We start from the raw sequence: 144,179 nt of genomic DNA, 5'->3' as shown, positions 1-144,179 counted from the left end.
TCCTTATTTGCAGCCACCATAAAGGTTTCAGAGATTACAGCAACAAGCCTTTCTTCTGACTCATTTGGCTTAGGACCAGTCATCTTCCGTTCTCTGCATTCTCTAGCAAAATGGCCAAACTTGCCACAAACATAACAACTAATTTCCTTTTTATCAGTTGGCTTTTTCCCTTTCACGAAATTCTTTTTGATTTTCTGGGTTTTCATGATTTTGCCACCCTTGTTACTAACAAAATTCACTTTAGGATAACCTTCTTTAGGACTCGAATTCTTTTTGTCACAAAGACGAGTCTCCTCCTCAATTCGGATGTCCTTAAGAAGACCATCTAAAGTGATTTTTTCATTTTTATGTTTTAGGTGACTCCTATATTCTTTCCAGGAATCTGGCAGTTTTCCAATGATGACAGCAACTTGGAAGTCATCATCAAGATACATACCTTCTCCTTTGATCTTATAGGTCAGAATCTGCATCTCATGAATTTGAGCAAGTATCGGCTTATCATCAACAATAGAAAAATTAACATACTGATCTACGATAAACCTTTTGTTACCAGCATCTTCTGCATTGTACTTGATCTCGAGAGCATTCCACAACTCTCCAGCCGACTCCAATGGTGAATACAGGTCAAAGAGAGAATCGGCTAAAGTGTTCAGGATATGCCATTTGCATCTGTAGTTGTCAGTATGCCATTTCTCTCGTTCTTTCTTCTGTTCTTCTGTCTCAACTTCTCCAGCAACGACAGTGGGACAGGGCTTTTTGAGGACATAGTCGATATACAGTTCGGACAGCAAGAAAGATACCTTTGATTGCCACTGCTTGAAGTTTGACCCATCAAATCGATCAAATTTTTCAAGGTCACGGCTAAGCAGATTGATGGAGTTGGATGTCGAACCAGAGGCCATATTGAAGTTCTAAAATTGTTATACCAACCTTGTGAAAATGGATTTCAGAAAAGAGATCTCAAGTCTAGAGGCACGTTCTTAAGATCGCTATCTTTAGAACTTCAATCGCCCCACTCTGGGAAGACCGAAGATGCGAAAAAGGGTTTGATGCGACTGAGTTCCCAGAATACAACTAGGCTTGAACCTCTAGAGAGTCATTGTTTCGCAAGGACAGATGATCTCTACCACACTTGCACTCTGCAAGCCAAATCGAGAAGAAGGAAGAAGAAGATTTTGGAGAGTCGTAAAATTCTTGTCCACTCAAAAGACGAAAATAGAAGATATTTATAGACTTTTAGAGAGGCCAAAACGTTTTGCAATAAATGAGATTAATGGCCATAAATCTGGCGGTTTGAAAATAGGACGAAAAAGAACCTGAACGGTCACCCACCTTTGACTGTCAATCAAAGGCCTCCAAAACCGCCCAACAGTCACAATGCAACATTAACTCGATATACATGCAACTTAAAGCTTTCAAACGGCCAGATAACTCAAACCGAAAAACAAAACGGATATTTTCACCTCATAAGCACCTCGCACCGCTGCGAGCGAAGTGCAAAGTGCGCCATCAAAACGCCACATTGCGCCTCAAGCGCCCTTGCGCACGCACGCGCGTGTGCGCGAACGGCGCGTCCGTTGTTGCACGATGCGCAACAACGTCTGCAATCCACCTAAAGAATCAAGGCTTACCAAAGTAAAGAATAGATAACAAGCTCTCTATTTAAACCTTTTGAAAAACTTTTCTCTCTTAGATATGGGACTAAACTTTTTCAAAACTCTTTTGGTAGTAATCATTAATATTTTAAAACTTTCCTAACATAACAACACTGTGATACATAGTGGGATTGTCCAGAGGTGTCCCATAAAACGTAGATAGCGTTGTAGAGAAAGCCATAGGAGTGAACATATGTTTTGCATCAAGCATATTGGTGTGCAGAAGGAGCTCAAAAATGTATTTTTCTTAAGACAAGTGTAGGCTGGCAGCGGAGCGAACAACATGAATGTCCAAAAAATAATGTAGATCACCAAAGTCATTAAGGGCAAAACGAGCACAAGGAAAGTGACGAATGACTGAACAACGGTGGGAGAGCTTTCTGGAACAAGAATGTCATCAATATACATGAGCACATAAGTGAAGAGAGCCACGAATAAGGATGAACAACAAATGATCTATGCGTGAACTATGTAAACCATGTGAAAGAAGTGCTTGACTAAGCTTCTGAAACCAGGCGCAGGGGGCCTGGCGCAAGCCATAAATGCAAGAGACAACCATAATCAGGACGTTGCGGATCCTGAAAACCAGAAGGTTGTCATATAAACTGATTCACGAAGATCACCATTGAAGAAGACATTATTGACCTCGAGTTGTCAGATAAGCTAATGAGAGCTCACAACAATAGCAAGAACAGTGCAAATTATGGATGGTTTGACAACAGGACTAAAAGTATCACTGAAATCAATATCTTCTTTCTAATGAAACCCCTTTATATTGCTCAAGAGACCTGTCTGCATGGCGTTTTATCATGTAGACTGACCTGCAAGAAACAGTATTCTGATGGAGATGAGGAGGAACCAACGTCCAAGTGTGGTTAGGAAAGTGCCTGATATTCACTAGACATAGATTGCTGTCACTTAGGATCAGAAGAGGCATGTTTGAAGGTATGGGGTTCAAGGTCAACAGACAACTGAACAAGAAGAGCATAGGGAAGGGAGTGGGCAATTCTCAGAAAAGTATGGGGTTTGAGAGTACCATCCTGGGCCCTAGTAACCATGTGGTGGGTGCGTATAAGAGGGGAGGGAGGAGTTGGCTGGTCAGGAGAGCAAGGCACAGGAGGAGAGGGAGGAGCTAGTCGATCCGCATCCATAGAGAAACAACTATGAGCGGTGAGCTAAGAGAAGGTTTGGATAAAGATTGGTCTTTGAAGGGAAACACATGTTCATAAAAAATGACATGATGCGAGATAATGGTTTTGTTGGAGGATGGATCCAAACAAATATAGCCATGCTGCGTAGGACTATAACCAAGAAAAATATGAAGTTTTGAACGATACACAAGTTTATGAGTTCTATAGGGATGAAGGTTGGGAAAACAAGCATAACCAAAGGTTTTAAGAAAAAGATAATTAGGTTTCCTTGTAAAAAGAACTTCAAGAGGGGTTTTATTCTTAAAGTTCAGAATAGGAAAGCAGTTCATGAGATAAACAACAACAGAAAAAGCATAGGTCCAAAAACGAGTAGGGACACTAGCATGGGCCATAAGAGAGAGTTCAAGTTCAACAACGTGCCTATGTTTTAGTTCAACAACACCATTTTGTTCTTGGGTATCAGGACAAGACACTTGATGTTGTATACCACATTCGGCTAAAAAGGGAATCAAACTTTGGAACTCACCACCACCGTCAGATGAAAAAAACTTGATTTTTTTACCAGTAGTATTTTTAGCAAGATTCTTAAAATTTTGAAATGTTGTAAGAACATCATATTTATGAGACAACAAATATATCCATGTATATTTAGAGAATCCATCAACAAAAACTACATAGTACTGCAGACCATTATTTTCAGTAACGGGAGCTTGTCCCCAAATATTAGAATAAATGAGCTCAAGTAGTTGCATCATAGGATTAACAGAAATAGAGAAAAGCAACTTGTGTGATTTACCCATTTGACATGACGGACAAATATGTAAAAATGTTTTATCTATGAAAGGTAAACCAAAGCCATTAATAACAAATCTAACAATGGTAAAAGATCGATGTTCGAGACGATTATGCCAATGTTGACTTCTTTATTGCAGTATCAAACATAACAGAATAAAGACCATCTTTGTTTTCTCCTTGATATATCTCCTGTCGAGTTCTACGATCCTTGACACAACAAAAGTTTGGGTGAAACTCAAAAATCACTCTGTTGTCCTATGTGAATCTTTGAACATAGAGCAACCACTCAGTAATACCAAGTACATGTAAAATATCTTTTAATAGAAAATTTGAAAAATTTAGCAAAACGCAACTACTTATAGTATGTAAAATATTCAAACCTGTACCATTTCCAAATTTCACAGAATCACTGCCGCAATATTCATTGTGAAGGTTCAAGGAGTTCAGATATCAGGCAATATGATGGGATGCACCTAAGTTTGGGTACCAAGAATCACACAAATTTCTTGCCTCATAATCTGTTGAATAAATGTGAGGCGAATCATTTTCAGGTTGATTTTGAGTGTAGGAATAACAAGTTTTGGCAGCATGTCCACTCTTGTCGCATAGCTGGCAAATGACCTGTTGGCCATACCATTAACCCGAGCCTTGCTGGTGGTTGCGAACTTGATTACCTCTGCCTCTGGACTGCTGAAATTGTCCTCCTCTATTGCCATGATTTCTACCTCTGATACGGTTATGAAAACCACCTCGGTTTCCTTTATTGCAATTTTTTTTTGCACAAAGTTTGCCTTAACAGCGCCAGATTTTTCTTCCCTATCGAGGAGTTGTACTTCTTTGGACAATACTAAATGATGCAACTCATTCATAGAAATAGGCTCAACACGAGTAGAGATTGAAGTGCGAAAGGAGCCATACTCGTGTGGGAGACCCCTGAGGACATACATCACCATGTCCTCGTCATCGACCGGTTTTGCTGGCCATGGCTAACTGATGGCCGATCATTCTGGCCTTCGGGATATAGTCTTCGATAAACTTATCGCCTTTCCTTATGGTATGCAATTGACCCTTTAGCTGCATGACCTTAGATCGAGAATGGGCAGCATACCCTTCTCGTAGAGATTTCCATACCTCGAAGGAGGATCTCAACCCAAATAGCTGAGTATGCACATATTCGGTGAGAGATGAGATAATCGAACTCAATAGAGCTTGATCCCGTCTCTACCAAGAAACATATTCAGGATTCAACTTACGGGTATCATTTTGAATAATATATTGATTTAAACAAAGATTGGAACCATCAATGAATCCTTCAAAGTCGTGAGACACAAGAAGGGGAGTAAATTGCGACTCCCATAACATATAGTTTTTTGTCGTCAATTTTGTTGAGGGGAAATATTGAAGAGAACTCAGGGACAGCAACGTTGAGGAGGAAGCAGTAGAAAGACTTATCTCAGATAATGATTTTTCCATTGTAGCAGCTTGCAGAAGATGTACCTTGTCACAACAAATACCCAAGGGAGAGCTCTGAAACCATAAAATGATCGACTATTGCATGAAGAAGGGAAGCACAACTATAATGTCAACGCTGGTAAACACAAGAAAAGAAGGCACAAATAAAAATGAATCATAGATTTTTTTACGTGGTTCGGTTAGAACAACCTACGTCCACGATCCTCTATCTCTCTCAGCATTTTCTGAGATAGAGGTGCTCTCTTATATATTCAACAATTACAATAAGGTTGGTAACATGTTTCCTTCTTCAGAGGAGTTCTAATTACAAGAGGACGGTTACAAGAGAATATATATATATATAAATAGGAAAACCCATTTCACTAGAGTCCTGGTTACTTGTTTATGATATCCTTATCAAGAGAGTTCTTTTTGGACTTTCTTTCTTCACACGTTGAATCCTGAGAGTCCTTCGTGGACTTTCTTTCTTCAGATGTTGGCTTCTTTTGGACTTCCTCTTGTAATCCATGGCAGCAAATATGCACCATAGGATCTGGGTGACCAATTTGGATCACACTATTTGGACTGGGTCCATTTGTCTTGACAGACTGGACCAATTTACATGGTCTAATCACAAAAAAGGTCTAGACCAGACTTTTTTTAAGCTGGATTGGGGTTTCATTAACAAGTAGTGGATTGACTCTTGGGGATCCAACCACTCCTTAGCAGTGTTGCCCCGTAGTATGTTGGATCACTCTCCTCTTCTTTACCCTCTCCATTCTTACCCCTTTGGCATGAAGCCAATCTGTTTCTTCAAACTGTGGTTGCTTCACCACCAATGCAAACTTATTGTCGAAAGGTGCTGGCGTGTTTGGCATCAGGGGTGCCCCATGGAGTGCATACTTCACAAGCTTTATGATATTCAAAACCAGCTATGCATATGGAATCATCAATTTATTGGTGATGTAGAAAAGAAGGTAGCAACCATGAGGGAGCGTATTGATACTAACATTGTTGACATGGCTAATGGTAATAATGAGGCCTTTGCCAGGGAACCGCAGTTGCGTCAAGAGTTGACCATAACTCTAAAGAAGAGAGTTACTGGAGGCAAAAGTCTCAGATCTCATGGCTCGGACAGGGGGATGCCAATACAGCCTATTTTAACTCCCCAGTGAAAGCAAGAAGAATTCAGAACACTGTTCATGCAGTGGAAGTAGGAGGAGAAACATTCACTCTTTTGATGATATGCAAAGAACAAGGATGTTGTTTATAATATCCGCTCATAGGACCAGCCATCTGGATGTATGTTTACTAGCCTTACCCCTGGTTCTAAGGTTAGCTCTTTTGAAAATCATCTCCTTGGCCAACCTGTAACCAAAGAAGAGATAAAAGTTGCAATCTTTCAAATAAAAGGGGACAAGGCACCGGGCTCATATGGGTTTCGGCTTATTTTTACCATGCTTTATGGGACATTATGGTCAATGACATTACCAAAGAGATCCAGGACTTCTTGATAAAAGGCCGAATCATTCAAAAAATCAATGCCACCCATTTGGTCTTCATTCTCAAATCCCCCAGTGCAGCTTCTTTCAGTGAATATAGACCTATTTCACTTTTCAATGTTCTGTACAAAATCATTTCTAAAGTCATGGTCAATCGAATGCGGCCCATCCTCACACGAATTATATCCCAAAACCAAGGGGCATTCCTCCAGGGTAGGACTATTCATGAGAGTATTTTACTTGCCCATGAATCTACTGACTCTCTTATGCATTATGAAGTTCCTGCAATTTGTATGAAACTTGATATAGCCAAGGCCTATGATTGAGTGGATTGGAATTTCCTTAACAGTGGGCTGCTCCAACTCGGATTTAACAATGATTGGATCCATAAGATTATGACCTATACAATGGCAAGTTTTGTGGTTCTCATTAATGGCTCCCTGGGAGAGATATTCTCCAGCTTTAGAGGACTTCGACAGGGTGACCCCCTATCTACGTACCTCTTCCTGGTGGTGATAGAGTGCTTGGATTGACATATTCAAAGATATATATAGATATGCAAACAACATCCAACCGGCTATTCCCCAATGATGGGATACGGTGACTTCCCTCATGTTTGCCGATGATGCTTTATTTTTTTGTGAAACTAACGCATCCTCTGTGAGCAACTTCAGGGACATTCTACCAGAATTTGAGCTGGCTGCAGGCATGAAAGTGAACCCCACCAAATCTCAATTCATCTATCTTAATGTGGATCAAGCCACAGGAGAACAATTACGTGCTATTATGACATGGAGTCCAGGCGATCTTCCCTTCAAATATCTCGGTCTCCCTCTCTTTGTAGAAAATCCCCAAGTTGAATGGTGGACGGATCTCTTGACCAAAGTAAACAAAAAGCTAGATGCTTCTCTTATGCGGGAAGAGTATGTCTCATCAAACATGTGCTGGCCAACATCCCTCTTGATTGGCTGCTGGCATTCAAACTCCCCTCATCCATCATCAAAGGCCTGGAATAAATTTTCAGCAATTTCTTATGGTTGGGCACCAGCCCCATGCCTAAGCTTCATCACCTAAAGTAGAACCAGATATGCCGACCAACTTAGGAGGAATAGGCCTCAAAAAAATCAAAGAGGTGAACCAGGCAAACCTAGCCTTCTTGGGGATACAACGCATAATTTCCAAAATCTAGATAGGCTCGGTTCCTGCACAATAAGTATCTCAAACGAAAGAGTATATGATGCTTTAAAGGAAGTAGCAGAGTGTCCCACTGTGGGTTCCCAGACACCCCTATCTATATTTGCTTCACCAGATGTGCTTCGATGGCACGACAAAGAATACTCTCAGATTTCTCGAAAGTGCATATGAGAAGGGACACGTGTTAAACCTAATAGAGAGGAATGGAGGCATCACATTTAGCATAAACAACACCTCTCACGAACATGGACCTTGTATTTAACTTGCAAAAACAGACTCCTAACTTTCGACAGGCTTAAGAAGATGGGCATCCAACTTGCCAACAGATGCCCTCTATGTGGTAACCAAGAGGAGAGCAACACACACAAAGTTTCTAAGTGCTCTTTCACAGCCAATTGTGGGATAATATCATATAAAAATTTGGGAGATCTAAGAGAAGAGCCTCATCATTGATCCACATGCTGCAGTGGTGGTTCAAGGTCAAGTTCAAGCAGAAATGGCTGTCAACTTGCTGGAAACAATGGAAGATGAGAAACCGTGTTGTCCATGAAGATGAAAACACTGTAGAGAACAAAGAGTTTCATAGAGTCTGGGTCTCCTATAAAGAGAACTACATGAAGCTGTCATGGAAGGAGGAAGAGCGTGAGATGATAGTATGTTGGGAGAGATTTAGCATCATACTGTGTCAATGGGATCCCCCGCCAGACAACATCGCTGACATACAACTAGCTACGGATCAAAGGGAGGGCCAGGCCAGAATAGCCTTTGCTATGAGGAATAGCACTTGCCACTTTCTTGAGGTGGGATATAGCATGTTTAGCGCAGACCAGATTAACAGAGAAAACCAAGTTCTAGAAGAACTCCTGCCAATGGTGCAAAGGACTCATCAACAGGTTTGGATTCATTGCAACCGAAGGGACTGGATTAGTAGAGCAAGGGAGGTGCAGGTAGGAAGAGGCATCAACAGAGATTTCAACCAGGGGCGTAGCTAGGATTCATGTGAGGGGGGGGGGGGGACAGGAGTGTAGAAAAAAAAATATTTGTGTGATAGTCGGGGGTTCGGAGGCAGCGCCCCGAAAAAAAAAAATTGAGATAAAATAAAAAATGGCTACAATTATTAATAAAAATCTATTTCATATGGACAAATCAAACTATTTGCTGCAGTAAGGGCTGGGCTAGGACTGGGCTGGGCTAAAAAATGGATAAAAATCTATTTCATATGGAATCAGGGCAGGGCTAGGACTGGGCTTTTAAAAAAAAAAAAAATAACTGTTTGGGGAGGCAGGACTGGGCTGTAGCCCAGTCCTGCCCCCCCCTAGCTACGCCCCTGATTTCAACGGAATTCTATGCATACTGCGAACCAAATGTTTGATCCGCCACCGATTGCCTGATCTTAGGATATGTTTTCTTTTGAACTACTCTGTAGATGAGGCCATTGTAATGTATAAGGACAAACCTCTAGATTGTGTAAGGCTATAGGGCCATAAGGTGACACTTGGGAGGCTATCCCAACAGTCACTATCTTTGAAATACAAAGAGATGCATTTCTTAGGGTTGAAGAGATTTCTCCTAAGGATGTATCCCAAAATTGAACTCTTTACAAAGTTATAAATGCAGTACAGTAGTATAGAAACATACGGTTACAATAACTAAGGCATTCAATTATAAGAGTTGTGAGTGTGGATCTCGTGGGCGATTTTGAGTGTAACATCGTATACTTCACCCTACAGAAATTCTACACTTGCACATTCAAGTGCCTATTTTGGTATCAAAGCTAGGTTCGTCAAAACCCATAATCGGTGATTGTATGCGCCAGTCAAAATTGCGTTCAATACTACAAATCAAAAAATTCAAAACAAAGAGCAAAAAGGTTAGTTTTATTTTTCTATTTTGGGCAAATCGGTGAACCAAGGGTTCTTGATTGCGGAAACTCAAAAACAAGAAAAAAAGAAAAGGAAGACATTGATTAGTGCCAAAAATTGGTGAGTAGTCATTGGCGTGCAGAAATCTCGTATGGCATAAAACACCAACATAAAAAAAAGGGAAAGGTAAAGGGTTTGGTTGTCCTCTTCAATTTTGTTTTTCAGGTAGAGAAGGAAGAGATCACCACCACCGGTGGTGATTGGACACCATTGGTGGCCCGATCTTCCTCTTTCTCTCTCTCTCTCTCATTGTGCGTCGGACGACAATGGTTTCTTGGTCCGGACCGCCAGCTTTCACAGCAGTGGTTGCATTGTCGAAGCAAAAAAATGGTGGTTCCCTTCATCGTTGCCGTTGGGGGTGCTACTTGACACTAAGAGCAACGCACCGAGTGGGTCCTCCATTTTTGATGAGTCGTTGCCGAAAATCGCCTGCATCGCCATTAGTTGATCCGTTGAAACAAAAAAAGGAAAAAAAAACATAGAGGGCTCAAAACTGTGCTCATCTTTCTCGGTCGGTTGGATGGCTGGATTCACCACCGGAGGTGCCGATACTAGCGTTGTTGCTGGGGATTGATTGGCTGGATTTTTCCAGCCCTCAAAACTTCATCGGCGGTGGCCTCGTTCTCTAAGGTCGTGCAGTGACTGCCGATCACCACCTCTGGTGCAACGTGTTGTCGTCGAACCGGTCATCGGGTTTCACCTGATGCAGCATGTCGTCGTCGGTCTAGTGACTGGTTCCACCGTCGTGTGGCCTCATCACCGAAGAAGGAAACCTACAAGGGTTTTAGAGAAGAACCCTTCTTCTCTCATTACTTAAAAATTAATAATTTTCATTTTAAGTCCATATATTTTAGTTAATTCCATTTAAGATCCCTCTAGAATTTTTGTTCAAAGGGTTTGTTTTCTAGAAATTCTAGAAAGAGGCTTACTTTCTGATTTTTTCAAAATAAGCCTCTGCTTATCATTTTTTTGCAGAAACAAACTTTTGATTTTTTGAAATTATAGAAAAAGGGTTGAATCTTTCTATTTAACTAAAAAAAATCATTTTGAGGTTTTTGTTTTTGCTTAGAGAGGCTTCTGCTTTTATAAAAAATTGCAAAAAGGTGGTTCCTCTTTTTCTGATAAACTCAAAAATTCCAGAAAGTGTTCTCCTTTATTGAATTTTTGTAGAACAAAGCATCTAATCTTTTTTATATTGCAGAAAGAGGGTAAAAAACTTGCTCTTTAACTCATAAAGTTGTAGAAAGAGGTTTATGTGCTTTTAATTATATAAAGCATCTTCTTTTACTTTTTAAATTTGCAGAAATGTGGTCCTGAGTTTCTGAAAACCACCTAGTACTTGTTTTTGTTAAAAATATTTTGAATTTATCATCTTTTATGCATATTTAAGTATCTTATTACATACTAAACTTTCTTAGAAGGATCAAAACTAATCACATTCACAAATATTAGATGAAATAAATTTATTAATCCTAATATTTGTTTATTAGGAAAATGGCAAATCGAGCAGTCATGGTTGAGTTGACCAAAATCAAAAAACTCAATGGAACGAATTTTGGAATATAGAGAAGGAAGATAAAATATTTATTAACACATGACAAGACTCTGCATGTATTAAATAATAAAAAAACTTTTATGCAAGATGACCTCATTTGAGTATTTGAAGACTTTGACACTGCAAAGAAAATGATGGAAAAAGTCAGAAAGAAGTATGATATGACTTAAGAAACCCACATTCAACTTCTTTTGGAGCAACACTACAAGAAAATAGGGGATTAGCGACAGATATTAGCGACGAAAAAATTCCATCGCTAATTTATGATGGATTAACAAGAGAAACAAATCCATCGCTAAGAACCATAATATTTACAAAAATATCGACGGAATAGCTTCCGTTGCACAATCTGTCGCAAATTAGCAATGGCTTAGCGACGAAATATTTGGTCGTATTAACCGCGTATTTTAGCGGCGGATTTGGCGAGCGCAAGTGTGTCGTCGCTATCTCGCGACGGATTTAGCGACGGAATAGTTTTGTCGCTACGTAGTTATATTAATTTATGATGGCTTTGCGACGGATTTAGGCCGTCTCTAAATGTTGCATAAATCCCTAATCAGAACCCTCTTTCTCTTTTCTGTTCTGTTGTTCCCGTCGGCCGCCCTCTCTCTTCTGTCGCCCCATATCTTGCCCATCAGCGTCTCCCCGACCCCCACCGCCCACCGCCCACCGCCCATTGCTCCCCGGCCTGCCCGTTGCCCACGGTCAGCCGCCCCCCGTCCAGCGTTTCCCAGGTTTTTCCAATAAAAGACACATTTTTTTTTTCTGATAAAAAGGGCAGATGCCCCTTTTAGTTTTTCCAGCAGGGGGTCGCCCCTCGTGCCTCGTTAGTATTTTTCGGCAGGGGGGCCGACCCCCTGCCGCGTGTTGTGTTTTCCGGCAGAGGGGACGACCCCCTGTCGCGTGTTGTGTTTTCCAGCAGGGGGCGACCCCCCTGCCGCGTTTTTTGTTTTCCAGCAGGGGGTCGGCCCCCCTGCCTCATTAGTATTTTTTGGAAGGGGGGCCGACCCCCTCCCGCGTGTTGTGTTTTCCAGCAGGGGGCGACCCCCCAGCCACGTTTTTTGTTTTCCGGCAGGGGGGTGCCCCTCTGCCGCATTTTTTGTTTTCCGACAGGAGGGGCGCCCCCCTGCCAAAAAAAATAACCGAGGCAAGGGGGCGACCCCCTGCCGCGTTTTCTGTTTTCCAGCAAGGGGGCGACCCCCTTGCCTCATTGTTTTATTCTGGCAGGGGGTCGCCCCCCTGCCCCTTTTTTGTCATTTATTTTTTTTTCGACAGGGGGTCGCCCCCTACCCCTTTTTTCCGGCATGTGGGGTGACCCCCTGCCTGGGTTTTTTTTTTCAGCAGGGGGTCGCCCTCTGCCTCATTTTTTTATTCGAGCAAGGGGTCGCCCCCGTGCCTCTTTTTTTTCGGCAGTGGGGTGACCCCTGCCTCGTTTGTTTTCTCTGTCAGGAGGTTGCCCCCTGCCTCATTTTTTTATTCGAGCAGGGGGTCGCCCCCGTGATCCTCTGGTAGGGGGGAGGGGGGCAACCCTGCCTCTTTTTTTTTGCGGCAGGTGGTCGCCCCTCCGGTCTCTGTTTTTTTTTCGGCAAGGGGCGACGGGTCATGGTTCAGGAACTCGACGCTCGTTGGGTTCCTAAACCACGTCATCACCATGTGCCTGTCGCTTCGGGAGACGATCACTGTCTCTGGAGTGTCTTCATTTTAACACAGTGTGATTTCATTTTAACACAGTATCTCTTGCAGATTTCTCAACGTATCTGGCTTGTGCTCTGCCACCCGTGGTAAGTAATTGACAAAAACAATGCAAATCGGGTAAATACTCGTGGTGAGTAAGTGATGCAAGCGCTTCACATGTTATTTAATTTATTGGATGCAATACTTTATTGTTCACACACTCACTTATTTGTTGATATCTAGGACTGCTTTATTAGAGTTTGGAGATCATGCTGAGCATGATTTTAATGTACGAGAATAGAAGTGTTCTTATTTTTGGAGTATGGATTTCATGCTAGGCATGGTAGTAGTTAGCGAGATATTGAAGTGTATTTGTTACAGGTACATGTTTGATATTTTTTTATATGAATGATTTTCATGTATTGTAATATTTGATGTGATTATATCCATGCTTGCATGTAGTTAATTTCAATTTAATTATGACTTCCATGTGAAATTGTATAATGATAGTATGCTTCAAAGTAATGCATTGTGTTATGAATAGTTTTGCACATAAAAATATTAAGTTATCAATGCATGCATCATAATTCTTGTGATTGTATGACATCATATATTGCATGATAAATTTGATATTTTCTTCATCATAGCATTTTGATGGTTCTCTTTTAACTGGTTAGGATACATTACGTAACATCATACGACAAAATGGCTGCAAACCATGAATGGATGTACCGTAGGGTAGTTGACAATGAGTTATCGCATGAATATATGGATGGTGTTGAAAGTTTTATTGAATTTACAACTGCAAGTGTCAGTACAGTGGATCTCACAGGTCGGATTAGGTGTCCCTACAAGTTTTGTAAGAATAATCGGTTTGTAGAACCTGATGATGAATAAGAAGAAGAATATGAAAGTCAAACAAGTGATGAGGAAGAATTATCGAGCTAGTGAGCAAAATGTTGTAATACAAACCTGTATTTGAATGTATTATTGCAATACTAGATTTGAATGATTTGAATGTTGTGAATGTATTATTGCAATACATGATGTGAATGATTTGAATGTATTATTGCAATACTTGATGTGAATAATTTGAATGATTTGAATATATTGCAATACTTGATTTGAATTATTTGAATGTATTAAAATACTTGATGTAATTGATTTGAAACAATTTGAATATATATTTTAACATTTTTTTTGTTAGAATATGATTCGTGGAGGTTACAGTGGTCGATCACCCAGTGGTAGTCAGTCTCAACATTCATCTTCACGAGCTCCTTTGATAGGTATATCATTTAACTAATTGGATACTTGATTAGTTGAAATATGCACTCTGAGAATTTCTAACATATTTTTTTATAGATGATATTGTGCTTGTACATGACCCACCTACACCAGTTGATCATACAAGTCAGGAGCCAACACAGGATGCAGGGTCTTCTCAGTTTGGCACAAGAAGACTCATTCGAATAGTGTATATTGATAATCGACCGTAACTATTTCATTTTCACTTATTGCATATCTTATAAATATTGTATATTGATATTTACTATATACCAATTCATGTGCAGCATGATGTTTGAACCACAAGAAGTAGTACGCGATATTAGGAATTCACTACTTCAATATCTACCAGGATCAGTCGCTTAATGGAAAGAGTATCCAAAAGAGATGATAGACATATTATGGTCCTCATTCACAGTATAGAGTTGTTTGTCATAGTTAATGTGTTTCATATTTAATTTTTTGTTATAGCCATGTCTACTAACTTTTTGAAAATATATATAGGTTTTGAATCGCTTCGCGACTACGGTGGAGGAACATGATGCAAGGAAGGTGTGGCAGAAGGTGATTGTCAATCGATTTGCAGACATGATGCACAATATGAAGACTGCAGCCAAAAAAGCATTTGACGGAATAGATGATCCATTACAGTGGAAGGGACATGACCCTATTACTATCAAGAGAGATTATTGGAAGGGAATGTGTGACAAGTGGGCGGGGGATGCATTTCGAAACCGCTCAGCGAAGCCTGCACAAAATCGAGCAAAAATGCCCGAAGCCCATCTACACACAAGTGGATCTAGGACTTTTGAGAGCCACCAAAGAAAATGGTAACTCATCAATATATATATATATATATATATATATATATATATATATATATATATATATATATATATATATATATTGTCATTTTTATAAGTATTGTTGCAAACCTGTTAACTAAATCTTTTATCATTTCACTTTGCAGGAAGCAGAAAAAAGAAGCATTATGTCATACAAGGATGTGTTTGTTGAAACACATAAACGTAAGACCATGGGAGAGTTCGTATCAGAGAAGGAGAGAGCGACAACAATATGTATTTATTTTATTAATAAACATTATAATAGACAAATTACTATGAATTACATTATCACAAATATTGTAATTCTTAATTATTAATTCATATTCTAATCATTACATTGTAGGAGTCATGCGAGCAGCAAATGGTACAGCGATATGGCGATGACTCCACTCAGCATCCGCCTTTTGATCTTGCAGCATGAGTGACTGCAACCGGTGAACCCAAAAAGGGTCGTGTGTTCGGGTTTGGGAGTCACAAGAACACCACACCAGTTGTTGCCTCCTGCAGCTCGGGCCCACAGAGTTCTCCCGCCAGCATCAACTCTCAACGTCCAAATGACCCTGCTATGTCTTGGGATGGTGTCTGTCAGCATTTTGAGGACAAAATGCAGTACTTTTTAGATGAAGTCATTCCCAACATTGTCTGTAATGAGTTGTGCAACTTTTTTCAAGACAGAGGAACTTCGTCTGCATTCAACATGAACTTCGGTGCCCGGCAGGTATACAGTTTTTTTACTGCCTTAGAACATATATGAGCATGATAGAATCACATATGAAGTTTTTTTACTGCTTTCTAACACATATGACCATGGTAGAATCATGTATAAAGTTATTTTACTGCCTTAGAACACATATTAGCATGATAGAATCACATATACAATTTTTTTGCTGCCTTAGAGCACATATGAGCATGATAGAATCACATATAAAGTTTTTTTACTACCTTAGAGCACATATAAGCATGATAGAATCACATATACAGTTTTTTTACTGCCTTAGAGCACATATGAGCATGATAGAATCACATATAAAGTTTTTTTACTACTTTATAACACATATGAGCATGATAGAATCATGTATAAAGTTATTTTACTGCCTTGGAACACATATTAGCATGATAGAATCATATATACAGTTTTTTTACTGCCTTAGAGCACATATGAGCATGATAGAATCACATATAAAGTTTTTTTACAACCTTATAACACATATAAGCATGATAGAATCACATATACAGTTTTTTTACTGCCTTAGAGCACATATGAGCATAGTAGAATCACATATACTATTTTTTTACTGCCTTAGAGTATATATGAGCATGATAAAATCACATATACAGTTTTTGTCTGCCTTAAAACACATATGAGCATGGTAGAATCACATATACAGTTTTTTTACTACCTTAAAGCACATATGAGCATAGTAAAATCACATATACAGTTTTTTTATTGCCTTAGAGCACATATGAGCATGATAGAATCGAATATAAAGTTTTTTTACTATCTTAGAGCACATATAAGCATGATAGAATCACATATACAGTTTTTTTACTGCCTTAGAGCACATATGAGCATGATCGAATCACATATAAAGTTTTTTTACTACTTTATAACACATATGAGCATGATAGAATCATGTATAAAGTTATTTTACTGCCTTAGAACACATATTAGCATGATAGAATCACATATACAGTTTTTTTATTGCCTTAGAGCACATATGAGCATGATAGAATCGCACATACAGTTTTTTTACTACCTTAGAATACGTATGAGCATGATAGAATCACATATAAAGTTTTTTTACTGCTTTATAACACATATGAGAATGATAGAATCATGTATAAAGTTTTTTTACTGCCTTAGAACACATATGCGCATGATAGAATCATATATAGAGTAGGCTATATTTCAGTATATTTTGTTTATCAATACTGACATTTCTTTTCTCGTGTAGGTTGCTGGCAATAATCAGCGTAGTGGAGTTGAAGGGACAGATCGAGACATTGAACAAGAGGACGCACAATATCTTGGCGATGATTAGATTTATGTGTTGAATTTGTTCTACCTTCTTTTTGTTTTAAAAAAGTAAATGTGAAATTGTAAATAATTAGAACTTGAGAATTCTATGGTGGATCGATTAATTGTTTCAACTTTCTTTTATATGTATTTTGATGTGTACTTTGTTTTTTATTCACAGGAAATATAAATTGTACAGGAAATATAAATTGTATCACGAGAAATTTTTCTTTATATTTAATTTTCAAATATTTTTTTAAAATTTTTTTCCTTTTTTGCGATGGATTAGCGACAGATATGTCCATCGTTATTTAATATTACCGTTGTATGTAGCGACAGATTAGTGATGGTTATAAATCTGTTGCCAAACTGAAGACGTTGTTTAGTGACGATGACCTTGCGATGGATTTTGTCATTCATTATTTTGTCGCAATTTAGTGACAGAACTGGCGACAGATACAGTTGGTTGCTACTTAGCGACGGAATGGGCGATAGATATATGTCGTCGCTTATTAGCATCAAAAAATTTGCGATGGAAGCTATCCGACGCTAATCCATTGCTAAGCTGTTTAGCGACGGATTAGCGTCGAATTAGCGACGGATTTAGGTCATCGCTAATCTGTTGGTTGATTGTAGTGCAATACAACTCGTGCATGATGAAAGAATCAGACAATGTAGTCGATCAAGTGAATCGAATGCTGGTAATGGCTAAGGACTTAGGCATAGCTGAAAATGATATTCCTGAGCGGATGCAAATCTCTACCATACTGAACAACCTTCCTCTAACTTGGAAGCTGGTGTAAATTTCCATGAGGTTTAACCAAAAAAGTTTATCTCTGACTAAGCTCCCTCTGCAATTAGCTCTTGAGCAAGATCACATGTCAAAATAAAAAAAAAAAGAAGAAATTATAAATACCCAAGAATCATTCTCATCAACCTCTCATAGGTTCAAGCCTAAAAGCACATTCTTCAAGAAATTTAAGAAGATTAAATTCAATAAAAAACATCGAGTGTAAACCAAGAACTCCAAGACTGCAATGAAAAGAGCATGTTTTTCTTGCACAAAGATTGGGCATTTCAAGAATAATTGCCCAAATAAAACCAAGAAAGAGAATCCAAGAAAGCAAGTAAATGAAGAACATGAAATAGTCTGCATTGTATCTGAATCATTGATTGCAGATAGTGATCTCTCAAGATGATGGATTGATTTAGGGGCGATGTGACATATGTCTAAGTCAAAGGAAGGACTTGTGGAGTTGAAGGAGCTAAAGCTTGAAGATCACAAGGTGTATATGGAAAATAACACCTATAGTGATGTGGTCGAGATAGGGACCTACATGATTTAAATAAAAGAGACTAGTCTTCTACTGACAAATGTACTTTATATATCTTACATTAGAAAAAATATTTTAGCAGTAGGAGATTTTGCTAAAAAAAACTTCAAAATTCGCTTTCGGGGTGACAAGGTCACTATTGGGAAAGATGAAAAAGTGAAGCTCAGAGGTCACTATGATGTTGACCATCGTCTCTTTCGTTTAAATGTAACTCTTTGTATAAATAATGCAATAAATATTTTTGGTTATATTGATTGTGCATTTAATGTTGATGCATATTTATGGCATTTAAGGTTAGGACATGTAAATGTTATTAAAATGAAAAGAATAATTAGCATGAGATTATTACCTTCTCTTTAAAATGTAGAATTTAAAAGATGTGAACCATGCACATAAGAAAAAATGACTAAAAAACATTTTTCTAAGGAAAGTAGGTCATGTAACTTACTAGTTTTAGTACACACAAATATTTGTGGACCCTTAACAGTAGAAATACATGAAAGGAAATCACATTTCATCACATTTATAGTTGACTACTCAAGGTATGGATACATATACCTAATCTCTAAGAAATATGAAGGTTTAGAAAAGTTTAAGGCATATAAACATGAAGTTGAAGGATTACTAGGAAAAAACTTCCAAGTTATTAGATTTGATAGAGGAGGTGAATAAAACTCTGAAGAGTTTAAGACTTTTTGCAATGATAATAACATAACTCCCTATACAACTATGCCTTATACACCTCAACAAAATAGTGTAGCATAAAGAAGGAATAAAACTCTAATGGGTATGACAAGGTCCATGTTGGCACATGCAAATTTTTCCAAGAAATTATAGGGAGAAGCAATTTGCACCACCATGTATATCCTAAATAAGGTTTCTTCTAATATTGTATAGCTTATGCCTCATGAATTATGAACTGACAGAAAGCCAGGTTTGAGTCATTTGCGAAAGTGGGGGTCACTTGCTCATGTGTTGATTCCTAGTTGGATAAGAGACAAATTAGATAACAAGACTATCAAATGCATCTGCATGAGATATCCAAAAGGATCAAAGGGATATCTTCTATATAATCTTGAAAAAGGATTTATAGAGAGTAGAGAAGTGGAGTTTATAGAAACCAAATAAAGTAATTTGATCCTAAAGATGATGGTGTCTTTCTAGACATCATAAATGATTCTAGGGTACCTACTCAAGAGTTAGAGCATAACAATCTAGTTGTAAATAATGAGCAAACTTTACAATCAATAATTGGACAAAAACAAACAAGAACTCATCCATCTTATCTGAATGATTATTATATATTCTTAAGTAAGAAATTATGTTATTCCATGGATCTGGATGAAATTCTTGACAACTTGAGTTCGTATTATTTTGGCATTGATAGCTTATTTTGATCTTGACGTACATCAAATGGATGTGAAAACAACCTTCTTAAATGGTCAACTAAATGAAATTATTTTCATGCATCAACCAGAAGGATTTGAAATTGAAGGTCAAGAGGATAAATTATATAAGTTGAATAAATTCTTGTATGGACTTAAGAAGTCACCAAAAGAGTGGTATTTGACTTTTCATAATACTATTAACCAAATTGGGTTATGAGGAAAATAGTCTGGATCGCTCGCTCTCGCACATAAACATGTGCAAACACTCCCACACCAATTATGTTAAAAATAACTGTCATTGTCAAATTTGTAGGCAAAGTTATATGTTTTGTTTTTCTTTTGAAGGAAAAATAATCAGTTTTGTATTATATTACTCGTGAAGGCAATTTACACGAGGAATGACGAGAAGTCACTCTTCGAATATACAATTATAATTCTGAAATGAAGGAAAAAGTGTTCTTTCAATTTTGGCCATTTTAACATGATTCTTTGACGGAGATCATGCAAGCATCTGTTTAAAATATAAGAAACCTTCTAGTACAAAAACATAAATTTGCTGAAATAATCCTTCCAATGCACAATAATAAATTCCTAAACCTAAGATGCAACAATATCTACACATGAATGATTTTGTAAATTATATTCCCTAATCTAGGCCCAAGGAAAAGGTTAGGTCTGGGTTTTACGACGTTAAATCTAGAGCCACCAAATTCAACAGAACAAGCATAAAGTATAACAATTATAGCTTATAGGATCCTCACCTGCACCCAAAAAAGATCTGTCACCCTCCCTCAAAGTCCTTAATATGGCAAAGAGTTTTTGTTGGGATTGGGGTTTTAAACGTAATAGATCATTTAAGTCATCAGAGGTCTATTGCTTGATGCAATGGTAAAGTAACCATGCTATCAGCGAGATATCACGGGTTTGAGTTCTGGTGCGGCCATTTACAAAAAGGCAGAAGTGTAGGACTGTCTCCAGTCCGATGGCAGATCAGCTGCAATCACACGCCGCACTTGATCCGTCCTTCATCTTCTGTTTTGCTCCGCAGGTGCAGTGGCACCCTCAAAGTGTGTAATGTGATTGCACCTGATTTGCCCTCCTGCAGTCCCCCCTCTTCAGCTGGAAGGATTGGACACATTTAGTGTGCCGCTTCGCCCTCCATCATTTCTTGGGACACCTAATCTTGAGGGTGATTAGGTGCAGCGGCACACTAAAAAGTGTGCAATCATTGCACCTGATCTTTTCTCCCTCCCCCCCAGCACAGAGAGGAGTTCTAGTGATCTCCTTAACCGATCCCTGATATGCCATGGCAAGCTTTCATGGACCCCACAGCAACATAATGAAGCCCCACTCAAAATGCTGCCATGTGATTGGCTGTGGCACATAAGGGATAATTTAAGAGATCCTTGGATCTCAAGTTTTCCCTAGCACCCCAAAATGTTTAATGCCCTCACAAGTGATCCAAGTGTGTGAACTCCGAGCATTTTTATCAATATAAATATTAGAGTTCATGAACTTGTGCAATCTTTGCATGATGCCAAACACTCCACTACTTGCTGTTTTGTCATCGCACTAGCCACACCAGTGCATTGAGCAAAGACAAAGATCTCACAATCATATCTGGTCCAACATTTAGGGGCCCGTTTGCATGCCGCCCAAAAAGAGGGGTTTCCACAGAATGGTGCTAAAACCCACACCTTTTTTGTGGGGCCTACAGGTGTTTGCAAACAAGGCACCCACTTTGCACAAGGAAAAGCAGGGGCCAAAATCAACACAAACTCCCTTTTACCGTGATAATCTTACTGCAGCAGGAAACTCTCTGTGCGGATTGCGCCAAGGAGCATCCTTCCGTGATAATCTTATAGGTCACATTGTGGTTGAGCCTCATACAACTTTATATGGTTGCAGCTAGCTTCACATTGATTCAGAAAACTAACCATGCATTAGAAAAAAACATGAAATCGGAGGCCCAGGATATTTTTTATTTTTTATGATCAAGCTGGAGATTGAGGCTCCCTCATTTCCCGTAGACAAGCCCTACTGGTGGCTATACAATCAATCAATTATTCAACCACCCCATGCAAGTGGGATTCGAATTTGTAAACTCCTCCTACCAAATGGTGACTTGCACAAACTCCTACCAAATGGAGGGAGCTCCATTGTTGAGACCCGGACTATTGAAACCCTAATTAACCAACACAAATTGGTGTTAAATCAATCTCCAATCTAATTCGACGAACCATCCCTTAACCTTATTTTGTTAAAAAAAAAAGAGTACCTCACCGCCCTCGTGCACTCTGCCACCGCCTCCAGATCGTCACCATCGGAGTGGACGGCTGCAAAGGAGGTGAGTGTGTCCGGGTTCGAGGGCATCTCTGCCGGCCAGGATCGACGCAAGCACCTTGATGGCTTCCTGGAGAACCTGGATCCCCTTCTCCACGCGGAGACCGCATGCCAGAGCAGCGACACCTCTAGCGCTCACAGCGGTGTCTCAGCTCCTCTCGCTAGAGTGATCATTAGCAAAGAGCCTTCTGAGTCAAGATCACCATCCCGGATGTCGAGAAGGATGTCCGGCAGGTGTTTGTGGGGTTGGTGGTTCAAGGAGGTGATGCTGGAGTACTCGATAAGGCGGTGGAGGGTGGGGGTTGGGGAGGAGGTCCTTGGAGGGGAGGGTCCACATGATGGTGGGGGCAGGTGTTGTGTGTTGGAATGCGGATTGTATCCTGTGATTACTGCAAAATTTTTATGTTTTGCAAGTTCACTGACCTTTTGAAAAAGATTTTGAAATATCTCACCTTCATTTTTTGAAAATTTGAGGAAAAAATTTAAAAATAAGACCCTCCTGTCGGTACGAGGTTCAATCGTTCCTGACGCCTTTACCAGAGGTAATTGAACCAAAGATTGAACTGTATGCCTTGTTTTGCTTAAATTGTCTAAGTAATTAGTCTAAGTCCTAAAATGCAGAAAGAATCATACATGTGTTGTAGTTTTTGAAAAATGTTATTTTAAAAACATGATGCATGCTTTGAAAATTGCTTAGATATGAAATGGCCTTGAAATATTTTAAAATTAAATTCCAAGTGATTTCGAAAATATACTTTGAAAGTTTGCTGAAAAATATCTTAAAATTGGCTTGAAATGGTTTTGAAGTTGATTCGAAATATCTTTGAAAATCACTTTGAAAATCAATTTGGAAAATTACTTTGAAATGATTTCAAAATTAATTTAAAATTACTTTGAAAATTATTTAGAAATATCTTGAAAATGATTTCAAAATTGATTCAAAATTACTTTGAAAATATTTAGAAATTGGATTGAAATGACTTCAAAATTAATTTAAAATTACTTTGAAAATAATTGAAAAATCATTTTAAAATGTCTTAAAATCATTTTGAAAATTAACTTTAAAAAAATTTGAAAATCATTTGGAAAATATTTGGAAATTGATTTTAAAAATAACTTGAGAATGATTGTGAAACTATTTAAAAAATCATTTGAGAAATGTTTTGAAATTATTTTGAAATGACTTTCAAAAATGATTTGAAACAAATTTGAAAACATTTTAAAAATCACTTGGAAAATATTTTTGAAATTGAAAATGAAATCACTTTGAAATTGAAGTTGAAATTGATTTGAAAATGACTTTGAAAGTATTTTGAAATTGAAATTAGATTGAAATTGAAAGTACTTTGAAATTAGATTTTTTTTTTAAATTGAAATTGAATTTGAAACTACTTTGAAATTAAATTAAAATTTGTTTTTGTGCTTTTACAAAATTGAATATAGATGAATTTGCCATGTATCCGTGACTATGGCCACAAATATATTTTAAATACATCTTATTAAATTTGAAATATCTTAAAAAATCTTTTAAAATATGTAATAATTTTTTAAAATAACCTAAGAGTATAAGCTTTTTATAACTTAAAAAAAATAATAAATCTGAATTTCATTGATATTCTGACTATGGCCAAAAATACGAATTACATTAAGTTTATCAACTTCTTAGAAGAATGTGCACGTGTCATTCGTGTTTACCATAGTGGAATTGAAAAATACATATGACAAACCATAGTAGTTAATATTGAAAAATAAAATATATGCGAATGCAATCTATCTAATGCAGAAAGGAAAACTTCTACTATTTTTGTATTTAATTATAATTTACATCAAATAATTGAATAATGAAATAAAAAAATAAAAGAGGCAATAAAGGGAGACAATATCTTGATCTTTTCCTGCAAAATTAACAAACATGTTAGTGGAAAATATAGGCTTTTCTAGATTTATCCAACAATATCCGAAAGTTGAAGGATATTTTCAAAAAATAAGTCTTATTCATGCTTTTCATAAAATCAAAATCATAAATGAAATAAAAGATGGATGTATGATTTGATAAACTATCAAAATAAACTTATTTTAGAAAATGAATTTCAAAATTAGGGTAAAATGACCAAAATACCCTTAAAATTAAGAATATGGCCTTAAAATTAGGGTTTTTTAAAGAAATTTTGAAATATATATCACATGGAAGCTCAAAAGTTTCTAAAATTGATTGGAGAGCTTGTTTATATGATTAAAAACATTATCAAAATTTTAAATCATGAAAATAATATTCAAAATTGAGAAATTAAGTAAGAAAATATCTAATTTTTTCCTGTTTTAGCAAAATTATGACTTTTTAGAAAACCAGTTTTGAAAAAATGGTTAAATCAAATAGAAAATGATATGCTAAAATACTCAAAATTGGTCTACTTACTCCTAACAACCTTAGGAACAATCTAGAATTGAAGTTTTTGAAAAATCATTGAATAAAAACCCGAATTAGGGTCTTCTATCAAACCAAAATAGGAATTTGTAAAAATAAAATTTATAAGAAAATCTGTCAAAATGTTTTGGGTGAAAAGTGTCTTAAAAGGATTCAATTCAAGCCCAAATTGAATCCATAAATTCAAGACAAATCAGAGAAATATCTCTTTTTTAAAGAATATCAAAATCATTTCTAAATCTTAAGATATTAATAAAACATTAGAGAAATAATTTTAGAAACAAGAAATTGATTTTAACAAACAAGTTTCTATATATTGGGTGTTTTAGAAGCTAAACCAACTCAATTTCTTCCAACTTTGTGAGAGATGATGCTTAAAATGATTAGAAAACTACTCCAATTTACAAAAACAGAAAATCAATTTTGGTTTAGATATGGTGACACTACAAAGTCATTGTTTTATCTCAGTAATTGAACCTGTTACAGAACATAGTGTTCTATAACCAGTTATGGTTTTCAACTGAAATGAAGCAGAAAATGATCATAAAAATTTATAAAAACTGACTTGGATAAACCAGACACATAAAGAAAGAAAATTCATTTTGAAGATCTCAAAATCATTTCTGGTTAGAGAGATCCGATCCAGACATGATAGCCCAAGATGTGAGCAATGCCTGAGGGTGCATACAGATAGGGTTTCGGTATTAAATCAAAATCAAATAGAAATTGAACACAGAAATTTATAAAAATTAGCAGAAGCAAAATAGACATGTAAATGAAGCAAACCCTTTTTACAGATCAGGAAAAAGATCTCCCATTAGGTAGATATGAGTCTCGCAAAATGAGCTAAAGTCTGAGCAAACTCAAGTGGTGCAGAATGACAGGGTTCTAGTTTTCGATCAAAATCAGATATGAAATGACCATGGAAATTCTTAAACATTGACACAAATAAACTAGATTCAATCATGAAGACACCATTTTTAACAGATTAGAGAGATCATCTTTGGTTAGAGAGAAATCACTTCAACAAGTTGGTCCTGATTCTGCTAAAATCCTGACGGTGCAAAATAACAGGTTCCTACTCTTGATGTTTTAAGTGGGTCATCAGATCCCCAAAAATCATGAAAAATTCATAGATTCATGAACACATGATCATAAATCACCCATAAAACAATCAGATCGTAAAGACAAGAAAAAACCCCAAAATTACAGAGCTAATATGAGGCCAGAATCAAAATATATGCAGAATGTAAAAGAGAATGAAAGTATTTAATCTAATAATGCATAAAATAAAAATAAAAGTATATATACTATAATTTTGGATTTTAAATGAAGGAAAGTAGTAATCTAGAACTAAAATAACATCTAATACAGAATTAACATAACAAAAATCAAAATAAACAAAGGCATGGATCAATTGATATAGCCAATTGAAGAAGAATTTGATCTATGGAAGATCAAATTCCATCTTCATGGTGGCTTTGATAGAAATGGAAATATAGCAAAATAAAAGCAAAAAGAGAATGAAATGAGAGTGAGGAGGAGAGATTTACCTTCTATGAAAGTTGGTCCTTCAAGATTTGCTGCAAAATGGAGAAGAAAGAGTCAATGGGAGGGGTGGCTACTTGGAGAAGAAGAGGAAGGAAGAAGAAGAAAGGAAGAAGGAAGAGGGAAAGGAGAGAGGGCTAGAATCCTTCCTTCTTGGGATTGGTGCCCCCCTAGGCCTCAAGGAGAATTAGGTTTGGGATCTTTTGAAAATCCCAACCCTACCATTGAGGGAAAAGACAAAAAGAAAGGGGGTGATTTTGCCTTTTTAAGATTTTTTCTTTTTTTCTTTTTCAATTAACCTAATTATTTTGATTTTCTTAATTTTAAACTAATTAGAACCCTAATCAAAAACCCCAAATGTGGCGCCACCTAGGTGGGCCCCACAGTGGATTTCAATGGCAATTAAAAAGGGGTTTTAAAAGGAAGTTTTAAAATCCAAGTTAAAAACAAAGAAATAAAGGTGGAAAACAAAGTATTAAACAAGACTAATATGAAAGGGGTGTTTCAAAAGTGACACCACTTAAGTGGGTCTTTTGGATCAAATCGGATCTAAGATTCATTTTCAAAATACAAGCTTGATGAAATCCATATCAAAAACGTGATCTGGATCCAGATCTGATATATTTAAAAAAGATATTTTTTTGAAAATATTTCAAAACATCTGATGTAAAGCATTGGGTTTTGGATTTGAAAGATCTGTTTTGAACCCAAGTTTAAAATCAAAAGACAATTTTAAGTTTAGATCTAGATTCGAAGTTTAAAAATGATAAATGAATCTGGATCTTGGATCATGAGTTTGATCAATGTTTGAAAATAATAAAAGAAAGCCTGGATCGAGGATAAAAATATTCAAAATGGTTCTCGAATGATGAAAAGGGAAACCTGGATCCTGGATATGAAAAATGAAATTGGATCTGGATCAAGATGGAAATGGATCCTGGATCTCAAAAATTGAGGAATGCATCCGAAAGTGATTGATTGAATCCTGGATATCTAATGAGATAATCCATGTTCAGAAAGTAAATTTGATTTTGGACATGAATAACAAGGTGAATTGGACAAAAGGTCCAGGTCCAAAACAGAAAATGGATATTGGATACGACTTGGGGTCTGAAATTTAAGTGGATCTAAGATCCATTTTGAAATTTAGGCTTTTGAATGAAATCCAAATTGAAGTTTTAAATTGGATCCAGATTATTTTTCAAGAAAAGCTTTTCAAAACATTGGTTTTGAATTTGAAATGCCAGGGTTGATTTTGGTCTTGGATAGAAATTGGATCTGGATTCGAAGTTTTGCATAAAATTGGATTTGGATCTCGATTGAAGATAAAAATGAAAGAAATTGATCTGAAATGATATTTGGACCTTGGATATGAATTTATGAAATGGATTTGGATGAAAAATCTAGGTCCATGATAGAAATAGGATTTGCATCATGGATTTGATATTAGATTGGGCCTAGAAATGGAATTGGATCTCAAATACCGATAAAATATCAGATAAAGGAATTGGTTTGAGTCCGGATTGGGAATTGTCTTAGCTTAAAAAATGATGTTCTGAGTAAATTATTATTATTATTATTATTTTGCCCTACAGGGTCTAGAGTAATACGGTACTGGACTAGTTTGAACTAATTTAAACTAGATAGAACTGAAATGGACTAAATTAAAAGTTAGTTATACTGAAGTAAGCTAAATCTGAAGCTAAAACACTAGCTGGGTTGACTGGAGTTAGCTCAATTTTGACTGAAATGAGCTGAAATGAAGGTCCAGAAATGTGGGAAGTGACTTTAAACTGGAACCGGGCCATTCGAACGTCTGATGAACTCAAATTAGGCACATGAGACTAGGATCTACTAGAATTTGACTGACTCAGATACAATTGAATGAATTTCGAGCTAAAAATGAGCTCACTTTGCTTGAAATGAACCAAATTTAGCCAGAATGAACTGACACCACTCATCATGATCCCATGAGAGCTAGAAATAACTGACATTCTAACTTTTTTTAACTTAAAATGAGCTTGGATGGGTCTATACTGACAAGGCCTTAGGGTGACCTATGAGTAAAATGATAATTTTGCTGACAAATAGGGTAAGATGGCTTCAAAATTGTAATGAACTGGTTTGAGACTCCAACATTGCATTGTAGAGGGTTGGCATCTATGAAAGGAGGTTGTCCGGAATAAACTTAAAAAATTTGAGGTGTTTACAGATGCCCCTCTTTGTTGCTAAACCGGTTGAAAGCTGAGTTTAGTGACAAAGAAAAACACACTAAATTTTAAAATAAAAATGTCCAATCAGAAAATCTGAACTGAGTGTGGAAGAATCGATTTTGAGAATGATCGTCACGAATGAGGTTGCAAAAAGCTTGAAAATGAGATTCCCTAAAGCTTTGGAAAAGGGATTGAAAATGGGGTGTCTCATGACTGAGACTAAATAGCTTTTAAAAACGGTCTTTTTGCATAAATTCAGGTTTAGCCCTTAACCTAGATGGGACAAAAAAATATCTCATGGAATGATGCTACAAAAGGCATGGAAATGGGATTCTCTAAAGCTTTGGAAAAGAGATTGAAAATGGGGTGTCTCATGACTGAGACTAAATAGCTTTTGAAAATATCCTTTTTGCAAAAATTTAGGTTTAGTTCTTCACCTGGATGGGATAAAAAAAATATCTCATGGAATGAGGCTTAGGTTTGACCCTTACCTGAACGAGGAGAAAATACCTCATGGAATGAGGTTGTAAAAGGCATGAAAATGGGATTCCCTAAAGCTTTGGAAAAGGGATTAAAAATGAGGTGCCTCATGACTGAGGCTAAATAGCTTTTGAAAATGACCATTTGCAAGAAAAACAGGCTCAACCTTAGACTTGAAAATAACTGTCTATGGTGGGACAATGGGAAAAGCAGAAAAATGTGTGAATCTGAGAGCCTAGGTGTTCAAATAAAAAAGAAGGGAAAGATCTTGAAAACTCAGGTTATCAAGTCCTAATGAGGAATAAAACAATGTCAGGATATATCAAAGTGGACATCAAGTTCTCGCTTCATGTCGAGATAGCCAGGAAACATTGCAAATAAGACAGAAATTATAGTTGATCCAAAAATATTAGAAATGTGCACATATGTGTAAAAAAAAATATTCCATTTTTCTACCTAGAGTACTATCTCTAATTAGGCTAACTCCGTAGAATCAATAATCAAATTCAAATTTGTTGTTGAGTTTATTCAAGGAAGCTATCTATTTCCTTGATATAAAAAGAGAGGAAATATTCTAAGTTTCATAAAAGCATTTAGATGAAAATATATTAATAAAAGAATTTCACATAGATAAAGATGATTCTCAGCAATTTGGCAGTTTGATATCTGGGGTTTACCCATCATGATCTCTTTGCACTCTTTGACATATAGAGTTGAGCTCTCTTGGGGTTTGGCAAGAAGATCCTCACATCAGCCTTCAACTTGGTAATGTTTTGATTTTCCCGAGATGAACACGTCACATGCTCCTTCAACTCGGAGATGATCAAGTCTTCCTTGTCCCCGAGAATTAGATTGATGATATTGCTTCTTTGATTGGAAATCTTTTGAAGATAACATAAATCAAATATCTTTTAGGGTTTGTCAAAAAATTCATCGCATGCACCTTCAACTCGAAGATGATCTGAACTTTTTCTGGAAGCACATGTCGCATCCTTTTTCAACTTAGAGAAGATCTGAGTCTTCTTTGTCCCTAGGGGTCTAACTCACCTATCAACCTTCAACTTTGTGATGATTGAGAGATTCCTTTTGCAGATAATTAATTATGCTGACATGATTGAGGAAACTGAGTGGATTTTTTATCGCGCAGGATACTTTCACTGCCTTATTATCAGAAAAAATGTCTTTAAAAATGTGCCATAAATATTATTCATATCAATTCATTTATGGCTTTTCAACATCATTGAATTTTTCTTTGTCGGCCATATCAAGGATTTTTCTTCGTCTCTTTGGTCGTCCAACAGAAAAAACTTTGAATTTTGTTATTTCTTTGCAAAAGCTTTGCCCTTTTAGAGAGAATATTGATAGTAATTTGAGGTAATTCTTTTGTGCAATGAAATTTTGAAATCAACAAATATTTTTTTGTCACAAATTGGCAAAATGTCCTGAAACCCTTTGTAAAATAATTGACTAGATTCTCTTCTCTTTTTCCCAAAAGAGAGACTCAGGCTTGACCCTTGACCTGAACGGGTAAGCAAAAGGGTTCTCTGCAGAAGATTGATTGGTGATTAAAAATGTTTGAAAGTATTGAGGCAAATTGGTTCAACCCAAAGGTTGGATCTTTCAAAAGATTGGCATCGATAGAAAGAGATCAACCCGAAGTTGAATTTTGAAAACAAGCTGAATAAAGGCTCAACCCGAAGGATGAATGGATTTAAGAGAACATCAGCTGAGAAATTGGATTGTAAAAGAACAGCACAAAAACTAGGTTTTAAAGACCAACACGGGCTCTGGATTTTAAGGAAAAACCAACACGAGCACTGGATTTGAAAGACCAATGCGAGGATTGGATTTTGATTGATCGACCAATGTGAGGACTAGATTTTGATTGATCGACTAGTACGAGGACTGAATTTTTGATTGATTGACCAGTGTGAGGACTGGATTTTTGATTGATCGACCAGTGCGAGGACTGAATTTTTTTTATTGATCGACCATTGCGAGGACTCGATTTTTTTTTATTGATTGACCAATGCGAGGACTGGATTTTTGATTGGTTTACTAGTGCGAGGACTAGATTTTTGATTGATCTACCAGTGCGAGGACTGAATTTTTAATTGATCGACCAGCGCAAGGACTGGATTTTTTATTAAAGACCAACTCGAAAGCTGAATTTGATGAAAAGATCAGCATGAGAGCTGGATTTGATGAAAGACCAGTACGAAACTAGATTTGATGAAAAGATCAGAATGAGAGCCAAATTTTATGAAAAGACCAGCGTGAGAGCCGGATTTGATGAAAGACCAGTATGAAACTGGATTTGATGAGAAAATCAGCATGAGAGCTGGATTTTATGAAAACGCCAACATGAGAGCTGGATTTGATAAAAGACCAGTACGAAACTGCATTTGATGAAAAGACCAGCATGAGAGCTGGATTTGATGAAAGACCAGTACGAAACTAGATTTGATGAAAAGATCAGAATGAGAGCCAAATTTTATGAAAAGACCAGCGTGAGAGCCGGATTTGATGAAAGACCAGTATGAAACTGGATTTGATGAGAAAATCAGCATGAGAGCTGGATTTTATGAAAACGCCAACATGAGAGCTGGATTTGATAAAAGACCAGTACGAAACTGCATTTGATGAAAAGACCAGCATGAGAGTTGATTTGATAGAAGAGATTCAACCTGAAGGTCAATTTTGGAGAGACCAGTGGGAAAACTAGTTTTGATAAAAAGACTCAACCTGAGGGTTGCATTTTGAAAAGATTGGTTTTGATAAAAAGATGATCACCGCGATGGTTGATTTTGAGAAAGATGATCAACACAAGGGTTGATTTTAAGAAAGATGATCAACACGAGAGTTGATTTTGAAAAAGATGATCAACACGAGGGTTGATTTTGAAAAAGATGATCAACACGAGAGTTAATTTTGAAAAAGATGATCAACACGAGGGTTGATTTTGAAAAAGATGATCAACACAAGGGTTGATTTTAAGAAAGATGATCAACACGAGGGTTGATTTTGAAAAAGATAATCAATTTAAGGGTTGATTTTGAAAAAGATGATCAACACGAGGGTTGATTTTGAAAAGATCGATAAAAAATAGTTTTGATAAAAAGACTCAACCCAAGGGTTGATGTTGAAAAAGATGACCATTTCTTTGAAAGCTCTTTGTGATCATGATGGAGATTTTGCAAAAAAATTCAAAAAGGTTGACGATTTTGGACCGATTCCTATAGGTAGTCTTATTGCTCCTATGGATGGTCTCTGGAATGTCCCTTATCCTGAATGAGAACGAAAAGGAAATTGATGAAAATTGATAGAAATTGATAAAAATTAATTTTGTTTGGTCTTGCCTACGTACAAGATGTTTGGAGTGAAAATAGAGTTTCATAATAAAAGATGCCTCGGTATAGCAAAGGAAAGAGCTATTAGATTTTGAAGATATGAAGAAAATTGATACTTCATTGATGAAATATTAACAAGTGACTGGAAACTAAAATGACAAACTAAGGAGGACATAAAAGGAACTGTGACTATACTATCCCTATAAAACGACAAAAGAAGGAAAAAATGGACCAGAAAATGTCGGCATCGCAACTTTTACTTCATTCCCTTGACAAAAGCAGTTCCTCTGTTGGATCCTCTGCCCGTGAATCCCAATCTTAATGCAGACTAGGCTTGATGAAGGATCATGACCTGATGTTGAATGTCTTTGTTGAAACATGGTCAAATATGATTTTGTGGCTGAAAGGGGTGCTTGGTAGTTACCTCAGTTGCATGCTCGGGGAAAGGGTTAGAGAATACACCCGGTTGGTTCTCCTCTTCATCTACTACCAGAAGATTTTTATCAATGCAGTCTTGAACGATATTCTTAAAGACAAAGCAGTGCTCGGTGTCGTGCCCCATTGTCGGATGAAACTTGGAGAATTGATCTTTAAATTTTCTCATAATCATAGAAGGATCAGCCATCTTCGAAAGTCTAATCATCTCTTTAGTCAACATATATTCAAGAACTTGTTCAAGTGGCCGATCCAAGGAAGTAAATTTGTGATCATAACCCCAACCATCATGCTTTAGCTTTTTCTGAATGTTTATTTTTTGCTGAGAATTGGACTGAAAAGGCTTGTTATTGTTTTCAAAAAACTTCCTTCTCAAATACAATTAACATATGAAATTGTTGTTAGGTCTAGATTGTCATATGAAAAGGTTATGGATAGTCCCGAAGTCATCAATGCTAAAATGAGAACAAATGATGGAACTATTTTAGAAGATCTCACACCTTATTAACAACTAATTAGATCTTTTTACTTATTTGTCCATTATTCGATCGAACAAAGCTAATGTTATATATAGCGCTAGCCAATTTCAGCATGTACCCACTTTAGTTTACATGAGTGCAGTCATGCAGATCATTCGATATATCAAGAAGACTTTAAATAAATGATTATTTATTTTATCACCTTTTTTTTTTAATCTAATTGATTATATTGATTCAAACTGGGAAGACAATCCCAATTATTGTATTTCTACTAAAGGTTATTATATTTTTTTTTTTGGTGACTAACTTATTTTTTTTAAGGTACAAGAAGCAACAAATGATATTACTCTCTTCTACCAAAGCTGAGTACCAAACAATGTCAACTACCACCTTAGAGATTATTTGGTTAAGAAGTCTATTGAAGGACATGGGCATTATCATCTCTACTTCTTTGTATGTTGCGACAATAACAAGACTATTATCTACATTGCCAACAATTATACCTTCTACGAGCGCACGAAGCACATATAAATGCATTGTTACTATGTTCATAAAGAGTTTCTCATAGGCACTATTGAGTTTTCCTATGTAACATCCAAATACCAAATTACTAACTTCTTTACCAAAGCAATGCCGGCACCTTGCTTTTTTTTCTCTTTAGCAAACTCTTGGTGATCTTACCATTAATTTGAGGGGGGGGTGTTAAATATATTTATATATAAATATGTATTAACATGAATATATATATATATGATTTATTAGAATGTATATTAAGAAACATTGTATTTTTTTGTATTATACCCCTTTTATAAGGGATATTTTAGGCATAATAGACTAGTTGTTAGACTAGGCCCAATGACTAGCTAGTTAGCCGTTGGGACTAGCCCAACAGCTAGCTCTCTCAATATTGTATATAAAAAAGGGTTAAACCCCTTTCTAACATATGCCTCTCTTGAGCATTATTGCTTAATAAAAAAAATAATTTATATTAAGTGTTAAGCTCATTTAGGGGCATGTGTGTGCTCGAGTATTTGTCCCTTAGTGGCTTATGTGCTTTATGCATAGTGGATTTGTGTATGTACATCTTTTTCATTACACGTCCCAAACGCCAAATTGCATTAACCATTTACTAATTCAGCCCATTTCCAATAAAAGCCACACCCTTCAAGTTATGGACTAGTGCAATCATGTTCCCGTTTATGCTTCAAAACTAATCATGTCAAATCATCATGTTCATGTATAAGAACGCTTTAGAAAAGCTAAAGTCAAGAGTAGACTATTGAACAATAAAACAAGGGTGAAGCATCTTTTTTTAATATTATATATTGCACTAACAAACAATATGATAAGAGGCTATGGAATTTCAAGGTATTGGCAAATTGCTTTCACTGTAGACATGGCCCACTCTATACTATTAAAAGTTAATAATTATTGCACTCAACAGTGTTTCAAGTGAACAAAGATGCTCAATACTGATCTGTAGCTCAAACATTTAACATGTGAACTTTTTTTTGTGTTAGTTCTTTATTTTTTTAAGGATATGTTTATGAAATCATTGGCAAAGGGATCTGTAGCATAAACATATCATTGGGACAGTAACACATCATTTTTTGATCTTATGCATCCTAAGGGATCTGCATTAAAGATTTTATAATCATGACAACATCCCGAATAGCCTCAATGATATGTTTATGAAATCATTGGCAAATTGCAATAGTGTGACATCAAAACCCAAAAAAATATGCTGGATTGATTAAGCCGATCATTATAGCTTGTCGAAGTCCCCTATGAAGGTCAAAAGACTGACCCAATTCTCCATTGAGACTAACTACAGCCGATGCTGACTCAAGTAGCTTCTTGATCCATTTGCACCATTGGTTGCCAAATCCCATGCTTTTAAGAGAGGCTAAAAGAAAGGGCCATGATACATAATCGAAAGCCTACCAGATGTCAAGTCTTAACATGAAATACGGTTTGTGAGAGACACAAAATGTTATGGATGGCTTTCGATGAAAGCACGACACAGTCCTACATTGTCATGCCTTTCATAAAAGCCCTATGAGACATGTTGGTCACGTCAAAAATAACACCCTTCATCTGATTTACTAGGACTTTCGAGAGGATGTAGCAGGGGCACTGAGCACAAAAATTGACTTGAAAAAGGATATGTTGACAACCCTAACCACCTTTGGGATCAATACAAGCTTTGATCACCTAAGCATCTTGAGCAGGTTTGAATTGTGATAGAATAAGAATAGATAAGCACTCGCAACTTCCTAAAACCACGAGAAGAAATCAACCGAGAACCCATCCAGGCTAGGCAACTTGAAGCAGAAGAGGCTAGTGGCTGCTTCATGTATCTCAGATAGCAATATAGAGGCTTGTGCCAGGTCAAGTCGATGATAATTGAGGTTCGAGATGAATCCTCCTTGCAAGGGAGTGAGGCTAATAAGCCCCTAAAATTAGGGGTGGCAATCGTGTCGGGTCGGCGGGTTGGTGGGTCAGAACACCTCAACACGAACCCGAACCGTTTATTAAACGGGTCGGATGTGTCAAACACGAACACGACCCATTTATTAAACGGGTAACCCGGCCCGACACGATTAATCCGTTTAATAAATGGGTCGGGTTGACCCGACACGATTACACAACATGACGACCCATTTATTAAACGAGTCAACCCGATAACACGATAACACGGGTTGCGGGTTGACGGGTTTGGGTTCTCGGCCCCTCTTTCTCAAAACCGATGAACAAAAACCCTAACCACCGACCCTGTCACCCCCTCTCTCTTTTCTTTGATCGGTCTCTCCTCCCCCCTCTGGCATCCGAGCTTCACCGCCGGTGATCCCGACCAGTGATTCTGTTGGAGGTGGCATTTACCTTCGCTTTGAGGAGGGCGATATCCCCTCTATTAGGCATTCAGGGTTTCTGTTTCAAGGGAGGTTGATCCGAGCATTATCGGGGTTTTGTTCACCCTTTACTCGTCGGCGGGCATGATGCGTCTGACGGTTGTTCCTCCTCTCTTTCGGTTATCCTTCCTCTGACAAACCCTCTTTTTCAGGCTCTCTCTCTTTCGCTGACGAGTTTCAAGTCGGAGCACCAAGTCCGGTGATGCTCAGCCTCCGATGGTAGGGACGATGCTCTCCCGCAACTGATAGGGAGTGATCGAGCCTCCTACACCGTGTTAGGGTTAAGGTAAACCGAAAAAAAAAAATCTCGCGCGAGTAGGAACTCTGGCAGATTCAGCCAAACGATGATTTCTGTCGAGGGATTTAACCACCCTTGACACGCCAGAGCCCGACACTGCGCCTATCCCTGTTTTCTGATTTTCTCCCTCTCTTAGAGCTAGAGGGTTTTCCATCTTTCTCTTTTGGGGCAATCGAACACCTCACCTTAACCGCAGTAAATGGGTTGTGGGTTGCGGGTTCGTGTAAATGGGTTGACCCGCCTGCCTAACCCGTTTATTAAACGGGTCAAACGGGTTGGCTGGTTGGCATACCCCTAACACGAACCCGACCCGTTTAATAAACGGGTTAGGCGGGTCGTGTCAGATTTTGCCACCCCTAGCTAAAATACATGAAGATAGTTGGCAACATGTACATCCCCTCTACGATTTCCTTCCCAATATGAATGAATCCATGGCGATTCATGCAATCGCTTTTGGTTAGACGCATACTGGTGAAAGAAATGTGTGTTCTTGTCCCCCTCCTTGAGCCACATTACGTGCTATCACGGATGCCACTTCATCTCTTCTTTGATTCGCCATTCCTTTATACAGGCAATGAGTTCCTTGGTCTGATCTGAAGCTAAAGCTAGGGGTGGCAATTTCTGACCCGACCCGCCAACCCACCTCTTAGGCGGGTTCGGGTTGGGCTTAAGCCAACCCGTTTAATAAACGGGTCGACCCGCGTAACCCGTTTATTAAACAGGTCGGGTTCGGGTTGGGGGTATGCCAACCCGCCAACCCGGCTGACCCGTTTAATAAACGGGTTAGGCGGGTGGGTCAACCCGCCAACAAGTCTGCCCGACCCGTCAACCCGTCAACCCGACCCGCCAACCTGCCTACCTGCCAACCCGATCCGTCAACCCGCCAACCCGACCCGCCAACCTGAAAACCCGTTTACCCGACCCAACCCATTTATTAAATGGGTTGGTGGGTCGTGTCGGGTTACCCGTTTATTAAACGGGTCGGGTTCCTGTTTGCCACAGCCAACCCGTTTAATAATCGGGTCGGGTTCGGGTTGAGGTATGCTGACACGCCAACCCGACCCGATTGCCACCCCTAGCTAAAGCCAAATTTGCTATAGATAGCACCATGGATCTTGCCTAGCGTAGGGGGTTGTGGACCCAAAAGATTTTAATTATTCTTCCCAAGCATCTAGCAAATAGAATTTCACAATCTTGTGCGAAGGCACCCACTGATTAATTTATGTCTCTCCTAAGACGAGAAAGCTTCTGGTGTAGGCAATAGGCGGCTCATTTCCCTTGCACCCACGTCGACCACAAGTGGTGGCTTACGAATGAGAGAAAGTTTGGCTCTTGAATCCACCACCTCTCAAAACGAAAGCACCTCCTATGCTTGAAACCAACTCCCAAGAAAAGGTTAGGTGCTCGTGGTCTGAAGTAGACCTCGAATGAATGCGTCTCCGGAAGTCATGAATATGCTTAAGGATCCCACTAGAGAGGAGAACCCAGTCCAGTTTATGGAGGTATGGTCCGACCCAGAGGCGGAGCTGGGGGGCAGGACTGGGCTGTAGCCCAGTCCTGCCTCCCGAAACAGTTAAATTTTTTATTTTTTTTTTAAAGCCCAGTCCTAGCCCAGCCCTCATTCCATATGAAATAAATTTTTATTTTTTTTATTTTTAGGCTCAGTCCAGTCCTAGCCCAGCCCTGACTGCAGCAAATAGTTTGATTTGTCCATATGAAATAGATTTTTATTAATAATTGTAGCCATTTTTTATTTTATGGTAAAACACCGCGTTGAAGTTACCGACGAGTATGCCTGTGGCTGATTAGGTTCATTCTGACCAAAACATTGCTTTTCTAGTGCTGGTAACAGGGCCATAAAAGACCATGAATACACCTGGTGCCCCCAAGAAGTTCCTGAAAGAGCACTGCAACATGAGAATCATATTGACAAACGTTTTTATCGGCAATTTCTCATTTTTCAAAAACTCATGAAAAATTGAAAAAAAATTATAAATCTCGTGTTTTTTTAGGCAAAATCTCAGAAATAAAAAAAAAACTAATTAAAAATATATAAAATATTTTTATAAGAAAATATTAATAAAAATTATTTAAAAATACATGACTTTTTTACGATAAATAGCTGTTTAAGACATAAATATCGCGTTTAAATCATGGTATTTATGTTTTTTCATAAATCTCGTGATATTTTGAAAATCTTGTGAGAAATTGGCGTTTTAAACTTTCAGGCAATTTCCCACGATATTATCGAGAGATTTTCATAAATCTCGCGATATTTGTCACTATGATGAGAATGACCTCTTGGCAAGATTATTGGCTTATGTCTATAGACAAGGATAAGTTTATGTAATGTCCAGACAATGGATTATTCTTCTTTGTGCTTTCAATAATGAAAGGAATGTATATGAAGCATAATAAATAGAATATCTTTAGCTGTAGTTAATATTAGTATTAAATTATGATAATGCCATAGCGAAGCATTGTTTCTGGTCACAAAGATACCAACATTGTCGTTTATATTCACTCTTTGCTGTATAAGCTATGATATTTTAATTTTTACTTTGTAATATTTGGCCCCACACCAACATGGGAATTAAATTAACACTTGGATCCCTTGATTAAGATGCCCCATCCACAAATATGACTCACTTTACTAGCATGTTCCTTTTTTTTCAAAATATTGGGCAGATCCATTTTAGCAGTTTTTTCACATCTTCACAGAAAAATTCAGTGTTGATTGGTGAAAATATCAATAATTTAACTTGTTTAAACTAAAATGATTCAACTGTTTGCTGGCTTGCATTTCTACATAAATCCATAGATTGTTTTTGTTAAAATTTATTGCATAGACGGCTACACTTACGGATCTAGTATATTGATTCATGAGCATATTTGTGAGTAATTGTAGCAGAATTAAACTGGTAGGGCAGCTGTAAAAGCGCAAATGGCATCAAGGGCAGAGCTAGGAATCTAAACTAGGGTGGGCACAAATGCACAGTAAAAAACAAATAAAAACCATGAATTCTAACAACATGATTCATAAATATGTTAATTAAAAAAAAACACAAAACCCTTAAAATTCTAACCAAAATCAAGCATGTATTCAAAAAATCATGTTTAATGTTGATTGAAATAAAAAAAAGACAAAAATGCTTAATTAAATATTCATGGCATTTAAGAAACCAAATAAAAAACTTAAATTCTAAAAAAAAACAAAGATTTAGGGGTTTAATAAGTAATAACCAAAATCAAGAATTTATTAATAAAATCTTGCTTAATGATATATAAAAAAAATAACACAAAAACCACAAAAATTGTAAATAAACATTTGCATCATTTGGAAAAATGCTAACCTATATCCTAATCTTTGAAAAATTCACGGATTTATGTTCATTGAAAATAATAAAATCTCTAATATTCTAACTAAAATCAAACATTCATTACATGCCTAATTTCTAATTAAAAAATATACAAAAACCTTTAAAAACTGAATTAAATATTTTTGTTATTTAAAATATAAACTAAAAAACAAAAATCCTAACAAGCATCATACATCATGCTAAAAAAAGCAAATAAAACCCTTAAAATCAAAATATTCATGCTATTATCAGATAATTCCTAAGAAATAGAACATAAAAAAATTAAACATTTATATCATTCATAAAAGTTCAAATCAATACCTTAATTCCTAAAAAATCATAAATTTATTCTAATTGAAAAAAAACTAATTGTCTAACTAAAGGAATATATATATAGATAGATAGATATATATATATATATATATAGAGAGAGAGAGAGACGAACTATAACCATCAACATTATGAAACAGATTCAACCAACATTGAACCTACCAGATAACCCACCAGGCCCAAGACACGCCAAGGAGCCCCAAAACGAAGGAAAAAAGAAGAAAGAGAAATGAAAAATGAAAAAAAAAAGATAACAGAGAAACACGAAACAACTCCAGTTTGTCGGCGAGCATCACCCTGGATCATGAGTGGTCCTTGTGGGCAGATTGTGTTGTAGATCAGGGATGTTGATGCGTAGAATGGCATACACGTCCGCCAAAATAAGGTTCACCATTTTGTTGAACACTGCCGGAATATGCCGAAAAATAGCGTTGTTGCGAGTCATCCATACAGCCCACCATGACGAGAGAAGCTAGGTTCGCCAAATAATCTGCCAATAGTTGCAATGACGAACTTGCTTAGGACCCCACAGCAAATCGCTGGCGAACGATTCCTGGCGCACGCTGACCCCCCGCTTATTTTAAGTCACCTTGAAAATGTTTTGAAAGACAGAGCACTCCCAAAAAAGGTGAAACGCAGATTCTTCGACCGTCTCGCACAACACACATTTACTCGGCAGATGGAATCCGATGAATTTGAGGAAATTGTCAATCTACACCCGATCGTGTAAGATTAGCCAAGTCAGAAAACATGATCTTGGAGTCGGACCCTTGCCCCAGATTAGGCTCGTCGGAAACCGGTACACCATCGACGAAAGGAGAGCGAGGTAGCCTTCTTTTGAGCGGAAAGATCCGTTCGGAGCAAAGATGTGTCCAACGAACGGAGACTATGAGTCAACATTACCATTATGTAACAAAACCGCAGACCAAGCTTGGATCCATGATCAACGAAGCTTTGACATTGTTCGCTGACGCACGTTAGTGGCCCCCACCAAGGATTTCACATCTCCGTATTTAGCCAGAAGCATGCTTGCACACGGGGACCCAGGTTGGTGTGCAAGCCAGCTCTGCTTCACGATGAGAATCATACTCCTTAGTCTTGGATCCTTGATTCTCAACCCCCCCCCCTATATAGGGAAAGTCGAAGTGTGTCCCACCCTATGAGGTGGCGTTTGTTGTTGGTATCTCGCCCCGACCACAGAAAGTTCGCCACTACTCGAGTTAGCTTCTTACTAACCCCCATAGGCTTCAGGAACATAGACATAAAAAAAAATTTCATAGCAGAAAGAACGTGTTTGATGAGAGTCAGTCTACCCGCGATAGAAAGATAGGAAGCTTGATAGCCCGATATTTTGTTCTGAACCCTTTGAATAGTAGCGTTTCAGGTTGCCGTTGTTACACGACTGATTTGAAGCGGCAGACCCAGGTAAAAGAAGGAGTTTTCCGATACCGAGCACCTGAATATTCGCTGACCCATGTCCAGCATTGACGGAGGAGCATTGACCATGAATAGACAACACTTATTGTAGTTGATGGATAACCCTCACATCGATAGGAAAAAAAGAAGGACAAGCTTGAATCTTAACATTTGTTGGATGGAAGCCCTTTCGAAGATAATTATGTCATCAGCGAAGGTCAAGATCTGAATACAGCACTCCTGTATACCGAGAGACTCAATTAGACCATCATTCACTGCCCTCTTAACCAAAACCACAAGGCCTTCAGAGATGATGTTAAAGAGTAACGGAGACAGAGGACATCCTTGCCGAAGACCACGACCAAGTTTGAACTGATTTCCCTTGACCCCATTGATTTGAATCTGTGACTGGGCATTGGTTACCAGCTCATGCACACAGCTAGATCAACGCCTATCGAAGCCCAGGTTCGCCAACATGTTGAAAAGGAACGGCCAATGAACCGAGTCGTAGGCTTTATGAAAGTCAAGCTTAAGAGTGAAGAAGGCCCCCCCGCTGATCTTCAGAGAGTGCAACACTTCTGTGGCCAAAATGAAGGAATGTTGAAGCCTTCTGTTAGGAATGAAGGCAAACTGAGCCTCCAAAAAAATCCTATGAGCGACTGACCGCATCCTATTAGCCAAGACCTTGGCAATAATGCGATATAAGCTCCCTAACACTGATATAGGTCGAAACCGCGAGATATCTGATGCGGTTTCCTCCTTAGGAAAAAGTGACACAATTGCTAGGTGAGCATGAACCGGCAATCTGCCATTGCGATGAAACTCAGCGAAGACACTAAGAATGTCACTCTTAACACATTGCCAGAATATGCGAAAGAAATCCACTGGATACCCATCAAAACCTGGAGCTTTCCACCCAGATGAATTTTGCACCGTCGAGACGATTTTTTCTTTGGTGAATAACCCCTGAATCGAGTTGGAGAGCGCTCGATCCAAGGACAAAAATAAAATCGTACCCATATTGCCACCTGCAGCTTGGTTGCAGGAATACAGGTTAGAGAAATAGTTGGTGACAACATTGAGAGAAAGAGAGAGAACTAGCTTCACTCCGTTAGGGGTCACCCTAACGGGCCTGACCCATTTGGGTAAAGCACGAGTGATGCCCACCCCAACGTGGGGCAATGCCCATCAGCAGTCTGGGTTACGCTCCATGTTAGGGTGTGCACCCATTATCCTATGAGCATTTTTTCTGGGTCAGGGTCCTACCCACCAATTGCAAGTGGCTCCTCCCTTTATTGGCATCATTCCCATGGATGAAGCCCAATAAAGATAATAGGTGGTGAAAGGGGCCAATACCATTAAACTGTCAAGAATATATATATATAGAATCAGTTATATCACTTTGAAAACATTTGGTGAATTTTCTGTATTTAGTTTTCCATATTGTATCGGCCAAAAATAGACACTTAACACAGCTGATTTGGCTTATTTTTAAAATAAAAAATAAAAATGGTTAAACATATTTTTAAATATTTTTAATATTATTTTATTATTTTTTAACATGTGTCGTGTGCTGGTTAAAAACTAGCCGATTCAGTTGAATCAAAATCGGCCAATTGCCGACAACATTGATTCAGACTCCCAAACAGCAAATGGGAACAAGATTCAGTGAATCCCCAATTCCTCTCAAATCCAGCTTACAAACAGAGTTAGGTACTGGTAAGTTGTAACCTGTACCCACGTAGAGTTGAGTTGAGCCCATATCTCCTTTTGAATGTGGCCTTACTAGCTATGTTATAAGGACACGCCATTTTGGCCCCCGGCGTCCTTGGTGACGTGACTAGAAGCACTATGGCATTGACCCATGCATAAGTATATTATTTTAATATTTTTATGAGTTTTTAATAATATTTTGATTAAAACGCATTGCTCATTATCATATAAAAGTAGTTTTTTTTATTAAAATTAAAAAAGTCTGGTCCTGTTTTTCAAAAAAAGAATTTAAACTCAGTGTTTAGGGGTATCAACGGGTCCACTTTACCAGGACCAAACCCTATAGGGCCAGGGTACGCTAATAAATAATAAGACCCGATTAAGACTTGGGTTCGAAACCGAAACTCCAATTAATATATGGATCCGGGTATAGTTTGTGAAATTTTATACTAGACCCGTGCCCGACCCATGTTTCGATTAAGACCCACAATTTTGAAATGTAAAAATGATAAACAAATTTTATTTTACCGGGTATGGAAGGGGTCTGGTTCATGTGGTTCTTATCGGGTCCGAGTATGGTTTCTCTTATAGTAGACCCGATTAGACTCAGGTCCGGACCTGATACCATACCCAAAAATTGGGCCCAAGTTTGGTTTTACCTGGGTTCGAACCAAACCCAACCCGTTGACACTCCTATCAGTGTTGCATGTTGGGTCATATTCTTATCTTTGTGACATAGCTTGTTAATGACTTAAAAAATTGCCCAATTTGGGAGCTAGCAATTGGGGGTAGGATTTGAATATTTCGGTTGTAGTTCGGTCAGCCAGCGCCCAACAATGGTTGTTTGGAAGAAAGGCATTGAGCAGGTTATGATGATGCAATTGAGGAATTTACTCTTATATATTTTGCACCCCCCCCCCCAAATGCTGAGTTGGCAAATACCTTTACTCGAATGTGGTGTTTGCCAATTCCAAAAATTAACAAATCTCATTAAATCACCAGTGTTGAGACAAGTTCTATTAGCAAGTTGGTGTTGGGTATGTAAAAGGGGTTTAAAGAAAATGCACTATCAAGGTGACTAGTGGCAGAGAAAAACCCTTTGGAGGATCACAACATTTGCTTCCTAAGTGATTAATTGCCTCTTCATAAGAAACTCCAAATCGGTTCCAAAAAAGTTGCAGGCAACACCTACTCAAGCCCATATCTCCTAGACAAACATGAATTGCAACAAGGAATTGAAGCTTTTAGATAGCGGATCAGGTGTGAGTAGGGCTGGAAAATGAGCCAAACGAACTAATTAAAAGGGTTTTCAAGCTTGGCTCATTTCTTCTGTTGAGCGGAGCTGAGCTTGAGCTCATGAAAATCAGACATGAGCCGGCTCATATATATATATATATATATATATATATATATATATATATATATATATATATATATATATTGGTTACTAATGAAAGTATGAAACTAATGAGTAGAAATCACTTTTTTCTTCAAAAAATTTTATTTATTATAGACCTATTGTTATGGATGTGATTTACATGGTTGGTTTAGTAAAAAACATGTTTTGAATCATGTGATTATGACAAGTAATTATGTTTTTAAAAAGGTCCAAAAAGCAATGGCCTATGATATGCCAAAATTTCATAACTCAAAAGATCACATTTTTACATTAGAAAAGCATCCTTGGCAAACAAACCATCATGAACACATTTATGTGGTTAAATTGAGTCACACAACTTGCACCTATGATTTTTATACCTTCATTAGTAGCCAATATTTACTATATATATATTCAAAGATGAAATTATTAAACCAAAGCTCAAACTGGTTTATGTACTTTTTTTTTAGGATACAAACTGGCTCATTTACAAAAAAAATCTAAACTTGTAAGCAATAGGTTTTTAACTCTAAATTTATTTCGTGCAAGCCAGATGCTTCAACCATCTATATTTTATAATATAAATACATGTAAAATATATTTATTATTAAATAACAAGCCTATACGAGCTGAGCCGAGCCAAACATCAGTTATTCATGTTTGGGTTTCCGAGGCTAATTCACGAGTTCGAATGAGCTTCTTACCAGCCGAGTCACGAGCTGCTCATCTCATTTTCCAATACTAGGAGTGAGGCACAGTGGTAACCCCACGTCACAAGTTCGAAACCAGTCATACACATTTTCCCTATGCGCAATTAGTACCATTCCTTGAGGCAGAGCAGCTCTATAGGGTTTTTTCTTTCTGGGCTCTGACCTAGTCTCTGTTTTTTTTTTTTGAAACGCAAGCTGGGTTAGGCAGACCCCCACTAGTTACTATTCAACGTACCACTGAGGTTTTGAACCTGCCACAGGGAGACGTGCACTGATAGCTCCTACCAACCACACGGCGTTGGCCTGACCTAGTCTCTTTCTTGGGCAGGATTTTGCTCTATTTAATCCAAACAAAAGGAAGACCCTAGACCCAGGATAGATACTGTTGCTCTGCAGTTAAAGGGCCATAATAACATAAGACTGCAGCTTAGCTAAGGATTTTTTCTGGCTTGGGCAAGGGTTCCTCATCATAAAAAAGAATGCAGTTGGGATCTTAAGTTTTAATGGATAGTTCACCTAACATTCATGGCTCATAAATTATCCAAGTTTGTATAGGGATTTAGGGAGATGTATTATAGAGCCCAGGTCAACTTAATTCATCTGGAACTAAGTGCAGAGCCTACGCACGGCTCATATGAGAAACCTTTTGAAGCAAGTAAAGGAATTTTTATATTGGCAAAATAGAAAAACAGAAAAAGTCCATCATGGTTTCTGTGCATGACCATGAATGTAATGACTTGTACAGACAGGAACAATGGCATCTTCAGGATATATTCCCCCCATGTCATTCATGATCAAAGTAAATGTGACGGTTTTTGAAAACTTTTTACTGACTACTGAACCATGAGAATAAAACCTCAGCATTTAATTAACATCAAGTCCAAACACTAGTTTGCTGAGAAAAGAACTGGATCTTATGTAATCACCAAACAGGAAGATAATGTGGAATATGCCCCAGGGGTAGCTGTTGGTTTGATCCAGGTCTCACATTGGATCATGGTGGAGAAAGCAACCCATCCATGGTTCGGATCTCTCATGGATCCTATACGACGGTGTCCTCTCGTGGGCTCCTCCTTGTTTGTTAGATGAAAAGCAAGCTTGCCAGAAGGTTTTTTTCTTTTTCTTTTTTAATGCTTTATAGTAAATAATGATCTATTGTGGATCTGTGAAAAGCTAATGGTGGAATAATTTGGACGTGTTCATTTACAATGTATTTCTTGGTTGGCATCTTTTTATCAAAAATCCACGTGTTATGATACCGATGGTCGATCATCTGATCATGGCCGTAGTGCTCAAACTAGCATGAACATTAAATTGTGTACGAACCAGAGAAGCTAGCATTATGTCAACACTAAAGAATTCCATCCTCGAAAAATAAATAATATAGAGAAACCAAACCAAGGCATCTTCTCCATTTTATGCTGCATGTTAAGCATATTCCACAATGACAGTGCGTCACCTTATGTTGTGATGTTGCAAGTTCAAATTCCAATGACACGGTTGTATGATTGGTGCTGGTCTGCCTAACCCCAGCTTGCCTATAAAAAAAAAAGAAATGTATTATACAATAATGTATAAATAAATTTGTTGACAAGCATGACTAATTATACAAGGAGTTGGGACTTGTAAATTCATTGCTTGGGTTTATAACTTTCTAGAAAAGGAAATTCAAGCAAATTAGACTTAAATTTTGTCTTATTGAAGAAGGGTGGATTTTCAATAAAAAGAAGTGGCACACGAGTTGATCAAGCCGAGCTTGAAGTGTTCAAGCTTGGCTCATTCTGGTGGCGAGTCAAACTGAATTCGAGCTCATAATGAACCCAAGTTAAATGAGCCAAGTTTGAGCTGACTTATTTATAGAAAAATACATTGATTTAGAGCTGAAAGTAATAGGATTATAAAAAATTACATGTAAAATACATCTAAAATAGATTTTTTTAATACCTAACGACCTATTTGTTCATATTTAGCTTAGCAAGGCTATTTTACGAGCTGGGCGAGCATAAAAAATACACTCTCATTTCGCACGTGCGATCTGCACAAAATCGGGCTGAAACGTGCGTCCACGTACTAAGTGGAACAAAGGGAAGGTGCGGTGGGATATGCTGCCACGTGGGGAGATAGAGTAGGTGCATATGTCGCTGGGTTGGTTGATGATGAACAAGAGCAGGCGACTGTCTCGAATATTCCAGACTTCTTATTTTCTTTATTTTTTTTCCTTTTTTTATTTTTTTCTTGGGAAAAAAAAAGGACGAAGGACGGGGAAGGAGTGAAAGTGAGGCCACGGTGTCGTATAAATGTTGACATTGCCGGTAGTTTTAACTTTAAAGAGAGAGAGAGAGAGAGAGGGGGGAGATGAACGGCTACTGAGGGCCGTCGGAGATGAAGAAGGCGACGGGTCCGCTAGACGAACTGGCGAGGGCCAGGCTGTGCGGTGGGGGAGATCGGTGGCTCTCCGCCAGCTACGTCAGCAGCGGCAGCGAGCATGAGGTCGACTCGGTGTGCCTCGCTGGCCTCGTCCGCGGCTTCATGGAGGCCGGCGACGACCACGAGGTTCAGGAGGAGTCCGGCGAGAACACCGAGACGTCTTCTGACCCGGATTTTTCGGACGGAGAGGCGATCGAGGCGTTGGAGGAGCTCGCGAGGCAAAAGGACGACGATCCAGTCAGGGCGGCCATCCACGGCGCCGTCTCGGAAGCGATCGCCGGAGCGGCGGGGCTGGGTGTCGATCGGGCGGCAGTCCGGCGGTTGGTGATGGCCCGGCTTAGGAATGCCGGGTTCAACGCCGGGATCTGCAAGGTGAAATGGGAGATGTCCGGTGGATTGACCGCCGGAAACTACGAGTACATCGACGTCGTCGTTGCGGCGGCGGGGGAGGAGGAGAGGAGCTTCGTCGTGGACGTCGATTTCGCAGGGGAGTTCGAGATAGCGCGGCCGACGAGGCAGTACGCGACGGTCCTGGCCGCGCTGCCGCGGGTGCTCGTCGGCCGGCCGGAGGAGCTCCGGCAGATCGTGCGCGCCACGTCGGAGGCAGCCAAGAAGTCAATGAAGGCGATGGGGCTCCACCTCCCGCCGTGGCGGAAGAGCCGCTACATGCAGACCAAGTGGTTCGGTCCCTACCGGCGCACCACCAACCCCCTCACCGCCCCCTCTCCTCCTCCTCCTCCTCCTCCTCCTCCTCCTCCTCCTCCTCCTCCTCCTCCACCGCCGCGAACCGCCGCCCCGTCGTCGGATTCGATGCCGGAAAATGCCGCCCGGCCTTGCCGTTCAAGCCCGGGCTCGCCGGTGCCGCCGCCCTCAAGGTCGCCCAGCTCTGAACCACCACCACCGATGAGAGGCGACCGGCGACCCCTTCAGTGGGGCCCACATTCCCCGGATTGGAGATCTTTCCAGCGGCGCGGCGACACGTTTCGTTGAGGTTATCCACTTGAGTATTCGCTGACGTGGTTTGAGTTTTCGTGGGAGGATGGTCATAATCTGACGTGGCACTATATCTAAGGATGGGGAAGGGCCCACCTATTGTTTGTAGATAGGGAAGGAGGGGAGATGGGCCCACTCTCCATTATGGTACAGCTGGAGCGTTGAAGTTACGTTTTTGACAATATTTTGTAAATAATGAACGGCGGAGCTATTTTGTTTAACAATAATTAATGTGCATTAAGTGTGTGTTTTTTTGTTTTGCCTCTTTAATCGGACAATTTTGGTTGTCTAGTTTGTGAAATGGATCGGTACAATTTTTTATTGCTTGTTTGATTTTACTTGGCCCCTTATCGCTTGTGTTGGTCTCTTCTAATCATGGTTGGTGAGATTTTAAATTTTGAAATCATCTAATATTGGATTCTTTAAAAGGGAGTTAATGGCCTAAGAGACTTTTTCATGTTAATTTTGTGTAAAGGATGGCGCTTGATCGGAAAATCATGAGGGATTGGACCTTCTAACGATCAAATTGATGAAACAGCCTTCATATGGGCATGCAAGTGCGCTCGCGCGCACACACACACATGCAGATTTTGGTCTTCAATAGTATTATCTCTTGAAATGCCCTAAATGGATTGAAAAGATCATATGAATATGCTTTTACGCAATGTGAACTTACAAGTGTAGTCTATATCATTTACTTAGTAAAAAACATGCTTTAGATGTTTTAAGAACAATAGAAAAGGCTTGTTTCACACTAAAACTTGATAATTGAAATTTTGAATTTTTTTATTACATTGTTTTGATGTAAAGCATGATTTTCAGTAACTAAACAATGATGAAAACATCTACATGTTTAAATTAAATAACAAATATTTGTGGCTATGTTCTTTCGAAGTGCTTAAGGGCAAATCCCTCTATGGTGCATGTTGTTATATCTTACAATTTGGTATGATGGGGTATCAAATTGTGTAGCCCAATCATTTGTTGGTAGCTTGGAGGGTTACAACAATCACTATTACTTTCCAATTAATTGGTTTTGCTTTAATTGTTTACTTTGTCAATCTGGTTGGATATCACATAAAAATACAAGTAATCTATATGTGTGTGTGTGTGTGTGCATGTATCTACAAGTGTGCATGTGTAACCTCAGCTAGGGGTGGGCAATGGGCAGGGTGACTTGATGGGTCAAGCCGACCCAGCCCATCATGAGCCAGGTTTGGGCCAAGTTTTATTAGGCCCGGGCCCGTTATATACGTGAGTCGGGCCTGGGCTGACCCGCAGGCTATCGGATTGGTTCAATGGGCTTAAGTTATTTATTACTTTTTAATTTAATAATATAAAAAAAATTAACTATTGAGTGCATGGAAAGTTGAGAACTTGTTGATTATTAATATATACAAATAGATTTGGGGTAAGTTGGTCTGGACTCGGCTCACTTCACATTGGCCCAGGCCAATGGGTCTAGCCATGGGCTGCTCTTGAAACCCTAGCCCACTAAGAATCAAGTCAAATTCTGGCCTATTAGTAAACGGGTCAGGCCATCTCCAGGCCGGGAGGCAATAAAAGCCCAGAGAGGATAGCTCTAAACGGGCCCAGACCAGGCCGGCCCGATGCCCACCCCTACCAGCTCAGCCAAGCAACTCTTAATCAAGTTTGGCATATTTAACATAATTAGCTTGTATTAGTTAAACATGAGTTTCATTTCCTGTTACATGTCCATATAAGCCAAATTACTAAGTGTCTTGGCTCATTTAGTTACCAGCCTCACGTGAGAATGCATGACACATGCAAGGACATGATCACTAGATTTGCTTGCACGCATGCATAGTGATCTTGCGTGTGCATTTAGTACAATTTTAAATTTGAATTTTGCACAATTATTCAGAAATTTCTTTCCTTTTTTTCTAATCAAGCTCTGTGATAGCCTCCATGGGGTTTGAACCCCAGACCCTTTGGTGAAGTTTGTGAGTGTCAATTATCGCTTTGGCACGCCCACAAGGGTTTCACTCATCGGGTAGGGGAAACTTGTGAATGTTACCAAGTTGACAGATCTGTCACAAGTTCGAAACCCATGAGTGGCGTCTCTTGCCGCAAGGTCCAAGCTGGGTGTACTCTTCGGTGGGCAGGGGACCTTAAAGGTTTTACTAATGGAAGGCCAGCCAAGTTGCGGTCGGTGATGGGAGGTTTTCCCTTGGATTATCCAAAAAAAATTATTGCTCTGGCACGTGAAAGACATATGGCGTGCATGAGAATTATGACTGGAATTGCTTGTGAGCACATGTTTGGCACATGCTTGGCCACTTATCGCACAATGTGGCATGCGTTTTGGCATATTCCTGTGTGTGTGTGTCCATGAGCGCGCATGCACATTAGCTCGTGCATACAGGTTTTGTGCATTAAGCTGAGTGTACTCTTCGGTGGGCCTGAGTAGGGGTGGCAATCGTGTCGGGTTGGCGGGTCAGCATACCTCAACCCGAACCCGACCCGTTTATTAAACGGGTCGGTTGTGGCAAACACGAACCCGGCCCGTTTAATAAACGGGTAACCCGACACGACCCGCGAACCCATTTAATAAATGGGTTGGGTCGGGTAAACGGGTTCTTAGGTTCGTGGATCGGGTTGACGGGTTGGTTGGCGGGTTGGCAGGCGGGTTGGTGGGTCGGGTTGGCGGGTTGACCCACCCACCTAACCCGTTTCTTAAACGGGTCAGCCGGGTTGGCATACCCCGAACCCAACCCGTTTAATAAACGGGTTAGGCGGGCTGACCCGTTTATTAAACGGGTTGGCTTATAAAGCCCAACACGAACCCGCCTAAGAGGCAGGTTGGCGGGTCGGGTTGGCAGGTCGTGTCAGGTTTTGCCACCCCTAGGCCTGAGTAGGGGATGTAAATGGGTCGGACTCGGGTTGGAACTACGAAATACAATTCCGACCTAATAAGAATCAGGTCTACTCGTGTTCGTGGAAACTCGAAAAGAACATGGGAAAAGCAATTCTACCTATAAGAATCTCAACTCTTGAACCTATTACACCCTACGAATTGGGAGGGAATAGTCGGACCTAGTACGAGCGGATCTCATCACTTTTGAAAAAGGAGGAGAGTTTTATAAAGAGAATATTTCTGTAAAAATCTTTCAAAATCAATAAAAAAAAAATTTGTTGGTGGATTTTTTTTCGTCAACACTTATAATTCAATTGCATGTATTTTGGATTCGGATTTGGATCTTAGTTAGACTCAGGTCAGGTCTAGACAATATGATTCCAACCCAACAAGAATAGCATTCAGATGGGATCAACTAAAACCAAATTTAGATCTGACTAGCTTACAATTCGACATTTACATGTATTTGGATTGGGATTCTTGTAGTGTTCGGTTCAGATCTTAGTCAGAATTGGAATCAAATCTGGATCGATGCAAAATCATATTCCAAGGTTGGATTCAATTATTAATTGGATCCTACTTTAACAACCGGATCCAACTAATTGGATTAAGATTTGGGTCCGATGTCCAAACCTTTGACATCCCTAGGGCTGATGTTATCATTATGAGTGATATCAAAAGCTACATCCTTTTCATTGAATTTATGGCCCAAAATCGATGACATTGATCTTGAAAATGAATGACCCATTATGAATAAATGACATCTTGACTCTTGAGCACCATGCACTTGCATACCATCGATAAACCTACAATCTAGATTAGACTACCAAATCTCAAAACTCAACTGCCTGGATCTACAGTAGGACCCTAAGCATCCCACAAGAAGGTTGGATTTCTTTAGATGTCAAAACAAACTGTCATTTAGCTTGCATCAATTTATAATGATTAAAAATCCCTCATGTTATTGCAACAATACACAAGTGACCAAAGAGGGTTGGCGTAGTGGGGTGGAGCCTTAACTGCTAGGCAGGTGGTCTAGGTTCAAATCTCAAGAGCATCATTCTTTGTGCAAGCCGAAGCATGATGACTCCCTGGGGGCAAGGAGTAAGGCCACAAAGTTTTACGTTGCTAGGATAGTGATCATAAGTACGATTGATCGAGCTACCGCAGCTAGGTCTTTGATCTTGAGGGTGGTTTCTCCTTGTAACGACCTCAAATTCACCTTTAAAATTTTAGATTTTTTTTTTAAAGAAAGTGAATGATGCCTGGTGTAATCTATGGTCCTACACCAAACGTACTAATCACTAGCAAGTCAGCATGTGCATAAATGTTAGCATTTAATATCCCACTATAACTCAGTTTGAAAATGAGACACCAAAGACAAGATCTCTTTGTCAAAACAAAAATGAAATAGAACTTTTTATCTTTAAATACGAAAAACATCCTACAGATCTAAGGTTCATTATAAATTTACTTACCAAAATACTAACCATCTATTTAAAACCATAATTTAAAATAAAATTATTCAAACCATAATTAAACTTAATAAAGTTTAAGTTTAAGTTTAAGTTTAAGTTCACAAGTTTAAATCTAAATATATCCCAACCGTTTAAAATCTAACCACGAATTCATAAATCTTGCCACTCCCATCCAGCCAATTTTTTCATCACGCTGCTCAGTTAAGTTTGAGTCTCACCTTTTGAAAAATGTTAAATTAATGGGTAAGAACTCACAGTTCTCATACAAAATCTCACATTATCCAACAGTAAAGAATAAAGCATAAATTAACTAAACATCAAGTTTAAAAAATATTTATGCATACGTAACAATACAAATAAGCTTATAATATCAACCAATTTAAATATACTTGCAATATCACATGATCTAGGAATCAATAAATATATGATGCATGTAGCACAGTAGGAACTAATGCAAATATGATACATGAATAACTTGTATCTCTTTATTGACACTTGTTTTTCAATGCATGTCCATCTCACTTATAATTAATTTAAGGTTCCTCTTGACCTTTCTGTGGGTACTCTCATCAGCAAAAACCCAAAGTTCAAGGCAGTTCTTAGAGTATCTTAACCACTCACTATTGTATTTTATTAACGGGGTCTCACACATGTTCCTCATCCAACTTTGGCCATCCATGCCCTACATCGAAACATCAGAAACCTTTACCCAATGTCGAGATGGCAAGACCTATAGATCCTCCAACGCTATACCAATATGTTACAGCTGAGTCAACCTTCACCTTCGTCAAGCCAAAATAATGGAAATGTTTCATAATATTATGGTTGAGAACACAAGCCTCAATATTGGGTTGTTAGAGAAAACAATATTACAAAGTTTAGTATTACATTGTCCCCTACGACAACACCTTTATAAGAATCTTACGACACATATAGGGCAACAAAGGAGAAATTAAGTACATTGTTTAGGCATTATTTATCTTTTAAATATTTATCATTTTTATCACCCATAATACATCTAAATCCATAATATTCATATCACATCACCATGCTATATGAGCTCCATATTGGGTCAAACATGCACATCATGATGCATCATCCGATTGGACAATCCTCACTTTGTCAAAATAGTGTATAATAATGTGTCAATAAGTACAATTAATCATATATATCATAACACAACATAAACAATGCATTTACATGATTATTATAAAATTAATGCATTAACACAAAGACTCACTTAGGCTCACATGTAGATCAACCATAAGCCACAATAAGAATTTGGTTTCTTACTTGAACTGTTTCATACACATAAGCAAACATTTCACGTCATGCTACATTGACAAACCACATATCATAACCGTATGCTACACATGATCATCATAGGTTTATATATATATATATATATATATATATATATATATATATATATATATATATATATATATATATATATATATATATATATATATATCACATCACATCTTGTTATACATTAACATCATGTTGCATAAACAATATCTGGTTTACACTTAGAACCCTCATATGCATGCAATTCAATACATCATATGCAATTTGGCCAAAACAATTTACATGCAAAATTGTAAAAATATGATTTATGTTTATCTGTGTAAATTCTATCATGCCTCACACCGAATGAAATAAATTCTCAAATTTTTACTGTACACACACATATGTATTAACTGTTTACATGCAAAAACCTATGTTCAAAATAATTCAGAATTAGAGAATAATAAATCTTTTACTGAAACATATTTTTTGTTCATAGAATAGACCTGTTCTGTTCGGTCTCATCGAAGAAATATCAGCCAATGAATTTACAGAATGAAATAAATTTTGTAATTTTTATTGTAGTTAGCTTAGTGAGTCTGACATAAGTTTCAATAAAAATCAGGTTTAAACTTCAGCACATTATAGAATTAGAATCCATAGCCTGTTTCTGTTCTTAGATAGACTGTGATCAAGAAATTTTAGGTTTTGGAATAAATTCTTGTGAGTTTTAATTCTCAAACCATAATAATTAGTACACAAGAATTTTATTATGTATTCTTCAATATATATACCCATACATATAAAAATATTAGCAATAAATATTAAATAGTTTAGGAGAAATAAAATATAAAAAAAAATGTGCAATAAAATATTTTGTCCTAACTTGCAGAGGTTGTATATCCCAATACAGACCCAATTTTTTTCTAAGATTGCTTCTGCATGTCTGAGACATCTTTCTAAAATTTGAAATTTTTAGGTTAATCATCTTGAAAAAACATAAATTTTTTTAAGACTGGTTGGAATACAAATACAAGACAGAACATAGTTTTCAAAAAATACATCAAAATTTTCATTATTTTCATAGAGAAACACCAAGAACATGCATCTAACAATTTTAAATTCATCATCAACACATCATATACATGCATATACATATCTAAGTATGTTGTAAATACAGATATATCACATATATTATGAATCAAACACATGATCTAATATTTTTCTCAAAAATAATTTTCAAAAAAATAATTTCGATTTATGAAAACCTCCAAATAGATTTCTAATCCATCTAAACCATATTAAATCTAAGAATGAACATATCTAGTATGATGCAAACATAAAATCTAATTGATAACATGTATTTAAATAAGAATCTAAATTATTTTTCATCGAAAGAAGAGTTAAATCGCTCCTATAAATTAAAATAAGTATACCAAAAATGAAATAGAGTTTTTAAAATAAATTTAATCATAATCAAATCACAAAAACTCAATTCCATGCTTGAATCGACCTATACTAAATTCTAAATATGCTGAATAATGTTGAAATATCATACCTTGATGCGAAAAAGAATGAATAGAACACCACACACATGAACAGAAACTGAAAAGCTACAATAAACTCTTGAAATGTTGTTGGAAGGCAAAAAAAATTGAAATATCTTCTCTAAAGCAAGGTTGTTGTTCAAGGTCAATGTAAAGACCTTGTGTAAGTCCAAACCACGTGATCGGCCACTACAACAAAGCAGTGGATTAGCGACGACCTAATTTTGTCCTTATTCCATCGCTAATCCGTCGCTAACCGGCTTAGCGACGGATTAGCAACGAAGTAGCGACAGATATCTTACGTCACGAATTTTTCGACTCTAACTGGCGACGACATAAATTCGTCGCCCGTTCCGACGCTAATTGCGACGGAATAATGAACGACGGATTCCGTCGTAAATCCGTCGGTACTAAACGACGACCTTGGCTTGGCGACGGATTTACAGTCGTCGCTAACTTATATGTATAGCGACGGATATATCTGTCGCAAACAAGAAAAAAAATAAAATAAAAATATTTGAAAATTAAATATCGAGAACGATACAATTTATATTTCCTGTACAATTTATATTTCCTGTAAATAAAAAAACAAAGTACACATAAAATTACATATAAAAGGAAACTAAAACAATTAATCGTTTCACTTTAAAATTCACAAGTTTAATTATTTACAATTCAACAATTATATTTTCGAAACAAAAAAAAATAGAACAAATTAAACACATTAATCTAATCATCACCAAGATTTTGTGTGTCTTCTTTTTCATTGCCTTGATCTGTCTCTTCAGCTCCGCTACGCTGATTATCGCCAGCAACCTACACAAGAAAAGAACAGTCAGTATTGATAAACAAAATATATTGAAATAAATTATACACTATATGTGATTCTATCATGTGCTCATATATGCTCAAAGGCAGTAAAAAAACTCTATATGTGATTCTATCATGCTCATATGTGCTCTAAGGCAGGCAAAAAACTTTATATGTGATTCTATCATGAATGATATGTGTTCTAAGGCATTAAAAAAACTCTATATGTGATTATATCATGCTCATATATGTTCTAAGGCAGTCAGAAAAACTCTATATGTGATTCTACCGTGCTCATATATGCTCTAAGGCAGGCAAAAAGTTGTATATTTGATTCTAGCATGCTCATATGTGTTCTACGGTAGTCAAAAAACTGAATATGTGATTATAGCATGCTCATATGTGTTCTAAGACAGTCAAAAAAACTGAATACGTTAAGGCAATCAAAGTTACATGAAATCTAATGACATGCAATATTACAATACATTCAAGTCATTCACATCAAGTATTACAATACATTCAAGTCATTCACATCAAGTATTGCAATGCATTCAAATCATTCACACCAAGTATTGCAATGCATTCAAATCATTCGCATCAAGTATTACAATACATTCAAATGATTCGCAACAAGCATTACAATACATTCAAATAATTCAAATCATTCACATCAAGTACAATACAACTCATTCATTTGTATCAAGTATTACAATACATTCAAGTCATTCACATCAAGTATTACAATGCATTCAAGTCATTTACATCAAGTATTACAATACATTCAAGTCATTCACATCAAGTATTGCAATGCATTCAAATCATTCACATCAAGTATTGCAATGCATTCAAATCATTCGCATCAAGTATTACAATACATTCAAATAATTCTCATCAAGTATTACAATACATTCAAATAATTCAAATCATTCACATCAAGTATTGCAATACAACTCATTCATTCGCATCAAGTATTACAATACATTCAAATCATTCACATCAAGTATTGCAATGCATTCAAATCATTCGTATCAAGTATTACAATATATTTAAATAATTCAAATCATACACATCAAGTATTGCAATATAACTCATTCATTCGCATCAAGTATTACAATACATTCAAATAATTCAAATCATTCACATCAAGTATTGCAATGCATTTAAATAGAGGTTTGTATTACAAGATTTTGCTCACTAGCTTGAGATATCTTCCTCGTCACTAGCCTATGGGATCCACTGTACTGACACTTGCCATTGCAAATTCAATAAAACTTTCAACACCATCCATATATTCATGCGATAACTCATTGTCCACTATCCTACGGTACATCAATTCACGGTTTGTAGTCATTTTCGTATGATGTTATGAATAATAACCTAACCAGTTAAAAGAGAACCATCAGATTGCTATGATGAAGAAAATATCAAATTTATCATGCAATATATGATGTCATACAATAACAAGAATTATGATGCATGCATTGATAACTTAATATTTTCATGTGCAAACTATTAATGACACAATACATTCATTCGAAGCATATTTTTATTATACAATTTCACATAGAAGCCATAATCAAATTGAAAGTAACTACATTCAAGCATGGATATAATTACATCAAACATTGCAATACATCAAAATCATTCATATTAAACAAATGTCAAACATGTATCTGCAGCAAACACACTTCAATATTTTACTAACTACTACCATGCCTAGCATGGAATCCGTACTCCAAAAATAAGAACACTTCTATTCTCATACATTAAAATCATGCTCAGCGTGATCTCCGAACTCCAACAAAGCAGCCCTAGATATCAACAACTAAGTGAGTGTGTGAACAATAAAGTGTTACATCCAATAAATTAAATAACATGTGATGCGCTTGCATCACTTACTCATCACATATGTTTACCCGATTTGCATTGTTTTTGTCACTTACTTACCACGGGTGGCTGAGCACAAGCGGGTTCCATTAAGAAATCTGCAAAAAACACTGTTTTAAAATGAAGTCACCACCTGCCAAAAAAAAACCGAGGCAAATGAAAACATCTTGCATAGGCCTTGAGAAGCCCAGCACCTAATGACCTACTGAAACGCATGGGGTCGACCCCCTGTAGGAAACGCAGGGGGTCGACCCCCTACCGAAACCGCAGGGGATTGACCCCATGCCGGAAACCGCAGGGGGTCGACCCCCTGCCGAAATTTTACAAATTACCTATCTTCGGGCGGCGGCGGAAGGCTGACGGGGATCGACAGCCGGCGAACGGTGGACGGTGGGGGGTGGAGAGAGGCCGACGAGGACGGATAGGGTGGCGAGAGGGAGAGGGCGGCGGGCGAAAGCGGAAGAAGAGAAAGAAGAAAATAAAAAGAGTGATGGGATTAGGGTTATGCGACATTTAGTGATGGCTTAGCAACGGATTAATTCTGTCGCTAAGCCACCGTAAATCAAAACATGAAAATGGTGACGGAATATATTCCGTCGCTAAATAGCGACAAAATATTTTCCGTCGCAAACGACGTCGCTAAATGGTGCATCCATTATGACAAAATATTCCCTTGCAAAATCTGTCGCTAATTAGCAACGGATTTTGCGACGGGATATAATCCGTCGCTATTTTCGTAAATTTCATTGTTTATAGCGACGGATGTGTTTCTCTCGTTAATCCATCGCTAACTAGCGATGAAATAATTCTGTCGCTAATAACCTATTTTCTTGTAGTGGGCCTCTACGGTCAGTCATCGAAAATAATGAAAAAACTCACCTAGGGTTTTTGTCAGTCTTTTTCTTCGTAACTCTTCTTCTAGAAGTTACTAAAACTAAACCAAAAAGTCAAATTAAACTTAATTAGGGTTTTTAATTATTTTCTTCAAATTTAAACATTAATTCTATGGATAATAGGCTCCTACATGGATTATAAATTGTATCTAAATGGTTCATGATTCAACATAGGATCCAACACATATTACTAGTATATACTTAATTAATTAAATAATATTTATTAATCAATATTAAAAAATACAAATAAAAATATCACTATATTTAATTTAATTTAATTTAATTTTTGAATTTTTAAAAAAAAAAACTAACTATTACATTCTATGTAAATATAAAAAAAATGTCATATCAAGGGCTCTAAAGGGGTTTGGTGTAGTGGGGTGGAACTATTGAAATAAGAAAAATAAAGCAAAATACAATCTTGAGTGTCCTTGTAAAACTGGCAAACTTGTTAGTAAAAATATGTTGGCTTTTATAGATTTATCCAACAATATCTAAAATTGAGGGATTTGTCCGGATATAAGCTCTTTTACATGTTTTCTTGAAATAAACATAATAAAGGATGATGCAAAATTGAATAAATAATAAAAATAAACAAGTTTGAAATTCAGAATTTTGAGAAAAATAACTAAAATATTTTTAAAATTTGATTTTTATTGCAAAATGGGGTTTAAAACAGGGTTTCTTAGAAAAGATTTTGGTAATTTGTTTAATCCAGGGATCAAACTAATTCAAAACAATGCAACATCGGGTGGAGGGCACTCTAATATGATTATAAACATGATCAAACCCTAAACATATAAAACTTTTCATGAAAAATTTGAAATATCATAAAAATATCAACTTTTGCTTGTATTTCACTTGAATCAGGACTCCACGAGCATCTTGTTTTCATGATTTAGTTTAATAATGTATCAAATAAATTCCAAAATCTGTAAAAATCAACATGAATACTTTTAATAACCCTAAAATTAAAGTGAAATTAAAAAAAAATATTTTTGGCATCATTATGATATGAAAATTGAATAAAAACATAAAAATATGCGATTTTGCCCGCGGGCACGTACCTATCATAGTGTCGGACCCAAATCAGGCATAAAACAGTAATAAAAAACTATAAATTTTACATGAAAAAACTAGACATCTGAACAAAAATAATCCTTTTTACAGATCAGAAAAACATCTCCGGTTAGGGAGATATTGTTCTGGCAATATATGTTTGATTCCGACGAATGCATAACGACTCTAGAAAAAGCAGTTCTGATTTCGGTTCAAATAAAAATAGAAGACAGAGTTCAAAAATTATAAAAATCACACTAATAAATCTAGGCATAGTGCTGAATCCGTGGCTTTTTACATATTGAGAAAATGATCTTCGATTAGGGAGATACAATCCACTCAAGTTGAACCAAAGCTTGAACAAAGTATAACGATCTCTGAGAAACATATTCTGATTTTGGATAAAATAAAAATATCAAACTGCCATAGAAAAATCTAAAATTTTCACAGAATATACTAGACATCCTTACTAACACACTGCTTTTTATGGATCATCGATCGAATCTCTGATGAGGGAGATATCACCTCGACAAGCCGTCTTTGATTCCATATAGCGTTTTCACCGTATAAGAATTAGAGTTCGGTTTCTGATTTTTTTAGCAAAGTTACAGAAGTCAAAATAATCCAAAATTTTCATTGAAAGTCACTAACACAAGTATAATTCAACTTTAAAAAAATCAGATTTTATTGTTATAAAAACGCACATGAAATAACGTTGTTTCCGCATGGCCAGAATCAAGATGTGTATATTACTAGTAAAATGCATGAATAATCCTAATCTAGGCATGAAACCATAAAAACATGGGATCAAGGGTTCTTGATCATGCTTGAACGTATGAATAATGAAAAATAACATAAACACAGTGAAATAAATAAAAAGAAATTGCTGGAGCATGGATTTGATTTTGTTATGGTCATTTGAAAGGAGGATTTGATCTATTAGAGATTGGATCTTGTTCTTTCTTATGGCTGTAATAAAACACAGCATTCAAGATCCATATTCATGGGAAAAAAATGTAAAAAGATCATTCGACATGCATCTCATCATGTTCTTGATGTTGTCATATGAAAATCATAAAAGAAAAGGAAAAGAAAGCAAAAGGGGAGGGGTGGCATTAATAGGGGAAAAAAAGATAAAAAATAAAGAAAATAAGAATAGAGAGGAAGGCTATACCTTGGGGCTGGAGGAGAAGGAAGAAGGCTTGCTTGAGGGAGAGAGAAGGTTGGAGAGAGGATGAGAGAGAGAGAGAGAGCATGGGTCCACCTCCCCCTCCCCCCCCCCCCCCCTTGGACCCCTTTTTATAGTTTTTGTAAATAGTACTATTTAGAGAGAGTTCTAAATTAGAACTTCTCTTAATTGATTAAGATAATTCTAATAGGGGGCGATTTTTGTTGAAGTGTTCTAACCTAACAAGGCACTAACTACTAACCTAATTGCGACTCCTAATTAGCTTTAAGAAATCTCAAATGTGGCGCCAACTATGTGGGTCCACATTTGGTTTTTAAAAGTCCTAATTACAAGTTTTAAAAACAATGTTTTAAAAAGTGAAAATAAAGGTTATGTTTTAAAATCAATTTTGATCTTTTTGAACTTCTAATTCAATTAGGACACTAACTAAACTTGAACTAACATAGACACTTTCAAATGTGAGGCCACCTACTGTGGGCCCCATTTGGTTTTACAGAAAATGATTTTAAAATTTGAAAATAAAAGAGTTAAAAACAAGGTTTTCAAAAAAAGTTTGGAACAAAAGATAAAAACCAGAGTTTTAAATCAGTTAGAATCCTAAGCGAGTTGAAACTCTATCAGATGTATCGTCAATTATGTGGGCCCCACATTTGAGTTTTTGAAAAGGTTAGAATAAAGTTTAAAAAAAGTTTTTAAAACAGATAAAAATAGAAGCAAAGAATAAATTCAAGAAAATTAGAGTCCTGAACCAATTGAAACTCCTGACTAGAGTCCTAGAATTTTGAAACTCTAAAATTTGAGTTTTTGAAAGATAAATGAAGAGGTTTTGAAAGATCTTCTCAGAGATTAGTGAAAATAAACAAAAAGATAAAATCAGAGCTAGAGTCCTAATCAACTGAAACTCTAAAATAGAGTCCTAAATCAACTGAAACTCTGAGAATTTGATTCATTTTTTAAAAACAAGTAAAAAAAAGATGAAATCAGAGTAGAGTTCTAAATCGACTGAAACTCTGGGGCAAAGTCCTAAAATTTTGAAACCCTAAAATAAAGTCCTAGAATTTTGAAATTTGATTTTTTGAAAGATAAATGAAGAAGTTTTGAAAGATTTTCTCAAAAATGAAGTCAGGGTTAGATTCCTAATCCAACTGAAACTCTGAGACAGAGTCCTGATCCGACTAAAACACTAAAATTTTGATCTCTTTCAAAAGATTTTGAAAGATTTTCTTAAAATGGGTAAAAAAAGAATGAGAGATAGAGTCCTAATTCGACTCAAACTCTGGGATTGAGTCATAGTTTGACTGAAACTCTAAAATTTTGGCCAAAATGAAAGAAATGGGCAAGGGGTAAGGCTATGTTTGATTTAAAACCAAAATGGAATTTTGAAAAGGTTCAAAAAGGTAAAAAGACAAAATCCTAAATCAACTAAAACTCTGAAATAACTAAAGTTTAAGAAATTAAAGAAGTGATCCAAAAGCGACACCACCTAGATGGGTCCCTCCGAGAATTGAGATCAGTTAAAAATTGATTTTAAAATGAATCCAGATCATTTTCCAAGGAAAATATTTTAAAATAAAGGAATATAAGATCCTGAGGGTTGTTAAATGGCAAATATCGATCTAAAACCCAGGTTTTTAAAATTGATTTTGAAATAAGGTTTTAAAACTTGAATTTGGATTAAAAGATTTTGAAAAACCAGAGTGTTGGATCTCGATGATGACATGCAATGATATGAAATGTAATAAAATGTCACGAAATAACAAGAAATGATATGAAATAATATAAAATGATATAAAATGATATGGAATGATTACAAAATATAAACCTTGAGCAAGGGATTTGAAGTCCTGGACCCCTGGCAGAAACAAAGAATTGAACATTTCTATTTGAGGATGAAAATTGATAATTGGATTCATATCAGACACTGGATCCAATCCAAATATGAATTGAATCTCGGATATAACTAACATCTTTAGGAAAGAAACTGATCTGAGTTATGATTGGTGGTTGTACCAGCTGGGGGAATGACAAAATGATATTTCAGACAAAATGATTTGAGAAATGATTTTGTTCCTATAAGGCATGGAGTGACACTGGAAATGAGGTTTGAACTAGTCTCGACTGGTTTACACTGAATCCTAAGGTTTCTGAACTTAAGTGATGAAAAGGATATTGATAAAAGAATTTCACACGAATAAAGAAGATTCTTGTGGTTTGATATCTGGGGTTTACCCATGATGATCTTTTTACACTCTTTTGAGACATAGAGATTGAGCTTTCTTGGGGTTTGGCAAAAATTTTGTCACATCAACCTTCAACTTGGTGATGTTCTGATTTTTCTTGAAAGGACACATCACATACTCCTTCAACTTGGAGATGATTTGAGTCTTCTTTAGTCCTAGGAAATACATTGATAATGTTGTCTCTTTAATTGAAATCTCTTGATAATCTTTTGCGCTCTTTTGAGACATGAAAAGTGAGCTCTCTTGAGATTTGGCAAGAATTTCATCACATCAACCTTTATCTTGGCGATGTTCTGATTTCCCCTGCAAGGACACGTCACATACTCCTTCAACTTGGAGATGATTTGAGTCTTCTTTAGTCCCAAGAATTATATTGATAAAATTATCTCTTTGGATTGAAAATCTCTTTATGATAACAGTGATCAAATATCTTTTAGAGATTGGTGGGAGGTTCATCGCATCAGCCTTCAACTTGGCGATGATTTAAACTTTTCTTGGAAGGACACGTCACATACTCCAACTTAGAAATGATCTGAGTCTCTTTTGGCCCTGGGGTCCAACTCATCCATCAGTCTTCAACTTGATGATGATTGAGAGATCCCTTTTGCAGATAGTTAATGCAGCTTGATTGATTGAAGAGATTGAAATTGAGTGGATTTTTTTTATGCTTAGTATATTTTCACTACCTTATTACCAGAAGAATGATCTTTAAAAATGTAACATATCTATGATCAATATTGATTCACTTATGGCTTTTTCATATCATTGAATTTTCCTTTACCGATCAGATTGAGGATTTTTCTTCATCCTTTTGGTTGACCAACAGAAAAGCTTGAATTTTATTCTTTCTTCGCAAGAAATTTGTCCTTTTGGAAGAAACACTGAATGTAATATGAGGTAAAATTTTGTGTTGTAAAAGTTTTGAAATCAACGACTGTTTTTTATGACAAATTAGCAAAATATTCTGAAATCCTTGGTGAAAGAAATTACTTGATGTCCGACTGACACGTCCAGGACTAAAGATTGAATTCCAAAAATACTCGGTAAAAGATCAACTCAAAATTTGAATTTTGAGAAGAAAGTCTGAGTTGAAACTTGGATTTCTAAAAGAGAACTAGAAAGTTCGAGTCGAAACTCAAATCTTAAAAAAAAAAAAACTAAACCAATTTGGTTTTTAAGGAAAGAAAATTCGAGTCGGAACTCGAATCTCTATAGAAAAAACTAAACCAATTCAGTTTTAAGGAAAGAAAATTTGAGTCGTAACTCGAATCTCTAAAGAATAACTAAATCAATTTAGATTTAAAGAAAAAAAATTGAGTCGAAACTCGGATCCCAAAAGAAAATTAAGCCAATTTGGGTTTAAAGAAAATAAAACTTGAGTCAAAACTCGAATCACTAAAGGAAAAACTAAACCAATTCAGTTTTTAAAGAAAGAAAATTCGAGTCGAAACTCAAATCTTTAAAGGAAAAGCTAAACTGATTCGGGTTTCAAGGAAAGAAAATTTGAGTCAGAACTCAAATCTTTGAAGGAAAAACTAGACCAACTCGGAAGCTAGGTTTTTGAAGGTGAATCCAGTATAAGGCTGGTTTTTTAATGAGATTTCAACCCAAGGGTTGAATTTTGAGAAAGAGATTGGTTTTAAAAGGAAATCAATTGTGAGGAACCGGTAAGCCAGGTTTTGGAAAAAAATACTAGGCCCTAGAGTCAAATTTGAAAAGATTGGTGAAGGTAGTTTTGAAAGGAGACTCAACCCGAGAGTTGATTTTGAGAAGACCGGTACTCTATAAGTGCTTAGTGGTTGTGATGGGAGATTTTCGATTTTCACCCTCATGATTGTCATAGGCGACTGCCGGGAGTCTCAGGATTATCCCTTATCTTGAATGGGTAATGAATTCGATGCAAATTAATGCAAATGGATGCAAATGAATGTAAATAGATGCAAATGAATGGTGAGAGATTTTATTTGATCCTGCCTGCATATAGGACGTTTTGAGGTAAAAATAAATTTTTAAAAAAATGCTCCATTATAATTAGGGAGTAAGACATTGAACGAAAGGATAAATAATTGATATTTGACGAATGCTTTCTGGAGATAATAAGGAAAATATTGACGATGAACTTCTTAATTGATTCAGGAGGCACTCTGAAGGAGGTTACTTCTCGCAAAAAGACATGTTGCAAAGAAGAAGAAAGAGCAACAATATATAAAGAGGATGGCTCCAACTATGAGGAAATTGATGTCTTATTGATGTATTGAAGGAAGAATGATAAATAAAAGAAAGGAAACGGGATCACATCATCCCTTCAAAATGACAGAAATGAGAAAGCATTGTCATCGTCAGTGTCTTGAATGATAGTGGAAAAACTCGGTCAGGACGGTTGACTGGTGTCTTCTTTATCTTCAACAAGAAGATTCATGTTGACGCAGTCTTGAACTATGTTCTTGAAGACAAAGCAGTGGTCAATGTCGTGTTCTACTGCTCGATGAAATTTGCAGAACTGATTTATGAATCTTCCCATGATCGTGGGAGGGTTCATGGCTCTTGGGAGCTTTACTAATTCCTTGGTCAGCATATATTCAAGGACTTCATCGAATGACTGCTCTAGAGGAGTAAACTTGTGATCGTTACCCCAACCTTCATGCTTTATCTTTTCTTTCTGCTGAAAGTTGGACTGAACAGGTTTGTCGTTCTACTTGGAAGACTTTTCCTTCTGACCTACATGGTTGTCCTTGTTACCTTTGTTGTCATTGCTACCAGAGGTGGCGGAGAGGGTGAAGTTTATCTTCTTCTTTGAATCTTGATTGTTCTTGACGAGGGTGATACCTTCATAAACTCCATTCTCTATCCCCATCTCGAGCCACTCAGCTCATTCAGTAAGTTCAATAAAAGACTTGGAAGGCGAGGTAGAAATAAGGCTTCTTAGGGGCTGTGAGAAGTTGTTCAGGATAATTTGGAGTGTGTGCTCCTTTGAGATGGGGTTTCTCATTTTATTACAAGTGCTCCTCTATCTGCGGATGAAGTTTCTGACTTTTTCATTATCTTTCTGCTTCATGTTGCAGAGATGATTGAGCATGGGCAGTGCTTCAGTGTTGAATAGGAATTGCTCAATCAAAAGATTGATCACCTTATCAAACTCTCGCAGCTCGATCGAATTGATGTGCTCGGAGTACCACTTAGTAACGGTGTCTTCTAAGTTGCGTGGAAAACATCTAAACAAAGTCCGATTGTCTTTCTTGAACCGATTGCATTCTGTGAAGCATGGCTAAGTGAGCCTTGGGATCACCAGTCCCATCGAATTTGATAAATTTGCAGAGGAGATTTTTCAGACTGTAGTCCCCTTCAAGGCCATCATAGAAATCTTCACTGGTGTAGATTTTGTTGCTTTTATCGTGGGTCTGTAGGTCCTTGACCATCCTGGTCACTTCCTTCAACTAAAGCTAGATCGGATCATCGACCTCTAGGGTCTGCTTCTTCAACTGGTTAATAGATTTGAGCTCTTGAATGAACAACTCCTATTCTTTTCTAGAATCTTCTTCTGCTGAATCTGCCCCTTCAGACTTGTTGTCCTGCTGAACCTTCTTTGGGGTTATTTTGATGTGTTTTCTGATGGTTTTGCCCTTAGTTTTCTTTCTGGATGGAACCTTTCCTGAGCTAGCCTCAGCTTACTCTGATTGCATCTTGGCCATCATCTTTTGGAATAAAGTATACATGGCGGGATTGATGTCATCGCCACCTTGTTGACCCTGTCCTCTGGCCGAACTTGGGGAACTCATCCTTTCTTGCTTGCTGCAAATATCGCTGACGCGTTGATATGATGCAGTTTTCTTGTCTGGTCTCGTTTGAACCATTCAACAATGTCGATACTCTCTGTAGGATAATGGGGGATGGTCAGGATGAGGAAATTTTTTTTTAGGGCAACAATTTGAATGAAAACGATAAGAGGAAAATCTGACAAAATCATATTGATAATTTTGAAAGGATATCCCATTATCAGGGATTAGGTCATCGTTGGAATTATGACAATTACGTTGTTACTCCGACGAAGGAAGTACACAACTAAGGCAAACTCAAAAGGGAAGGTGGGCGGATAATTTTCCACTACCATGATCAAGAAATTCATTGGAAAATAAGGTGAAGAGATTTTGAAAACAAATAACAGGAATGAAATCTATGAGAAAATACATGATTTTTCTTAAGGAAAATAGCAGGCAGGATCAAAATAAAGCTGGAAATTCGAGATCCAGAAGAAAGGAAGGATGGAAACTCGCCTGAAGTTTTGAGGAAAAGCGGATGATTTGGAAAAAATCATCCAGAGTTTTATGAAATCATTGTAAAAAGAGAATGTAGGAAGATACATAGAAAATAAGGGGTTTTTGAAAATTGTCTAGGATTTTCAAAAAAATTATGAAAAAGAATATAAGAAAATAAAAAGAATAAAGAGAAATAACTAAAAATACATTTGATCACATCCTACACATCCAAGTATACGCATACAACATTCCCTAAAAAACTGACTCTAGATGCACAAAATTTTGAAATAGTTGTAGGACCCTAACCCTAACTCTAAGGCTCAGATCATCTGTGTCCAATCATGCTTTGCCAATATACTCGAATCGAGGCTCGACGTACGTGGCATAAAATCAATTTCTCTAATTTTAGGCTCATATTTTCCAAACATCCTTGAGTGTCTGCCGATATACTTTGGACTATGGCCCTCGGTACATGGCAGGAGGGGATCAACTCAAACAGGTGGCCTAGTTGTGAAGCTTTGTCCTGAACTATGGTTCTGAAAGAAATCTCAACAACGTAGTGGCCAGGTAAAAGTAGGTGTGGTTGTTTTTTGAAATATGATCAACATGCAAGAAAACAGAAGGCTCTAATGACCTAAAGAAGTAGAGTTTTAAAAAAATTATGAGAAGAAAATATTATTTTCAATCAGATCCTAGATTGAGGAGAATTGTATTTGACCTAAGTCTAAGTGGGCATAAATAATGCCTCCTCAATCAGTCCTACCAAACCATGCCTAAGTTTATATGCAATCCATGTCAGCTGGGTTTAATTCTAGGCTCCTAGGTTCACATGAAATAAAGCTGACATTGTAGAACACGATTTTGACAAGTTGAATAGAGCAATGCACAATATTCATCAGGCGAAGACAGGTCCCATCACGGTCGCCAAATTTGTTATCATTGCAAAATTTAATATTTGTAAGTCAAATTGACCTTTGAAAAAGTTTTTGAAAATATTTCGCCTCCATTTTAAAATGGAGCAAAATTCTGTAGAATGAGACTTGCCTGTCGGCACGAGGTTCAACCATTCCTGGCACCATAACCAGGGGTAATCGAAGCAAGGATCAATCATATGCTTTGCTTTGCTTTGCTCAACTTATCTAAATCGATGTTCTATTCTTAAATGCATGAAGAATCATGCATGTGCTATGAATTTTTGAAAATGTAGATTGAAAACATGGTGTATGCTTTGAATATTTGAAATACTCAGAAAAAAGAACACCTTGAAAATTGTGAGCTGCATCTAAGAAGTAGATTTGAAGAGAAGAAAAATCAATTTTGAAAAAAAAAATCTTGGTATTTTTAAGAAAATCAAATTCTGAAGAAGATTCAAGTAACTTTGAGAAAATTGATTTCTCTGAACTTAAATTCTTAAATTGAGAAGTATTAAAACTTTGAAAAATCATGAATTGAACTTAAAGATTGAAGATTTCTTGAAAAATCAAGGGTTTTGAGAAAAATGATTTTAAGAAAACCTCAGTTGACTTTGAGAAAATCAATTTTTCTGAGATAGGATTTTTGAATCGATCAAAAGAGATGGGTGTATGGCCCTGTAAAAATCTTTTCATGATGCAATCTAACCCTAGATGATGCATGAATGCAATTTGAGAAAATATTTTCTGAAAAATTTATGGAAAATCATTGATAAAAAGGATTTTGTGCCTTATAGAATTTAGATAAAATAAATTTGTCACATATCCCTGACTATGGCCACGAATATGTATTGAATATAGTTCTTTTGATTCTAAAAGAGAAAAATATTTAGAAAAACTTTGAAAATATGCAATGGTTTTTTAAAATAGCCTAAGAGTGTAGGACGTTTGTGGCTTAAAAGAAGATGATAAATCTGTATATTGTTCGTATTCTGATTATGGCCATAAATACGAACAAAATCGAGTTTATTAACTCCTTAGAAGCGAGTGTGCATGACATTCGTGTAGACCATGGTGGATTTGAAATATGCATGAATCATCATTCATCACACGAATTATATTGTTAAAAATAAATTATATGCAATGCATCCCTATTCTAAGCAAGAAATTAAATTTTTATTTCAAATTTATAATTTACAGCAATAATTGAATTGAAATAAAGAAAATAAATAAAATACAATCTTGAGTGTCCCTGTAAAACTAACAAACTTGTTAGTAAAAATATGTCAGCTTTTCTGGATTTATCCAACAATATCTGAAATTGAGGGATTTATCCGTATATAAGCCATTTTCAATATTTTCTTGAAATAAATATAATAAAATATGATGCAAAATTGAATAAATAATAAAAATAAACAACTTTGAAATTTAGAATTTTGAGAAAAATAACTAAAATATCCTTAAACATTGACCTTTATTGCAAAACAGGGTTTCTTAGAAAAGATTTTGGTAATTTATTTAATCCAGAGATCAAACGAATTCAAAACAATGCAAAATCACGTGGAGGGCATCCTAATATGATTATGAACATGATAAAACCTTAAAAATATAAAAAAAATCATGAAAAAATTGAAATATTATAAAAACATCAACTTTTGTCCATGTTTCACTTGAATCAGGACTTCGCGGGCATCCTATTTTCATGATTTAATTCAATAATGCATCAAATGAATTCCAAAATCTGTAAAAATCGATATGGATACTTCTAATAACCCTAAAATTAAAGTGAAATAAAAAAATATATTTTTGGCATTATTTTCATATAAAAATTGAATAAAAACATAAAAATATGTGATTTTACCCATGGGCACGTACCTGTCATAGTGTGAGACCCAAATTAGGCATCAAACAGTAATAAAAAACTGTAACATTTCACATAGAGAAACTAGACATTTGAACAAAAATCATCCTTTTTACAGATCGGAAAAAGCATCTTCAGTTAGCGAGATATCATTCTGGCAATATACGCCTGATTTCGGCGAACTCATAACGGCTAAAAAAAACAGTTTTGATTTTGGTTCAGATAAAAATAGCAGACAGAGTTCAAAATTTATCAAAATTATACTGATAAAACTAGACATATTGTTTAATCTGTGTCTTTTTACGTATTAAAAAAATGATCTTCGGTTAGGGAGATACGATCCGCGCAAGTTGAACCAAACTTAAACGATGTATAACGATCTCTGAGAAATAGATTCTGATTTATGATAAAATAAAAATAGCAAACTGCCATAAAAAAATTTGAAATTTTTATAGAATATACTAGACATCCTTACAAACACACTGCTTTTTACATATCATCTATCAAATCTCTGATGAAGGAGATATTACCTCGACAATCCATCCTTGATTCCATATAGTGTTTTCACGGTATAAGAATCAGAGTTTGTTTTCTAATTTTTTTAGTAGGGTTACATAACTCAAAATAGTCCAAAAATTTTATTGAAAGACACTGACACATGTATGATTCAACCCTAAAAAATCAGATTTTATTGATAGAAAAATGCACATGAAATAGCGCCATTCCCGCGTGGACAAAATCAAGATATGTATATTACTGGTAAAATGCATGAATAATCCTAATCTAGGCGTGAAACCATAAAAACATGGGATCAAGGGTTCTTGATCATGATTGAATGTATGAATAATGAAAAACAACATAAATACAGTGAAATAAATAAAAATAAATTGTTGGAGCATGGATTTGATTTTGCTATGGCCATTTGAAAGGTGGATTCGATCTATGAGAGGTCAGATCTTGTTCTTTCTTATGGATGTAATAAAACACAGCATTCAAGAGCCATATTCATGGGAAAAAAATGTAAAAAGTTCATTCAACATGCATCTGATCATGTTCTTGATGCTGCCATATGAAAATCATAAAAGAAAAAGAAAAGAAAGCGAAAGGGGAGGAGCGACAATAGGTGAAAAAAAGATAAAAAATAAAGAAAATAAGAATAGAGAGGAAGGCTATACCTTGGGGCTAGAGGAGAAGGAAGAAGGCTTGCTTGAGGGAGAGAGAAGGTTGGAGAGAGAGCATGGGTCGACCCCCCCCCCCTCCTTGGACCCCTTTTTATAGTTTTTGTAAAGAGCATTACTTAGATAGAGTATTAAATTAGAACTCCTCTTAATTGATCAAGATAATTCTAATAGGGGGGCGATTTTTGTTGAAGTGTTCTAACCTAACAAGGAACTAACTACTAAACCTAATTGAGACTCCTAATTAGCTTTAAGAAATTTCTAATGTGGCACCAACTGTGTGGGCCCATATTTGGTTTTTAAAAGTCCCAATTACAAGTTTTAAAAACAATGTTTTAACATGTGAAAATAAAGGTTATGTTTTAAAATCAATTTTGATCTTTTCGAACTTCTAATTCAATTAGGACACTAACTAAACTTGAACTAACCTAGACGCTTTCAAATGTGATGCCACCTACTGTGGGCCCCATTTGGTTTTTCGAAAAATGATTTTAAATTTTGAAAATAAAGGAGTTAAAAATAAGGTTTTCAAAAAGAGTTTAGAACAAAAGATAAAAACCAGAGTTTTAAATCAACTAGAGTCCTAAACGAGTTGAAACTCTCTCAGATGTGGCATCAATTGTGTGGGCCCCACATTAGAGTTTTTGAAAAAGTTAGAATAAAGGTTAAAAAGAGTTTTTAGAATAGATGAAAATAGAAGCAAAGAATAAATTCGAGAAAATTAGAGTCCTGAACCAACTGAAACTCCTAACTAGAGTCCTAAAATTTTGAAACTCTAAAATTTGAGTTTTTTAAAGATAAATGAAGAGGTTTTGAAAGATCTTCTCAGAGATTAGTGAAAATAAACAATCAGAGCTAGAGTCCTAATCAACTGAAACTCTAAAATAGAGTCCCAAATCAACTAAAACTCTGAGAATTGGATTCATTTTTGAAAAACAAGTAAAAAACAAAAGATAAAATCAGAGTAGAGTTCTAAATCGACTGAAACTCTAGGACAAAGTCCTAAAATTTTGAAACCCTAAAATAAAGTTCTAGAATTTTGAAATTTGATTTTTTGAAAGATAAATGAAGAAGTTTTGAAAGATTTTCTCAAAAATGAAGTCAGGGTTAGATTCCTAATCCAACTGAAACTTTGGGACAGAGTCTTGATCCGACTAAAACACTAAAATTCTGATCTCTTTCAAAAGATTTTGAAAGATTTTCTTAAAATGGGTAAAAAAAGAATAAGAGATAGAGTCCTAATTCGACTGAAACTCTGGGATAGAGTCATAGTTTGACTGAAACTCTAAAATTTTGGCCAAAATGAAATAAATGGGCAAGGGGTAAGGCTACGTTTGATTTAAAATCAAAATAAAATTTTGAAAAGGTTCAAAAAGGTAAAAAGATAGAGTCCTAAATCAACTAAAACTCTGAAATAACTAAAATTTAAGAAATGAAAGAAGTGATCCAGAAGCGACACCACCTAGATGGGTGCCATCCGAGAATTGAAATCAGTTAAAATTGATTTTAAAATAAATCCAAATCGCTTTCTAAGGAAAATATTTTGAAATAAAGGAATATAATATCCTGTGAGTTAATAAATGGCAAATATCGATTTAAAACCCAGGTTTTTTAATTTGATTTTGAAATAAGGTTTTAAAACTCGAATCTGGATTGCAAGATTTTGAAAAACCAGAGTGCTGGATCTCGAGGATGACATGCAATGCTATGAAATGCAATAAAATATCATGAAATAACAGAAAATGATATGAAATAATGTGAAATGATATGGAATGATTACGAGTGAATCATGTGGATAGATCAGTGATGTCGATCCACTTTTCCATTCTATAGCATTATGACTCGGGGAGTTCGAGATCATAACGGGATAATAGGAGTTATATCCCTCTTCCTGGCCATTCCAGCTCGGCGGTTGTGAAGCTGCTCTATTCCCTCACATAATAGCACTTTGACTCGGGAAATCCGAAATTATAATGGGAGTATAGAAGGAGTTGTTGTATCCCTCATCTAGGTTGTGCAAGCTAGGCGTATATGATGCTTGTTGATGGCCTTGCAAGCAATTGAATTCTGCAAGGAAATTTAAGTCGAAATCCACCAGATATGGTAGTTCATCTGAAGTCGATGGGGTATGATTACTCTCAATACTTGAGTGATGTGGTCAACTAATGCACGAGGTCTTATCCTTGAGACCAAGCGACCCTCGCCGACCCATATCGGCGGTATACCTCCTTTGGCATTCGTTGGCAGAATGTTCATCTTTGCCACAATACTGACAGTCTTGGACTTCTAACGGGCATACTCACTCATCGTGCATGATCTCGTAATGATAGCAGTATCTGCACGAGTCGTAAGTTGTCATCTATATAAAGGAACCCGGATCTTTAAATGAAAAAAAGAGGAAAACTCAAGTTTTTAGTACTCGAATTTTCAAAGAAAACAATTGGTCTAATACGGGCATTGGATCTAAAAGGAAGTCCGAGTCGAAACTTGAAACTTTAAAAATAGAAGGTAAAAAGGGGGACCTGAGTCGGAACCCGGATCTTTAAATGAAAAAAAAAGGAAAACCTGAGTTTTTAGTACTCGAAATTTCAAAGAAAACAATTGGTCCAATACGGGCATTGGATCCAAAAGGAAGTCCGAGTCGAAACTCAGAATTTCAAAAATAGAAGATAAAAAAGGTGACCCGAGTCGGAACCCGGATCTTTAAATGAAAAAAAGGGAAAAACCCAAGTTTTTAGTACTCGAATTTTCAAAGAAAACAATTCGAGTTCATAAGAGATCTATTTGGATTCAGTTTAGTTTAGGGTGATTTGAGTTTGTTTACTTGGATTTAGATATTTTATCATGTAATGGATTCATCTAAGATCCAATTAGGATTAGGGTTTCTCATGTTCAGTATAAATACTTATTATAGGGATTGTTAGGAAGGGCTTCATTGAATGAGATTTCAATTATTTTTTTAGTTTTATGAATTATTTTTATTAGTGAATTTTTCATTATTCTTGTCTTTCATAGTTTTATCTGCATAGAAGTAAGGTAATGTAGATTTTCTACGTCATTGGATTCGAGGTTAAATCAGGATGCCACCCGTGGATTTCGAACGTGTGACATCCCGTCAACTTAGAGACCCCGTCAACTTAGAGACATGCACAAGTCGTCCCTACCAATTGAGTGGAGCCCTTGTGGGCAGATATCCGTCACAGTAACCAATTTTACAACCATATCTGAATTTGATTGTAACAGGATATGCTTTTGGCTTTACCAAATTCGACTTAAATGGATTTGGATACGATAGGATATCACATGAAATCTGTTCGGTTGGCATCCCTTGGTGGTTGTTTAAATGCAATCCCGTAGCAGCTGACTCAGGTTTGCATCATTATTCAAGAAGAAAAGGATAAAGTTGAGTGCTGTCAATCTTTATCAACATGTTCCCTAGATGGCCCTCCCTATATCATATCCAAATTTCCTAGCCTTGTTTTATTGTTTTTTTTATGAGGTCTGGTCCTTGTGATTGCTTCTTCCTAACTTCAGGTAATGATATACTTATTGCTTCGTTTTGTTATTTATGGACACCATATTTTAGTTGGGCATGCGGGCCCAAAATCAGGAAGATCTAATAGTTTAGAGTACTGAATAGATTGATATTCAACTCTTGATTAAAAAAATATATTTAGAGACAAGACTTTGGTACAATCATTCCCTCAATACAACTCCTAGCATTATTATCTTGTTTGCGGATAATTGCACCGTTTCGTGCTGGAGAAAAGACGTCACGGACAATGACTGTGCGCATGCATGCATGCACGTGTGTGTGCGCAAAGTGTGCCTGTGTGTAGGGGTGTCAACTGGTGGGGTTTGGTTCGGACCAGGTGGAAGTAGACTTGGACCAGATTTTCGAGTATGGTATCAAGTCCAGACTTGGGTCTAATCAGGTTTACTATAAGTACTACATGAACCAGACCTTGACCATACTCAGTAAAATAATATTTTTTATCATTTTTACATTGAAAATTTGTGGGTCTTAATCAGAACATGGGTCGGGCCTGGATCTGCCCACTGGAGGGTATACCCAGCTTCGATCTTGCGGCAAGGGATGCCTTCCGTGAATTTCAAACTTGTGATGTCCCGTCAACTTGGTGACATTCACAAGTCACCCCTACCAGATGAGTGGAGCCCTTGTGGGCACCCTTAACTAGGGGTGTCAATGGGTCGGGTTTGATTCAACCAGACTCAAACCAAATTTGAGATGATGGTACCAGGTTAGGACCCATCATAAGAGAAACCATACCCAGATCCTATAAGGATTACATGAACCATTCCCAGAATATACCTGATAAAATAATATTTTTGATCATTTTTTATATTGAAAAATTGTGGATCTTAGTCAGAACTCAGGTCGGGCCTGGGTCTAGTATAAAATTTCACAAACCATACCTGGCTCCATGTATTAATGGGACCCTTCCGGTCCGACCCCGATTCTAATAAGGTCTTCTTATTTATCACCAAATCCTAACCCTATAGGGTTTGGTACAGGTTGGGTCCGAGGCAAACCAGACCCGTTGACACTCCTACCTGTAACACACCTTAGGTCATTAAAAAAAAAGTGCAACACAATTTTTCTCATTGCTGTCCATGATGAGCCTCTAAAAAGTAGTGCATGGTATATAGATAAATAGTTCATTTTTGCTGGTAGTATTTACGTCGTCCACCATATTTTAGTTGAAAGTGTGGCCCCAAAAATCTTGAATATCTAACAGTTTTAGAAGTGCTGCAGATACAGGAATTTTCAAACCGAGACAAGAGTTTGGTAAATAATTCCTATAATACAGCTCATAACATTATCCTGTTTGCAGATAAACTTGCACCCCTTTGATGTTGGGGGAAACACCATCATGGACAAAAGTCGACCATGACTAAAAATACGTACATGTGCATGCAAGCACGTGTGTGTGCTTGTTTGTATGTTTTTTCTATTTTTACTTAGAGAAACCGCCTCAAGATCAGAGACCTAGTCGCGGTGCGTTTGCCTGTCGTACTTACTATCACTGTTCTGACAGCATAAAATTCTAAGGGTTTACCCCTCGCACTCAAGGAGTTGCCGTGCTTCGGCAAGAGGTGATGCTCATGAGATTTTCAAGTGCACTTAGTAATTTATGATCTTATCATTATAGTGTACTAGATATAATTGGTCCGCCCATCTGCCTGTTCCCATCAGAAAACTTATATAGCAAAAAAAAAGTTTCAAATCATATAAATTCATCGAGATTGAAAGGAAAAATAATGAGAATCATAAATATATTAATAAATTTAAAATATTATAAAATATTTTTATTTTATGACCATTAGGAGAGAAAGACGTTTTGGAGAGAGAGGGAGAGTAGTCATAAATAGTAATTAATTTTTAAAAAATAGAGAAAACTACAATTAATGCACTATGTAACATACTAACACTTCCTCTTTATGAAAACGCTATAGAAATATCCACACAAGTTTAATTGCATTCTCAACTCACATGGCAAGAATATAATTAATAAAAAGTTATAAATCATCCTTTTTTCTGCACTTGATGCCCTCACTTTAGCTTTTATAATACGGATAAAAGAAAAAGCGGTAATAGTCATGAACAAAAACTATTACACCACCACGGTGGTTACCCGTGTGGTCAGCAGGGGAATTGTGTCAAGTTAAAGACCCACGATTAAATCCTGCTGTTGCTTGGGGGCTGTTGTTGCTTTTTTATGGTTGGGGGCACAAGTTACTTGGGGCTGTTGTTGCAACCCAAAATTTTACGTAGAAATCCCTTAAGAGGGATATGGGTCAGGGTGGCAGTGTGGCTCCACCCCTTCTCTATGTGGGCATCAGTGTTGGTGGAGAAGGACAAGATATTGATACGTTTAGCATGTAGAAGAAGTTGGTGGATATTGAGATGGACAGGACGGCCTACAAAGATGGAACCTTCTGTTGGGATCCTCTGTGCGCAAAAAACATTGCATCCATGAAGAGCGTACCTGAGGCGGCCATCAAAGAATCGGATGATGGCTGATGGTTGGCGTTGGTGGCTGAAACAGGATGAGCTTCTCTCCTCAGCCGGATTGCAGCCCTCCAATGAGCGCAGACACCTTCAACAATCGGTGAGCAGGATCCCTCCTCTCTCTCTTTATGAAAAACATTCAAAAAAATAATTTTTACCTTAATCCTTTTCTCTATTTTTCTTTTGATCTCACTTGATTCGGGTTTCTCATTAACACTCATTTTATAGCCTTTAGTTAGGGAGCAATTATCTTAATTGTTTTGACTAATCCCTTATGTTTATCGGAAGGGACACCTTTTGAGGAGTCCTAAAACGTAGGTAACTACCACGTAAAAGGTGGGTTACTGCAACATTCTCCCACTTGTCCCAACGATAAACCCTTAACCAGAAAACTTTATGGGAATAACTTGATGAATAGGTTAGCTTTTACAAATCTATTTTACATATCCTTAATTGAATTTCTAATCTATATGAGATTAACAACAAACAACCATAAAGAGAATCAATAAGCTGAATGTGATCACTTTATTCATATGCATATGTCAAAAAAAGTTTAACAAGTTCATCCTCAATACATGTTTGGAATATAATCTTTGTGCTAGCCCTTTAGTAAGAGGATCAGCAATCATCTTTTTGGTACCAATATTAACAATATTCATTAGATGATTCTCTGACCTTTCTTTAACAACAAAGTACTTTAATTTCATATGCTTCCATGACGTAGTACTTTTATTGTTATTCGAAAAGAACACCGCAACTTCATTTTCACAGTAGACTTTCAGTGGTTTCTCGATGAAATTGATCACCTTTAATTGTGATATGAAGTTCTTCAACCATATGGCCTGCGAAGTAATCTCGTACAATGCTATAAATTGCGCTCCAGTAGTGGTCGTCTGTTTCCCATTCCTCCAAGAGATCGCGCTCCAGCAAGTAAGAAGACATACCCAGTAGTAGACTTTCTACTATCAAGGCATCCTCCTAAGTTTACATTTGAGTAGCCAATGATCTTGAGGTGATCAACTTTATGATACGTCAACATATAGTCTTTTGTCTCTTGCAAATACCGCAAGACTTTCTTAGCAGTCTTCCAATGAAATATGCTTGGATTAGACTGAAATCTGTCAAGCACCCCTACTGTGAAAGAATATCTGGTCGAGAACAAGTTTGCGCGTATTGCAAGCTACCAACAACTGATGTTTATGGATAAGCACTCATATGTGCTTTGTCAATATCGTCTTGTGGACAATCTTTTAGGCTCAATTTTATCACCTTTTGATATAGGTGTTGTACTAGGAGAACAATTCTCCATTCCATATCGCTTTAATACCTTATTTATGTAGAATCTTTGGGAGAGACCTATAAAGCCTTTTGCTTTATCTCGGCGGATCTCTATGCCAAGTACATAAGCAGCATCACCCATATCTTTCATATCAAAATGTGACACAAGAAATTGTGTTGTCTCTGTTAGTAACTTTATATTGTTGATTGCAAGCAAAATGTCATCCACATACAACATCAATATTATGAACTTACTCGCACTTTCCTTAAGGTATATACATTGATCAATAATGTTTTCTGTAAACCCGAAAGTCACAATGACTTGAGAAAATTTAACATACCATTGTCGGGAGGCCTGTTTAAGTCCATATATTGATTTGTTAATCTTGCAAACCAAATGATCTATCTTCAGAGAAACCAAGAGGTTGTTTCATGTATACCTCTTCATTTAAATCTCCGTTGAGAAATATTATTTTCACATCCATCTGATGTAGCTCTAAGTTATAATGAGCTACGATGACCAAAATTACTCTTATTGACTCTTTATTTGAGACAGAAGAGAATGTCTCATTATAGTCAATACCCTCCATCTGGGTGAATCATTTAGCAACCAATCTTGTCTTATGTCTCTCTAAGTCACATTTAGAGTCTTTTTTTGTCTTAAAGACCCATTTACACCCTATGGGTTTTACTCCTTTAGGTAACCCGACAAGATCTCATACTTGATTCTTAGTCATACAGTTTAACTCTTCTTTCATAGCTTTTATCTAGTGCGAAGATTGTTTGCTTTCAATAGCTTTCATAAAAGTCAATGGGTCATCATCTATATCTATGAAATCATCAGGCTCTTGAAGGTACACCACATAATCAGGATATATGGCAGATTTCTTAACTCTTATGGATCTCCAAACAGGTGGTTCTACAGGTTCAGATTGAATTTGTTTATCATGTTTGTGCTCTTCTGCATTATCCACAATAGTTCATTTTGGATTTGTGCATCAACAACCGAGTGATCAACCACATCATCATTAGGGATAACAATATAGTATCTCTCAGTGTTTTCCTTAACAGGTAGTGAGACTAGATCCTATATTTTCTCAAAACAAAGGTTTTGAAGTGCACTTAATCCTACTGAACCATCTTCAAAAAAATTTGCCTTATCTATTTCAACAATCTATAGTGAATGAGATGGGCAGTAAAACCTGTATCCTTTTGATCTCTTTGGATAACCAATAAAATATCTACTGGTTGTTCATGGATCAAAGGCTTTAATATGGGAGTTATACAACGTACATCCTCATATGTGCATATAAGACAATGATGGTTTCCTACCTGTCCACAGCTCGTAGGGAGTTTTAGGCACAGATTTAGTAGAAACCTTATTCAAAATATGCACAGCAGTCCCTAAGACTTCACCTCACAACTTCATAAGAAGTGTTGAATAATTTAACATGCCCCTGACCATTTCTTTAAGCGTACGATTTCTTCTTTCAGCTACACAATTCTGGTAGGCAGTACCAGGCATGGTATACTAAGGCACAATGTCTTCCTCTTTTAGAAATCGCGCTAATGGTCCTTCCCTTTGCCCCATCTCAATAAACCTACCATAATATTCGCCACCTCTATCAGACCTAACTATTTTAATAACTTTATCGGTGTGTTTCTCTACTTCTTTCTTAAATTCTTTAAACATTTGAAAAACATCAGATTTTTTATAAATCAAGTAGAGATACATATATCGAGAATAGTCATCAATAAAGGTAACAAAAAAACTTTTACCTGTGTAACAGGGGGTAAATGGTCCACATACATCCGTATAGACTATTTTCAATATCTCACTACTATGTTTGGCACATTCTTTATATGTGTTTGTATGCTTAGCCTTTATACAATCAACACATGGATCATTATCGTTAAAATCTAAAAATTTCAAGATCCCTTCATTTATAAGTCTCTTTATTCTTTTTTCAGAGATATGACCCAACAATTGATGCCAAAGCATCTAAGATTTATCATTTATCATGCTACATTTATTCTCAATCAATGCGTATTCAGAAGTCAAAGTCTCCTGAGTTTGGATCTTCACGTTCAATTTGTACAAGCCATCATAAACTAATGCAGAACCAATTTCAATAGAATTTTTGTAAATGAATAACTTAGAATTTGTAAATTTAAATTAATATCCAAATTTATCCAATCTTGAAATTAAAATTAAGTTTCTACTATATGATGGAACATAAAAGACATCATGAAGATTTAAATCTACGCTTGTATATAAAGTGATCATGCAGGTCCCAACACCTTTCACATGTGAACGCATCATGTTTCCCAAATAGATGTTCTTCTCATGCATTGTTGGTTCCCTTCTGCTTAGGAACAATTGTAGACAGTTGGAAATATGAACAGTAGCATCAGAGTCAATCCACCAACTATTTTCTGGAATTTATAATAAATTACATTTATAAGAAACAAATGACAAATTACCTTTTTTTCTAACCATTTTTTATACTTTATGCAATTTGTCTTCCTGTATCCCTTCTTCTTGCAAAAGAAGCACTTTATGGGAGCAGAATCGGGTTGATTGCCTTGAATGTCTTCTCTCGTGTTGACTTCTTCCTAGCATTTTTCTTAAATATATTTTTCTTTGATCCTACCTTAGATCCATGAGAAGCCATATGTGCACTTTGCACCTTCTCTCCTTTCAATCTCTCTTCTTCCTAAACACACTTGGACATAAGTTCATTGAATATTCATTCATCATTATGTGTGTTGTAAGAGATTTTGAAAAGTCCATACTCCAAAGGTAAGGACACCATAATCAAATGCTCTAGAAATGAGTCAGAAATGAGTCAGGTTCATGTTATTCAGCTGAGACGCTATGTTCCTCATTTCTAAAATATGCTGGTGAATATTACCTCCTCCATAATATTTCATAGATATAAGTTTCGACATTAGGGTATTGACTCTGACCTTATTCGAACCGACAAATTGTGCTTCAATAGCACTTAGAAATTCTCTCACTGTCCTGCATTGTAGGATAGCACTGCGAATATTCTTAGCCACTTTAGATTGCAAAAGTAACAAGCTAAGCTATTCAAGCGCTCACACTTTTCGAAAGCACTCTTTTGTTCAGCAGTGCTTTGATCAGTTAGGGTAGCGGGTTCATCTATCCTTAGGGCCAGATCTAAATCCATATACCCTAATGTGAAAAGAACAATTTTTTTCAGTCACTAAAATTAGATCCATCAAGAAAATGAATAGAACTTGAGCCATCTAGAATCGCAAAACTAGAAACTGCATGACAAAAGACATGTATCAAAAGAAAGCATATATGAGACAAACTTGATGAAAAAAATAATAAATGAAAGGCCTTTGATATGCTTATTTTCTGGCGAGTGCAGGGGGTCATTGAAGTATTACTTTGGTAAGAACTCCAACACGCATAATCACTTCTCCTACCGACCATAGTTGGTAAAACTAAGGCTTATGTGAAACTAGACCATCATCACAAGTTACCTTTGGATACTCATATGTGATGTATCTCAACATATTTGTCTTATTTTACCCTACCTAAATTTCAAACATGATAAAACTATCTTTGGGTCGTTTATCGTTTCATGAATCTAAATACAACATTAATATTAGCTAAAGCTATATGATAGAACAAAAAATTGACAACATGTGTATTCAGTCACTTTGGTGACATGAATTCACTAAGTCGTCTAGCTATCTTTGATGTTAATATTATACATTCATTTATACATGCACAATTACAAATAAATGAACATGTTAACAAAAATATAAACTTTAGCATGCTGCAACTTGATGTTTATGCCCATGAAACGAAGAAAGATAAGTATCCAAATAAAAAACATAATGATTCGGCAAAAAAGAGCCTTGGACAGGTCCTAAAACTGCATGAACTGATCTCTAAGACCCTCCAACCGATCCTAAAACTGGATGAACCAGTCATAAGACCCTTGAACCGATCCTAAAACCTTATGAACCAGTCATAAGACCCTTGAACCGGTCCTAAAACCTTATGAACCAGTGATAAAATCTTTGAACCAGGTCTGTAACAGTCTGAATCTGTTTCAAAAACTCTAAATTGGATCCAGTTGACTGAGAAACGGTTCTTAAATGGCATGAATCAGTTCAGAAACCCAGTGAAACGATTGAACCGGTTCACTATTACTGTTACAGTGCAGTGGATCTGGTTCTGTCAGATTTTCCAGATCCGGAATCATATAACCCGGTTCAATCGGATTCTGGATCTGACAAAGATAGAATCGGATCCAGTTACCTGAATCCAATCAAGAGACATTTGGACTCGGGTATTGTGATCCACAACCTTGTATCCAGATCTAACCAGACAGCTTTATGGGTTGGTATGGGTCCGCAGATCTGGATCTAAAGCAATGACCCAATCCAGTGAAACAGTATGGATTGGATACAGATCTAGAGTCCAGATTGGGTTCCATAAACCCGACCCGAATCCAAAACCAAAATGGGCTAGGGTAGCAAGGGACTGGGTCTCTTACCCGAGAACCGAATCTGATCCAAAGAACCTTTATGGATCGGTACGGATAAGTCGGGTTCGAATCCAATTATGGACCTGATCCCGATCCAAAACTGCATGGGTCTGGGTTCTGAAAATACTAGATCCCTCACCCAAACTTGGACCTGATCCGATGGAACCTTATGGATTAGTACGAGTGGGGTGGGTCTGGATCCAAATATAGACCCAATCCGAAACTTTAAAAAACCCCTTTTCACGAATTAGGGTTTCAGAAACCCTTAACCCCCTTTGATCTTCTTTCTTTCCTCCTGAAAGATCGCCACCGCCCTCCCTTGAATCCATGCAACCGGAAGAAGTCGTCGGCGGCCAGAGGCCGGCAACTTCGATTATGGACAGAAGAGGGTGGTAACCTCCACCCTGTTCTGGTCGACAGCAGGAAGAACGGCGAAAATCTGCCACGATCCAGCCATGACAGGAGAGCCAAAACAGGCGACGACCGAGAGCCGGCAACCTGACCGACCGGTGAATCTTCACTGCCAGTGAAGATCAACCAGCTGCATCCACCATGGCCGTCAGTCGACGGTGGTCCCAGAAGGCTCTATATGCAGAAAGAAAAAGGATTCGGTCGGCAGAAGAAAAGAAAAGGGAGAAAGGATCTCACTGATGATCGGTAAGCTATCTTGTGATTTGGGTGTTTCGGGAAACGGTCAGCATAACGTCATGCATTCCCGAAACCCGACAGAGAAAACATCTGGCACAGCAACGCATCTCCCTCTGCGAACCCTGTAGGGTCGATTTCTTAAAGGGGGAGATGTTGACGCCGTGTAGTCGGACAGGGACCTGACTGCCGAAAAATCGTTGCATTAGAGGGGCATAAAACGCAGCATGCAGTAGGTAAGCATGGGACCATAACCCAATGTTGGGATCCTCTGCATGCAAAAAATATTGCATACATGGAGAGCGTACTTGAGGCGGCCATCGAAGAACCAGATGATGGCTGGTAGTTAGCGTTGGTGGTTGGAACAGTATGAACTTCTCTCCTCAGCTGGATTTCAGCCCTCCAATGAGCGCAGGCACAGCAATCGGTAAGCAGGATCCCTCTTCCCTCTTTTTATGAAAAATGCTCAAAAAAAGTAATTTTTACCTTAATCCTTTTCTCTGATTTTCTTTTGATCTCACTTGATCCGGGTTTTTCATTAACACCCGTTTTATAGCCTTTAGTTAGAGAGCAGTTATCTTAATTAACTGTTCTCACTAATCCCTTATGTTTATCGGAAGGAACACCTCTTGAAGAGTCCTAAAACTTGGGTAACTACCACGGAAAAGGTGGGTTACTCGAACACCTTCTTCATCCACATCCGCTTGCCCGGTATCAGATTTAAGACTTCCCTTTTTTTCTTTTTCATCCTTCGTCGTTTGAATTTGAATCGCTCGTTCTTTTCGTTTTTTTTCTTTTGGAAAGGAGTCGTGAAGGATTTGATGTTTGTTTCTTTTTTATATAGAGAATCTCGTAGCTATTTTCAATCATTGAGTTTCATTATTGTCGTCTTTATTCAAACGGAACTGCTGCTTTGGAGATGGTCTCTCTGCATTGAGTGATAAATAACTTCTATATCATCATCACCGATTCACCATCATCATTTCTTTAAAAAAAATCATCACCATCATCATCTTTTTAATATTCTTTCGTGTTATTGTTAGTGAACACGGTGGAGGTGGAGAAATAGATGGTATAACATCGTCATGATTATTCGATAAAACTGCATTGTAATAGCTGTATTGTTAGTTTAATAACTCGATGGAATATATGCAATAGTGGCAATTAGATAGTGTGGTGGAATACTTGCATTGCTGAAATGGGGGTTGTGAACATGGATCCTTGTTGGTGGCCGTCGTTTCCCCTGATGATTTCGGGCATGCTGGACTTTCATATTGAAGCATGTTGTAGGGCAATAAGGGTTTTCTCAGACGGCGTATTCTCTTGGGTGATTTACCAACATGATAGTCAGTGGCCGTTAGCCTTGCCCTCTTAGATGATTTGTACGTGTGGGCACATGAAAATATGTAGATTGACCTACACAAATACATGACAACAAAGCTGTGGTTTCCTTGCATGTTCGCTTTCTGAAATTGTGAATGGTAACCTGAGAATGAGATTCCTTATCCTGCAAGTTTGAGAAAATATGTTGATAGACTTTTTTGGGGAAAGAAAAATCTTGAAACTTAAAGAAAAAGAAAATGGTGAGGAAAAAGTTCTTAGTGACTAGAAAATGCTAAAGACATGTCAGAAGATTGGAGGATGAATGTTGAAGAAGTTGATGTGGCTTCATTGGGTAGGTAAGGTATGATAATTTGAGAGGGAAGGAAAAGGAGACCCGGAAAGAAAACCTATATATTAATAACAAGATGGTTGTTAGGGTTTAGGTATCTTTTATTTAGCATAATGTACCGATTATGATGGTTGTTAGGGTTTAGGTTTTTTATTTAATTTTTTTAATTGCATGAATATTGTTTAATTAGGGTTTAGCATCTTTTGTCTGTTTTTTTTTTAGAATACTTGATTTTGGTTAGAATTTTAGGGGTTTATTTTTTTTCAAATAGCATAAATTGGTGTTTCTTTTTAAGATTTAGGGTATTGATTTGGATCTTTTTCAAATAACATGAATGTTCATTAGGATTGTAGGGTTTTTTTGTGCTATTTTTGTTTTCAACTATCATTTAACATGATTTCATTAATTCTCTAACCCTATTCTTTCAAAGAGTATTTGATTTTGGTTATCCAACTCCTACTTTAATTTTTTTAGGATAGAAATTTTTATTTTAGTTTTTCAAATAACCTGAATATTTAATTAGGTGTTTTTTTTTCAATTAGCATATCTATAAATGATGTTTGTTAGGATTTACAAAACTATTTGATCATTTTTTGAAAACATATTGTTGTTATATTTTTTACTAATAATTGTTTTTTTGTTTGTACTCTGTGCCCACCCTAGTTTAAATTCCTGGCTCCGCCTCTGCTTGCACCCCTCAATTTTATCATGTATTAACTAGCCTTTTTATCATGACTATTTTGAAACTAAAATTATTGCCACGCCATAAAAAGATGTATAACTCTAATATTTTATCAATTCCTTCTTATTTAGCCTTATAAATTTTAGGGGTTTTTGAAAATCAGTTCCTGCCTTATTGCTGATTTGCAAAATCGTCCCTGCCTTATGGGATTTTACAAATTAATCCTTTGTTTTTGCACCGGTATTACAAAATGGTCCTGTTAAAGGTAGTTAGTTTACCCAACCAATCGGGTTTAACCGGACCAAAACATATAGGGTCCGGGTATAGTGACAAATAAGAAGACCTGATTAAGACCACCTGAAGGTCCAATTAATACATGGACCCAGGTATAGTTTGTGAAATTTTATATCTGACCCGGGACCGATCTGAGTTCCAATTAATTACCCACAATTTTTCAACGAAAAAACGATAACAAATATTATTTTACCAGGCCTCGTTCATGTAATTCTTATCGGGTCCAGGTATGGTTACTCTTATAGTAGACCCGAATAGACCTGGGTCCCTACCTGATACCATATACCTGAAAATCTGGTCCAAGTCTGGTTATACATGGGTCTGAACAAAAACCTAACCCGTTGACAACCAACCCTAACCATGCCCAAGCAGTGACCAATGAGCAATGGACCAACTCAGCCCATATGTGTGTATATATATAATATAAAAGGCCCAAACCAACCCGATTAAGTCCACAGGCCCAATGGGAGGACCATGGGCAAGGATTTTCCCAATGGGCCGGCCCTTTGCCCACCCCTCGTTGAGCGCTCTTGTGCCATGTCACATGTAACAGCATACGCCTAATTTTACAGGTTCTATTAGATTTTTCGGTCATTAAATTTTGATTTTCATTATAGGTTTTTAATACCTTTTTGTCTTAATATATTATCTAAATGGACCTGTAAGAACCCCAACTTCACTATAGACTATGTCAAAATTGGATCCATTATGTTTAATGGCCTGGATCTGATTAAGACAATGCATTTTACTCTCCAAACCAAGCCAGCATTTACCTCAACCCATTTCTGGAAAGACCTTATTATACGACTACAAATGGATCATGTTTAGTCAAACATTTTGTATCAATGTGACACTTCATTTTGGATATAGATTGTAAAATATATTTGAACACCAAACAATCAAGAGAATTCATACTCCAAATCCATATTGTAAAGTTCTCCAAACAAGATGATGAATCAGGTGGAGTTGTAAGCTTGAATCCTTGAGGCAGGTACTAATACTCTTAAACAACCATGTTAATCCATTTTTTCCTTCAAATACAATTCTCTTAAATTCCAATAGTTGTACTAATTCAAAATCCTTCCAAATGTCTCCTCCCAAACATAGCCTTAATGTGTAAGTAATTCTATGAATTTTTCAAAATTGTAATTGTAAAAGACAAAAAGTAATTTCAATATAGGGTTGTAAACGGTTCTGATTAGGATTGGATGTGGCCAATGCCATATTTGACTAATTGGATGTTGGTTAAACGGATTCAAACTCCTCGGATGGTGACAATCTCATACCACGTTCACCCTTTTACATGTAAACATATTCGGATACATCTCGGATTCGGTAGAAAAAAATGAAAGCCATATCATCATCCAAGTATAATTGGATAACTTTTTTGGCTTGACCTTACCCTAACACAGGATGGGTTCTCACACCCCATGACTCGTGCGGGAGGATCCCACCCACAAGCCTTACTGGTCAGTTTCTGGGTTCCAAACCCAGTACAAACAGGTCTGAGCACAGTTCAGGCCCGTTATCAACCCTGTGAGGTTAGGTCTGGCCCAATTTTTCATCAGGATTAGAACAAACCCCAGTATTTTAGTCAATTAATGTTGAACCAACCCAAACTTAAATCAAGACCGGATGGAGCTCCAACTTAGGTTTGAACCTGGTAAAAAACAGATCCCACTTTATAGACCTAGTTCGAGTCTAGACCAAACCTATTATCACTCAAATTCTATCCACGCTCCATCCTGCCCTATTTCAAGTTTGACGACTCATAATCTACCTTATTCGACCGTGATCCAACCAAATTTTAACCAAACCCATTATTCAGATCACCTGAACTCGAACCCAAATAATGATTCATATATACACTAAACTCAAACTCAGCCATACCCATACCAAGGCCAACCCATTTCCATAGCTACTAACCCACCTAGGCCAGCCCATATGAACTCAAACCCTATTATTGGACCTACAATAGCCCTAAGTCCATCCGCAATCGAACCTTCATGGAAGCCGAGCAGCCTTTAGCACCTCTACCGGTATCTCATAAGAGAGAGAAAGTGCAGCCAAAGGCCTCACTAACTCATATTCAAGGTCAAAAACACCTTCATCACACAACACGAAGTAACCCAACAGCAAAGTTCGATGACCTGAACGACGAGGCATTTTGGCATGCGCACCCATCTGAACTTGTTGATTGTCATCAAGATCGTGAGACGGAGTGTATCAACTCCTACAAATTCAAAACAAAGTTTTCAGAGTTTCACAATCAAATCAATGCAGAAGCATTATATGATTGAGCCTATGGGGTGTAGTTCTATCTTGAGTATCATTATGTTTCATAGCATAGTAAGGTTCCATTAGCAATGACACAATTTTGAAGTCCCGCCTAAGAGTGGTGGAATGAGTTGAAAAAGATCGAAAGTACCAAAGTATGTGATAAGTTCAAACATGAAAAGAGATGCAGCGCTTGTTGCACACCAGGTTCGTTCCTACAAATCATGCTCTAAAAGCCTTCGAGATGTTTATCCAAAAAAGCATACCTACTTTCAATCCTATACCTAAAGTTATTGAGACATGCAAAAGAAACCCAAATAGAATCCAATCCATTTAAAAATCCAATAAAACTTACCACATATCCAATTAAAAAATATTTGAATCCAAAATCTCATAATGAGTCCAAATTCATTTTAATGGATCCTACAAAACTCTTTATAGAATCCATTGATCCATCCATAGGTGAACCCAATTTGGAGATGAACCTAAACCGCTTAGATCCAAATCACAAAGAGCCTTCCAATGTCGTAACCAATACCCAAAACCTATTGAATCTAGGTCATAATGAATCCTCTCCAATCAAACCTAATATCCAAATCCAAAAGAACCCTATGTCCAATTTTTCTAAACCCTTTCTCAAATCTCAAAGTGCATCACGAAGCATGGATTGATGAGTAACTCAAATCGGAGTATTGTTGTATTGGACATGTATGATACATGATATTCCTTTCTACGTAGAAGCATGATGAATGATTATGGTTGGTTTGGAAAAAGGACACCTGATTTTTCTACTACAATTCTCAGACTGGGTTGTGCTTGGTATCCCAAATTTGAGGAATATAACATTGTTCACATTATATATTGTACTCCTGATTTTTTTACACTTCTCAAAGTGGGTAGTGCTTGGTATTCCCAATTATAACATTAGTCACATTATACATTGTACATGCATGGCCCCAACAGTAAAGCAGAACTAGTAAAAAAAGAAGTGAATCCAGAATGAGTTATAAAAGATTTTGGTTGATTTTCTTTCAATTTTGTGTTGTTTTCCCTGTTTTACTAGTTTTCTAATTTTGTAGATGCGCTAGGATGCCGAATATTGTGGGGGTTCAGGAGTGATCCTACTGACCACTGCATCACTAAGCTTACCCTTCAACAAAAACGAAGCAACAATGAGAACAAATACATGCAAAAAATGAAAATGTATGTGATAGGACATTTATGCTAGTACGAATGCAACGCACAGGCAGTGTTTATAACCAATATGATACAGCATATATTTCTAAAGAAAGCCCACAAAAGGCAACCCGATCTTTGCTTTTTTGATATTGCTCGAAGTGTCTTTGTAAGACAGCTACGGCCGACCTGAAAAGGAGCAAATGTGGAAACAACTAGTTAAATAACAAAATTACATACATGGGCCGCTTTCAGACTGTCAAACCGTCATAGTCCCCAACTATGCTTCCCAGCTGTATACAAGCAATGAGCCTCATAGCAATCACATGGTGAATCGTCAAACCTACAGCCATCAATTGCAGGAACAGATGATTCCATATTCATAATGTTTATATTGTAAAATACCTCATCAAGACATCTTATAATTAACCAATAGCCCGCACGCTTTTATTTCTAGCCCTGAGAATGCGACCCCTGCAGGTGGGCCACATATAACTAGTAGACTTGATCAATTAACACCATTTTAATCCTCATGAATGCCAACCACTAAATTTGTCATATTAGTCTGACACTTTTCTGATTAACTATGGATTAACAAGCACATGAAGGAGTATCCCACAGGCCACATATAACTAGTTAATTTTGTTGTTATGGCAAATATCTTACCATGCAACCATTTTGGTTTGTATTGATTCGAGGTGATACAACCTGCATCATACACTATCCAGTCAGGTTTGAAGTTGGCATATTGTGATGCAAGAGCAATCGTTCAAGAAGGGTCCAAATCTCCTGGGCACTTCTCATTGATATATGTTTGAAGCATTAAAAACCTATGCACAGGTATACTCCAGCTTATTCCTGAGTTTTATATATATATAGTTAGTTAGTTAGCATTGTTAATAGGAAACTATGCGAGAAGCATGTCCCAAGTCCATTTTAGTTGTATCACATAGTTAACAACCTGATCTTAAACTAGTAAAATGTAGAGTATACCACAAGTATTGCATCCTACAGGCTTCATATATACAATAAAATTGTTGCAAAACACAGGCACATTCTATGTTCTGAATAAATTTGAAAGCAGAAGGCAAGATCAAACTCCTGACACATCCAGCATGGCTGATCTAAACACAGGCACATTCTATGTTCTGAATAAATTCGAAAGCAGAAGGCAAGATCAAACTCCTGACACATCCAGCATGGCTGATCTACTACTCTAATGGACTTGGTGAAAGGAAATTAGTATTCAATAATGGCAAGTGAAAAATCAATGAGCTGCAGTACTTTCCACTTGTACATGAAGACCAAGCAGAGAGACCAGGTAATAGAGTTTTAGGATCTTTTCAGTTTGTGCCCCCTAGAGTAATGTGGCTGAGGATGGAGAGTTGCACAACAAAGAATTGGAACTTTTGCAGAAGGCACTTCAGCTGGATGGATTCTGGTCATTGTCACATGGATATGGATATGAACTTGGATATCGACCATGATTTTCATGAAAAGTGGGACATGAGGAGACACTTTTGCAAATGTTTAATACATAAAAATATATTTAGTAATAAGAAAATACACACAAAATTATTAAAAATATAAATGGTGTCAATCAGACACATCATAGCATTAGATGCAGCATGCCAGCCATGTCCACTAGATTCAGGACCCAAAATAGTGTTGTCCCTGTGAGATAAGTTCTGGTTTCAAGATTAGAACTTGTATGGATCCTTGGATTGGAAATGAGGCGTTTATATCCAGGTTCCCTCTTACTTTTCAGCTGACATAAAAGATGAGACATTGAACCAGCAGCATGTAGTCACATTCATCTCCACGGTTGATTAGACTGCGAAGACCAACCATGAAAAGTGACGATGGTAACTGAGTGACAATGTTGGTCAGCTACCATCAGCTTTAAGAAGGGAAAATAGGTGATACAGACAATGGTAGATAAAAAGACCACGGTTCAATCATTTTGAGTAGCCAAGAGCAGCAAGTGAAATCTTTCCCTTGGCCGGTGATCAAAGGTTTGACCATGGATGATTTGCATATGTTTGAAGGATGCACAGTCAGTATCCCACCTCCTTGTGAGATGTAGAGGAGCCAAACTTATGGCCTAAAGCATAAATTCATGGCTTAAAGCATACATGAAACGCAGTAACATTGAGTGAAGGAGTTCCTCACACACACAATTAGCCCCAGGAAATTCACTTTTTTGCCCTTGCACTCACGGCCTTGATCCCCACTCCTAGTTCTAGAATTGTTCTCCAACCTTGATTCACATGAATTCACTTATTTCTCATCATCTTGTTAGCCATCAAAATTTATAGACTATAAACTAAATTATCAACCAACAGAGATACATGCCTTGTGATACATCAGCAACGAAACCACTATGGAATGAACTAAAGCCCATAGTATTCCAACTAGATTTTCAAAACAATTAAATTCCTCGACAAGAATCCTTCATTCAACCATTTTCAAAAGGCAGTAAAAGTTTGAAACCTACCTATGTTATTATTATTATAAGTTTAACTGCATGGGAATATCATGAATACCTTAACTAGGTTCAATACCTGGATGCCAATGTTATTAAAAGCACGCCTCAAGGCACAAAAAGCACGCCTCGCCTCAAGGCGAGAGGGGCTTTGTGCCTTGAGGCGCAGGCATAAGGCGCAAAAGCCTTGAGGCGCACGCCTCATACGATGGGGCCTAGTAGAAGTGCCCATGCTATATAAAGCCTGAAAGTTCTAGCTGAAAATTAGGCATCTTAACCAAGGAATCTTGGGTTCAAATTCCCTGAAAGAGAAAACAAACAACTATGTCACAGGGATTCGGCCAGACAGGTACCGCACCCGCATCGACGCAACGCAACGCGGGTGCGGGTGCGGCACCCGGTGCGGTCAACCCGACCCTGGGTGCGGTCAATGCACCCAAGGTCATTTTGGACCATTTTTGGATTTTTTTTTAAATTGCCCCTATGAAATGGGCTGCGGAATTTTTAAAAAACATCTTAGGGGGCGCTGCCCCCCTTTAATCCCCCGCCAGGGGCGGCCCCCCTGACCTCCACCCACTGACCGCGCAACGGGACCTGCGTCGGGGGGAACCCCTGGACTAAGGTTAAAAACTATGAATCAGGCTCCACAACTCATCAGTTTCTTAATATATTTTAACTTTTATTGGTTAATCTCATATATTTTCCAGTTATGTAATCAGTTTTTTAGTTACTTTTATATGTTAATCTCATATATTTTAACTTTTGTAGGTTAATCTCATATATTTTCCAGTTATTTCAGTTATGTAAACAGTTTATTAGTATATCTTAACATTTTTTGGTTAATCTCATATATTTACGAGTTATGTAATCAGATTTTTAGTTACTTTTATATGTTAATCTCATATTTTTTAGTACTTATTTGAGATTTTCTATTTTTTATTGATTGTTATTTAATCAATAAAGCATTTCTTTATTTATTTGTATTTTTAGATATTTTTTTATAATATTTTTTAAGTTTTCAAAAAAAGTGAGGCTTCCGCTTTACGCCTCGCCTCAGTTTTTGGTGGAGCGCCTTGCTACGCCTCAACGCTTTTCACAACACTGCTGGATGCAAAAGATGATTGATGAGTATCAAATAAACCAAATGTCAATGCTAAAGATAGACACCACATCAACCGCTCTTTTCCAGTTCCAGTGACCAATCTGGAGAAACATGAAACTAGAAATAACATAAGACGTAACAAAATGTAGCATGAAATACCAACTGTGTTGTACTTTCTCCAACAATTACATGAAGAACTAAGAACCTACACCAAAAATTTGATTCCAGATCCAGTGACCAAATTGGAGAAATACACCCATGACAAACTAGAAATAACATAAATTATAACCAAGAATAATATCAGAAATATCAACCTGTTAGACTTTCTCCAATAACCAAGATCCAAGAATGCCTACAAGACCTTTAGTCCCAAAACATGAAAACAAAAAGATTCTTTGAATGAGCATGTTCATTGGTTCGATAAGATCCATTATACAACTCCCAATATACTCTCTACCATTCTAATAAAACAGAGAAAAAGCAAAACCAATGTAAGACATTAAACTCTTGACACTAGTGAAGCAAAATGAGAAGAGAAGAAATAATAGACAGCAGACACGGTACCATCCATTATGACTGCACAAGTTATTATTCGATAAAATACTACTTAAACAAGCATAAACCTTCATTCCAAACAGTCATTATCATATTAGATGCACATAGATAATGCAGCAAACAATATAAAAACAACAAGTATGTGCCTCAAACATCCATAGGAAGATAGCATATTGCATAAAAGCATTTGATGAAGAGTAAGTCTTTAGCTAACATGTACAAAATGTAGAGAAGACACAATCCCTGCACATGCAAGACATTGCTACATCTAATGAAACTAATACAAAAGATTACAACAAGATTTGTGCAAATATGGCATTAAGAACGAAGGAAATCTAAGAACTTGAATCCTTTTTCTTCCCTAGCTAAATTCACAAGGAAGAAAAGAAATGAAGCAAATTAAAAACTAATCAAGGCTTGAGAATGCTCATCCCTTTCAGCATGCTTAAGTCATAAATTGAGGATACAAACAAGGATACAGGTGTAGAAAAAAATTTCTTGAAGGCTGAATAACTTCTTACTGCACAGATATATGACCAAATGATGTCAATTTTTTAAAGACAAGTCACAATTTGCAAAAAAGTATAAGTGCATTCTGAAACTTACTCCTCTGGCAAGGGTGACTTTTTCATTGCTCTATCTGGATCAATGATCCTTCAAGGAGGATATTCTGTTGTAGCCCTATGGAGGCATGCATCTTCAACACATACAAGTTAATCTTTTGGTCTATCATGCTTGCTTTCAGAATAATCATAGCCATAGGTCTCTGTATCATATGAAACAGAAGGATCATATCTATCTTCCAATATATCTCGTCTCCTAGATTCTGAAAAACTTGTCCTATGCATCCTGCTGCCATATCTATCCTGACTTTCTGCCCTTTGTATGTGTCTTCCTTCACTTGATACCCTTGATTTTGATGAAGAATGCAACCTTTCACCATGACGCCCAGTTCTAGAAGAATATGTGCTGTCCCTATGGTCATTCTTTGTCTTATGAACATCTATTTGATCTTGTGTTTTGCCATGCTCATGCCTATCCAGGTGCTCCACATTACTTCTCTCACTGTGTGGGTTTCTTGATCTATAACTTCTATTTTGCTTGTCCTTGCTCACGGTTTTCTGAATGTCCATCTGGTATCTATATTGCATGTTATGATCATCCCCCTTGGCGTTGTTTGATACATCTTGCAGATTCAAGCCTGATCTTGTTTGATCCCTATCCAGATCAACCTCTTCTTTCCCATAGAGAGCATCCTGATCACTGTTTGGAAACATCCAATCACCTTGGAAATGCAGTCTACTCCTTTCTGATGCACAATACACACTACCTTTAGATTCATGAATATCAGCAGTTGAAATGCCACAGGAAATAGCCCCTGGAGGTAAGACTCCTTTTTCTGTAGCACCTTTCACAGAGCATCCAATACCACCAGCACGTGCAATTTCATCCATGTGCCCCTCAATAATATCTCTTAAGACCTTCAAGTGGAGGAAAAGAAATTTACTTCTCAAAAATATCAAACTTTCATGCTAGGCTAGACAGAGAAGTATGCCAAATATTTTTCATTTGAGCACCAGTTAAGGAGCTGTAAATGGGCTGGATTCAACCAGATCTAGGTACCTAAAACAAAACTACATTGAAGTAGCTGGAGTGGGAGTAGGAGTTGGAATCAGATTGGATATCATCCACCCTAACCCAAATATAGATAATAACATAAAATCTAGATCTGACAACAATCTGGTTATAGTCAGTTTTAGATCAGATGCAAACCCAGTTCACATTTATAATTTGTCTGATACTGCTTTAAACGTGAGATTTTTTAAAATTTATGGTTAGCATGCATTCTTTAAACGTGTATTATGTGCCCCATTTCTGGCTTCAAACCCAAAGAACTCACTTTTTATGCTATGGAAGCCTGTCATAAGAGCCCAATTGGATTCCAGTAAATTTCAAGTCTGGATCAAAATCTATTCAGATTGTTATCATGTGCACCCACAATTAATATAACCAGGCTTATCAGGCCTTACTGCAGGTTCGGATTGACAGGAATATCCAACCCAAACAAATAACTTTGCCATCCCTATTAGTAAACTAAGTTGAAGTGAAAGCACCTAAGGTTTCTTTAATTACCAAAGGTGAGAAACTTCAACGACTGAAAATTAACAATTAAATAAGTAAAATGCATCACATTTACTGGCCTGAAGCTCTTTTCTCTAGGAGATTTTAGTTACCAGACTATCAACACATACCAGTGTGGATACAGTGTTCATCAAAGGTGCCATGGGTGCAAGACGAGAACTTTTTAGAAGGTGGTATAGTGAATACAGAGAGAAAGAGGGCAATTTGTTCCCTCCTAACCAAGTCAGGAATGGGCTAAGATGGACAAATCCTCACTATCCCAATTAACCAGATAGAATGGAGACGAATTATTCTTTCAAAATCCAAAAATATCCAAATTTTGGTTGCTATGTGAATCCTAACACCATGCAACCCCCCTTTTTCCTTCCTTTCCTCTCTCATGGAGATGTTTCCTTCACAAACTTGCAGTTAGCACTTGCTGAACAGAAAGAGGATGAGACAAAGGGTGCCATTGTGTGTGTGTGTGTCAGAGAGAGAGAGAGAGGAGGTGGGTTTTAAAAGAATAATGGCCACTGATGCCAGTGAAAGCAGAGAGGGGCATCGAAAGAAGAGGCTGTCGAGGTAGAGGAACGGGAACATGCTATGGAGTTTTCACCACCCTTAGTAGATATTTTTTTCTGCCTAAGAACTTCAGGCTCAGCCAAACTTTGACTGAGCCTAAAATCTGGACACACAGTTTGGCGTGTGTTGATCACACCTAGCCACACAGGACCTGTGTCGCACTGTGTTGACAGATGGGTACCCATCCCCTTCAGAAAACAGAACATAATCACCTGTATTGGTGTCCGCTTAACCTTCTTGCCACGATATGACATTCTCCGACGCTTATAATCTCTTTCTTCAGCCAAGAGCTCCTCCCTTGTCTTGATCTTATTTTGGTCATCCTTCAAGCAGTATCAAAACATTAGCCAAAAAAACACAATGCCACGAGAGAAATATTATCATCTAGTTGGCATACTTAAAGTGAAACAGATGTCAACAAAACAAGAAAACAATTTAACTAGATTTTTTATGGCATTGCTTACATGTACTGCATATACCATCAATGTTATAAAACTGTTCAAAATTGATATTAGTGAATAAGCACATTAAGAATAACTATTTCAAATGACGACAAGAAGATCCGGTTTCAATATTTTTCATGCACTGTACACAAAACAGAAATTCTTGACAAAACGGCGATTCTAAGTAACATAACAGGTGTTAAAAGGAAGAAGTGTCTCTAATCTTAGACAAAGTAGAACATGGGTCATATGAACTGATGAAATAAAGAACCAAACAATACCAGCTTAATATATTCCACTTTGGTGCTAAAAGGTCATGCTATCAGCATAAACAGATAAAATTAGGAAGTTGCAACCGCCTTTGCTCAGATGCACACAGAAAACCATTCACGTGAATGTAAAAACATATCCTTGTAAAGGTTATGTAAAGCACAATTCATCAATCTTTGATGAAACAGATTGTTATCAATAAATTCACACAAAACAGCAGGTTACACCAGGAGCTTTTGGTATATCTGAACTTGTAATGTTCAGACAAAAAGAACAAGTATCAGTTTCCACCAGGAGCTTCACATGCTAGCATCCCTAAGATTCCCCAGCTTGGTTGTCAGGAAAAGGAAAGTCATCCCCATGGGTGCCAAATTCCATATGAGAAAGTATAAAACTTAAAAGTTGGAATGTAGGAGTTAAAAGTTTGAAGAATGAAGAATAATAACATTACTAGTAAAAATAACAGAAACAATACGATAAAGAAAAATAAGGACATATAGAAATCCAAGCATGACAAGAAACTTCAAGACATACACGATTAGACCTTTGCTCCCGACAAACTTTTTGCTACTTCATTATAACTAATGCAAAATATATAGCCACAAAGCAGATCCTTGATGTAGCCAAATCCTAACTTGAATTGGGTAACACTAACTTCAGTTCAGCCCCAACATAAGATAACATCCCTCATCAGTGCTGACCAAAATAACTGCATTGGGACTTTACCATGAGCACTCTCCATATCAATAAAAACCATATGAAAATTTTCCTTTTTTCTCCTTAAATTTTTGTAAGTTGTCTTCAGAATACCTTTTCTTAATAACCTTCCCGGCATGAACAACACATTTAATTTTCTGCAAAGATATTTTTTTACTGTTATTTCTAAAATCTCTATAGATGGTTTGTAAATGCAGATACTCATGAATTGACAAATTTTTGCACTCAAAGATTTAAGGCACTCCTCTTCCATTTTGCTTAATGTTGGTCAACAAGATCTTGATGAATACTCCATTCAACCATGCAGGCTGCATCCTACACAACAAAAGCCCAATGCTTCCAATAGACTCTCAGCTAATACAAATGCTTGATTTATTATTAGCTGTCTTTTGCAATTTCAACTTTCTCAACACTCAAATTCATTTATCCATTATATATTTAAGAAGCATGCATTTGACGAAATACTCTAGCACTGAAAGAATTTCTCACAGAATATATGTGTGTTCTAGCAAGTTTCGTTTCAATCCATACTCCATATATCCAATCTTTGGCTCCATACCGTCTTCAACAGCTAGAGCTAACTTTAAAACCATATTTTTCTTTCACGAACCTTATTCCAGGTCCTACTTTTTATACAGTAGCTATTCCAATGTGATGAAGGGATTACACTTGCAGGTTCTTTACCTTCTCAACTGCCAGATTCCAAAAGCTTAATAGATTACATGTTTCAAAACAAGTTAATGGAACTACCAGCTACTTCTCAGAAAAGAATTACCTAGTTTTTGTTCAGCTCTGCCCACTGCAAAATTTGGTATAGGAGTCATGATATAACATGCTGGACTACATTATTCTGAAGTAATCAGTATCACCATCTACAGGCAGAAGCAATGATGTTCACACAAATCTGATTCTCTCTCCCTTTGTTTTTTATTTTACTTCCTTGATATTGCCAGCTCCAAATGATGCCCATCATGACATCGCAGACGTAGTGTAAGCTAAGCAATTGACACGAATTCCTCTCTCAAAAACAACTCAAAGGAGCAGAGAATATAAAGAACAAAACTTAGCAGGCTTTACCTAATCAACGGTACACTTTATTTAATCAAAGGTAAGATTTTGACAAACATCCCTGTGTATGCAATGACTAGGATTTATGCATTATCTTGCTAAACTTTATTTTCATATTAAACAAAATCAAAACTCTGACTGTATCGAAACAAAGAATTCCATACATGTCCTACTTTCTGATACCAAATTCGAACAAAATTAAACAAGTCTGCTCTCCCAAATGCTTAAAGAATTACACTAGGCCAAAAAAGAGAACCTGATCCCGATATCGCTGCCAGAGAAGTCCATCATGCTCAATTATAGGTCTATAATCAACACGTCTTCCACGCACCTCATCAGCTCTGCTTGACACATATGCATGCTCTGATAACCTATAAGAACAACAGTATTTTGTAAAACTATCTTTAAGAAATTGGAAAATAGTATATGCAAATTAATGATAAATACAGTGTTTAACATCTTAGGCACTAGAGAAATAACAAACTATTCAAATATTTATTTTGTAATTTTAAAAAACAAAATAACGCATTATGGTTAATTGAGAAGGCACAGTGCATGTCAAATATAGCTAATGATAATAGATCAAGACGGTCATAAGAGATAAGAAAAGGAATGCCACTATAAAATTAAATCTGATTCTCTCAACAACCAAATAAGAGGCCCGTACACTGTTTATATATAGAAGAGGAAGACCCCACCACAAGATCGGCATGATTAGTTAAGGTGGCATGATCTTTCAGCATTTCAGTGACAACTGGACAATCTCCACAACAGATTCTGGAAATCTCCCCAAAAACAAAGTGGAGGCACCCATGGTTAGGATGCCATGACTTTCATCAAATTAATCATATATTGAAATTTCCTTCAAGTTTAGCCACAGCAATATTACAGGCTAACAACGTAAATAACTTTATCAATAGTCATACCACTGAACAATTAGCACACCATAATCCTAATGGAGATGTTAAAGGATGTCACAGTCCAGATGGAATGGATAATAAGCTTTCAACTGACACCAAACTTGAAGATAATAATATAAAATGAGTTTAGATGCGACGATAGATAATAATCAACAGGCATGTTCGCGTATAGAACTTACAATTGAAACTTGGAGAGTGTTCCAGACATGCGCAAGCCCTTTATCCTTTCCTCCAATGAAGCACGCTCGAACAATGCAGCTACTGCAGCAGCTACTTGTGATACATAAACCTCACCTTGGCCAAGTACTTCTCCATCATTCCCACCTCTACGATCACCACATTTTACATTTACTGGTGCATCCGAACCGCTCTTTGAACCATCCTCCAGATGGCATGCGTCAACTTCAAACTCATAAGAAATTCGGAATAATAGTACGCCATGCACAACACTCAGCAAGCTATGTTTAACCATATTAATTGCAAGGAGCTTCCCGTTTACCTGTCCATACAAAATTGCCAGCTGAGAGCCCAACCACGACATACTCTCGAAGAAAACTGGACAGTCAAATTTAGAATTCCCGGAGTTGCCATCCATACAACGGTTTGCATCTTTCAACATCGCTCTTAGACACAGCTTCAACAGAAGGAACAAATGATCCCTCATTGCAGCATCTATTACGATCCCATACGAAGGGGAATTCGAAAGAATCCATCTCTTTGCGTCGGCCTCCTTCAAATTCCATAAACATGAAACCAACCTGAGCACACAGAAAGAACACTTAACCGGATAATCAGTCCAGCTCTCCAATTCACGCTTCAATTCCCAGAAATCTGAAGGAAGGAGCCTCTGCTGATGATTCCTGCAATCCAGCTCTTTCCTACCGAAATTAACACATTCAACAGAAAGAACAGGAGAAAGAGTGAAGATACGCTTCATATCTGCGTCAGTCGAAGTTCCAACCACGCCAGGACAATCCCTGTAAAAGAAATTACTATTGTATCCTGCATCATCATCGAGTGAAAAGCAGAGATCACCCCCTGACTCTTCGAGACCGCCGAAGAACTGGCTTTCGGACGGCAACTCCGACTCCGATTTCAGAGAACTGCGATAATTCATCGGGGGCAAGTCCTCCGGGTCGACGACCACCTGCGAAGAAGGGCAACGAAGAGAGTGAAGGAAGAGGCGTTCCGGAGGCATCTTGTGCCTGGAATCGAACGGACAAGACGAGAGCTCATCGCGATCTAGTGGTTTCCGAATCCGGAGGAGATCGGAGGCTTCTCCGACAGTTTTCTCCGCGCGGTCGATTAGGGTTTTCAGCAGCGAAGCCGTCTCCCGAAGGCCGAGTCGCGTTTGAGGAGGAAGGAGAGGAACGGGAGGGGGAGGGGGAGGGCGGAAGGTAAAGCTAGGATTGGGTTTTTGGGGGGAGAAGGTGAAATTGGGGAGAGAGTTAGGGTTAGGGTTTGGAAGGAGGAAGGTGAAGGCGGGAGCAGGAGGAGGAGGGATTTGCTGAAGAGGATTCATCGGAACTTCCACAGACGGAGAAAGAAAGAGCGGGGAAGGAGGCCTTTATACGTTCCTCTTTCGGAACCCGGAACCGGATTAAGGCTCTCTAGGGCTCGGCTTGTTCGGGTCAAGGTTGGGGCGCGGTCAATTGATCGGGTTTGATTTTTTATGACCAATCCGATACTGCACCTTCTCATTGAGTAGAGGTAGGCTGGGAAACGAGACGAGCAGCTTGCCGTTCGACTCGGCTTGGAAATTGAGCTCTGCCAGCCGAGCTACGAACCATATGTAAATGAGTTAAGCACAAACATTGCAAGCACATCTCAACTCGGCTCCTATAAGCTCGTTGTATATATATATATATATATATATATATATCGATTGGGTGTATCACCTAATGCCCAAGATTTGAACTCATGTCGGACGTGCGGTATTGAGGTGCGCATCCTTTTTTTTGTGATTTTTAACCTTTTAGTGTGGTTTTGAACAGCCCTAAAGACCTGGTTTCCGCCCAAGTCTTTACCGGTGGTTATGACCACCTCTAAAAGGTCTTTTTGCTCATATTTTTATGCATTGCTGATTGTGCGTGCGATTTACAGTGCAAAACGGCTTGAAACACTTTGGGTGTTCGACGTTACTCCTTATATATATATATATATCAGAGCATGTAGGATGGGGCGGCGGTTACCAAATTGTAATGCTCTAAAATTTTGACTTGTAATTTCGAAAACATTATCGAAAATCTTTTCAAAGATTTAAAGTTTTCACTTTTAAAAGCGACAGCGGAAGATATTTAGAAATGAGCACAAGTCAACAATCCTGAGTACGTTAGCTGAAAAAACATCATTCACATGAACAACAACTAAAAGGACTTGAAAAAATAAGGCAATAGATTAATATATATATATATATATACGGTGACTGAAATATATTAAAATATGTGAACTAGCATGCAACAAGAATATTATAGGTTTTTTTATTTTTTCTAAAATTTTACTAATATTTGGTTTTTAGAAGATTACGATGTATAAGAAGAAACTTTTAATCACTTGAAAATCAACCGCTCAAAATTTTCATAAATATTCAAGCATACAAAATCATCTTTTTTTATCTGATTATAATGATCTAATAGTCGGTTTCAGGCAATACACCACAATGAATGCATCTGAATAGTTAGATTTGCAAAAAATCTTATGAAAATCTTGATTAATACTAGTTTACATATTTCAATTTCTCAATATACATAATAAGTTTTATACATGTACTATACATATATTTATATTTTTTATATTATTAAACTTTAAATAATACTAAACAATATTTTTTTGCAAAAAAAACCAACTTGTGATTGGCTAGTAATGAGCTCGGCTAGTGAGCCAAGCAAGGATGCACCCTTAATGAGCCGAGCAGTAGGGCTGGTAAACGAACAAGCAGCTCATTGCGAACTTGTGTGATCGATTCGTATAGCTGGTGAGCCGAGCCACAAGCAGCTCGTTTAGCTTAAATGAGTCGAGCCTGAACATGAGGTGCTCGGCTCAGCTCGTATATATATATATATATATATATATATATATATACTTTAAATGTAACATATAAAAAGATTAATACATAATATATTTATATAAAGTGAATGATGAATGAAAATATATAAATAAAATATGAAATATTAAGTGTAATATATAAAAAATATTTATTTTTAGGTGTAGTATATATATATTTCAAGTATAAATAACATGGAATATTTTTGCACTAGCCAGTTCATGTTGGCTCGTCTCATCCTCGGACCAGCCAAGCTCAAGCTCTGCTTAGCTAAAAATGAACACGAGCTCAATCTACTGGTAAATGAGTTGAGCCCGATCATTTCCTGTTTGGTTAGTTCGGCTCATTTACCAGCTCTATCGAGCAGGACAGCCTAAGCTCGGCTATTACCAGCCCTAAAGAGAGGTAGGGATGTAAATGGTAGGTATTCATGTCAGATATTGACTGAATCCAAATAAATTTAATCAGATTCGGTAGCCAAAATAGGATCCAATTAATAATCATATCCAAATTCAGTCTCACGTTTTGCGTCTGAATCTGAATATATAAATGTTGGATTTTATGGAAGTTAGATCCGGACTCAGTTTTGGCTGATCACCATCTGATTCAGCGTCTGAACCTGGATCTGGTTATACTAGATCTGTTTAAGCCAAAACTCGATAATGCATAGATCCAACCCAAGTGAGACCCGTTTACATCCCTAAATAGAGAGGTCTTGCTACCTGAGTGGTTTTTAAAGTCGTTGTTTTGAATCCAAAATTACTTACATGGACTTTTAGAAAAAAAAGAAAAAGAAAAAGAAAAATGTCAATGGATAAAAGTTAACAAAATAATTAAAATTTTCAAATTTGTGAAAGATGAGAAAATAGAGACTAGTTGAACATATTGTTGCAGTTTCCCTCACTTTTTATTTTGTTAAATAACATGAACTCAATTAATCAGTGATGTTGGTCTATATAACTTTCAAGTTCAAACGCTCACGATAGACAACATTAGGGATGGCAGTGGACCGGGGGAAAGCGGGGCCCCGCCCCGCCTCGCCCCGTTTGGACCGGGGATGGTGGGCATGAAACGGGGATGAAGGTTAAAATTCATCCCCGTGCGGGGATGGACTGGCACGTTCCCCCGCCCCATCCCCGTCCCGGCCCCGCCCCGCCCCCGCCCCCGCCCCATCCACTACAAGAAAAATGTGGATTAGCGATGGTCTCTATCCATCGCTAATCCATCGCTAAGCTGTCACTAAACTGTTTAGCGACGGATTAGCGATGGATAGAGGCCATCACGAATTTTTGCTCGCTAATTGGTGAAAAACTTATATATCGTTAATTCTGTCACAAATTTGCGACAGATTAGCGACGGACATTATCCGTCGCTAATCTGTCTCTAAATTTAAAAAAAAAAAAAATTTGATCCCTGTCGGGCGGTATTCCGGCAGCAATAAGCCGGACTTATACTGCACCCGACAGGCATTGCACAGAACGATCGCTCTGCCTCGTCGCCGGACTTGTATCGTCCTCCGTGAACCGGTGCTCTCCGGCATCGCCGTCCTCCGTGAACCGGCGTCGCCGTCCTCCAGCAATCGCTCAGCTTCGTCGCCATCCACCGTGAAACGGCGTCCTCCGAAGTCGTCGTCGTCGCCTTCCTCTGGCGGCGGCGGCGCCGTCCTCCGGCGTCGTCGTCGCCGTCACCGTCCTCCGGCGTCATCGGCGCCGTCCTCTGGCATCGTCGTCGCCGTCGCCGTCCTTCGGTGTCATCGTCGCCGTCCTCGGCATCGTCGTCGCCGTCCTCTGGCGTCGCCGTCCTCCGTGAAACTGCGTCCTCTAAAGTCATCGCCGTCCTCCGGCGTCGCCGTCCTTCGTGAAACTGCATCCTCCGAAGTCGTCGCCGTCCTCCGTCGTTGTCATCCTCCATCGTCGTCGTCGTCGTCCGCTGGCGTCGCCGTCATGCTCTCCAACGCGCTCTTCGACGGGGAGAGAGCGGTTTAAATCGTGCGCGGTCGATTTAAATTTCGAACAGGGAGAGAGGGAAAATTTCGCGCTCGGTTTAAATTGAAAATTAGCGAGGGATTTAGCGAGAGAATTTTTCCGTCGCTAATTAGCGACGAATTAGCGACGAAAAAATTCTCTCACTAAATCCCTCGCTAAAATGGTTTTCTTGTATTAAGAATTAGCGACGAAAAATTGTTGTCATTAATCTGTCGCTAATTAGCGACGGATTAGCGATGAAACAACTTTCATCGATAATCCGTCGCTAATTAGCAACGGATTCATGAAGAAAATTTTCTCTAGCTAATCTGTCGCTAATTTGCGATGAAAAAAAACCGTCGTAAATTTCCGTCGCTAATTAACAATTTTCTTGTAGTGATCCCCGCCCCCAACCCTGTATATTTTTCTCTTACTGTTTACTAACCCTAACTCCCTAAGTTCCTAACCCTGGAGCCGTCGGGCCGTCGCCTCATTCCCTTCCCCATCTCATATGCATTATCGTTGGAGCCGGGTCGTTGCCGACCACCGTTTGCCGACACCATCTCTCCCTCCTTCCATCTCTGCCGCTGCCGTGAGCCTCCTCTGTGGTGCCATCCCCTCCCTCTTTTCTTTTTCCTTTCCTGCTTTGATTATTTAAACGCTCTGCGTGTTCGCCCTTTTTGCCCTATTGCAACTGTTTCATTGAGCCATTTCGAATCTTATTGGTGCTAGGTTCCATTCTTATGAAGAATCCATTCTACAAAAGCTTAAGAAGGTTTGCACTTTGAATTGATTTCTTTTTTTTATTTTTGTTTATTGTGCTTTAGGATATCTTCTTTACTCATCATCGAACTTTTGTCCCTTGCATCCATGGGCATTGTCTTGGTCAAATTGAAAACTGTTCTTTAATAGATTGGACGGGGCAGGGCGGGGATTAGAATGTTGAGACGGGGCGGGGGTGGAGGTTCAAAGTCTCCCCCATCACGGGGGTGGACCGGGGATGAAGGTTATATTTTAGAGACGGGGCGGGGGTGGAGACCTTGTCCCCCACCCCGCCCCGGTCCACTGCCATCCCTAGACAGCATTGATATTGAAATTACTCATCCAAAGTAAGGACTGTTGTATGTTGCAATGTTGTCAGTATTGGTATCGGCCTTGAATCGTTTGGCCACCGATTCAACTGTATGAGCCAAAACTGATACTCAAGCGGCCAAAAAATAATAAAAAAAATATTACGTGTCAATCATAACATGGCATGTGTTAAAACCATTAAAAAATAATTTTTAGTATTTTTATATTTTTAAAAACAGCCTATTCGGCGTATGCCGATATGATGTGTATCGGCCGATACAGTCCGATACGCACCCACACTGATAACATTGGTATGTCGAGGAATTGAAAACATAACTGTTTGGGGGTTTAAAAGCAATAAGTTTTTTTAAGTATAAAAAATTACTTAGATCATGATTTTTTTTGGATAATTCAAGGGAAAACCCCATTACCGGTCTCCTGTTGGTAAGACCCTTGAGGTCTCCCTTGCCCACCAGGGAGTACACTTATTATCGACCTTGTGGCAAGGGATGTCACCCATGAGTTTTGAACTTGTGATGTCTGGTTAACCCGGTGACATTTACAAAAGGCCCCTACCACATGAGAGGAGCCCTTGTGGGTTACTCGATCGCAAGGCTAGCTGATTGCATTGCCTATATATGAATCCATAATTAGGGGTGTCAACAGGTTGGATCTGGTTTGGAGTCAAGTGAGTTAAAATCTGGATTTGTTTTGAAGTGTGGGTACTGGGTGTGAACTCGGTTCCGGTAAGGTTTGCCATAAGAAAAATCATACCAGGACCCTATAAGGATTACATGAACAAGACATGGTTCATACCCGATAAAATAATATATTTTAAAATTTTCATATAAAAAAAATCACAGGTCTTAATCGGAATTCAAGTCAGACTCGGGTTTGGTACCAAATTTCACAAACCATACCTGATTTCATATACTAATCAAGAGTCCGACAGAGTTTCTAATCGGACTTCCTTTTTTATCACCAAACCCTAACCCTATACGGCTTGATACAGGTCGAGTCTATGTCAGACTCGACCCATTGATGCCCCTATCCATAGCCACATATATCTAAAGGGGAAGCTAGCCTATATCAGCATATCTACTAGGCATGGAAAAATGATTGTTGAGGTAAAATGAGATAGTGGGATAGTTACATCACACTATCATAACTGAGGGGTCTCAAGTTCAAATCCCGTTGGATTACCTCTGACCTGGTCTACCACGAAAAATATCTTAACATATATAGTATACTCTTGTCGTCAAGATGCATCATGGTAGGTGATATAACGACACAAGCAAGGGCAGAGCTACCAAGAGGCCAGACTGGGTACGTGGCCACCCTGACTTGAAAATATCCAATATAAGGTTTTGGGTCAGGGCAGTGCCCACCTTGACATTTTTACTGCATGTTAGAAGATACTCTCTCTCTCTCTCTCTGCATATATTATAAATGAAGATTTGGTTATATAAATTAGTTAAAAGATATTTTTTTACCTCAAGTCTCAAGTTCAAAGCCCTTTAGTGTTAACTTTTTGAAACCAAATTCGATTAGATCATGTTTGAAAACCGAATTTGAATCCTATGAGATTTTTCAATAGAATTTAATTTTTTTTTTACCAAACCTGACTAAACGGAAATCACATATCTGACCCGAATCTGCACCGTATACATTTGTAGTGCATGTACCTAGGGGTGTCCACATGTCAGGTATGACCCCATCCTGACCCGCACCAGATCTGGTTTGGTAACGAAGGAAGGGGTTCGATTAACTATTCCATTAAATAGGTTGAATATGGTTTATGAAATTTTATACCAAACCTGGATCCAACTTGAGTTCCGGTTAAGATTCACAATTTTTCAATGTAAAAACTAGAATTTTTTTTTACCAGGTGTGGATAGGGTTTCATTCATGTAATTTTTATCCTATTCATGTATGATTTTTTTATAAAGATCCAATCAAATTCAGATCCAGACCTGATATTGATACCTCATAGTCAGATTGCTGGTTTGGACTTGCTTATTTTGATGGCTTACCTAACAGTTGACACCCTATCTGTGCCCACCTTAACTTGAACACCAACGATATGATCCAAACTATTTATATCCATATATACTTGAATATGAAGGCTAGACAATTTATGTAAAAAACATATTGGCTATCATCATTAATACAGGATAGCATTGGTTACCCTCGTGGGTTTAAAAACCCTAGTTGGAAGTCATACGGGGAGGTTGTATTGACCAAATCTAACCACACAATTATATTCCGAATGGTCAAGATAGCATTGTGACAACCGTTTTTATCGGCAATTTCTTGTTTTTCAAAAACTGGCGAGAAATAAAAAAAAAATCATAAATCTCACGTTTTTTTTGCAAAATATTCGCTATAAAAAAATTAATTTAAATTTTTTTTATAAAAAATATTAATAAAAATTATTTAAAAATAAAAATACACGATTTTTTTTGCGATAAACAGCCATTTAAAACATAAATACCACATTTAAATCGCAGTATTTATGTTTTTTTCATAAATCTTGCGATATTTTAAAAATCTCGCAAGAAATTATCATTTTAAACTTTCAAGCAATTTCTCGCAAGATTTTCATAAATATCACGATATTTGTCACTATGCAAGATAGTAGGAAATTGTTGGCCTAAAAAAAGGCAATCCAAAGGTGGTCATGTCACCTTTCATGCATGGGTCCATGCGTTAAGGAGATAGATTGCCCCTCCAAAATTGTTTCATCAAATTAATTTTCATAACAGTTTTTAAAAACAAAATATATTTCACTTTTAAATCATAGGATGCCATAACACATATATTAAACAACCACCGAAAAAAAAAAAACAAGAAAAAGCAAATATCAATGCTATGTTCTTCTTTTTGGGTACTACAGTGGCAGAAAAACCGAGCACTCAGTCACCGAAAATCACATTGGTCTTATCAGGATATGGAAGAAAAAATAAAAAAATAAAAAAACATACACATTCCCATTTTTTTTTTTGGCGGAATCCGTCGTCGATCTAGTGGGTCAGCGAAACCCGAATTGTTGTTTTGCCCGAAACCCTCTGTGGAAAGGGGGAAAATAGAGGAGGGAGGAGCATCACTGGAATCCGGCGAGTTTGGGGAGGTTAGATTGAACCCCTGATTGTAGAAGTCGACCGGTAAAAACCCCTCGCTGGTAAAACTCCCTTCGTCGAAAAACCTTTTTTCAGTTTCTGTCTCACCTGAGGAGAGTCAGAGACACTGCCCGCCATGTGCCATTTTTTAGACTCGGCTTCTCTGGTCAAGTGCTACCACCGGGCTCATCCTCTCCGATCACACGCCACAGTCGAACGACCGTGCACGGCGGTCCTTGCTGCCGAATAGAGGCTGCTGTAGAGAAATGAAAAAAAAAAAACATGAGGAAAAGGGTTTAGGGTTTTCTCGATGGGTCAAGAATTTCCCCTTTGATATTTCATTTTTTATTTGTTTATTGTATGATTTTTTAAATTTGGTCCTTAAGTTTCTAGTTTATTGGTTTTACCCACGATAGCCTTTGACTTTTTTGATATTGTAGAAAAGTGATTCTATTTTGTTGTTTTTCTCTTAGAGATTTATTTTTAACAAAATAAAGTTGTAATTTATTGCTTTCTATATTATTGATAATTGAGTGCTTGTTTATTGTTTAAACTTAGAAAAATTAGGCATTATAGTACTCAAAAAATTGGATTGAATACTTTATGTGTATTGCACCTTTATTTGTATAACATAAGATGCATGGGTGCTTGAGAAATATATTTGATTTCATGAAATACTTTATTATAGGCATGATATCTCGAATAGTCAAGACTAATTTTGTTATTGTGTTATTTATCTTACTTTTAGATGTAAGATTATCATTTTTTAATAATATATAATAAAAAATAAAAAAAAAAACTAGTAGGATGTATGCAGGTGAACTATCAAAAGCTGACAAGTTAAATGGCACAAATTTTCACATATGAAAGAGAAAATTTTTGCTTGCTTTGACTCTAAAACGCATTGAAAATGTCTTGAACATAGAGATGGACCTTAGGAAAGTTATTACTAATGAAAATAAAAATATTTAATAAATTCAAAAATGATAATGTAATTGTTAGAACCATAATGTTCACATACATGAAAGACGATCTCATCAGGGTATTTGAAGACCACCCTAAGTCCATGTTTGATGCTATATTCACAAAGTGTGATATACCTCTCAAACATACTTTCAGTTGCTCTTAGAATAATATAATTCGTACAAAATGCAAGACAATGACAACATAATTGACATGTAAACAAGATGCTTGTGATGGCCAAAGATTTGATAATTTTTTAGAATGTGATCTTAGATAATATGCAAATCTCAACCATCATAAATAGCCTATTGTCTTTCTATAAAATAGTCATTATTGCTCTTAGACTAAATTCAAAGAATTTATCTTTAGAAGAGCTATCCGCTTAACTGAAAATAAAGCAACAACAACTGAAATAAGACATGAAGAATGATTTGCATTTTGCTAGAGATGCTCTCAATGGTAGATATGGATTGTCTAAGCACCCTCAATTTTAGCAAAAATTATTTACAAACTATGATAAATTTGATAAGAAGAAGGGTCCAACATTTCATAACTCGTAAGAAGTCGCCTCCTAAGTAAAGTGCTTCAAGTGTGGTAAACTTGGTTACTTCAGAAGAGATTGTTTGAGTCGCAAGAACAACAAATACAACAAAAATAGCAGGCAAAAGGAGGGGTGTAATATAATATATGTGATATCAGAGTGCTTGTATGCATACTAAGAACTTTCTGAATGATGGGTAGACTCGAGATAAACACGTCACATTGCCAAAAGTAAGGAAGGGGTACTGGAGATAAAAGAATACAAGTACGAGGAACATCATGTGTACATGAAAAACAACACATACTTAGATGTTATGGGTGATGAAATATATCACATTGAAGTCGCTGACAATAATATTGTGCTTACTGATGTATTGTTTGTGTCACCCATGCGATGAAATATGGTGTCAGTCCCTGCCCTAATTAATAAGGAATTTGAAGTTAGGTTTATCCCAAGAAAAGAAATTGTGGGCAAGCATAGTTGAGTCAAATTTGAAGGTCATTTCAACCAAGACCATAGACTGTTTAAACTTCATATTTTGGATTTTAATAAAGTTGTTTCATCTTCTTCTTGTATTGATAGTGCTCTTAATGTTGATGTGAATGTATGACACCAAAAACTAGGACACATTAATTTAAATAAAATGAAAAAACTTGTTAAACTAAATTTATTACTTAATTTTAAAGGAACATTTTTTCATAAATACGAATCATGCATACATAAAAAAATAACAAGAAAACCATTTTCAACTAAAGTAATTAAAGTATCTAAAATGTTAGAGATCATCCATTCAAATATTTGTAGACATTTTTAGGATCAAAACTCATAAAAAAAATACAATATCATATAATTTTCATTGATGATTTCTCAAGGTATATATATATATATATTATATCTAGGGGGTGTCAACGAGTTAGGTTTAAATGGACCCGGCCCGGACCAAACCCTATAGGGCTCAAGTATGGTGACAAATAAGAAGACTCGGCTCCAAACCCGACATCTTACCAAAAAATTTGGTCAAAGTTTGGTTCTATTGGGTCTGAACCAAACCTGACCCATTGACACCCCTACTTATATCACACAATTATAAGACATTAGAGAAATTTAAAGAATATCGACAATAAGTTAAAACTTAACTTGGAAGAAAAATTAAGGTTTTAAGGTCTGAACGAGGAGGTGAATATACCTTCAATGAATTTGTTGAATATTGTAAGGTGATTAAAATTAAACCTCAAACAACAACGCCTGAAAGATCCCAACAAAACAATGTGATAAAAATATATAATAGAACTCTTTTAGACATTGTAAGATCCATATTGTCTCATGCTTCTTTACCCAAGGTATTTTGGGGTGAAGCTATCTACACAACTACCTGTATTTTGAATAGAGTTTTATGTAAATCCATTATTTCTACACCTTGTGAATTATGGACTGGAAGAAAACTAAATCTTAGTTATTTTCATGGATGAGGTTCTGTAACTCACATAAAATTATAGATTGATCAAGAGATAAATATGACAACAAATCTATAAGATGTATTTTTATTGTATATTCAAAAGGATCCAAAGGTTATAGATTTTATCATCCTAATAAGAGTTTAATTGAAAGTAGAGATGTTGAATTCCTATAAGAGCAAAATATGGATCCAACCATTCTTGAAATCAATGAAGATAATCCATATGATATCATTTATGTCTCTCATGATTCTTATGAGCAATTAAGCAATGATGAACCAACTGTTAGTGATCTTTTTTCGCATCAAAAACTTGTTTGACACAAAATGTTAAGAGCTCATCCTTCATACCTTGATGACTATTGTGTTTGCTTAACAAATGAAGTTCAATAGATCTTAATGGCATGACAGATAACATGTCTTATAGCGAGATAATTAAATCACACAAACCAACATACTAAATAGAAGTCATAAATAAGAAAATTGAATTCATTGAGAAAAACTAAGTCCGAGAATCTACTTGAGAAAAGAAAAGTCATTGGATGTAAATGAATATTAAGAAAGAAATAAAAGTTTGATGGTAGTATAGACAAATTCAAAGTTAGATTAGTAGCTAAAGAATTAAACTATGTTAATACATATTTATCAATTACAAAATTTATCTCAATAAGGATAATCTTGACTATTATAGCATATCATGATTTAGATCTACATCAACTAAATGTCAAAATCACATTCTTAAATGGTGATATAAAAGAAACCATTTTTATAGAACAACCTAAAGGATATATTGTTAAAGGTCAATAGAATAAAGTGCATAGGTTAAAAAAATCTTATACAAACTTAAACAGGTGATATTTGAAGTTTCATAAGGCAATTACTACACTCAGATTTAACCACTATGTTTATGTTTGTAAAAGTGAGAACAAAAGTTTTATTTTATTTTTATATGTGGGTGACGTTCTTTTAATTGGAATCAACAATAAGATGATTATCAAAATCAAGTCATGGTTAACTTCTCAATTTGAAATAAAAAACATGAGGTAGACATCCTATGTTTTTAGAACTAAATTACATGAAATAAAAAATCTTAACTTTTGAGCTTGAGTCTGATAAAATATATCAATCATATGCTTAAAAAGTTTAGCATGAGTGATTACAAACCATTTAATACACCCAGGGTTAGAACCAAAAATTCAAGTTAAGGTGGACACACACACACACACAAATATATATATATATATATATATATATATATATATATATATATATATATATATATATATATATATATATATATATATATATATATATATATATGGAATGAAAACCCTACCAAACCTCCCCAATGAATTCTTTTTGGTGTTTTTTTCAAAATTCTGTCTGGATAGATATGTTCAGCATGATTGATTTACTATAAATCTATACTTAGATCATGATTTTTTATAGGAAAAATGGTATTTGGAAACTAAAAAATTTATGAAAATTGTACATCATTGATTTTGAAACTTATAAAAACCTATCCATGCATCAGAATCAAATGCTTCAAAAAATGATTCCTATAAAAGCAAGCATATAGATCACACCTGTAATGCTGAGATTTTGAAAAACATACCAAAAATCAAATGAAATGTCCATTGGAGAAGTTTTCATTTCCCTATATATATATATATATATATATATATATATAGAGAGAGAGAGAGAGAGAGAGAGAGAGAGTTGGGGGGCAGGGAGGGAACATCATTCGGGGCATGGTGGCACTAGCCACCTTAACCCGAACTTGCCTATTGGGGATTTTCAAGTCAGGGTGGGCACTTCTCCACCCTGGCTAGTATGTAGGTCCGCCCTTGAATACACCCATAGTAAAATGGGTCAAATTAAGTAAAAATGATTATCCTAGACAAAAAAAATTAAATGTCTCTTATGCATAAATTGTTGAAACCATGATGTATATAAAGTTATATACAAGGCCCGACATTAGCTTTATTGTTGGTCTCATTAGTCGCTACCAGAGTAATACTGGTTGCCCCTCATTAGCAAATAGTTAAGAGAATATTTAAGTATTTGACAGGGGCCAAAAAATTATAATTATATTTTTAAGAGATTGACTTAAAACTTACTCAATATTCTTATGTTGATTTTTTTAGTAGCAAAAATGATAGTAAATCCACTTTTGAATACATTTTTCTTCTTAGAGGTGGTGCAATTTCTTGGTCATGCAATAAACAAGGTTGTGTAACTCAATATACTCAGCAATACTGCTACCACCTTTATCGTTTGGATAAGCTATTTATCAACGATTTGAAGCTTAATATAACCAATGGACCAATGCAAATTCAAGCAGCTATCATTGATATGAAGAGTGGAGCTAACGATTCTAAAATCAAACATATAATGGTGAAATATCATTATGTTCATGACATGATTATAGTAAAATTGGATATCCTTTAATTAAAGACATAAGAATTATTTTCAAAACATGTATTGTTTATGAATTTGAGATATGTCTAATTGAGATATCTAATTGAATGTATAAAAGAGAAAAGACATCATTGTTAGATATTTTGGTGCAAGTGCAAGACCCCAATAATGGGAGAAAAAAACATTGCATCATGATTCAACTCTCATGACTAAGTGCGAGATGTTGGCTTAAAAAAGGCAATATGAGGTGGCCATGTTGTTGCTCGTGCATGGGTCCATGCGTTAAGGAGAGATGGGCTCTCTCTCTCATTAACGCATGAATTGCCGGTTTCATGGGCATATCCAAAATCGTTTCATCAAATTATTTTTTACAACTTTTAAAAACAAAATATATTTTGTTTTTAAATCACAGGGGAGGCCTATTTAAACCCAGCACCTAGATAGGAATCCATCCAACAAATTAAGCACCCCCGCTTGACGCAAACCATTTCTAAACCCTTCACCCTTCTCCTTTTCTCTCTTTGTTGATACACCCCTCAATGCACACATTTATGGGCATAGAAACCTCACAGAATCAACCTTTAGATCAAAGTTTTTCAATGTAAAAATATATATTTTTTAGGTTTGAAATTTGGTACATTGTATGCTGTGGATTTTTCAACCCTCATAAAATATGACATATGTGTAAGAAAACATCATCCAAAGGTCAGTTTCTAATAAACTTAATATGTGGATCACATATGAAGGTTTAGATGTGAAAGAAAACTATTTTTTTTTTTTTAAATTACATTTTTTTCACTAGGGGTTTTCTTACCCACCGGGGTAGCCAACATTTTGCCTCGTTAATACCATACTATCTAGCAAAAGTCTACTAACTTCAACATTGTTTGAAATGCTTTGTTAGTTAAGAGTCTCAAGACCTATACATATAATTTACAAATCATATTTAGTTGAAAACATGTTTTAAATTATCTAATTGTGAGGTATAAGTAGGTGTTTGAACAGCTTCAAAGATCAACAATCCACAACATGCCAGAATTTCATAATAAAGTGTTTTTGTGCCAAAACAAGTTGATCCGTGATGTGTTTCTTAATAACAAATCGTGTACACTGTACACCCCACCCGGGTCGCCTGAGTGGCAGCGGGCATAGAGAGAAGGTGATGACTCCTTCATCCTAGGTTCGACTCTCACCGGGTGTGCGGGTGCATGCCTTTAATTGGTGGATGGGCTCTGTAAGGAATTGGGTGTCAGTGACCCCACTTTGGATTTGCATATGGGGGTATACCCATTAAGTTACCTTATTCTGGGCGAGGATTCCTCATCATAAAAAAAGAACCATGGTGAACCCATCTACAAGGTCAGATTGAGCAGATGATGTTTGCACCTGTGATTTTTCTAATGGATGTTATGGTACTAACGATAGTAGCTTACATTTTGCTTTATAAATCCAGATCTAGTGAGGCTTATGACTGACTAGATTTAGATTTGGTAAACATTACTAAGTCCGACTGCTGAACCAAATCATGCTAAATCGTTTACAATGTCGGTAAGAATTGGGGATACAAACAGATCGGATCAGGACCAGCTAAATACATATGAAAGTCAGATCCAGATGGGGTCAGAATACCCAAAATCCAAAAAAGTTCCATACTAGATCGGGTCCGTTTGCATCCCTAGTAAGAATGGACTTTAACTTGGCCAAGCAAGCTAACCGTGATGACAAGCAGTACAAACAAGTCGGGTATGAACAGGATCATGACAGATTTGATCCATTTTTTTCAAGTAACAAATCCAAATCCAAATCCAAATCCAAATCTGGATCGGAATTAGACCAGATGTAGTAAAGTTGAAGACGGTTCTGAATCTTATATCACAACACTGGTTCTTGTAAAAGATGACTTAACACAAGAATTTTTAACATGTAAAAGGCATAAATCAATCGGATTATGTCCCAAGTTCGAACACAAATCCATTAAAAAACATGGATCCGCACCTAAATTCATATCCAGGAAGAATCTATACAAGTCCGAAATATCCAATCCTAGTACACATCGTTATCTTATCTTAGGATCCATAACCGAGAATAATGCATCATATTGGGATCCGAGGTCATCTGAATCCGATCCATTTGCACCCTTCTCTAAGGACATTCTCGTTATTTCAAAGAAGTAAATGTGCGAATTATCCTACATTTTAAAAGTTCAAGGGCATTTCCATAATCTTCTCGTGGACTCAAATCCCTGCCATCCTCCCAACGGCTACATTTCTGGATCTCTGCCCGTTTCTTCCAATGATTGTGCCTCCCTTTTCCCTAAAACCCTAGGGTTTTAATGAAACTCTAATTTCTCCCCCTTCTCTCTCACCTCTCCGATCTCCTATCGTTTCTACATCTTTTTCCCATTTAAGTTTTTGGATTTTGTTTTTTTCTGGGATCATGAAGAGCTGTGGGAATCAGAGAGTTAGGATCCTGAGGGGGATTTCTTCGCCGCAATCCCTCCCTCCCAAGCCTCGGTCGGCCGGCAACCACCGGCGGACTAAGTGGGCGTCCGAGAACGTGCCCCCGATCCATCCCAATGTGCAGATGAACTCGCCCTCTTCGCCATCGCTGGCGGCAAGCAAAGCGGTGACGAAGAGGAGGAGCCCTCTTCCTCCAAGGCCGCCTGCAAACCCTGGCCATCCGCTCAAGAGGAAACTGAACGTGGAGGCGGTGGAGCAGCATAGCGCCACAGTTTCATCGGATTCAGGCGTTAAGGTTCGGCTTCATTCCTCTGCTGTCGTTGAGATGAAACTATTGAAGAAACCTAACCCTAGGAATCTACAACCAGGATTTCCCTCCCTTTTCTTGTTTCTTTCATTTTTGAATGTTCTTGAAGATGGAGGAAATTGAAATCGTCGAGTTACTCTAAAGAAAAAATCGAGTAGTTTAATTCTCATTTTGGCTTTTAATTTTTATCTTTAGGGGAACCGGGAAGGCTTAAAACCCTAAATTAGAAAACAATTTTGTTAATGTCGTGCAGGTGGTTGTTAGAATGAGACCTCTAAACAAAGATGGGGAAGAAGAGGCGCAGATTGTGCATAAGATATCTCCCAATTCTTTATCTGTTCTTGATCAGATATTTACTTTCGATTCCGTCGCTGGAGTAGAATCTACGCAGGTCTGCTGTCTACTAAAAGTTGGGTTTTTTTATTTTGCTTTTCTTTGGTGGTCTAGTGGGTTCTTCGCTATCCAAGTTCATGCACCAGGAAATGAGATTGGCTCTTTTCATATTCCAATTTCATTTATTCAATACCTATTTCTTTTAGTGCATGCAATTCTTGTTTGATGCGCTTTGTTGATCTGGCATGATGTCAGAACAATGCGCCACATGGGTTTGTTATGTTGAATTAATGATTTATTTTAGTCATCAAATTCCTAAAAGCAGTGTTTTTTTTCTTGGAGGTTTCCTGCTTGTTGGGTTGAGCTTGACAACATCTTTTACAGGCTCACACGGCATATATGCGTTTTTGGTCTCTGTAGCCTTTAAGACTTGTTGCAAAAATATGTTGATTTAGTCACATTCTATTAGGTTCAGTTTCTTCTTATGTATGGTTACCACATGCAGTGATTTTCATTATTCACTCTCTGTTCGTTCCAGCAAGATATGTTTCAACTCGTTGGTATGCCACTGGTGGAGAACTGTTTGTCAGGGTTTAACAGCTCAGTATTTGCATACGGGCAGGTAATTGTCCTATAAATTTAAATTTTATTCTTGGGGAATGTTATGCTTATTGAGTACTGTGATCTTGACTTAGTTTTATACGTGTCAGACTGGCAGTGGCAAAACCTATACAATGTGGGGACCTGCTAATGCCCTTACTGAAGGGAATTCTTCAAGTTCATGCCTGGGCATAACCCCTCACCTCTTTGAGCAGCTATTTGCACGAATTCAAGAAGTAAGTTCTAAGTTTTTCATTTCATTCACTTTTTTTTTAATTGCAGAATCAGTGCTGCTATGATGAAAGAGATCGGCCTTTTACATGATTTTTCTGTGTCTTAGAGTTTGTTCTTCCTTCTCAGGAGCAAATCAAACATTCTAACAGGCAGCTGAGTTACCAGTGTCGCTGTTCTTTTCTAGAGGTGGTGTGATTAAGAACTAAACTTTGCATTCCTTGATGACTTGACTCTGTTCTTCCAGTGCTCAAATTATGATTTTTCACTGTGCCAGATATATAATGAACAAATTACTGATTTGCTGGACCCAAATCAAAAGAATCTGCAGGTGCTGATAATGTCTGTGTTGTTGCATTAATTGCTACTTTGTTAAGATACTATGTTCAGTTGCATTAGTTCTAACGTCCTTCATATTGTGTATCAGATCAGAGAAGATGTTAAATCAGGTGTTTATGTTGAAAATCTTACAGAGGAGTATGTGCATTCCATGAAAGACCTTACCCCTCTTTTGGTAAAGGTATGTTCACCTCCATGCATCTTCATTTGGTTCTTTTTCTTTTGCTTTCAATGCTTAGGTTAAGACCATTAGAGATACAGACTGTACAATATAAAAAATCATCGGGTCTCATCATAGATTTTTTTTTTAACCAGATCAGAATCAGCAGTAACTTTTGTTCAAGTGTTTGAGATTAATTGGTAATGGGATCAAGGAAATAATACAAAGCATACAAGAGAAATAATAAAGAAAAATAAGATTCTGGAAAATAAAATAACATCTATGTCACAGGGATTCGGCTAGCAGGGTGCCGCACCCGCGTCGACGCGACTTGACGCGGGTGCGGGTGCGGTCAACCCGCCCCTGGGTGCATTGACCGCACCCAGGGTCATTTTTGTCCATTTTTTTGGATTAAAAAAAAAAATTTGCCCTATGAAATGGGCTGCAAATTTTAAAACAATGAATCAGGCTACTCACCTCGGAATGGCATTTGGAATACACCTCGGATCTCTACCAACCAAACCAATCGACACCAGAGCTACAATAAAAAAACCACGAGAGAGAGAGAGAGTTGGTTACCTGATGGCTGGCAAGGATGACCTTGGCACCACAATCGACGAGGTACTTGATGGTGGGGACGGAGGCCCTGACCCTGGTGTCGTCGGTGATCTTCTGGTTCTCATCGAGGGGGACGTTGAGATCGACCCTCACAAACACCCTCTTCCCCCTCAGCTCCTCCTCCCTCAGATCGCTCACGCTCCTCTTCGCCATCCCTCAGATCGATCGATCGATCGATCGACTTTTCTCTCTCTCTCTAAAAAGACTAGCTCTCTCTCTCTCTCTCTCTCTTCCCTTCGCCTTTTAAAGGCACAAGGAGACAACGGACACCGCCTTCCAGAACCCCTTTCGCCCTCGAGATGTAAACCCCAGTAGAAACAGTGGGACAGAGACCATTGGATTGTAGAAACCGACGGTGACGATGGTTTATGCCCCCGACACTCACCTTGGGACTCAAAAAATGTTGACACCTGTGCTCCCGAAAAGGACACAGTGGGCCCCACTTCCTGCATTTCACGTCGTCAAGCTCACGAGTCACGCCCCACTAGCGTTATTCCCGTTTTTGGATGACTCCCCCGAACCCAGCCACGTGGTTCAACACCTATTACGTGGTGGAGTGTCACCATTTATTTTTTTTGAACTCCATGAGACTGGATCTGGATTCAGGATATGCTTATCACTTGGATAGATCCAACACTCGCATGGAAATGCTTTTCTACTCTCTCTTCTTGCATTTGAGAGAGCGTGCGTGTGATATGCAAAAGCTTTGATTAAATGATATCTTTATTGAAATATCATATGCAGGAACTTTTAAATGGATGGGGTTACCGGTTCAAGTTTATAGACTATACCATGATATATATATATATATATTCATACATATAGACTATACATGATATATATATATATATATATATATATATATATATATATATATATATATATATATATATATATATATATATATATATATATATTTACATTTTTGCCCCTGCCGCACCCCCGCACCCAGGTTTTTTGGAAGTGCCGAATCCCCGCACCCGCACCTGCACCCGCACCCATGTGACATAGAATAACATAGATACTGAGTTGCTAGCATACAAGCAACATGCATTCAGTATCAAATAAAAAAATGAAAAGAGTACTGGTAGTCTAGCAATAACACCAACAGTATGCTTGAGCTGAAATAACTAGCTATGTTATCCCAACCTTATCAAATACTAAGCTGCTTTTATGTCCATCACCTTTGTCATCACCTATGATAATTATATTATCATTGACCAACAGTTCGAACCTTTCCTTGCCATTGTGATTCTGTGAATGATAACCACAAATAAATTAGCATTAAATTGCAACAAAACAGTTGCCCCATCATTGCCATTATCATCACATGTGACAATAATGAATTTGTATTAACTGGAGGTTGAATAAGGCATATAGATACAAATTAATTCTTTGTTTAGCTGCCTTATCATTGGTCTAGCTAATCATATTGCCAATATTTAGTGACAATATTGCTAACAACAGACAACTGCTTTATCTCTTGTGATGACATTTCATTAGTTGTCTTGTCATAGCTATGGTTAAATTATTCACTATAATTAATGAAATATAAAACTTTCAAACCAATATTTAAATCTTATCCAAGTCTAGATAAGCCTTATTATGATTATCCTGATAATGCCAACTGTTGGAAGCAAAAACACATGTATTTTGACATTCTTTTGGCGAATGCCATGTTAGTTGTGACCCTAATTACCAATTTCCACAAAAAATTCAATATATCCACTGGTTCTTTATAAAGATGAAAATTTGAAACCCAATATTTAAAAAAAAAAATCCAAACTGAAGTACGATGATGGTGTTTGCAAAATTTCCATGATATTATCTGAAAATTTAGTTAATTGATTTCAAATTTTTTTAACATGGAATTTCTTGGAGAAAAACCATTTGTATTTAATTTCTCATGAGAAAACTCTTCACCAATATCATGACATATTGGTAACTATGTTTTTAACAAGGGTTAACTACTGAAAACGTCATATAAAGGATTTTCAGTAGTCCGCTATGCCTTGTTTGGATGACACAGAAAACCTGGTTTGTAACCGGTTTTCATTTTTTTCCCATGAAAGACGGGGAAACCACCCTCGGGATCAGAGACCTAGTCGCGCTTGCTAAGCCTGCCATACTTACGGTCACTCTCCAACGGTGTAAACCCGTGGTGCACCCCTTGCCCCCAGGGAGTCACCCGGCTTCGGCTGAGCAAGGGATAAACAAAGGCATAAGAATCTCGGTTTCATTCAAAACCCAGTTTTTGGACCTAAACCAGGTTCTAAGTGGTTTCCTTGCTGCTTTCAATGAGGTCAATCATGAATGGCATAAGAACCCTCTGAACAAGTAAGTAGAAAACAGACCTAGCTTGAGGATTTTTTTCATGCCAAATGACTAGAAAACAGTTGTTGCAAAATAGGTAATTTAAAATAAGCATTAAATTTTGATGGTTTAGTTGAAGTTTTTGAGCTCAAATCAGGTTTTTGAGCTCAAAGCTAGTTTAATTATAATAGCTTCTAGGAGCATTTGGGGTGTTCTTTGATGCTTGAAACAGTGATTCTCATATCAAACATTATCCTGTTTCTTCTCTTCTTCATATGATGCTTGTTGCTTCCATCACCTCGCAGATCCAGTGTCTTCAAAGGATATTACTTCAAAAAGAGGAAGAAAAAACCATCCAGTTTCTTCTTGATGACATGAATACATCTACATGTAACAGCCACCTTGCTTTATTGATCTTTTCCATCACCCTCATTTAATTTAAACAAGATCTGTACAGTTTGACTTTGAAACAATCTCAGCAATCCAGATTCTGATTATAATATCCCTTCTGGCCATGGTTATTACATTTTTAGAAGACACAAGTTAAACTATTTATAATTGATTTTTTTTTGTACAACCAATCAATCTAGTGGTACAGTTGATGGATTTGAAAATAATCAACCTAGTGCTGTGAACACCCCTATCAATAATTTCAGGACTGTTCTATTGAATTGCAATTTCTAAAGGTGTCTTATCAGTTATGAGAGTTATATGGCTGATGCACAACTATCAGATTGTACAATTGCCCCCAACAAGTCTAATCAATGAGGAGGAGATCATAACTTCATTGTTCTACTTGTTTCATGAGTAATAAACTAATAATTAAACATACATCAGTATTCATGTGAATGGGTCTTCATGACATGCTATATGTAGATAGTTGTTTGTTCATGTGAAAAGGTTTCTTCCTTGATAGTATTAAATTAGTCTTTTGCTGACAGACATTGACAAAGATTAGAGTCATAGTATAGGTGTTGGCCTACTTCTCATGATTTATTATTCTACTAATCTTCTTTGTTTAAGAGCCGTGCCTCATATAGCAACTGAACTGATGCAGGGACTAGCAAACAGAAGAATTAGTGCAACAAGCATTAATGATGAGAGTTCTCGCTCACATAGTGTTTTTACTTGTGTTGTTGAATCTCGATGCAAGGTACATTTTTTTATTGTGGGTTTGGGTGTGAATGATCTTCCTTCAAACTGTAACAATGACATGCCCTTGCATTATCATGCACTGGATGAAGTTAAGCATGGCGATTAAACATATTTGAGGGGTAGTTGGGGTGGTCTGAGGTATTTGGGTTCTGCTTTATTATGTGGTGCTAAACCTTTGAGATATCAGATGGATATCTCATGGATAAGGCATCTTTTTTTTATCTGTACGGATGACAACTTAACTGTGGTTGGAGTAGGGTGACTTTATTTGGCCTAAGAGAAACAATTAGTTTTTGCAGAGCATGGCAGATGGCCTGAGTAGCTTAAGGACAAGCAGAATCAATCTTGTCGATCTTGCTGGATGTGAAAGACAAAAACTCACTGGTGCAGCTGGAGAACGTCTCAAAGAAGCTGGCAATATTAATCGTTCCCTTTCACAGCTTGGGTATGGCTCTGTTTAAGTATATTGCAGATAAGATTTTTGGTCCATTATAGTGTTGCAAATAGGATTTTTGTTCCATTCTAGCCAATGCTCTATTAGAACTTGAGGTATTATTGCTTGGCTTATCATGGCAAAAGATTTTTATAATTTCTTGTTTTTATTTTTCACTTTGGGATTTGCAGCTTATAAGCTGGATGGATGTCATTAAAACTTCATTTTTGTATTAGCAGATGCCTTTCTTTGAAAGCCCTTCTTCTGCTTTAACTTAAACTTTTCAGTCCAGTTACTTCATGCCCAACGTTTTAGTAGTTTTACAAATATGATGCAAATATTTTAAGGTATCTTCTTAGGTTATTTTTACATTATGCTCTACACAATATGCTCGCAGTTAATAATTTGTACCATACAGTCTTGCACTTAGCATCCTGTTTTTCAAAAGAACATGAAAAAAAAGGTGGTATGCTGTGTCCAATATGACTTATAATCATATATTGCCAGGTTTTGTATAAAAATATTTGCAATCCTGTCATCTCTACTGTTACATTAATATGATATGTTTTGGGTAGAAAGACCACCCCATATGATGCTACTGAAATGAACATATGATGTTAACACCCTCAAGTTGCTGCTACTGCACCTGAAATAACGCTAATGTGAGTGCATTGGTAGTTTTATGGCAAATTGTTGATTTTCTTTTCTTTGTTTTCAATAGAGCTAGCCTCTTCTAGCCTCAATTGCTAAGATGTCATCTTCTTTTCAAGTTGTTTTGGAGTGTCATATGCTTACTATGGTTAGAAATTTCCTTTATCTGAAATATTTTAGGTGTGCTACTTTCACCCACAAAGGGAATCACTGTGTGATGATTTCAGAATTTGATAGTCCTGTGACAGAAGCAAACCAAACAAAGAAAAAGAAACTTCTGAAACTTCATTTGTTTAAGGTCTCATTGGTTCTGGTCTGATCAATGTGAGCATGGTTGATCTTGTTAAGTTTGTAACATACATGGTAGGATCTCTTAGTTAAACCACTCAAATTACTGATGAGATCTAGTTGAAAAAGCTATGCTAATTTATGTTGTCCTCTAATTCATTTGTCGACTTACTACCAATAATTTTCTTGTTAATACTTCACATATTCACTGGCTTTATTTATCCAAATATTCATATCCTGAATCTCATGCACAATTTAGGTTCAATTCTCAATGGAAGGCAACATCATAGGCTCACTGGCTCTCCTAACTTGACATTTCTTGTACACAACACATCTCATGCACAATTAAGGTCTCATTGGTTCTGGTCTGATCCATGTGAGCATGGTTGATATTGTTAAGTTTGTAACATACATGGTAGGATCTCTTAAACCACTCAAATTACTGATGAGATCTAGTTGAAAAAGCTATGCTAATTTATGTTGTCCTCTAATTCATTTGTCGAATTACTACCAATAATTTTCTTGTTAATACTTCACATATTCACAGGCTTTATTTATCCAAATATTCATATCCTGAATCTCATGCACAATTTAGGTTCAATTCTCAACGGAAGGCAACATCATAGGCTTACCGGCTCTCCTAACTTGACATTTCTTGTACACAACACATCACTTATAGGCAGTATGATTGCTTTGTGTCCTTAATGCTACACAGGAAAAGGCTACATTAAGTCATGAAAATAATCTCTTACTGGTTCTTAGGCTGCTCCCTTTCTTTTCATTTTTCCTACTGTATGTTCATTTAGGTAGATTTTGAATGTGACGTGCATTGATCACCATTTGTTCTGGTCTGATCAATGTGAGCATGGTTGATCTTGTTAAGTTTGTAACATACATGGTAGGATCTCTTAAACCACTCAAATTACTGATGAGATCTAGTTGAAAAAGCTATGCTAATTTATGTTGTCCTCTAATTCATTTGTCGACTTACTACCAATAATTTTCTTGTTAATACTTCACATATACACAGGCTTTATTTATCCAAATATTCATATCCTGAATCTCATGCACAATTTAGGTTCAATTCTCAATGGAAGGCAACATCATAGGCTTACTGGCTCTCCTAACTTGACATTTATTGTACACAACACATCACTTATAGGCAGTATGATTGCTTTGTGTCCTTAATGCTACACAGGAAAAGGCTACATTAAGTCATGAAAATAATCTCTTATTGGTTCTTAGGCTGCTCCTTTTCTTTTCATTTTTCTTACTGTATGTTCATTTAGGTAGATTTTGAAGTCACGTGCATTGATCTCCTTTGACTTTTATATTTTTCTGGACAAGTTTGTGCAATGAAAAGAGCACATAGTATGTTAATTTCAAACCTGGGTATTGCAGCATATTTATTTTAAATCTCATTACTTGTCCTCTTTGAATAATGAAAAATTTAATTTTCTGATGGCTGCATTTCTGTAAAATGTCAGGAACCTTATCAACATTCTCGCTGAAGTTTCTCAGTCAGGGAAGCAGAGGCACATTCCTTACAGAGATTCTCGCTTAACATTTTTATTGCAGGAATCCCTAGGTGGCAATGCAAAATTAGCAATGATCTGTGCCATTTCTCCAGAACAAAGGTAGTTTTCCAGATATCTTTAAAATTTACCATGTGTTCTATTAGTAATTTTTACCTGAAATGGAAAATTTGGTTCTTACAATTCCAGTTGTAAGAATGAAACGTTGAGCACCCTGCGATTTGCACAAAGGGCAAAAGCTATACAAAACAAGGCAGTTGTTAATGAAATCACTGAAGATGATGTAAACATATTACGGGATCAGATTCGTCAACTTAAGGTTATTACTGGACATCTTATCAAAATTTTTATATCAAAATTTGATAAATTCAATGTTTTATAAATTTGTTACACTGTTGGTTTGCAGGATGAGCTAATAAGAATGAAGTCAAATGGAAAAAAACAGGAAGGCTGTAGTGGAGGCTATTCAACAGGGTGGAATGCTCGCAGAAGCCTGAATCTTCTGAGGATTATTAGCCTAAGTCGTCCTTCAGCGGTACCACCATATGTGGAAGATGATAGTGATGAAGAAATGGAGATTGTTGAGGAAGGTGTAGAAAATCTGGAAGCTGGTTTACAATTGATTGCTTGTGAAGAAGGTGTGAACAATATGGGAAGTTCTGCTGATCGGTTGCCATTACTGCCTGTCACTGACCATGAAGGAAGCATGAATGAAACAGTATGTGCTGATCATGGTTTGGAGGAAACTGATGTTAATATGGAGGGCTGTCAGTCAGATGACAATAAGGAATTCCTAACTGACACCCTTTCCCACTTTAAGTCCGAGTTTCCAAGAAAAGGTTCAGTAGGTGATCCTGATTCTGAACTGACTGATGGAAAATCAACCAGTGATCTTCATTTGACCATAACAGACAGTAAAACTGTTGGTGGAAATCATGAAGGCACTACAACAGCAGATATACTTCAAGTTTCTGATCATTCTCCAAGTACAGAATCTACAGATAACCTTAGCATTGTCCCTTGCCAATTATCCACAGTTATTCACTCTCCAACCTTGAGTATCTCACCTAAACTTGATTGTTGTAGCAGGAAAAGTTTAAGGATATCTTCAACTTTTTCTCCACTCCAGCAGGGACCTGGGGGAAATTCTAATGTTAATCCAGAAGTGAGGAACTCCTTTGCATTTTCTGTGGCTAACACTCCTGCCAACCAAATAAGTAAGAATTCCAATATGCTAACTGACACTATAACCGCCTGTCTCCAACGTGGCTTGCAAGTGATAGACAGTCATCAACGAAGTTCTGCACTAAGGAGTTCCTCTTTTAGGTTTTCGCACAGGGCTTTGGATTTCAAATCATTTCAGCCTGCTGAAAAGATTGATGCAGCTGTGCAAACATTTCCTGAAACACCAGAAACATCAGAAGACTCAACTGGCTTTGTTTGTAGCCTTTGTAAGAAAAAGTCTCTGGCTCTCAATGGTGAAGAATCCAATGATACCATGGAACTACCATTGGTGCCTGTTGATGTACCCGAGCTGACTGACATGTCCAAGATGCAAGTTCCTAAAGTATGTCTTTGCAAATGGCTCTTAAGAGCTGGATTAATTGCTATTTTTTATTTTTGTATCTTGAGTATTTTGGTTGATCGGATTAAGAGGTGAAATTTTGTCTGATTAGGTTGTGGAAAAGGTTTTAGCTGGTGCAATTCGAAGAGAGATGTCACTTGAAGAGTTTTGCTCAAAGCAAGCAGCTGAAATAATGCAACTAAATCGCTTGGTAAGCCCTAATTTTGTTTCTCTCAACTTGTCAGATAGTTTTTTCCATTATCATTTGAAAATTCAAACCAGAAATTTAAATTTTACAGGTTCAGCAATATAAACATGAGCGTGAATGCAATGCCATTATTGAGCAAACCCGTGAGGAAAAAATTTGCCGGTTGGAGAGTCTTGTGGATGGTGTTTTACCCACTGAGGAGTTCATGGAACAAGAATTCCTTTCACTAACTAGGGAGCACAAGGTACAGTTATATCAAGCCTTTATTTTGGTTGTTATCTCTTTTGCTGTTTATGTTGATTCGGGCCATTTTGATTTTGAAGGTCCTGTTTGGTCTCTCTCTCTCTCTCTTTCTTTTGATGCTTATGTTGTTGAATCTGATCATTTTAATTCTGAACATCATGCTTAGAAGCATTCAAATAATTGAATTGTAATAGGCTGACATCACAAAGAATCTGGAAATCAATCCTAGATTATTTTACTGCCACGTTCATGAACATAGGGGCATTTGGGAACCAGAAGAAAATGGCATAAGGTGATTTTAGGGAAAACTGTCAAATCTATACACGTGGCTGTGAACTTTTTTTTTTCCTGAGTTGGCTCTTCAGGCAAACACATTTTTCCTTTCCACCTATATTGAACACTGTCACTTACACGGGCGGAACCGGGGGAGGGGATTTGAAAAATGTGTCACCCACATGGTGCCCTTTCTAATAGCCCTATGTGGTCTTGGGGTGTTCTGCTGTGATGATGAAGTGCATATTCTGTAAATGTTCAAGTATGTCCTTTTATAATCCTTGCAGACTTTTTAGAATGAGTCATGGACCTTTCTTTAATCCATTTTGATCCATCAAACCTTTGTGTATATATGGGGGAATATATAGCACAACTTCCATAACATCTAATAATGATCCCGTCTCAAAGTATGAGACCAAATTCCATTGATGATCTAAAACTACAAAAAGATGAGATTGATAGTGTTTATTTTATCCAACCCAAGTGCTTGTCTCTCTTCTCATTTATTTCAGGAGTATTGGTTGGTGTGGGCCTTTGGACAGAGGGTGCAAACTCTCAATTGTCACCAGTTGCAAGAGCTATCCTTTGTACAGACTTTTGCATCTGTATGACTGCATTTGGCTAATTCTGTGGGAGAGTTCATGGATCACCAATATCTGGGCATGAAATATAATGCACTTGCTTAGGCATTTAAATATATTTCTTTATTTATTTTGGAGAGCCAAAAGAATCTGTCAGGCTTTTGATGACACAAAAATGAAATTACACATTGTTTTTCCTGTGCCTGTAACAGTTGTCCTATAAATTTATATTTTCTTAGTGGACCTTTTTTATTGTCTAACAAAAACAAGAAGCAAAAGTTCCAATGATTGCATCAACTTGAATATCCGTTTGAGAACAAATTCAACTTGACGTGTTGCATGGGTATTGAATTTGTCCATTTTCCAGGTTTTACATGTCAATATGTGGCACTAATGAAGTTATTGGCAACAATAAGAGCTATCATCATTGGGATCCCAATTAGAAAGGGAACCATATGGCTGGCCCCCCCTCCTACTTAAGTTTCCTGGCTCTGCCCCTGCTTAGGAACCATCAACGTTTACTATCAACAGCAGGGATATCTTATATCCAAGTCAAGAATCTGGGCTTCTAATGGATATTCCATTTTCATTTCTATTCAACCATATTGATGTCCTTGATATGGAACTTCAAATAGTAAGATGATGCTAAATGCTCTGCCTTAAGCATTTCTGGATTTGACTGTATTCATTCCTTTTGCCTTTTGTAGGAGCAGGGATTTCTTGCTGCAAAGTTAGTTTTTTTTCAATTGCAAGTGTGTTTATCTCAATCTGTTTGGCCAAATTGGCCACTTCAACATGAAGCATAATCTAGTAAATTTCATGTTTTTCAATTAAAATGTTCATGGAATTAACTGATGAGTTGTGGAGCCTGATTCAGAGTTTCTGCCCTTACAGTAAGGGGGGTCCGGGGGCTCCCCCCGGCAGCGCCCCCCCCCCCCCCCCAAAAAAAAAAAAAAGAATTTTTTTTTGGGCTTATGTTTGAGACCCGGTGTCTTATGGATAAGACCCGATTTGTTTAGGTTTAGGGCTGTTGCCCTTGCCTTGTGTAAATTCTTTCTTTTCTTTCTCTCTTGTATCTGTCGAGAAAGAACAATAAAGTTTTTTCCTCTGGCGTCCGTGGTTTTTTACTCCCTCTCGGATTTGAGGGGAGGTTTTTCCACGTAAATCTGTGTATTCTTGCTGTGTTTTGTTTCCTTCGGTTGTTTCTTGCTCGCGGTTTTCGTAACATTAACTGTACCTAATTGGTATGGATAAGACCCGATTTGTTTAGGTTTAGGGCTGTCGCCCTTGCCTTGTGTAAATTCTTTCTTTTCTTTCTCTCTTGTATCTGTCGAGAAAGAACAATAAAGTTTTTTCCTCTGGCGTTCGTGGGTTTTTACTCCCTCTCGGATTTGAGGGGAGGTTTTTCCACGTAAATCTGTGTATTCTTGCTGTGTTTTGTTTCCTTCGGTTGTTTCTTGCTTGCGGTTTTCGTAACATTAACTGTACCTAATTGGTATATGCAGCTTCTTAAAGACAAATATGCGAGTCATCCTGAACTTCTGAGTGCAACAATTGAGCTGAAAAAAGTGCAGGATGAACTAGATGAGTACAGAAACTTTTTTGACTTGGGTGAGAAAGAAGTGCTTGTGGAAGAGATTCAGCACTTGCGCAACCAACTACAAATCTATCTTGGTACATCTCCCATGTCAAGTCAGAAACAGAGTCCTCCACTGCAGTTGAGTCATCCTGGTGATACTGTTCTTGAGACAATTCCAGAGTTTTCTGAAGAAGATGCTGAGAAAAGTTTTGAGAAAGAAAGACAGTGCCCAACAGAAACTGAAAGTGAATGTGTCTCATCGACTGAAGAATTGAGACTTGAATTGGAGGTAAACCGTTTGCTTGCTGAAAAACGACAGCTAGAGCTAAATGCTGAAAAGAAATGTTCAGAGGAGCTTAAAGAAGCTTTGCAGATGGCAATGCAGGGCCATGCTTGTATACTTGAACAGTATGCAGACCTCCAGGAGAAGCACATGGAATTGCTTGCTAGACACAGGAAGATCCAGGAAGGGATTGCAGATGTGAAAAGGGCAGCTGCAAAAGCAGGTGTGAAGGGTGCTGAATCCCGCTTCATTGACTACCTAGCTGCTGAAATCTCAGCCTTGAAGGTTGAAAGAGAAAAAGAAAGGCAGTTCTGGAGGGGCGAAAATGAGGGGCTTCAGTCGCAATTGAGAGATACTGCTGAAGCAGTTCAGGCTGCTGGTGAATTGCTTGTTAGACTGAAAGAGTCGGAAGAGGCTGTTTCAGGTGCAAAGGTGAGGTGCTGGTGAATTGCTATGTTCTTTGTTTCAGAGAGAGAGAGAGAGAGGTTGTACACATTGCCATGCATGAATGTTAAAAAATGGATTGTGGTGATCTGGCAAATGCCAAGGAGGTTGGATCCATCTGGCATTTTCTGGTCTAATTTTAAGACCCAGCCTTGTATTAGAAGGGCCACCATACAGCCTAAGGCTGGCAAATTTAAGAGCTGGCCTTGGTTGTGAGTGACCTAAATAGGCATTGAACCTCCATTCTGCATCCACACACACACGTGCACACATACACACACATGCACTTGTGCAGTGTGCAAGGGTCATGTAGAGCACCTCCACTTCCAGAAAAATACCAACTACCAAATCACACTTTTTGGAGGCAAAGAGATTCCAACATTTTTGCTTACCATATTACCCTTCACTATAACTCTAGACGGTTGTATTCTCTATGTAACCAAAGTGTGAGCATGTATTATGATATGCTAACACACTTCATCCACACTTGCACCCCATTTTCACGTGTGTTTTGCTGTGTATTATGATATGCTAACACACTTCCATATCCACACACCCCATTTTCACGTGTGTTTTGCTCGTGTTCTTTATCATAATATTTTGTCAGCTTCTACACCCCTTTTTGCATGCTCCATAAAAAAATTACCTCTGAATCAGAAACTTGCATTAATGTTTACTTTCTGTGTTATATGCCAGGCAAGAGCCCTTAGAGCAGAACAACAACTTGAGGCAGCCTACTTGGAGATCGATAATCTAAAGAAAAAGCACGAAAGAGAAATTCAATCTCTGAACCAGTCTCTTGCAGAAATGCCACCGCCCAAAGCAGCTGCGAAGCCCGTAAAATGTAGAGGAGATTATGTCGGGGATAAGTTTGATGAACAGCACTATGGTCTCAGGGATCAAGGCCGGAGGGAAGAATTTGAGCCTTTTTATCGTGAAGAAGAGAGTGAGTTCATGATAAATACCAGTCCTTCATGGTTTAGTGGATATGATCGGTGTAACATTTAAGAACCATGTATGACAACTGTATCATTAGTGCATAAACTGGAAAAGCTGATGATGTTTAAGGCATTGTGCAGTAGCTGCCTAACTACTGATTCCACATTCTTTTTGTATATTTCCTCACCATTGGTGAGCGCATGTAATAAATGCTTATTTTGCTCCGCTGTCATGCGGTAAATGTTGCAGGAGACTGTAAATTTGTCTGTTATTAAAAGCAAAAAGGAGCAATGCAATGGCCAAAACGTGGTTGGGAAACAAATTTTCACATTCATCTTGAGGACTATAACCACATTATTTTTTTTTGGATAACCGGGGGAATGTGCCTCATTCACTTGTGAGTTCATTGGTGTAAAAACTGCACCCAGCTTCAGCCTTGTCCAAATCATTAGTTTTACAATCCTGAGTTCTAACATGTTCACATTTGTGATCCATTCATGCTGAAAAAAGAGTGGTCCAAAAAATCTAAATCAGCTACATATATAATTGTATTGCCCTTAAAAAAATGCAGCCAAAAAATTTTGTACATTAGAAATTGAGAACTTCTAAGCATTGGGGTGTCAAGTGCATAGGGAGCACCATTCAAGTAGTTCAGTGTGGCCTGTTGATCAGGGAGGCAAAGTCTGACAGACAGGACACATACCCTTTAATTTTGCCAGTCCCAGAGCTCAAAACTGAAGTGCTGTTGACTGTCATGTCAAAGAGGCCACAAGGCAGTTTTGTGCCCTTGTCTTCTTTGACATGAGTTATGGAATGAACAGGAAAATACAATTAATTGCAGTAAGGGATGATCATGGCCCACATTCAATTGCTTGTAAATGCTATTTGGTTTTTATTTGTGGACTTGATAATTTTTAGTAGGCCATATTATCACAGAGGATGAGAGCATGTCATCCTGAATCACAATCATGGGGCAGAAAAGAACTGTAGCCATAATTTCATGTCAGCCTTTGTTTTCATCCCTTGGTGAACACACAAAATCACCGAAACAACCAAAATGTAAAGCAATTCTTGTCTGGGTAAGAGACACAGGAACAAAGATTGTTATTGATGATGCCCACTGATGGCGACAGTGACAGCCGGACAATGGACCCAATTACAATCATAATAATCCACTAGCTTCGTCAAAGTTCAAAGTTTCAAACTCTGCGAAAGTGCGGCAAAACCTGAGCATATTAAAGAAATTACAGAATTTTGAAATTGTTTGCATGCCTGCACACACACAAAGACACAGAGCCTCAGTGCATACTGGGTGTGACAGAGTTCCAGTCCATTTGGACCCATTTGCATCTAGGTGTGGTCTTTCTTAAGAGAGGTTTATGAGACCAAGATACAACCAACTTGTCAGTGATTGCTACCTTGGCCCATAAAACATGCCAGTTTCGTTTTGGCCTTCCATTTTCTTGAGACAAGAATGCCTCTTGTAAAGGATAAGAAAAAGCAAACGGTGAATAATTTTTCACTATCACAAAATTGGCTCATCGCCACCCACCCACCCTAATCCCTTGTTATTTTCCTTTGTTTTGTATGGCCTCATCAAGGATAGAAAATTATATAACCATATTCATTAACACGGCCATTTCGGTGAATGAATGCTGGATTCCATTTATGGTTGTAAACAAGAAGGTTTTGCATTGGATATCCAGCTGACCCAAAACAATTTAGTCGGATTCGGTAAGGAACTACATATTTGAATAGTTAATCGGGTTGGTTCCATTTTACTTTTCCAAATGCAAACCTAGATCCAACTACATCATACTCTGATTACATGTTATCTGATTAGGATAAATAGCTGCTTAGATCTGTGTTCCTTAATGGCTTTTTCATCCAATTCCGAGTCTAATTAAGCTGCATACAGTTATATCCCCAACCCGCTTACATTGCTCTTTCCACATCCACTGGCAGCCTTTCTAAAAGTTAATGGCATCTTCCAACTCGTCTATTCCATTATTTCTTCCACTTTTTAACAGTCAAATGTATATATCTTTTGAAAAATGAACTCTAAAGCTTCCCTTCATGGACGTAAGCCAATCCCCTTATAGTCAAGGTTGCATTTTTTTTTATATTTACACGGAGAAACCGCCCTCAAGATCAGATACCTAGCCACACTGGCTCTGGATGCCTAACTTACAATCACTGTCTTGGCAGGGTAAAACTCTGTGGACTTACCCCTTGACCGCAGGGAGTCGCCACACTTTAGTTTGTGCAAGGGATGATGCCTCAGTTTTGAACCTAAACCGCTTGCCTGACAGCCTAAGCTCAGGTTGCTTGTATTCTATTTTCTTCAAACCTCTAGCACAGCATGTTCCAAGTCTATTCTCAAGGACAAGGGACACGCTGTTTTTTGTGTATTTTTCCATTAACATTAGTGTATAGGGATACATGACATGGGGGTAAAGAAGTATCCAGGTCTATTTTATCAATTATCTACAGGATAACAGAAACTTGTATAAAAAGTAGGTGGAGACATCACATTTCACACTTTTGTAGCTGGCCTGCAAATGAAATAGACCAAGGGAGGCAAAAAATTATATATATATGCTAACCTGCAAAACATGTAAACTGGTATGCACCTAGAATTTTATACGCTTTTTTTATTTTTTTTCTAAAATTTCACTATAAGGATGCGATCTAGATGCTTGGTTTTATATAAACAGACTCTTATATCATCCCATTACGATGTATAAGAATATTCTTTTAATGCTTGGAAATCAATGGCTCATAATTTTTGTAAATATTCAAGCATACAAAATCACATTTCTTGATCTGATTCCGATAATCCAATAGTCGATTTCAAGCAAATGGATCATGCAGAATGCATCTGCAGGGTTAGATTTGTAAAAAGCCTTATGAAAATATTGGTTCATACTAGTTTACATATTTCAGTTTCCATATATATATATATATATATATATATATATATATATATATATATAGGACTGGATAAACAATCTGGGGCCCTTAGTACAGCTGGTCACAAGCAAGGATGTGGACTAAAATGACAGAGATTAAGCAAATTAACAGTGAAATGATGGTGAGATCTTTTCAAACTTGTCATGATGCAAATGGAATCGATTTGCGCCGAGAATCACGATGACTTTATCAAAATCTTAATAACTATGAATAGTAGAAACATCATGTCTGTCTGATCAAGAAGGTGATGGCTACAGATTCAACCTTGTGACTACTTAGCCGTTACCATATTACATCTTACATATGGTGAGAAGCTTTGCACCACAGAGACGCTATTAGCATAGAATTATACAATGATGATACATCTCAAAAAAATTGCAAAAGAATCGGTTGGCAGAAGAGAAAAAAGGACCTAATAAGAGATTGCTGAGGAACCTGGGAGAATGATAATTTTAGTGACTTGGTCTGATAGACAATCTTAGTTCTCCTATATACAGAGGGCCACTCCCCGGCCAACTCAAAGTGCTCTCTTTGAGCTTCTGAAGTGCAGCGTTTCAAACCAGAGGTCGTGCTCTGAATTCGTAAATTAGAGCTCAATTTTCATGTGGGGTGTGGACATTGAGCCTGCATTAGGAAAATGATAAGACATGAGCACATAATTCGAGTCCCCAACAAAGAAAGAGCAGAAATTGATTTCTCAAGACAATTCACCTACCATGAAAATTCTGTGAAGTGAATGCAGCTTCCTGATTCTGTCCAAAACCCAACTGGACAACACTTTGAAGTTCATCATCCCAAAAGGTTGTGAGCTGAAAGTTGGCACAAATACCATTTTTTATCAGGATTCCCGACTCTAATTACTGTAGAAAATTCAATGCAAAAAGAAATTTACAAAAATTACCAGAGAAGAAGCATCTCCATATCCATCAGTCACAGGCAATTGCATGCCAAACGTTCTAGACAGAGTAGAGTCTAATGGATTCATGGAGCATTGCGTTTCCGTTGCACAAGTGATGGAACTTTGGTGTGGCCCCTGTTGGGGATGGTTACCATATGGAAATGCTGAGGCAGATGAATCTACAGGGTACATCATCTGTGAAGATGATCCGCGTGATTGAAGCATCTGATATCAGGTTCAAGAGATCAGGCAAATTAGATAAGACCACAATCGCAAGCTAAATATAAAGTCAAAATGAAAGAACTTACATCCTTTGGAAGGACTCCGTCCATGTTGAAATCGAGTCTCGGATTCACGGTGGCCAACTTCATGGAAAGAAACTGAAACATAGTGAAAAAATACACAATTAACCAATGGTGTAATTTCAATTTCTCGTGAACTTCTGTTTTGTTATGGAGATCAAATACCAACCTCAACTTGCTGTTGCAATGACTGCACATAGTTTATGATTTCGTCCAGCATAACTGCTTTTCCAGTTACCTACAAGAACAATTCATTGCCTGAATTTAAGCCCTCCTCTTGCTAATTGTAAGAGAGAATGCCTATAGATGACAACGAGAATGCAGAATTACCTTATTGCATCCAGGGACAAGATCTTGCAGAAACTTCATGCGCTCACTGATCTTCTCCCTTCTCACCTGTCATAGAGCAGATGAGTGGTTTAAGCCCTTGAAAAAGCAGATGTGCATCGGTTGCGATGCGATGATCAGAGAGGAAATTATGATGGCAAATTCATACCCTTTCTGCAAGGCTGTGGCTATCAGTTGCTTGGCCTCTTCTGGCTCGAACATGGATGTAATCTTGCTTGGGGGGTTCAAGGGGTTTCTGTGTTTCTTTTGATTGCTTTTGATCTCCATCTCCAGAATTTGAACCATCATTCTGCTCAACCTTTGGCTTTGGTTCATCTTCTTCATTGGACCCTGCTTCTGTACCTCTGTTTTTCTTCATTTTTGACTCACCTTCCTCGGCATTCTGCAGGCGTTATCACAAGTATACCAAATTATCAAATGATCCTTGACAAGGGTCTCCCAAATTTGCAAACTTATTCGCATTTTTTTCAGTTGTTTGTCATTTGAAACAGAAGCTATCGACAGATTCTTGTAACATAGAAGACACCAAATTAATACTAGAAACAGCTTAACATAAGAAAATTACTCGCAACAAACTGGAACAGAGCCCACAATTGGCCTACAATGACTGAAACAAAATTGAGAAAGAAATGAGGGACACTCTCAGAATACCTTTGCCTGTTTACAGCTCGGCGAAGCCAGAGCTTCCTTCGGCTTTCCCTTCTGAATCGCCTTTCGCTTTCTGCAGCTGGTCTCTCCTGGAGTCTTCGGTCCTAGCTTGCGGATCCCGACCTGATCGGAAGCAGTCGAATCCTCGTGGCCGCTGCCGAATTCTGCTTCCTCCGACATGGGAGTGGAAGCTCTCGACAGCCTGATAAACTTTTGATCCGGAGCGCCATTGCTGCCACCACCACCAACACAACCAGACTCAGATCTCATCTCTATTTCGGATAAATTGGCCGAAACAGAGACATTCCTGCTCATTTGAGCCCCACCCTTGAGCGATTGGCTGCTGGAGATTCTAGACAGCTTGCCACTATAGGGCAATTCAGGCTCCTGAAAGCCAAACCCATCAAAACCCCTGTTCCCAAAGCAAGAATACTTAGCAGCCCTCTCTACAAAACCCGGATCAGCTGGGAACTGTGTCATGCTATGGTGAGCACCCTTTGAATTCCCAGAAATGGGCAGGCTCCCATTCACTCTAGAGTGATCCATCCCAAGATTAAGAGTGGGAGGGGAATTCAAAGGGGTGCTGTAACAAGAAGTATTGGAGCTAACATTTCCAACCATATAATTCCCCATCGTCTGTGATTGTGGGGAGATCTCCCCAGAGTTGCAGATGCTCCCCAAACTCCCAATGAGCTCTTTAATGGCGACGCTGTGGCCGGCGGCCGGGACGCCGGACGAGGTCGGCGAGGAGGCAATTGAGCTCAACGCCGAGTGGTATCGAACGCTCTGATCGTTGGGGAACTCCCAATTCACGTTGAGGTAGGAGTGGGAAAGGGGCTCGGTTGGGGAGGAAGAAGGGATGTCTCCATGGATATCCATGGTGGGGGGTCTGTAGCTCAAGGTAGAGGGGTTGCTGCCACTACCATTCATCAGAAAATTATCTTTTTCCATCTCAGTTGGGAAGAAAGCACAACCTGTGCTAAAATCAAAAGATCCCCACAAAATTTCAACCACAGAGAATGAAAGGGAAATGGTTTTCTCTCTCTACCAATCAAAATGGCTGAAGATAAAGACTAAAAACAGATGCGGTTTTGAAGCCCAATTGCTCTCTAGCAAAACCCCACAAATCTTAACACCCTCAGAGAGAGAGAGGCGGTATGGAGAGGGTTATTTATTTCTATACTTTTTGAGAGAGAGAGAGGTAAAGACCGAGAAGAGATTGGTGCTGAGGGGGGAAGGGAACAAGAGTCCGGATGATAAGGGGGGGGGGGGGGAATGTTGACCCTTAATCACCGCAATCAATGGTGAAGATGACGGGCCTTCAACGTCAAACTGGCTATGTCTCCTCTCCAATAAGTCGTCAAAGCAAAAACAAAGAAATTACTTGTGAAGTTTAATTATTTCTATAGCCATGAAAACTCTAAGCCAGATCAGCAAATCCCATGTTCTTAAAACAAAGTCCTTCAGAGAGAGAGAGAGAGAGAGAGAGAGATGAATCTGTCAAGTTAAATGTGAAAAAAGAAGAAAATGGTTCGAGAGAGATGAATCTATCAACTTAAATGGAAAAAAAATAAAAAAATGGTTTGAGAGATAGATGAATCTGTCAACTTAAATGGAAAAAAAAAGAAGAAAATGGTTTGAGAGAGAGATGAATCTGTCAATTTAAATGAGTAAATAAAAATTAAGAAAATGGTTTTTATATTCTTTTTCCTGATATTTTATGCACCTCTGGATTGCTGTGGTGAGCACATGATGGTGGGGGTAAGTATAGGGATTAGGTTGAATATATTTTTTTTCTTTTTCTCGGGTAGGTTTCCACTTTCCACTCTATCCTTTTTCTTACTGCAATCTTTCACTTTTTTTTTACTGTTATTAAATGGATGAAGATGGATTATATTAAGCAATGATTGGAAGAAAGAGAACGGGGAGGGTAAAAAGTCAAGCAGGGTGGTAAAAAAGAATTATTAATAAATAAGGAGGATTATTTAATCCTCTTCCCCAAACCGCTCCGGTGCTCGAGTCAATCATTGCGCTTGGCTCTTCACCCACAGATGAAAAATGGTTCACTCATGAGTAAATTTTGAGTGGCCCACCTCGCTAGATTTTTTTTCTTGCTGTTTCTTTCGATTGTGGTGTTTGTTTTTTGCTCGTGTCTCCTTTGCACGTGTGCTGTTTGATCTGTGCATGCAAAAATTTGTCTAAATAAAAAAAACGTTTAAGGAAATTTCTTAAATCCATGCTATTTTATGAGAATTCAATTACTTGTATAGGGGAATTCTTAAATCCATGCTATTTTATGAGGATAAATCTTTATTTATGCAAATATTAAAAACTAGAATATTGTTCACATTTTTTCTCGATAACGGGGATAAACCACCGTTACCGTTGGGATGTCCCGTTACGGGTTGAGAGGTACCAAGTTGACTATGGCCCTTCTTCAATGCTCTTTTTTTTTTCTACAGAGAAAGCTGTGGTAAGGCAGCTATACTTTAGGGATTGGAACTTGCAACGTTCTAACATAAGGTGACGTGCACTAACCTCTCCTGCCACACAAGCGGAGCCCCCCAGTTGGTCCCTTTATCAAAGTTCAGGTGTAAAACTCCAGGAGTACTTTTTCTTAAGTATAGTTTCTTTTTTTACTTTGACCTTTGGCAAAGAATGCATAGCCAGGATATTGAACGGATATTTCAACTTGAATGCCTTAGACTAATCAGCCTAGGTGGGTCATGCCGGACCTAGGTAGGTATGTAGAGACACAATGAGCTGAACGAACTGAACATTGCGTTGTTCAAGATCGGCTAGTATGGTTCATCAAATGTAGGACCAAAATGATGTGTTTTTCCAAAAATCTTATAATTTAAAAAAAATTCACCCAATGTCTTGTAAAGAACCTTTTTACCCTTCAAACAAGCAAATTTTCTTTCAAGATATAAAAATATATCAAGTTTTGGGATGAAGGAGTAGTAGTTGTTGTTGTTGTATATAAAAATATATCAGATTTCTCTAACATATTTGCAATTTTTTTCTCAAAATATGAGAATATTTGAATTTTCTTTTAAAATATAAGAATATGTGAATTTTCTTTCAAATATGTACTATTGAAGCACTCCTAAAGGGTTTTTTTATTCTGTTGGAGGAGTGTGGAGCTTGATTTTTACTTTGATATGAATTCTAAATTTTTGCGAATCCAACTTTGCAGCAAGTTCGCAGAGGATTGTCCATAAGATGTGGGTTTAGAGGTGTGAGACTCCTAGGCAAAAAAATTTGGAGGGTATGCGGTCGTGGATGTGAATGCAGACATTTATTGCCAGACTACGTAAAATCCTTGTTCTTTTGTGTGGTTGATTTTTTCTTCTTCTCGTTTTTTGTTTCTTTGATCTATCGATAGTGCGTTGAGTCATTTTTTTCTCAATAAACTCCTTTTACTAAAATCATATAAAGGACAGGCACGAAGACACTCGTAAATATATGAGGACATTCCCGTGCGAAGGTCGAACATTCACAAATGTGATATTATTTAGTTAAAAAAAAATATGAACATTTTGTGAATACTCCTAAAATGTGCAAGCTTCCTTTTAATAAAATCGTATAAGTGGTACAAGCATGAGAACACTCACAAATGTATATGAGGAAATTAACATATTTAAGAGAAAATTTGTAAATATGAAAGAAAATTTACCTATTTGAATATTTGAGAGAAAATTCTCAAATACGGGAGAAAATTCACATATCTAAAAAAAATTTGCTTGTACAAAGGGTAAAACGGTCCTTTTATAACTAGAAAGTTGCGATTTTGGACATTGGGCAGATTTTTAAAAATTGTAGGTTTTTTTTTTTTGAAAAACATATCATTTTTATTTTTCGTAAAAAGACCATTTTTTATAGGGTTCATAGTTAAAATGAAACCCCTTGCCTAAATACCAAACTAAACTAATTAAGCTTCCACATGTTTTTTTCTTAACATGTATCACACATAAATTCTATATAAACTCATTTAAACCAGACGAGCAATGGCAAATACCCATTGTTCATGATTGGCTCGCTTATACTATACGAACAGCTTGTGGCGCGTCTTGCCAAAGCCAACATGACAGTCATGAATGAGTTTGGATCGGGTGCAATATGATTGCACAAAAAATCATGCCTTAAGCACCCGATCACCCTCCATCGGGTCTTGGACCCACACCTTACAGACCCTGTCCCCAAGATGAAGGGTGATCAGGTACTTAATGCACAAATATTTGTGCAATCATATTGCACCTGATCTTTTTACACCACGAACGGGCTCCAGGCGTGGTTTTGTATTGGAGAGTACAACATAATGGCAGAAGTTTAAAATAGGAAAAGAACAGCAGAAAAATTCTCATGAGGAACTGAAATATTTATTTTCCTCCCTTTTATTGACAAAATAAATAAATTACAAATTTGAGAAAAAAATGTATATAAAAATATAAAAAATGTATTTCTTAGAATGATAATATTGTGGAAATAATAGCAATATTTTAGCAATTTAAATAGCAGCCATATTTTCGGAATATCGCCAATATTTGTCACTATTTAGTATTGCATATAGCCCTATCAGCTCACACAAGTGAAAAAGATGAGTTAGCTATTCCTTTTCCTTTTTTTTTCCTGAAAAAAAAGATTTAGTTATTCTTAATTTCAGCTCGTCCTTAACATCAGCTCAAGAACTAATGCTGCAGTCTTATTCTTACCAAACAATAGCACAGTAGTTGCTTGCTGATGTAGTACTACAGTCGCAAATATCATCTATATTTTGAAAACATATTTAATTTAACATGATATTTTCAATGGCCGTTATTTTGGTTTAAAAGAATGATGTAAAAAACGGAAAAACTATTTGAAATGTCATGTTTGTAACGTGCTAAAATCACATTAATGAACTTTTTGTATGTTTATTACATAGTTTTATTGAATTATGTACCGATGTATTTTCTCGAGAAAAATGAGATCTTTGAAAATATCAGAATATTTGCGTTAGGTGAGATTTTCCCGAAAACGAGATATGTGACTATGGATGTAACTCGATCCTTTATCAACTGACAAAAAAAGCACTCATAAGGAAGTTATAGGAAATTGCATTAACTGGAAGAAATAACTGGATGGTTAGGTTAGACTATCATAATTGAGGGGTCTCAGGTTCGAATCACATAGGGGTGATCCCCTAGCTAGCCCATGAAAGAAAGTGTGTGTGTGTGTGTGTGTGTGTGTGCACACATGCGTGTGCGCGTTTGCCTTGTGTATAGTTTCTTTTCTTTTTTTGAATAAGAGTATAACTTTCAGTTTTCAAACCCCTCAGACCCAGGTGGAATCAGACCCAAACCACCTAATTTGAGATGATGGTACTGGGTCTGGACTCAAGTCTAATTGGACCACCATAAGAGAAACCATAACCGAATCCTATAAGAATTACCTGAACCAGATCCAGACCATTCCGGGTAAAATAATAAAATTTTATATTTTCTTTTTTACATTGAAAAATTGCAGAGCTTAATCGAAACTCGGGTCAGACTCGGGTCTGATAAAAATTTCACAAACCATACCCAGCTCCATATCGGGACTGACCCTGATTCTAATCGAGTTTTCTTATTTATTACCATAGCCTGACCCTATAGGGTTTGGTACGGGTCAGGTTCAGGTCAAATTGACACCCCTATGCATACATAGGTACATGGAAGGACATGATCATGAGGCTTGGTTCTGTGTTGGGGTGGGGACAGTACGCTGGTTCCCCCTCTTTAATAAGGGTCTCCCTCTTTTTATTAAAGGGGACAGCCACTTCATGGATCTCCTTAGTTGGGAAGAACACTTATATAAGTGTTCTGGACAGAACACTGGATCTGCTCACTAGGATTATATGATTGAAAATCCTTGTCAGTCCCTATATTGGAAGCAAAATATTGTGTCTAGGTATTTCCCTAAGGAAAGCATCTTTCCATATGTTTGGTTTGATGTGTAAAGCCTTCATACC

At 37.3% G+C, this 144,179-nt stretch overlaps 4 protein-coding genes across 4 annotated transcripts; 2 read left to right on the top strand and 2 right to left on the bottom strand.

Annotated features, from left to right (window-relative positions):
• Positions 1 to 47,542: 47,542 nt before the first annotated feature.
• Positions 47,543 to 48,577, top strand: LOC149840673 (uncharacterized). Its single transcript, XM_090005114.1, has one exon. The coding sequence runs from the start codon at positions 47,543 to 47,545 to the stop codon at positions 48,575 to 48,577; it is 1,035 nt and encodes a 344-aa protein (XP_089861240.1).
• Positions 48,578 to 93,340: 44,763 nt separating this feature from the next.
• On the bottom strand, positions 93,341 to 105,654 carry LOC149840672 (U11/U12 small nuclear ribonucleoprotein). Its single transcript, XM_090005113.1, has 5 exons — positions 105,508 to 105,654; positions 101,087 to 102,414; positions 100,244 to 100,358; positions 97,702 to 97,812; positions 93,341 to 96,267 (listed from the first exon to the last, which is right to left on the bottom strand). The coding sequence occupies exons 1-5, from the start codon at positions 105,652 to 105,654 to the stop codon at positions 95,500 to 95,502; spliced, it is 2,469 nt and encodes an 822-aa protein (XP_089861239.1). The 3' UTR covers positions 93,341 to 95,499.
• Positions 105,655 to 117,918: 12,264 nt separating this feature from the next.
• Positions 117,919 to 133,286, top strand: LOC149840671 (kinesin-like protein KIN-12B). The gene is made up of 16 exons (XM_090005111.1): positions 117,919 to 118,236; positions 118,502 to 118,639; positions 119,120 to 119,203; positions 119,292 to 119,417; positions 119,542 to 119,601; positions 119,690 to 119,743; positions 119,840 to 119,932; positions 123,900 to 123,995; positions 124,297 to 124,442; positions 126,857 to 127,006; positions 127,094 to 127,223; positions 127,311 to 128,471; positions 128,581 to 128,679; positions 128,768 to 128,920; positions 131,279 to 132,067; positions 132,776 to 133,286. Exons 1-16 carry the CDS (start codon positions 117,919 to 117,921, stop codon positions 133,085 to 133,087), a joined length of 3,909 nt encoding a protein of 1,302 aa, XP_089861237.1. The 3' UTR covers positions 133,088 to 133,286.
• Positions 133,287 to 136,176: 2,890 nt separating this feature from the next.
• LOC149840670 (transcription factor bHLH78-like) lies at positions 136,177 to 139,333 on the bottom strand. Its single transcript, XM_090003249.1, has 8 exons — positions 138,191 to 139,333; positions 137,688 to 137,921; positions 137,522 to 137,587; positions 137,361 to 137,429; positions 137,198 to 137,269; positions 136,893 to 137,114; positions 136,707 to 136,800; positions 136,177 to 136,615 (listed from the first exon to the last, which is right to left on the bottom strand). Exons 1-8 carry the CDS (start codon positions 139,136 to 139,138, stop codon positions 136,578 to 136,580), a joined length of 1,743 nt encoding a protein of 580 aa, XP_089859375.1. The 5' UTR covers positions 139,139 to 139,333; the 3' UTR covers positions 136,177 to 136,577.
• Positions 139,334 to 144,179: the final 4,846 nt, after the last annotated feature.

This window comes from Nuphar pumila, chromosome 4, assembly GCF_984573655.1.
Source record: "Nuphar pumila chromosome 4, dmNupPumi1.hap1.1, whole genome shotgun sequence".
Lineage (NCBI taxonomy): Eukaryota > Viridiplantae > Streptophyta > Magnoliopsida > Nymphaeales > Nymphaeaceae > Nuphar > Nuphar pumila.
Note: the sequence above shows the minus strand (reverse complement) of the source record. Positions and strands in the feature narration are given on the sequence as shown.

Excerpts from the sequence above, each read along its gene's own strand:
- LOC149840673 (XM_090005114.1), top strand. The coding sequence starts at position 47,543 with ATGAAGAAGGCGACGGGTCCGCTAGACGAACTGGCGAGGGCCAGGCTG.
- LOC149840672 (XM_090005113.1), bottom strand. The coding sequence starts at position 105,654 with ATGACGCCGGAGGACGGTGACGGCGACGACGACGCCGGAGGACGGCGC. Across the intron at positions 102,415-105,507 it reads GCTGGAGGACGGCGACGCCG|CAAATCCCTCCTCCTCCTGC; the intron begins GTTCACGGAGGA and ends AATCCTCTTCAG. Across the intron at positions 97,813-100,243 it reads GGCAGCGATATCGGGATCAG|GATGACCAAAATAAGATCAA; the intron begins GTTCTCTTTTTT and ends TACTGCTTGAAG.
- LOC149840671 (XM_090005111.1), top strand. The coding sequence starts at position 117,919 with ATGAAGAGCTGTGGGAATCAGAGAGTTAGGATCCTGAGGGGGATTTCT. Across the intron at positions 119,204-119,291 it reads CAGTATTTGCATACGGGCAG|ACTGGCAGTGGCAAAACCTA; the intron begins GTAATTGTCCTA and ends TATACGTGTCAG. Across the intron at positions 119,418-119,541 it reads TATTTGCACGAATTCAAGAA|GAGCAAATCAAACATTCTAA; the intron begins GTAAGTTCTAAG and ends CTTCCTTCTCAG.
- LOC149840670 (XM_090003249.1), bottom strand. The coding sequence starts at position 139,138 with ATGGAAAAAGATAATTTTCTGATGAATGGTAGTGGCAGCAACCCCTCT. Across the intron at positions 137,270-137,360 it reads CATTGCAACAGCAAGTTGAG|TTTCTTTCCATGAAGTTGGC; the intron begins GTTGGTATTTGA and ends ACTATGTTTCAG. Across the intron at positions 137,115-137,197 it reads ACGGAGTCCTTCCAAAGGAT|ATGCTTCAATCACGCGGATC; the intron begins GTAAGTTCTTTC and ends ACCTGATATCAG.